Here is a 144,179-nt window from a genome sequence, read left to right as displayed (position 1 = left end):
AGATGGGCGTTAAGGCAGCCACTGATGAAAGGGAAATGTGCAGTTGGGGCTAAAGAGTTTCTATATAGTAGATTTTACTTTCATGATGATCAGTGTTCTATCTATAGTGACTAGATTTCTCCCTCAAGCATTTATAGTTTAATCTGATTCTGGTGTATTTAACAGAAGACATGCAAGAGAAGAGACTGAACCAAGTCTAAGGAAAAAGTGGGTTTTTTTTTTTTTTTTAACATGGCAGTCTTTCTAGAAATCCCAAATCTGTTTTTCTTCTTAATCTCAGATTGGGTTTTCCTTAAAAACATATAAACTATATCATTTAAATAGCATCACTAGTAAGCAGTGAGCCTAGGTGGCTCAGATGTGTATCCCCAAATAAATATTCAGAAATGGGGAACCTTTCATGGACCCAGATTTCAGTCAAGACGGTGTAATTTATGTGTAACCGTGAATTTAAGCCAAAAGAGAACGATGCTGGGGAAATGGTTACTTAAACTCCACTACATCCTCAAACTGTGTTTCTGAAGACTTCAAATCAGCATAGAAAGTCACTAAGTCATTGTGTTGCATGCACAAGGGAGAGCATACACAGGACTGAGTCTGACGTAGTGTTAACTGTCTAAAAAATACACATGAGCTAACCATTATAGTTCAGTGATCGCTGTGGTAAAACACTGACCAAAACCAACTTGGGGAGAAAAGTGTTTATTTGGCTTACCACCCCAATCATAGTCCATCATTGAAGGAAACCAAGGCAGGAACTCGGCTGGACAGAAGCTGAGGCCATGAAGAAACAGCACTTATTGGCTTGCTCTCCCCGGCTTGCTCAGCCTGCTTTCTTAAACCACCCAGGACCACTTGCTCAAAGGTGGCATCGTCCACAGTGGGCTGGGTCCTCTTACATCAATCATTAATCAAGAACAACCCCCCACCCCTCCCTCCTGTAGACTGCTTACAGGCCAACCAGATGGAGGCATTTTCTCAGCTGAGGTTGCCTTTCCCCAGATAACCACGCTTGTGTCTAGTTGACAAAGAACTAACCAGCAACCAAGCAGCAAAAACTGAGAGAAAACAATACATGAACAAGCTGGAATCTTAGAGCTGACAATTTATGTGACTTGAAGCCTTTCCCTCTAACCTGTCTGCATGTGACTAGTTACAATGAGGTAAAGATTATAAACTGTATACAATAACCCAACCTTTTTTTTTTTTTTTTTATAGACTGAGCTCACAGAGATCTGCCTGCCTCTGCCTCCTGAGTGCCAGTATTAAAGTTGTACACCACCTTGGCCCAGCAATAATCCCACTTTCAAAGGTGATTAGACAGTCACTGAAGGGCTTCTCTATGAATGTCCAGGAAGTAAGAAAGTCTGTTCTTCCCCTGAGTTTTAAAGTTCAAGGTCACGGAGAAGAGGAAAAACTGGGAACCGGAAGTGAGAGATGAGAAAACATTGGCCAGCCTTAGCAGCCTCGTAGAGCTCCTGCGTCTGGGCGGGGGTGGGGGTGGAGGTGGAGAACTGAGCTGCTGAGATGACTGAAATTTAATCTTCATTACACAAAGGAACAAGAACTCAATCAGCTATTTTGTTGATACGAAAGCGCCATTGGTTGTAAAACGCACCATTAATTTGTGTCCCGCTAAGGAAGAAGTTATGTCTCAAATGAATCTATGAAACAGTCCATTCTCGGCCGTTAAAAATCTTTATTTTATTTTTGCTGAAAATCTCCGTAGACTTTTTGGGACATAAATTTTCATTACCTCTCACTATGATGCGTTTATAAAAGGGAAACTAAATTGATTGAGACATTCACAACATCGATTCATATAGATTGTATTCTAAATTTGCTTTTCTCCACACTCGTTATGATGAGACGAAGTTTATAAACTCTGTACGATAATCCAACACCTTGTCCCCATCCAGGTGGGAAATAAAATGTTCCTCCCCCCTATTATTGGGTCCAGGTTCCCTTCCACAGTGTTACCATCCACCCTGAAAGGACTAATGTGAGTGCAGTTTTGATTGGGACTTTCATTTATCTCAGTAACAAAGCATCCTGTAGCCTCCTACACTCACACAAATCTACTTCTCTAAGCACATTGCAAGGAGACCATGGTTTAGAAGCGACTCCTGGAAAGAGCCACAACAACACCTATATTGCATGTATATCCTGATCTTTTCCTATGTTGCTAATGAGGTACAAACTTTTCTTAAATGCCTTTTTATTTATGTGTATGTCTCACATGTGTGCAGGTACCCTAGAGACCAGAAAAGGGCATCAGATCCTCTTGAACTTCACTCATACACAGGCAATACCAAATATATTAGTATTGCTAGTAGGACACAGTAATAATTACAAAATGTCCTCAATAAGTTCCTGCATCTAGAGATACTGACCCTTGTATTGGACTTAATTCAATGTGGCAATTTGAAGTGAAAAAAAAATTGCTTTTCCTACACACCTGAGCTCACATAATGAAAGTATGCCGGGTACACTGGTGGGGTTCTCCAAACCTCAATGGGGAGCAGTCTGTGCTGTTGAAAGGCATCCAGCTGAGAGTTGCAGTCTGCCACAGGATAAGATCTAGTGTGGTCTCACCTTGACTGCAGGAATTGGTTAAACACGAGCCCTTTGAGCTGTTGGCGCGAATAGGCTTCACACAGGAAGTATTCACAGAGTCCATCTTTCTGGGCCTTCAGAGAAGACATTTCAACCTGGCCCTCAGTCTTCTACAAAAAAATCAGAACCTACTCTTCAGGATGTAGCTAAGCATGGGATAAAACAAAACCGTAGAGGGAGAGGGTATAGACAATGAAGTTAACAGCTCAACCATAGAGTCCAATTGATAGGAGCTTGAGGCCCAGATTTACATTTGCATATTTTATGAGAAATCACTTGATCTGCTTGACAGAAACTAAGTAGGTAAAAATCATTTCTTCTCCTAGTTGTCTGAGAAGGTACTTCCTACATTCCTAGCATTTACATGGAACCACGGAATTGATTCCTGGTCATGGACTTCTAGCACTGAGATGAAGCCATAAAATTGATTTCTGGTCAGTGGGGGAGGAGCAGAGGCTTGGACTTTAAGCTTTTCAGTGACTCTCCGTATCCTCTCTCTTTTCTTTTGCCAGGTGACACAAGATTCAGGTGACCGACAGTAGTATTCTGAGACCCTAGACTGTGATGACGGGTCCTTGACTGAATCTCTGAATAGTCCCACACAGGAAGAAACCTTGACCATGTCCATTGGCAGCAATGAAAGCCTTGAGTGTTACAGCAGGTATCCCAGTGTTTGCGACATTCTGTATACCTCAGACTACCTCATGTAGGCCAAAGGCTGTATTGATTCTTTAAGGGAGTTGCCACAATGCATTCTGTAATAGAAAGTACTAAAAAATCAATGGCTATCTTATTCTTATGGTTGATAAAGAACCCAGAAACAGAGTTCACATAAGCAGGCAGCTTCTTGCAATACGTATTAGAACAATGGTTCTTAACCTTACTAATGCTGTGAGCCTTTCATACAGTTCCTCATGTTGTGGTGGCCCACAATCATAAAATTATTTCATTACTTCTTCGTAACTGTAATTTTGCTGTTGTGAATCATAATGTAAATATCTGATATGCAGGATAACTGATATGCAATCCCAAGGGAACCACAAACCCACTGGTTGAAAACAATTTATTAGAGGGAAGAAGTTTTATAAATAGCAACTGATTCACACTATTTGTAATGTAACATTTGAGAGATCACCTTTTCTGACTCTGAGAAAAGTCTACATACAATGATAAAGACCCTGACAGAAAGGAATGTCTGATTCTGAGCAGAACACAATGCTAGCAGTAGTGTTGGAGGGTAGCTATTATGAGCTGGGAGACACTGGAGCAGAACTCTCACCTGAGGCCACGTGGGGCCATGTTTTCCAAAAGTCCCTTGGGGAATAGATATTGCCAGTCACCATCAGAATTCTGTCCTGTGGATGCATATTGGTTAAATCCATGAAAGGGTTGCCTTAACAACCTGATTGAATCATCATCCGATTCCCCTATCATCACAAAGTCCTCAGTCCCTCAGGAGCTCTCCAGGGACTCATCCCATCTGTCCTTCAGAGTTGATTCAGATAGGAAAGCCGGTCCCCCTTTGCCCAAGGTTCATTTAAGAAGCTTTGTCTCTAGTTGAGCATGCAACTCCTTCTACTAACTTTTGAGATTTTCCTAAGTCAATCTGCCATCTGTTCATTCATCCGTCTGAGAGAAAGCAGCACCTACGCTGTAGAAATGAATATATAAATACAACCCCTGTCCAGACAGACCAGACACAGTTCAGCAAACACATCATTACAGTATAGAAACAGCGATCTTTGAACGTGGGAAAACAAATTGTGTTCTGACAGAGAACAAAAGGGATTAGATTTAGAGAGCCCACCTAGGGAAGCCTGCCTGAGGAGATAATGTTTACAAAGGTGCAGAATCGAGGGAGAAGAAGGGGGGAGAAGACACCCCAAGACGGTAAAGAGCTACTGTAATTGGATTCCAAGTGTGAGCAAAGGAAGGAGGCTCAGGGAGAGACTGAAAAGGTGCAGGGTCACAAGCAGAGTTGAGGGCTAAGCCAAAACACAGCTGGGCTCATTTCTAAATACAATGAAAAGCGCTAGGGGATCTAAGCAGATGCTGAGCTGCGGTCTGATTTACAATGTTTCACATCCTAAAGGCCCTATTCAAATGAAGGCATTACTAGGGGTGTTGCAATAAGACCCACTAGGTGGCTATTTTAATTCTCCATCACAAAGATAAGGGGAAGACAAGCTGTGTTAGCAAGATATTGTGGTGGTGTAGGTAAGGGTCTTGGGAGAGATTTGAGGGCAAACCCCTCACAGATCCCGTACTTTAAAAAAAAAAAAAAACTGGCCATCTGAGCCAGTTTTAAACATTGGGAGGGGGCGGGGAGTAAAACAGCTTAGTAAACAGGCAACAAACAATTCCATTATAGACACGTTGGAGGCAATATGTAAGGCTGGCGTCCCACCTGCTCTCCCCGAGCTGAGCGGCCACTCCCCCCTTGCATGACTCTCTGATTGTCAGTGTCCGTGCACCCAGATGTCTCCAGCAGTAGAAACAGTCTTCCTCTGTGACTCCTACTCTCTGACCTTTACCTCTTAAAAATCTCCCGATCTATTTCTACCCGGAATTTACCATCAAGCTATTGGTTGTTGATTGGAACTGCCACTCAACAGCGTTGAATTCAGAATGAAAAGCATGAGTTCACTCACTCCTGGATTTCACTCTGACTCTGCCCTTCGCCGGTTTTGAGGCAAATTGAACAAGCCCTTTAACATCTTTGGAGCCTCAATTTCTTTGCCTTAAAAGTCAGAGTCAGCCCACGGTGACAAATACAATTCGTCATGCACTCGGTACCGATTCTACTGTCAATGTTCTTTCTTTTTTGTTGTTGTTAAATATTTATTTACCTTCATATTCATTTGGTGTTTTGCCTGTGTGAGGGTACCAGATCCCCTGGACCTAGAGTTACAGACAGTTGAGCTGCCATGTAGATGCTAGAAATAGAACCCAGTTCCCCTGGGAAAGCAGCCATAGCTTTGAACCACTGAGCCATCTCATCTCGCCAGCCCCTTTATTGTTCTTTCTTACAGAACAAATCTTACAGATTTGTACAGAATAAAAATGGGCCCAGCTACCATGCTTAATCTCCAAGCTTCCTTCCCCAAGCTAGAGATTACCCAGCGACACTGTACTCATGGACATCAAAAAGAGGGGAGTGTGCTAAGGTTTCTGATAACTCTCTGCTTCTCTTATGCATATACCTTTTATGTCCTCTAATCTTCCCTTCTCCTCTCCCTTCTCTCTCCCTCCTCCTCTTCATTCTGTCTCCCTCCTCTCCTGCCTCTTCTCCCTCCTTCCCTCCCTCCTCTCTACCTCCTCTCCTTTCTCCTTTTCTTTCTTCTCATCTTTCTCTTCCTCCTCCTCCTTTTCTTCCCATTTTTCAATGCAAGATATTGTTCTACCAGCTGACATTGAACTTGAAATCCTCCAATCTCAGCTTCAAGGACACACACACACACACACACACACACACACACACACACACACACACCTTGCCCCACAAGCTTTGGCAATTTGTATCTATCTGTAACAGGTGTGCAATAAAGACCTCGCCCAGGTGCGGGTATGTGCACATGTGGGTACATGCGTGCACATGTGCTTATAAGTGTGTTTGTGTACCACAGTTTCTTTATCTAACCATCCACTGATGAACACTTAGGCTGTCCCTATACCTAGGCTACTGCAGACAGTGCTACAAGGACAGAGAATGGGCATGCTTCTTTCTGAGGTAGAAATGTCACTTCTCTTGGGTATGCATGCAGCAGAAGGATAGCCAGGCCATGTGGTAGTGAAATTTTTAATCTGGTCTCATTGTTTTTAATATTTGTCCTAGAAGCCTTTCAGGGTGGGCCTGTTTTTTGTTTGTTTTTTTTGTTTTGTTTTGTTTTTTGTTTTTTGTTTTTTTCATGACTGGAAAAAAAACCTAGATGGTGTTTGGGGATAATTTTGAGATCTCTCTTTTCCACACTGTTGAGATCAGACTATACACTGCTATAAGTTACTCCATATTGCATAAAACAGTGGTTTTCCAGACTCTGCCTTGACCCAAGGCTCCATTTAGCAAGTAGCTTTTGACTCCGTTTTGAGGGGGAAGGATAATGGTGCCTCTGGGTGAACCCACAAACAATACCATTCGCCTGGCAAATGACTTACTCTTGGGAGTAGAATGGGACTAACTCTGTACATTTACTGAGGGACTGTAGGACCACATGAACATATTAAAATCATTCCCAAGAAATCAGGCTCAAGAACTTATTGGATACACCAGATCAAGCAAAGGGTATAACTCCCTCACCTGGACTCCATAAAGTATGTATTTAACACTACAAGGAACAACATAGTATCTAATACCTGGTGCATGCATGTGTGTGTGCCTGGAGGATAGACAGGCAAAGAATTTCCAGTTCCTAGAGTCTCAGCTCAGCTTGATCCCCTACTGTGATGTGGCCTCCCCAACTGCCCTCTGCCGCCCTGCTCCTCACCCTTCTGGATCTGAACCCTTCTGCTCCGGACCCGGTCTGCCCTTTCATCTCTGTAGTTGGTTCCACCTTCTCTCTCAACACAGGCTGTCCCACAGCCCGGTGCCTGGGGCTGGTGTGTGCTCAGTACCTCCTTCATACCTTGCCCTTAGATCAGCCCATTTTCTAAAACCTCTCAAACCTCTGCATCCACTCTAACCTGCTTTCTTTCCCGAAACTGAATTTTTGCGCACCTATCTCTCGCTGTGCTGTGTGACAGGAGAGTTAATGCTAATAATTCAGATTGGAATACAAGAACGTGCCTTTGCCTCAGTCGGATTAGCAATGGTGGCAGGATTGAAGTCACTGGGATCATCATCATCCAGTAAACACTGACGCTGCGGAAAAGCACAGCGATGATATGTTCATCCGTGTAACTGACAGGGCCTGCTCACGCCACATAGGCTAACCTTTCTCAGAGGGGCAGGCATCAGATAGGGGTTTTTTTTGTGTGATGTTCACACCCTTTAAAGAGCTCTCTGCTGCCTTTTTTTTTTTTTCCTTTAGCTACCCTCCCCAGCCCAACCCCCAATCAGAGAAACACAAGAAGATCTGGAGGCTCTGCTAAAGGGAAAAGTCAAATAGCACTAATGTTCCAGAAACATCAAAAGCACCGTAACCAGCAAATCCCTATCTATGGAAATAAAACCTCCAGTGTCTAAATTTGAGGATGGGAGCCATGGATATGAGAAACGACAGACACTTTGCCATTGAGTCAAGCCTTTGACAAGCGCTCCTTGATGAACTCTAATTTGCACAGGGATTTGAAACTTTCCACGCTCTCATATTTCGTCAGCTGCTTTGGGTTACTTTTAGAGGAACACATTTTTTAATGAGAACTTTCTGACTGAGAATGCAATGCAGATGGAATTCTTTGAACAATTATTTCTTTTGTCGGTGTCTTTCCCCCCCCACACACACACACGGGACCCACTTGCAATTAAATAAAACAGTAATTAAAACGAAATTCACTCCAAAATCATTGTTCAGGCGATCACCTCTGGGATCCTTCCTTCTTTCTTTCCTCGACGGAGAGAATGCCTTATCAGCTATCCAATCTAAGCCTTTGAATTTCCTAGTGTGGAGGCACAAATTGGAAATATTCTGCAAACTTATGATTATAAAGTCTTCATAATACAGTGAAAATCAGAATATATAAGGCCATAGGATAGCTGAATTCTCTTTAATTTCATTTTTTTAAAAAAGTTTGTACACATTTAAAACACACTGAAGAATTTAGTGACAGAGTTTACCAGGCATAGGCTAACATGTCTCTCCTAGAGCAGACATGAATAATTCAGTCACATTTAGCAATAACGAATGTATCTTCCCATGTCTTCCTAAGCTGAAGAAGACTGTGCTTAAATCTGATCATCACTCCCCAGTTGACTCTTTGAGGTGTCTCAGAATGCTTCAAGGATGACCACTCACCCTCAGCTTCCAACAGGAAAAGCAAGCTGTTTCCAGGGCAGAGGCAGACTCTTTTCAAGCCCTTGTGAGCTATTCAACAAATTTCTCATTTCCTCTCCTTTTCTCCCTTTATTTAAACTATGGTATTTTCTTTTCTTATGATCTTGAACCAGGCCTCTTGATGTCTACCCCCTACTAACCAGCCAAATTGATGTCCCTTAAGGCAGTTAGTGAACCAATCCCAGCTCCCCTGACTCTCTTTGACCTACCAGAGGCATTTCAGAGGTTAATCCCTACCTCCATTCCTAGATTCCTGTTATGAATCGTAATGGAAATGTCTGATGTGCAGGGTGTCTGATATTCTATCCTTGTGAAAGAGTTGTTTGACCCCCAAAGAGATCATGATCAACGCATGAACAGCTACTCGGTGAACTGGGCTCTGAACATTACCTTCAGATCCAGATGAATCCTGCAAGAAAACCCTTATAAGTGACTTCTGGCACATCTGACCTTGACTATAATGTACACATGCATGTGGAGGTCAGAGGTCAATATTCTCAATTTCTTGACTACCTTAGTTTTTGCAAGAAAACTCTTATAAGTGACTTCTGGCACATCTGACTTTGACTATAATGTACACATGCATGTGGAGGTCAGAGGTTAATATTCTCAATTTCTTGACTACCTTAGTTTTTGAGACAGTCTCTCACTGAGCATAAAAGTCATCAATTTGGGTAGACTGACCGGCCAGTGAAATTTGAAATGCCCCTGTCTCTGCCTCTCCAATACTGGGATTAGAGAGCTACACAACCATGCCCAGTGTTTTCCTTGAGTTCTGAGGTTTCAAGCTCAAGTCCTCCTGCTAACACAACAAGCACATTGCCTTGCAACCTCATTCCCTATGTTTTCTCTCCTTTTCTACTTTGTTCTTTCATTTTCTGAGAAATTGAATAAAGGTTAAGAGTGAATCCTTCACCATGACTAATTTGAGAGTCAGGTGGACACGTGGGAGGCAATCCACCCAACATAATTGCTTGCTTCTTATAAGCATCTGATAAAACGGAAGGGAGCCATGTCTCCTGTCAGGAGAGTGAAGAGATCTGGACATTCCCTTCTAGCACCAAGAACTTCCTGTGCCAATTCCATCAAGCCCTCCTTGAGGAGAACGCCAAAGTAGAAAGAACTGCTTGACGAGAAAGATGGAGCCCTAAGTTTCCCTTATCTTTCTAAGGATGGATTTTCTGTGCCACCAGTATTTTATGAAAAAAATCTATCCCATTTGAGACAGGATCTCACTGTGGAGCCTTGGCTGGCCTGTAAACTTACTTCGTAGACTAGACAGGTCTCCATTTTGCTGCAATCTTCTAGCATGCTGAAAGTGTAGACATATACTACTTACACCTAGCCAACCAGGTCTTCTGTTGGCAGGAGCTCTTAATCTAATTCATATAAAGGGTGATGTGATTTCAGAGTGCTGAGAGAGATAAGAAGGCATGCAGATCCCTTGTGAGAGAGAAAGAGAGACAGAGACAGAAAGACACACACACACACATGCACACACTCAGAGAGAGAGAGAGAGAGAGAGAGAGAGAGAAACAGAGAGAGAGACAGACAGAGACAGAGACAGACAGAGACAGAGACAGAAACAGAGACAGAGACAGAGACAGAGACAGAGACAGAGACAGAGACAGAGACAGAGAGAACCAAGAACCAAGAGACCATCAGGAACAACAGGTTCATTGCATTCTTGGACTCCCCTGCTCTTCTCAATATAATTGCTCTCACCATCCCACCTTCTCCCAACTCTATCTGGCTCCCATCCCACTACTCTTCTTTCCTCATCATTCTTCCTCAAAGCTTGAACTTGTGTTTGGTCTCTTCAATCTCTAACTTTGCCTATGATCTTATCCCCTAACTAATTTAGTCTTGTGTTTTAATTAGACTTTTTTTAACATGGGATCATTTTGTCTGCACAGTAACACCAACAGAGGTCAGAATTGGGTATTGAGTCGCCTTGGAACTAGAGTTATGGGTGGTTGTGAGTCACCAGGTGAGTTCTGGGAAACAAACTAAAGTCCTCTGCAGTAACAGCAAAAGTTCTTAACCACTGAGACATTTTCCCAACCCCTGATTTAGTCTTTCAGCAACCCAATCCTTCCTTACTAGGAGAGAAATGAGATTCACCCTAAAAGAAAAGCACATTGTAGCTAAGTGTGGTGCTTCGTGCCTACAATGTCAGCAAGTGGGAGGCTGAGACAGGGGGATTATACCACAAGCAAAATATAAGAGACAACAAGGAAAAACATCTAGAGCAAGGTTACAAGCCTGAATGACTGGCTAGATAGCCTTGTATGTATGTATGTGAGATGCAGGAGACAAAAATGGGGTCAATGACCATAACAGGGAGAACTCATCGTGAACAGATTCTCCCTGGAAAAGGACCCTATGATTGGACAGCTATGAGTTGTCATCAATCTAGATGATGAAATGAATGTAAACTGCCCCCTGCTCCTCCACAAGGTCACAGCAGGGCTTTTCTCTGGTGAGCAAAGCACCAAGTAACAAGAGTATTCTGAATTTCTTCCTAATTTGGAAACCTTGCCTACATAGTTTATTTCAGGGGCTTATTTTTACCTGGGGGTTTTAAATACTGGGTTGAACACAAAGTAAGATCTTTCTAATCACAAACTCATAGAAAGATAGTTCAGCTTTGGTGAAGTGGGAGGAGAAATTAGTTCCCCACCACCACCAACACACACATGCATAATCCATTAGCCTTATGTTTAGTTAGAAAATTCCGTGATGAACTTCGTGGAAATGGTTGTGAGTACAGGAGTTAATTGGGCACATTCATCAAACAGTGTCCACAAGAAAAGCATTTGCCCATAGCTGTTGGGCATCCTGGGACTTAGTTCTAAGAATTTAGCATTAAGGATAAATGAAAGTAGGGAATAGTTCAGAATCAAATCCCTTTTAAAAGAACAAATAATCAAAATGTGTTAATAGTGTAAGAACCACATTTGGAGAAAATGGTCCCAACTCTGCCACTGTCTTCTTGGCATGTTGAAATGGTGAGAATCCTGGTATCTGGTCTGCTGTGTAGCAGGCAGTGCTGTTGGTGTAACGGGCAGTGCTGTTGGTACAACGGGCAGTGCTGTTGGTGCAATGGGCAGCATTGTTGGTGTAATGTGCAGCACTGTTGGTGAAATTGGCAATATTGATGTCATGGTTGCTACTTGTTGGTTTCATCACTTCCAGTGGTTACAGCATGTCCCTGGCACCTAGACCAGGACGTGGAGTCTTGGCAAATTCCTGGTCTTGAGGAAGAGTTAAATTTTGGAGAGTGATAAAGATGGATTTTTCTTTCCCTTCCCTTCCCTTCCCTTCCTTTCCTTTTTAGATACACAGTCTCTTTATGCAGTCAGTCAGGTGTTAAACCCTCCATCCTTTTGGCTTAGTCTTTGGAGTGCTGGGATCACAGCCATGCATCACCATGCCCAGCTATGAAGACATTTTGCTCTTTCTTTCTTAACTGGTCCTGAGAAGAGAGATCTAGAGGAAGGCAGGGATGTTATCTGGTTTATGGCTTCAGAGTTTTCAAGTCCATGATCACTTGGTTATTTTATTTCTGAAAGTTGTTGTAAGACAGAACTTCTCAGCTGGGAACATGTGGTGGGACAAAGCTAGTCACTTCCTCATGAAGAAAAAGCAAAGAAGAGAGGTCAAGAGAAGAGAAGAGAAGAAGAGACACCCAAGGACCCACTCCCTTCAAGTAGGTCCTACCCCCTAAGCAACCATCACCATCCAAAGCCCATCCAAAAATAAACTCATTAAAGCATCAACCCACTGATGAGATCAGACCCTTTATAATACAATCGTAACCTAACAGCAGTCAGTACTTTAGGGACATGGTGTTTGGGAGAATTCCATAGCCAATCCATAATGCGGAAGTAAAAAGAGCAAAAGCATAACCCAAACATGATAGGGATGTCTATGTAGACATCAATGCCATGTGTGTATACATGGAATAGGCTCCATTAGCATCATGAGGGTGCCCTCCATTGCTGTGAGCATTTAAGAGTCTGAACTCTCTAGCTAGTGAAATAACAAAAAATAGAGCTTCGAGAAAGGAAGACATTTTACTGTTTGCATGCAACATCACTGTCTACTTCAGAACTCAGAACCGTTAACGGAAAGAACTACTATAGACTTTAAAACGAGAAATTCGTAAGGCAGACTGAAAGATGACAGGAAGGAAATTTCCCGGAACACAACAGCAAACATACTGCAGTTGGCTCAACATCCCAAACTGAACACAGATGATTTACTACTCCTCACGCCCCTGCTTTTATTCATATTATAAAAATAAATGCTTTGGGCCAAGGAAAGAGGAGAAAGCCTCATCTGCGATTAGAAACCATGAATAATGGTTTGGAAAAAAGAAACAAATATGGAAGAAGGACAGTGTGAAGAACAGAAGAGAACAGGACAGAGACCCTAACCGAGACTGAATGAATATGAGATCAGGATAGGTCTAAACATCTAGGTTTGATTAATAAGAAATTTCATTGAAAAGCAGATAGATACAAATAGGGCACTTGAAAATTGAATCCAGAGACATTTTAGAAAATGATGTTATGCACAAGTAGAATTTAGTTTATACATTCTATGTAGAACATGCTTTGTCACCCTGTAATCGTGGATCAAAGTAAAATGAATACAGATTTTAATAGTGCATATGTAACCATTGGTAAATTCCAATACACATTTAAATTTCAAAGTGGAGGAAGTAAACCTTACGAAAAGGTTTTAAGTGTAGGTAGAAAAACTCTTTAGAAACTGCCACCTTGATTGCAGACTGGTACTACTATTCTGGAAATCAGTCTGGAGGTTCCTCAGAAAATTGGACATTGAACTACCTGAGGACCCAGCTATACCTCTCTTGGGCATATACCCAAAAGATGCTCCCACATATAACAAAGACACATGCTCCACTATGTTCATAGCAGCCTTATGTATAATAGCCAGAAGCTAGAAAGAACCCAGATGCCCTTCAACAGAGGAATGGATACAGAAAATGTGGTACATCTACACAATGGAATATTACTCAGCTATCAAAAACAACGAGTTTATGAAATTCGTAGGCAAATGAATGGAACTGTGTTGGGGACCGGGACCGGACTGCTGGACTAGGCAAAGCTAGAACCCTGCTCTGAGCAGATTCCTGAGAAGGGCTTGACCTTTTCAAGAAAGAACATGTCCCTGGAAGACTGTTGCCTCTTTGTCTAAGGAGGATATCTTGCAGTTTAATGATTCACCTTATGTCCTTGGGCACTTCCCAGTACTCCCCCGCCCTAAGCTTCAATTCCTGCTTCAGAGCTTTAAATGCTGTACATTCCTCTCAATAAACAGATCTTGACAAGGACACTGCTTGGTCTCGCTCCTCTTTCTCGCCCATTCTCCCGCAGGGATGGGTCCCCCTCGACCCCCACAAATAACTGGGTCCCTGCTAGTGGGGGCAGAACTGAAAAATATCATCCTGAGTGAGGTAACCCAATCACAGAAAAACACACATGGTATGCACTCATTGATAAGTGGCTATTAGCCCAAATGCTCAAATTACCCTAAATGCACAGAACACATGAGGATGACCAAAATGCGAATGCTTCATTCCTTCTTTAAAAGGGGAACAAAAATACCCTTGGGAGAGAATAGGGAGGCAAAGTTTAGAACAGAAACAGAAGGAACGCCCATTCAGAGCCTGCCCCACCTGTGGCCTATACATATACAGCCACCAAACTAGATAAGATGGATGAAGCAAAGAAGTGCAGGCTGACAGGAACCGGATGTAGATCTCTCCTGAGAGACACAGCCAGAATACAGCAAATACAGAGGCGAATGCCAGCAGCCAACCACTGAACTGAGAACAGGACCCCCGTTGAAGGATTCAGAGAAAAGACTAAAAGAACTTGAAGGGGCTCGAGACCCCATATGAACAACAATGCCAACCAACCAGAGTTTCCAGGGACTAAGCCACTACCCAAAGACTATACATGGACTGACCCTGGGCTCCAACCTCATAGGTAGTAATGAATATCCTAGTAAGAGCACCAGTGGAAGGGGAAGCCCTGCCACGACTGAATCCCCAGTAAACGTGATTGTTGGGGGGAGGGTGGTAATGGGGGGAGGATGGGGAGGGGAACACCCATATAGAAGGGGAGAGGGAGGGGGTAGGGGGATGTGGGCCTGGAGGCCGGGAAATGGAATAACAATTGAGATGTAAATAAGAAATACCCAATTAATAAAGATGGAGAGAAAAAAACTGCCACCTTAATTAAACAGAAAGATTATCTGAATGATCTTCAAAATAAAAATAGGAGACAGTCTGTTATCTTGGCAAATATTAAATATTTTCCTAGCAGTACTAATAAATTAAATAAGATTGAAAAATGTAGCGCTGGCTGGCCTGGATCAATCCACAAAGAGATCTACCTACTTCCACTTACTGAGTGCTAGGATCAAGTCATGTGACCCCCCCCCCCCATACTCCCTGCTAAATAAGATGGAGAACGCCTTTACTTCCAACACCAGAGGCAGTGGCCTGAGTATTTCTTGACTTCATTTTATAATCTAATATTACAGATAAGGTTGTAGTTAACAACATCATATACATAGCTTTTTCATTCACCGAATTAATTTTATGAAAAACAGTTCCAGACATGAGATAAATGTGCAAGGGATAAAAAAATTAGAAATGTCTTTATAGTTGTTGATGTCTGTTGTAGTGCTTTCTAAATAACTGTCCTCAGACTATGCCAGTTGGCCAATGATTGTAATAGTATCCTTGCCAGATTTAAAATGTCACCTCCAGGCTACTCTATTATATCCCTTCTGGTTTCTATTGAGTTTTATAGATTTTTCCCCCAGACTATTCATATTTTCATATTGCCTCTTGTGTGACTCATCTAAGGACAATTCCTTGGTAATAAACTAGCTACCAAAAAAAAAAAAAAAAAAACAAAACAAAACCCTTCCTAAGGTCCTTTTGATGTCATCCATGTTACCAACAGAGGTCATGCTGATGTCCATGTCCTGTGCTGCCATCTGAAGCCATGTTAATGTCTATGGCCCCGGCTGCCACCAGGGGCCATACTGATAACCATGCCCCATGTTGCCTCTAAGGCCATCTTGGTGTCCTGGCCTACACTGCAGCCAAGGACCATGATGGTGTCCATGGCTCCTGCTGCAGCAGAGGGCAGTGTTGATGTCCATGATCTGTACTGTCACTGGAAACCATGCTGAGGTTGTAGCACACGCCGATACCAGAGGCCATGTGGATGTCTGTGGTCTGTCTCAGTTTCTATGTGTAAGAAACCATGTGTAAGTCCATAACCCGTGCTCCCACTGACTGCAAAGGGCAAGGAAGCTACTGTTGCAGTGGCATCAATGACTGCAGATTCACAGTTGAGAGAGACATGGAAGGCTTCTGTGAAGACCCCTACCCTCTAAAGAAGTAACAGCCTAGAGAGAGGGGTTTGTTTTTTTAACATTTTTTAAAATTTATTTTATGTATGAGAGTACACTGTCACTATCTTCAGACACACCAGAAGAGGGCATCAGATCCCATTACAGAGGGTTGCGAGCCACCATGTGGTTGCTAGGAATTGAACTCAGGACCTCTGGAAGAGCAGTCAGTGTTCTTAATCACTGAGCCATCTCTCTAGCCCCAAAGAGAACTCTTAAGACCTGTGATAAGAATGGTCATGTGTAGCTTTCAACAATTGATAGTTTCTGGTGGGAATGAGGAGGAGGAACTCAGTTGTCTTCAAGGAGCTGGCCACTGGGTGTTTACCCATGCTCCAGTGAGATTATAAACAACACAAATCAGCCTTTTTCCTTTCTCTTTTTTTAAGGGAGGGGGGTTCATAATGGCAGGGGGCAGACCTAGGAGGACTGGGAAGTGAGTGTGATCAGGGTACATTACATGAGATCCAAAATAATCAATAAAGATAGTATCTTTAGAGAAGAAAAACCGTTCTTCCTACCCAGGCAGTAGTGTCATATACCTTTAATCCCAGCAACTGGGAGGCAGAGGTAGGGGGATCTTTGAGTTCAAGCTCAGCCTGGTCTACATAGTAAGTTCCAGGACAGCCAGGGCTGCACAGAGAAACTCTGTCTCAGCAAACAAAAACACAGAACGCACACAGAGGAAGTCCTTTCTTGACTGTGGATCTGAAATAGCATTCCATGTGTTTGAGAACATGAAACTAAGATCCTAGACATGAGGGGGTGTCCTTCATTTAAGGCAGGGAGAACTAACAGTAGGACTGACCTTTCAAGCCTGCTTCCAGTCCAAGCAGCATCTGGACAAATAAGGGGGGAAAAATGACTTCTTCATAAAGTGTCAGGCCTGGGCTCACACATACTCTATTATCTAGGGCCGAGGCCCCAGACCTGAGACTCAGTGCACAGAAAGCTGAGTTCCTATTTGATTACTTCTCCCTTGCAGAGACAGACCACATAACGAAAACCACTCCTGGAGCAGGTGATTATTTGGCTTGGAATCCAAGGGACATAGCCCACCATAGTGGGGAAGACATAGCCCATCATAGTGGGGGAAGGCATAGCCCACCATAGTGGGGAAGGCATAGCCCATCATAGTGGGGGAAGGCATAGCCCACCATAGTGAGGAAGGCATAGCCCACCATAGTGGGGAAGGCATAGCCCACCATAGTGGGGAAGACATAGCCCACCATAGTGGGGAAGACATAGCCCATCATAGTGGGGGAAGGCATAGCCCACCATAGTGGGGAAGGCATAGCCCACCATAGTGGGGAAGGCATAGCCCACCATAGTGGGGAAGGCATAGCCTATCATAGTGGGGAAGACATAGCCCACCATAGTGGGGAAGACATAGCCCATCATAGTGGGGAAGGCATAGCCCACCATAGTGGGGAAGGCATAGCCCACCATAGTGGGGAAGGCATAGCCCATCATAGTGGGGAAGACATAGCCCATCATAGTGGGGGAAGGCATAGCCCACCATAGTGGGGGAAGACATAGCCCATCATAGTGGGGGAAGACATAGCCCATCATAGTGGGGAAGACATAGCCCACCATAGTGGGGAAGGCATAGCCCACCATAGTAGGGAAGGCATAGCCCACCATAGTGGGGAAGGCATAGCCCACCATACTGGGGAAGGCATAGCCCACCATAGTGGGGAAGACATAGCCCACCATAGTGGGGAAGGCATAGCCCATCATAGTGGGGAAGGCATAGCCCATCATAGTGGGGAAGGCATAGCCCATCATAGTGGGGGAAGGCATAGCCCACCATAGTGGGGAAGGCATAGCCCACCATAGTGGGGAAGGCATAGCCCACCATAGTGGGGAAGACATAGCCCATCATAGTGGGGGAAGACATAGCCCATCATAGTGGGGAAGACATAGCCCATCATAGTGGGGAAGGCATAGCCCATCATAGTGGGGAAGACATAGCCCATCATAGTGGGGAAGGCATAGCCCATCATAGTGGGGAAGGCATGGCCCATCATAGTGGGGAAGACATAGCCCATCATAGTGGGGAAGACATAGCCCATCATAGTGGGGAAGACATAGCCCATCATAGTGGGGAAGGCATAGCCCACCATAGTGGGGAAGGCATAGCCCATCATAGTGGGGAAGGCATGGCAGCTGGTGGCTCCATTCAGAGCAGTGAAAATTGGAAGTAAAATGAATCAGAAAACTGTATTCAGGCAGGAAATAGGTTGGGTCATAACCCTCAAGGCCTGCCCTCTAATGGTCTACTTCCCTCATCTAGACCTTACTCTCAGTGGTTCTCAACCTGCAGGTCGCAACTATCAGAAATCCCAACTTTACAACACTAATTTTCCCAATAAGTGTCTCAGTTTCTAAGACCATTTTAAATACTTGCTTTCCAATGGTTGTGACCCACAGGTTGAGGACAAAGGAAGGGTCCACAAGGTCCCAAAGCAATGCCACTACTTGAAGACCAAGTGTTCATATTCCGCATTAAACTGTTACAGTCTTTCTTTTGTCCCCTCAACAATGAGCAATCTGACTTTACTTTTTCATCCTGAGTCTGTGAGTATGCAGAAATCCTGGTTTTCTAAAACAAGATAAACAGACAAAACCCTTTCCTCTATATGAAAGATTCTGTTTGAGGAGGATGCCACTTCTGGTACTTTTCTCAGGAGATAAGTTTCTAGGAAGGTCTCAGGCCTCTGAGGTCAGGTCTCCTGAAAGTAAGCGTTGTTTGTGGTACTGCTTCCGGTTAGTGAGAACAGAAGGCACGATGCTAAGTCTGTTCAGTAGTCTGAGGAGGCCCTCCAAGGCTCTCCTTCCTGTTAGTTTTAGCATGTTGAAAGAATGCTCCAGGCTGAGGCGACAGCTTAGTAAGTACTTGCTGAACATGCCTGAGAAACCTGAGTTGGGATTCCCTAAAAATGAAGCAAAATATTAGGCGCTGTACAGTGAGCTTCTGTTTCCAACTCTGGGGAGGCAGGGACAAAAGGACATATGGGGCTTACTGGTCACCTAGCCTAGTCAAAATGGAGAGTTCTAGGTTTAATGAGAAACTCTTGTCTCAAAAAATAAGGTGGAGAGTGATAGAAGACACACCCACACATGGTGGACATAGCCATAAACATGTGTACACACACACATGAACACATACATATGCATATACCATACATACAGAGAGAGACTAAAAGAGCTCTCTACCTTTATGTCTCTTCATTCTTGTCCACTGACCTCTTACTCATCCCCCTTCTTCTTCCAGATGTAGACAGACAGTCATTTGCACATCAACATAACATGCTCACATCTCTCCTAGATTAAGGTAAACATCCTATTTGTCCTTTCTTTGCCTCTTGACAGTTGGGTTTCTAAACAGTGTCTATGCTATGATTAGAACATCTGTACTCACTTATCCCATACAGTTCATATTTGGAATCAAACAGTCATTTGATGGTCTTAAAGGGTTGGACCTTCACAAAGGATTAAGTCATGTGTGCTCCCTCCTTACAAATGGGTTTAATAACCTTACAAATCAGGCTGAAAGAAATAGCTTTGCTTTTTCTACAAATTGAGGACATAAAAGACGGTGCATCTATGAGGTATGGGTCCTCAGACATGGAATGAGCTTGGACTTCACAGCCCCGTACTCATGCTTTCTGATTTTTTACAAACTTCGGAGTCTTGGACATTTGTTACATCAGCATGACAGACACACATACTGTACTTCACCATCCATTCACTACTCAGCCTATGGTAAGCAGCCTCCCACACAGTTCCTCTAGGAGTATTATCTCACAGACTATCAAATCAACTTAACTCCTTCACTGACAAACCAGCTGGACATTTTACAAACCCTATTTGTCCTGACCCTTTGAACCATTGGTTGACTTTCACTCCTTGAAACCCTCTCTTTCTCAGTGCCTGTGGTTCTGTCACATGAGCATGTGTATGTGCCATGCAAATGGGACTCTAATTTTACCATGTGTCCCAAGTTCCTAAAACAGTGATTTGCCCACGATAGACTTAATCAATATTTGATGAATTGATTATTTATTCTTCCCTTTCCGGGCTCAGCTGCTTATCTGCACACTGTCAGTCTCTCCTACCTCAACATCCAGCCAGTGTACAGCCTCAGCTTTGAAAGACCAAACAACCAAATACCAGCTTCATTCTTACTTCTAGACATCCTGAACTTGTACTTAAACAGTAATCGTGTGCCTTAGTTAAGGTTGCTATTGCTCTGAGGGGGGAAAAATCTTTATAATAAATAACTTGGGGAGGAAAAGGTTTATTTCACTTTTATCTCCAAATCAAATTCAGGGCATGAATTCAAGGAAGGACAGGAACCTGGAGGCAGGAACTGATGCTGGGCCATGGAGGAGGGCTACTCACTGGCTAGCTCCTCACAGCTTCCTCAGTGTGCTTTCTTATAACACCCAGAACCATCATTGTCCACAGTGAACTAGCCCTTCCCACACCAACCGTCAATCAAGAAAATGCTCCACAGCCTTGTCCACAGGCTGGTCTAGAAAATTCATTTTCTCAGTTGAGGTTCCCTTTTCTAAAATGACTCTAGCTTGTGTCAAGTTGGCATAAACCTTGATAGCACATCTACTATGCCACAGACATATAGGGGGGAAAAGCATGCTATTTTGATGTGTCATGAATTTCAAAATACTCGTTTCTTCTGTATGATGAAAATGTTGAGTGCCATATACATACATACATATATTTCATAAGTTCATACCAGGTCCAAACTACACACACACACACACACACACACACACAGAGAGAGAGAGAGAGAGAGAGAGAGAGAGAGAGAGAGAGAGAGAGAGAGAGACTCTATCCATTAAAATATATATAGCACTATGAGAACAAAATTATATATCTGAGGATATAGCTCAGTTCCTAAAGTGCTGACCTAGCATGCACTAACCCTTGTGTTCAATCTCCTGCATCACATAAAAAGCCAGGCTTGGTGGCCCACACCTGTGATCATGTTGTGGGGGTTTCCGTGAGAATGGCACCCATAGGCTTATTTGTTTGAATGCTTCCTTTCCAGTTGGTGGACTGTTTAGGAAGAACTAAGGGTTATAGCCTTGTCAGAGGAGGTGTGGCCTTTGTTGGAAGAGATGTGGCCTTGTTGGAAGAGGTGTGTTAAGTGGGGATGGGCTTGGAGATTTCAAAAGCTCACACCAGGTCATCTCTCTGGCTCTCTGCCTGTTGCCTACAGATCACAATGTACATTCTTACCTACTGCTCCAGTGCCATGCCCGCTTGCTTGCTGCCATGCTCCCTACCGTGATGGTCATGAACTCAGCCTATGAAACTGTAGGCAAGCCTACAGTTAAATACCTTTTAAAAAGGTAAGCTGCCTTAATCATGGTGTTTCTTCCTAGAAATAAGAAAAGTGACTAAGGCACCCGTCGTTCTGAAGGTGGAGATATCAGTATCTGAAGATCCAAATCACTCCAGCCTGGTGACTTTGGGGCCAGCCTGGGCTACACGAGATCCTGCCTCAAAACAAAAAGAATAAAATTATAAAAATAGAAATGCTGTTTCATGTACAAAAACTACTAAAATATTTTAAATATTCGAGTAATAAAATACGTTTCAGAATTGGGGAAGTTGTCCAGTAAGTAGAGTACTTGCTGCATAAACAGGAGGTGAGTTCAGACCTATAATATCCATGAAGAATCCAGACCCTGAAATAGTCACCAATCTCACAACCAGAGAGAGGGGACTAGATCCTAGGGACTCCCTGGTGAGCTAATCTAGCCAAAGTACTAAGCTCCTGGTTTACTGAGAAACTCTGCCTCAAAAGACAGAAAAGCCACTGAGGACATTGCAGTGTCAAACTCTCTCTACTCTGTGCACCCACACAAGAGGGTGTTCGTGCACACGTGCATGCACCTCACAAAAAGAGAGAAGATATAGTTCGTAAATATTAACTTATTTATATAGTTTACAGATGCAAACTCTGTTAGGTATTTTTAGCAAGAACGATTGCACCCTAGGCCAGAGCTAGTGGCACACACCTAAAATTGCAGCATTCAGACATCTGCGACAGAGGGCTCATGAATTCAAGGCTAGCTTCAGAAACATAGAGAGACCCGTTTTGGGAAGAAAGAAAAGAATACTTGTAACTAAATTTAACCAAAAGATTCATGTGAAAATAGAAAAAAATAGAAGTCAAAATAATGATGATAAGATATAAATTTCAGCCTCTGTGGGGTTTCTCGGAATACTGACATTCATATAAAAATAAAGTCACTTTTAACAAGTTTTCCACTAATTAATTGCATTAGACCACAAATCTTTCAAAAAAAAAAAAAAAAGCAGTCCTTTTGGGGATCCTTTCATGTCTTGTGAGGATAAATTAAACAAACAATGTCAACTTTACCACCTCAAAGTTTCACAAGTAGGAAGCCCTCCAACAGTGGAAACAGAAGAAAATACACACCAGACATAAAGAAGCAAACAGAAATCAGGAAGGTATTCCAAAACAGTTTACTCCCGTGGGCATTTGAATGAAAATGCCCCTGGCCCAGGTACTTGAACACTTGGGTTAGCATTCTGGTTAAGCTCCACCCCACAGTTACCTGGAAACAACCAGGTATGCCTGACACTATAAAAGGGGCTGTTTGCCCCCTCCTCTCTCTCTTGCTCCTGCTTCTTTTTGCTCTCTCTTAACTCTTTGTCCCTTTTCTCCCCATTCCCCTCCCCCTTCTCTCCATGTGCTCATGGCCAACCTTTACTCTACTCCTCTACTCCTCTCCTCTTCTCTTCTCTCTCTCTCTCTCTCTCTCTCTCTCTCTCTCTCTCTCTCTCTCTCTCTCTCTCTGCCCTACTACCCTCTTAGCTCCCCCTCCCCAGGCCCTGAATAAATTCTATTCTATACTATACCATCATGTGGCTGGTCCCTCAGGAAAGAGATGCCTCAACATGGGCCCATGAAGGCACCCCCTTTCCCCAGACCTCCATAGAACACACCCCCCATCCTCTCTTTATCTTTTTATAAATACATCTCTTGCTCCTCACTTGGTGGAACTGTTTGGGGTGTGGAACTTTGTTGATGGATTACATCAGTATGACCATTGGAGTATTTGGGAATTTGCATATTTATAGCTTCACAACATTTCCTGGTCAATCTCTGCTCCTTCCCTGAATTGTAAGATGTGGGCTCTCAGTTTCTTGTTCCAACTGCTATGTCTGCTACTTGCTGCTGTGCTCCCCTGCCCCCACTACGATGGACTCACTCCTCTGGAACCATAGCCCAAATAAACTATTTCTTCCGTGTGTTGCCGTGGTTGTGGAATTTTATCACAGAAACAGAAAAGTAACTACTATACAAGTCTATATCGAGAGTGGGGTATTTATGTGAAGAACCTGACAAATTGGAGGAGTGTAAGGCTTTGGGGACTTTGGAACTATAGCAGTTGAATGCTATAAGCAGAACGTAACAGACATTAGTAGCAGCAGCCTGGAAGGTATTAATGAAGAGAGCAATGTAGAGTGAGGACATCCAGCTCAAGAGGTTTCAGAGGACGCTAGTATTAGCAACAGGGCTAGAGGTCATTCATGTGACATTTTCTCCAAGAATCTGGCTGCCTCCCACCCTGGTCCTAAGAAAGTCCCTGGACAGATTTCTTTGGCTCAGGACATTTCAAGAATCTGTGGTGTGGTTGTTACTGATAACTCTTAACAGAGTTATACACTGAGAAAGCACTAGAGGGGCAGATAAGAATTCTGTACAGTTTGAAGAGAAACAGAACACTGGAAGGCTTAATGTTGCAACCAATGCCTGTGCTGAGAGAAGGGCTGCAATTGTTAAGGACATCAGTGTCAGTAGGAAAAGCCTTCTTTGCACTGGAATGATGGGAAGGATGGCCTTGGGGCCAGACCCCACCCAGCTAACCTTCCTACTCATGAAAGGCAACCTAAGGAGTTATATCTCTAGAAGCAGTTGAAGAAAATAGCTGCTGCTGGGGGCTGGATAAATTGCCCCAGGGTTAAGAGGGTTAACTGTTCTTCCAGAGAGTAGGTAGGGATATTAATTCCCAGCACCTACATGACAGCTCTTCTGGCCCCAATGGGCACCAGGCACATCTGTGGTGCATAGACAAACATACAGATGAAGTCCCCATACACCTACCATAAATGAAACAAAATAAGCATTTTTAAGGCTGCTGCTAATGGGGTTCAACAGTGCCAGGATCCACCCTACACTGGCAATGGAATTTGGCAGTGTCGCCTACATAGTGCTGACTTTAGAAGTATGGACAGATACAAGAGTGAATGAGTTATGGTTCTTCTTCCACAGTCGGAGAGAACCATGGAGGCCAGGCAGCGTGTGGCAAGGAAGTCCCTATATAAAGGCCCTGAGAGGCATTACATAAAGCGGTGAAAGTGAAGCCTGGATTGCACTGGAGACCTGAAAATGTCGGAGATGCCAAAGCCATGAGATGTCTACCAAGAAGAGCTGTATACAGGGAGCAGAACCAGCCCAGGATCAAGATTTGCTTTGTACGTAGCAAAGCTGGAGGGGAGAAGTTATCTACATCCCTTGAGAGTCCTAGAGAGTTCTAGGACAGTCAGGACTACATAGTGAGATCCTGACAAAGAAGAAGGAGAAGTTGGAGGAGAAAGAACAGGAAGAGGAAGAAGAGAAGGAAAAGGAGAAGGAAGAAGAGATTGATCGTCTTGAGTCTCAGAGACCTTTAAACCAGTGTTGACGAGGAAAAACTATGGAGAATTTTAAGGTTGAACTAGAAGCAATTTGCACTATGATGTCGCCATGAGCCTATGGGGTATCATGGAGTGAAATGTAGTGGTTTGACAGAACATGTCTCCCACAGGCTCAAGAAATTGAACGGTTGGTCATTGATTGGTGGTACTCTTTGAAGGTGCTCTTTGAAGGAATCTTTGGGAGGTGGGTCTTTGCTGGAAGAAATACGCTACTGGAGCGGGCTTTGAGGGCTTATAGTTTTGGCCGACTTCCTGATCGCTTCCTGCTCCCTACCTGCATTTTAAGATATGAGCTCAGTTTCCTGCTCTTGTTGCCATGCTCTTGTCTGCCATGATGCACTCTGATCCCTCCTGAACCACAAGCCCCAAGAAACTCTCTCTTCGATGTCTTGCCCTGGCCATAATGTTTTATCACAGCAACAGAAATGTAACTAATACTCCATTGACCTCAACCGAAACCAAAAGATAACTCAATATTGCTGAATTATGCTCATCTATCCTTGGTCACAGGGACAAGTACGGACAGATATGAGGAAGGGATAATTTACAAGGTTTTTTAAATTTTTACACAATGAAATAGTAATAATAATTACACTTACAAAAGTAGGAATCCAGAGCTGTGGTGGTAGCTTGATTGTGAAGGTAAACTGAGCAGAGTCTGGATCCCAGAACCTACTTGTCATGTGGGCATTCCAGGTTCAGAGAGCAGACACAGAAGTTACCCAGAGTGCACTAGCTAAGAAGACTGGTCAAAGCAGTGAGCTCTGGGCTGGACTAAGAAACTCCTCCTCAATAAACAAGATAAAAGAAAGATCAAAGGTGATCACTGATACCAACAAGACCTCCACATACACAAACACATGTGTGCCCCCCCACATGTATATGCCTGTATTCATGTGAATATGCACACACACACACATACAGGCACATCACCTACATACAAAAAGGAGGAAATAAATAAGAATTTAAACTTTATGTTTATATGTTTAGAAATTTGTTTTGTGATAACTTACTGGTTTGAAGCCAAATACTGGTTTTAACACTAAGGCAGTTAGAAAAACTATGTATGAACCTCCCTCTGTTTGACAACTCCATGCATATTGATTTCTCAAAGAGAAACACAGCAAGGAAACAAAGGTGTTAACACTGCAATCATCAGAAAGCTGACTGTAAGACAAGACAATCTAGTTTCTTCAGCAAATCAATGTGATCCTTAAAGGGATGTGGTGGGGAGGGGTGGAGGTTGTGGGTGTGTGAGAAACATGATGTACAGATAGAGACAATCTGAAGAGAAAGAAATTTCCCTCTTCCTCTCGAGACCATCACTACCCCTGGCTTGGTCAAGCAGCAGCCTGGGGAATTACCCTTCCTCCCTCACTGTGATTTGGCGTTTAGATTCCCAGTACCCAATTCCCCCACTTCTACTTCCTTTGGATTAATAGGCTCCCTTTCTACCGGGTACTTTGCAGGGCAGTCAAGGTTCTCCCTCCTTCCTTCTCTATCTACTTTTTCATCAGACTGTCAATCTGCATTTTTGTGCTGCAGGACAGATGGGCAGACGATCACAGTAACACTTGTCAATTCTAGCTAGCTCTGGTTGGAAGCATGAGGCTGCTCCTAATTAATTCCCAAACACTTCCCTGCCTCACCCTTACATTACATCCATCCATTGGTGCCTGACCCTCCACAGCTGAGCATAAGGTTCTACAAACTCAACCCCTCAGGTCTCAAATACCCCATGCAAAGTGATTTTCTGCCTGGTTCCCCACTCACCCTTTCCCTTACGTAAACCTACTCTACTTGAAGTAGGTCAAATGTCTTCTTCCTGATGTTCTCCAGAGCACAGAATAGTTTACAAACTTGGCTCTACAGAGTGTACTGTAGACAGTTGCTTGGGCACAGTTTGTACACTATTGATCCTGCACCTATCTCCCTGCTGCCAGCTCTCTCACACTTTCCCTCCTCTACTCAAAGTGCATAGAATTTCCTTTTTCAGGTTCCCCTTCCCCTAGCCCTGAGTAAATCTGGCCAGTGAAAAATGTAAAAGTTCCAGATCTTGGAGAGCCAGAATCATGTTCTCTCCCTCAGCTTCCTGTGGTGTTCCAGACATCACAGAATCGTCATATCTGCTCCTTGGCACTTCCTCCATCCAGGACTAACTGCACCAGTCAGGTCTCATGGTGGCTCTCCTCCTTCTCATTACAGAATCCTGATACCTTTTGTCTGTGGCCCTGCCTTAGGGCAGCAGCAAATTTCTTCCCTTACTAATCTCCAAATTGCTTGCCTCACCATATTTAAACGGCTGTTTGACCACATGGCCATTTAGTAAATTAATAGTGAGTTCCACACGAGGGACTATGACCTTTCCAACCACCAGTTTCTGACTAGGTTTACAGTACCCGTTATAGTTTGCTCACTCTTGTACAGTGGACAGAGAGCAATTTGCTACTCCATCACATTCATGCCCCTGTTGCTCGAGTGGGCATGTCCTGTCAAGACAATCATCAGTCTAGCTCACTTCGTTCACAGCTGGGTAAGACTGCTAATGACTGTGGTATTTTAATGAGAATGTCCCCCCAGAGGCTCGTATATTTGAAAGCTTGGTTCCCAGTGAGTGGAACTGTTTGGGATGGATTAGATGTGGCCTTGTTGGAGGAGGTGTGTCAAATACATGGTGTGCCCCAGATTAAAGGTGTGACTTCCCTCCTCAAGACCTGGACTAAAGGCATGTGTCTTCCCACCTCAAGACTTGAGTCACAGGTGTGCCCTCTATGTCTGGACTGCAGTTCATCCCAGGTATAGTCAAGTTAACAACCAAGAAGAGTCATCACAATTAGTTCTCTACAGCACTCTCTCCGGGCTCAGGAAACATTAAAGAAGAAGGTAGGGAAAGAAGATGGGGAATATGTAGCCAAAAAGTACCTCCTGGACATGACATTTTCATTACACTCATGAACTCTCTACAGTTGTGGATACCCACCCAAGACCTCCACAACACTGAGGCTGTCAACATTTCATCTTGGAGGGTGGAAGGGCTCAAGAGGCCCCACCTCTTCCCAAGGGACTATTGACAGGTGATGGTGGCTGGAGAAAGGGATGTCGCTTTCTTTAGTGATTCGAGAGAAAGAGGAAAGGATGGAGTAGAAATGGCTAAAATTCATTGTATACATGTGTGAAAATATCAAATAATAAAAGCCTTTATCAGTGCTTGTCTTAGTCAATGTTTTATTGCTGTGAAGAGCCACCATGATCACAACTCTTATAAAGGAAAGCATTTAATTGGGGCTGGCTTATGGTTCACAGGTTTATTCCGTCATCATGGTGGGGAGCATGGTGGCACTGTAGGCAGATGTGGTGCTGGAGAGTAGCTGAGAGTTTTATATCTCTATCCTTGAGTCACAGGAAGAGGGAGACACTGGGCTTGGCTTTCAGCTTCTGAAACTTCAAAGCCCACCTCCAATGACACACTTCCTCCAACAAGGCCACATCTACCCCAACAAGGCCACATCTACTCCAATAAGGCCTCACCTCCTAATGCTACTCTCTAAGCATTCAAATATATGAGCCTATGGGAGCCAATCTCATTCAAACCACCACGTGCTTAATAAATATTTGTATACAAGAACGAATAGACTCCATTAAGGTCAGTTGTACGTAAACAAATACACCTATAATCTCCACATTTTGAAGAGTTGTGTGACTGAAAGATTCTAATCGGACGTGCCAAAAGAGATATCCAAACAAAACTAAGACCCTGTGTACAGGCTAAAAATTCTTCTAAACTAACCCTGACTCCTGGCCTTCTTTACTGAGACCAACCAATATCCCATTAAAAAGGTTCAGCCACAAAACAGGCATTCTTTCCTTGTGATTCATATTACCCAGAAGCCTTTGGTTTCCCAGAATTTGTGTTAACGTTCAAAGATGATGTTTGCCAACAATCCCTGGGGCACCGCTTTACATTTCCCTGGGACAAAGGGGATTATTCTACCCACAGTTCCCTTTTCGTTTGCCCTTTGCATATATTAGCTCTCTGTCTTTTGACATTAAATGGCGGCATGCTTGCTACAGTGTGAGAATTACTCCATTATCTTTAAAAACTAAATTTTCCTATAAAACTTTTTAGACTTATTCTTATTATTTTATGTGTATGAGTGTTTTGTCTGCACGTGTCCATGCACCAAATGCATGCTTGATAACCGGAGGAGGTGGTGAGCCTCTATATGAGGGCTGTGAATTAAACCTGAGTCTTTCGCAAGTGTCCTTAACCACTGAGCAAACTCTCTGTCCCAAAACCACAGTCGCAATTAAGATTTTGACATCGTCACAAACATCATCTTTTCCAACCTCTAAGAACTACTTTACCACTTGTTTAGAGACATACAGGTCTGGTGCACCCAGGGATAAACAAATACATAAGAATTTGATTTTGACCAACTTCCAGCAATTATGTACTAAATTGTATCGGCTTTCATCCTCATCACAAACAATAACCTTTGAACTCTGTTGAAAGGAAAAGTGATATTGTGTCCTTATTGATCTACTATTCTCTGCTGAAAACTCAGCATTGCTCTTCTCTGGTTTTTTTTTTTTTTTTTATTGTTTGAATAGCTTATCTGTTACTCCCACAAATAGGTAAGTAGGTCAAGATTCTAAGTTTCCTACAAAAATCAGTCCAAATGCCAACATCTCCTTTCTGAACTGTCTGTTATACACTCTTTCTGTCCTTGGTGTGGTCCCTTCTCTGATATTCTGCATGACATTGTAGTTATTACTGCATGTGTTTTAACTTTGTTACCGTATCTTGAATTCCTTTTTTAAAAAAAATTACGCATCCTCTTTTTGTGTCATCCTTAATGGACCTATCACTGCTTTAAAAGGTTTAGTAAGTGGCTCAGGGGTTAAGAGCACTGGCTGTTCTTCCAAAGGACCAGGGTTCAATTTCTAACACCCACATAGCAGCTCACATCTGTAACTTCAGCTCCAGGGGATCTGATGCCTTCACACAAACATACATACAGGCAGAACACTTGTACCTTGAATAAGAACAAAATTGAAAAAGAACTTGAGTAAATATTTAAGAGAATTGGGGCAAAGCTTTTATTGCATTTGTGCTGCATCTGACATATAACACAACCACCCTTATTCTCTGGCTCAGGAATACATGTTCTTTGCCTAGAAAACTTCTTACTTATCACAGATATATAAGTCTTATGAGAGTAGAGACCATGTCTCCATTATTTTCTTCTATGTCCCCTATGCTTGGTAGTCCTTAGTTGTTTCTTCTTCTTCTTCTTCTTCTTCTTCTTCTTCTTCTTCTTCTTCTTCTTCTTCTTCTTCTTCTTCTTCTTCTTCTTCTTCTTCTTCTTCTTCTTCTTCTTCTTCTTCTTCTTCCTCTTCTTCCTCTTCTTCCTCTTCTTCCTCTTCTTCCTCTTCCTCTTCTTCTTCTTCTTCTTCTTCTTCTTCTTCTTCTTCTTCTTCTTCTTCTTCTTCTTCTTCTTCTCCTCCTCCTCCTCCTCCTCCTCCTCCTCCTCCTCCTCCTTCTTCTTCTTCTTCTTCTTCTCCTCCTCCTTCTCCTTCTCCCCCTCTCCCCTCTCCTCCCCTCTCCTCTCCTCTCCTCTCCCCTCTCCCCTCTCCCTTCTCCTCCCTCTCTCCCCTCTCCTCCCTCTCTCTCTCAAACCTTCAAGATCCCAGCCAATGTCTTTCCAGTGGCCCTCCTAACATTCTTAAGAGTCTGTCTAGTTCTACATGTATATGTATTCATATGCACACACGTACTTAGGTGTACATACTTTCTTTTTAAAGAACACATAATTCCCATTTTATAGGTAAGAAAACTCAGGGTCAGAAACCTTTAGATGATCAAGTTACAAGCACTTTGAACAGCAGACTTTGTAACATACCATAGCCATCTACTTAAAACACCACAGTGCTTCGTCATTTCCAGAGGCTCAAAACTCTCTTCAGTTTCCAGAAGCAGAAGCTGGTAGCATACCCCGGAGGCCAGCACTGGTTCTGTCTTCTTCTGTAGACTCTTTCGTGCTCCATCCTTCACCTTCTGCACTGTTCTGCTTGGAAGAGGTAAGAGATGCTGATGGTAAGAGCTTTCTTTCTGACCTTGGGCAGTCAAACTTCATTTTCCCATAAATGAACTAAGAATGTAGGTTTATATCTTTTAATACATACATCCCAAAATACATACATGTTCCAAGCCAAGTGAAGTAATGTACATGTTTAATCTTAGCACTCAGGAGGCAGAGGCAGATGGATCTCTGTGAGTTCGAGGCTAGCCTACACTACATAGTGAGTTGCAGTCAGAGCTACACAGTGAGACTGTGTCTGGGAAAAACAAAATCCAAAGTACACACATGTTTCTACTATCTGTGTCTCTCTTGCGTTATCCACCTCCTTTCTTTTTATTTGTTTATTTATTTATTTACTGTGCATTGCCTACAATGTATTTCTCTGTGAGGGTGTTGGGTCACCTGGAATTGGAGTTACAGACAGTCATGGGTTGCTGTGTGGGTGCTGGGAATTGAACCTCGGTCCTCAAGGAGAGTCCTCTTAACTGCTGCCCATCTCTCTAGCCTGCCACCTCCTTTCTATCAACTATATAGTTAGCCTAGATTAGTTAGCTTACTCTGCCTTTTTCAAATGCTACAAGCAAAATACCTTTATTGTAGGGATATCAGAAAACACAATAAGAGGAAAAATATTGATAAATAGAAATACCAGCATAGGGAGAATCTTAATAACTATTAATGTTGAACTTACAATTTTTATCTAATAAATAATTTGTATAGATTATTTGAACATTTTAATAAAATTATATTTATATGTGAGTTCCTTTAAAAAATGTAGGGGTTGGGGATTTAGCTCAGTGGTAGAGCGCTTGCCTAGGAAGTGCAAGGCCCTGGGTTCGGTCCCCAACTCCGAAAAAAAAGAACCAAAAAAAAAAATGTAGTGCTCTTGAAAAAGATTAGGTATTTTCAAAGAATAAAGTCTATTCTTTGTATTCAAATAAAGCCTGTTCATTCTATTCTTCTGTCTAGCTATGAATCCTCCCTTATCCTCGGGGGCTCTATTCTTAGGCTTCCAACTGATTTGCCAAACCCCATGTACATATACACTGAGAGATTAAGAGGAATCATTAATAATAAAATATAACTGTTACACAACAGTTACAGTGTAACAACATACACTTCCAGCACTGTGAGCATCTCTAGTGATGTGCTCCGGGGCTTTCCTGGGTGAATTAAGTGCAAGTGTCGCTGTGCTGCGCTGATAAGTGTGACAGTTATAAACGACCAATGAGCAGGGACTCTACGGATGCATTGGTCAAGGGCACTGCACACAGGCAAGATGGAGTAAGATAGCATGAGGTATCACAGCGCTCAGGATGGCGCGGAGTTTAAAACTCAGCAATCGCTTACTTCTGAAAGTCTGCACACGGTACGTCCAGACTATACTTGGTCATTTAAAACCTCCGTAAATCTATGGCAAAATTCTAGGACAGTGGAACAGTGGAAGGAAAAATATATGCAGGTAAGGTGTGAAAAAATTGCTCAAAACGCTCAAAATGGATCTGCCATCTATGATCCAGATACACCACTCTTGGATACCTACAGGTACCCAAGGGACTCCATATCCTACTATAGAAATGCCTGTTCATCCGTGTTCATTACTGCTCTATTCATAACAGCTATGAAACGGAAACAGCCTTGATGTCCATCCATCACCTGACAGACGATGAAAATGTGTCCATTTACACGATGGAATATTATTCAGATGTTAAAAAAATGAACTTTTGGGGTTGGGGATTTAGTTCAGTGGTAGAGCGCTTGCCTAGCAACCGCAAGGCCCTGGGTTCGGTCCCCAGCTCCGAAAAAAAAGAAAAAAACATGAACTTTGAGGTAAACGGATGGAGACAATTATCCCAGAGAGGTATCCTGGACCCGAGAAGACAGGTCATACGATCTCTCTCATTCGTGGATATAAGGGTTGAGTATTCAGATAGGCATTTCGTTTGGAATACTCCTGGAGGCCATGGAATTACTAAGGGGCCATGGGGAATAGAATGTAGTGGTATAAAAGGGTTAAAAGAAGTAACAGAAGAGGAAGGATAATTGGGGAGGGGGAGGGACAGGCAGAGTAGAGGAGGGAGCACAGGAGGAAGGACTGACACTAAAGAGATCACATGAGAACCTACTATTGGAGAAGTTTCCCACCCTTGCTTTTAACTTCCACAGTGTCTTAAATTACCTGGTTCCTGGGGGGGGGGTTCCACACTTTTACTGCCTCGGTCTGGTCCCCTTGCACCAAAACTATCAGAAATTCCATGAATTTTGCAGAATGTCGCTGGCCCTGTTCCTCGGTTTCAAAACAAGTAAGTTTGGGTTATTTTGTTTTTGTCTTTTGGTCATTTTAATTCTGAGAAAAGCCTCAGAAGCTCATATGCACACTAGCTAGCATCCTTCCAGGAAGCCAGTGGCAACTGACTTAATTCTCCTAACTGGCCTTCCCTCACGTCCCAATATTCTTATAAAAATTGTGACTATAAAGTATATTAAAAAAATAAACACTTTTAAATTAAAAACAGCTTATGTTCTGGTACATGCCTGATAGCATCCGCTGGTCCTATTTTGACTCATTTATATGCTGTTACTAAGAATGTTTCAAATTCTAACGCAAACAAAATGTGGTGTACCTACAAAAATTAAATGTTCGTGAGTCCTGAAGGACAATGTATGAAATTTTAAAACATCGTGCTAAGTGGAAGAGGACAGACACAAAAAGCCATATGTTGCCTGGTTCTATTTATATGAAATATTCAAAATATAAATCTACAGAGAGATGAAGTCAGTTATTGGTTTCCAGGGTGGTGAAGGGAAGCAGGGGTGACAAGCCATGTACACAAAGAATGTAAATGTTTTGATTTAGAAAGGAGTGTTGATTGCACTATGCCTAACTACACATTAAACATGTGAAATACATGACCATATATTACAACTCAATTTAAAAAACCTAGTGACAACTCCTTGGGCCTTAAGACCTGCTGACAAATGTCAAGTCACAGTTACACAGAAACTGTCACATTGACAGTTATACAGACGATATCATGTCCTAAAGTTATCTAATCTATAGTTCCTTGTTCCTATAATGAAACTGATATATTAGAGAATGGTCAGAGAAAATGGAGTTCTGAAATGTACATAATATTATCATTTGTCAAAAGGAAAAAATTTGCATGATCATAAAATACCTCTAGGCAATACATAAAAATTGGTAATAGTTGTCTCGAAGGTGTTACAAGATGATGGGCTTTTCGGCTATGTGTTCTGATTTTAAATGATGAACAAAGGGCTTCTATACCAATTTGATATATTAATATTGTATAATTACAGCGTAATTCAGACTTATATTAAATACTATGGCTTCTTATAATCCTTTACCATTAAAATCTCCTTAAGGCTTTTAACATTCCTTCTTCCTAACAATGTAACACTTCTGCATTCTGATTCAGTTACATATTACTGCTTCCTTATTCTGTCATTCTGAACCCTTCTGCATTTTTATGAGAGTGCGTTTGTGTGTGTGCACACATACATATGTGTGTATGTATGTGTGTATGTGTGTATGTATGTATGTATGTATGTATGTATGGCACATGTGTGTGGGAGGTAGGTGTCTGCAGAGGTCAGAATGGGGGCACTGGATTCCCTGCAGTTCCAGGTAATTGGGAGCTGCCCACCGGAGGTGCTGGGACCCTGTCCTCTCAGAGAACAGTAAGGGCTGTCATCCTCTAAGTCATCCTTTCATCCTGCTCTCTGGATTTCTATATAAAAAGTCAATTGTAGACAGTCTATTATTATGGTTTTTCTTTTTCTCAACCAGATACTTGCTGCTTTTTAATTGGATCTTTAAAAACAATTATTCTTAGTCTTTTATTGAGATGATCAAATTTTAAATGACCTCATTAGTATTGCTCCATGCTTTATATTCCCTTTTTATTTCCCTGACTTTCTTTTTGGATCACTGTGGTATTTTGTTTATTTTCGCTAGTAACTTAATTGCTATGACTTCTTGTTCTCAATGTAGTGTTATTTTTAAGACTTGCAATATACATTAAAAAAAATCATAGTTATCTACAAGTTTTATATCACCTCAAATAAACACTGTAAGCACATTATAATCGTATACCTTACATCTTCTGCCCATTCTTTGTACCACTGCACTAATTATAAATGTCATAAATTTTATAGTACATCATCACCAAATACGCACTAATCAATATTTAATTTTATATGTAAAATTTGCTGACCGTACTGCTGAGATGTTTGATCAAATCAAAGCACAGATGTTTATTAAGGCATTTATTATTAAAATATTTGTGTGCTGCACATACCCGTGCACACAGAGATGCCAGAAAGGAGTGTCTTTTTCCTGCATAACAACACTACATCTTGTTCCTTTGAGGCAGAGTCGCTCCCTGAACCAGGAGTTCGTGGTTTTCCTTTCATTTTTCTTTTTTTTTTCCTAGGCTGGCAGTCAATGAGCCCCTGATCCTCCTGTCTCTGTCCCCATGAATGCTGGTGTTACAGGTATACCCATAACTTGTAACTACTGCGTCATCTCTCCACAATGAAGCGCTTTCTAAATGAGATTAACACTTATATCAGAGTGCCCTAAGCAAACTGCTTGCCCTAGTGAGGGTGTGCCTCAGACAGTTAAGACCTTAGTAGGACAAAAGAGAAAAATCTTGTCTGAAAGGAACTCTGTCAGCTTCTGATTATGATGGTCATTTTATGTGGCAATGTCACTGGGTCATGAATGTCCAAATATTTGGTTAGACCTTGTTCTGAGAGTGTTTGTGAGCAGGTTTCTGGGTGATATTAATGTCTGAATGGTGGTCTGACTGCTCTAATATGAGCGGAGCTCACAACCTGTTTAAGGCCTAAGGAGAATAAAAAAGAATTTTGCTTAGTGTGGTAACTTAAAACTCTGAGTCCTAGCACTCCGAAGGCTGAGGCAGGAGAATTTTATGAGGCCAACCTGGGATACATAGTGAAAGTCTGTCTTACAAAAACAAAACAAGGGTTGGGGATTTAGCTCAGTGGTAGAGCACTTGCCAAGCAAACGCAAGGCCCTGGGTTCGGTCCCCAGCTCCAAAAAAAACAAAACAAAACAAACACAAAAGTAATATGTGTATGTGCACACATCACATCCCCCAAAGAGGAAGAGTTTTGTGCTTGTTTTTGGATAGCTGTTTGCTTGGCTTTGTTTTTGTTGTTTTTATTTGTGGCTTTGGTTGATTGGGGGTTTTTTTTTGTGTTTTTTTTTGTTTTGTTTTGTTTTGTTTTGTTTTGTTTTGTTTTAGACAGGATCCCTCTACATAGATCTGTCACCATGTAGACTAGGCTGTTCTTGAACTCAGGGAGATCTACCTGACTCTGCTTCCCAAAGTGCTGGTATTAAAGGTAAATGTCACCATACCTGGCCTAGGTTTTGTTTTTAGTAATGGAGAAGTCATACTGCCTGTTCAAAGATGGAATGATGGTCTGTCTTTAAAATGGGACTGACGCTATCAGCTTTCCTAACAGGTTTTGCCAGTCTACCTTGCAATCCTACAAACGTCCAGAATACTTTGGAGGTGGGGGAAGATATATCCATATCTGTGTCTATATCTATTTATGACTATATCTATATCTAATCTATATATCTATCATATGGGACCTATTTATCTGAAAAACCTTAATACAGTTATGTTTCAAGGAGGCTGAAAATTTCTTTTCTTTGCCTGTATTCTTTATTTTTCCCATTAAATTATTTTCTACTGGATATTGTCTTTATTTACATTTCAAATGTTATCCCCTTTCCTGGTTACACCTCCAGAAATCCACTGTCACAACCACCACCACCCCTGCTTCTGTGAGGTGCTCTCCCACCCACCCATTCTCTCCCTCTTCCCTTCCCTGGCATTCCCCCACACTGCGGAATCCAGCCTTCACAGGAACAAGGGTTTCTCCTCCCTTTGCTGCCCAACTAGGCCATCCTCTGTTACATACACGGCGTGGAGTCACTCTATGTGTACTCTTTGGTTGGTGGTTTAGTCCCTGGGAGCTCGGAGGGGTCTGGTTGGTTGATATTGTTCTTCCTATGGGGCTGCAAACCCATTCAGCTCCTCAGTCCCTTCTCTAACTCCTCCATTGAGGTGCCTGTGCTCAATCCAATGGTTGGCTGCAAGCATCCAGCTCTGCATTTGTCAGGCTCTTGGAGAGCCTCTCAGGAGGCAGCTATATCAGGCTGCTGTTAGCATGCACTTCTTGGCATGTACAATAGTGTCTGGGTTTGGTAACTGTATATGGGATGGATCCCCAGGTGTAGCAATCAGTCTCAGGATGGCCTTTCCTTCAGTCCCTGCTCCACACTTTGTCTCCACATTTCCTCCTGTGAGTATTTTATTCTCCCTTATAAGAAGGACTAAAGCATCCACACTTTGGTCTTCCTTCTTCTTGAGCTTCATGTGTCTGTGGATTGTATTTTGGGTATTCTGAGATTTGGGGCTAATACCTGCTGATCAGTGAGTGCGTACCATGTGGGTTCTTTTGTAACTGGTTTACCTCACCAAGGATGATATTTTCTAGTTCCATCCATTTGCCTATGCATTTCAGGAAGTCATTGTTTTTAATAGCTAAGTAGTACTTCTTTGTGTAAATGCACCACAATTTCTGTATCTATTCCTCTGTTGAAGGGCATCTGGGTTCTTTCCAGCTTCTGGTTATTATAAATAAAGCTGCTATGAATATAGTGGAGCATCTGTCTTTGCTGTATGTTAGAGCATCTTTTGGGTACATGCCCAGGAATGGTATAACTGTGCCCTCAGGTAATACTATGCCCAATTTTCTGAGGAATGGCCAAACTGATTTCCAAAGTGATTGTACCAGCTTGCAATCCCACCAACAATGGAGGAGTGTTCCTCTTTCTCCACATCCTCACCAGCATCTGCTGTCACCTTAATTTTTGATCTTAGCCATTCTGACTGGTGTGAGGTGGGATCTCAAGGTTGTTTTGATTTGCATTTCCCTGATGACTAAGAATGTTAAGTATTTCTTAGGTGCTTCTCAGCCATTCCATATTCCTCAGTTGAGAATTGTTTAGCTCTGTTCCCCCACACACACACACACCTTTTAATAGGGTTTTTTGATTCTCTGGAGTCTAATTTCTTGAGTTCTTTGTATATATTGGAGGTTAGCCATCTAACAGATGTAGGATTGGTAAAGACATTTTCTCAATCTGTTGGTTGTCATTTCATCCTAATGACAGTGTCCTTTGCCTTACAGAAGCTTTGCAATTTCATGAGGTCCCATTTGTCTATTGTTGATCTTAGAGCATAAGCCATTGGTGTTCTGTTCAGGAAAATTTCCCCAGTGCCCATATGTTCAAGGATCTTCCCCACTTTCTCTTCTATTAGTTTGAGTGTATCTAGTTTTATTTGGAGGTCCTTGATACACTTGGACTTGAACTTTGTACAAGGTGATAAGAATGGATCAATTTTCATTCTTCTGCATGCTGACCTCCAGTTGAACCAGCACCATTTGTTAAAAATGCTACCTTTTTCCACTGGATGGATTTGACTTCTTGTCAAAGATCAAGTGACCACAGGTGTGTGGTTTCATTTCTAGGTCTTCAATTCTATTCCATTGATCTACCTGCCTGTCTCTGTACCAATACCATACAGATTTTATCACTATTGCTCTGTAATACAGCTGGAAGTTAGGAATGGTGATTCTCCCAAAAGTTCTTTATTGTTAAGAATAGTTTTTGCTATCCTGAGTGTTTTGTTATTCTGAATGAATTGCAAATTGCTCTTTCTAATTCTGTGAAGAATTGACTTGGGGATTGCATTGAATCTGTAGATAGCTTTCAGCAAGATGGCCATTTTTACAATATTAATCCTGCCCATACATGAGCATGGGAGATATTTCCATCTTCTGAGATCTTCTACAATTTCTTTCTTCAGAGACTTGAAGTTCTTATCAGACAGATCTTTCACTTGCTTGTTTACAGTCAAACCAAGGTATTTTATATTACTTGTAAGTATTGTGAAGGGTGTCGTTTCCCTGATTTCATTCTCAGCCTATTTATCCTTTGAGTAAAAGAAGGCTACTTATTTGTTTGAGTTAATTTTATATCCAGCCACATTGCTGAAGTTGTTTATCAGCTGTAGGAGTTCTCTGGTGGAATTTCTGGAGTCATTTAGTATACAATCATATCATCTGCAAATAGTGATATTTTGACTTCTTCTTTTCCAATCTGTATCCCTTTGATCTCCTTTTGTTGTCTGATTGCTCTGGCTAGAACTTCAAGAACTATATTGAATAAGTAGGGAGAGAGTGGGCAGCCTTGTCTAGTCCCTGATTTTAGTGGGATTGCTTCAAGTTTCTCTCCATTTAGTTTGATGTTGGCCTCTGGTTTGCTGTATATCGCTTTAACTATGTTTAGGTATGGGCCTTGAATTCCTGACCTTTCCAAGAATTTTGTCAAATGCTTTCACAGCATCTAATGAAATGATCATGTGAGGTTTTTTTTCTTTCAGTTTGTTTATATAGTGGATTATATTGATGGATTTCCTTATACTGAACCGTCCTTCCATCCCTGGGATGCAGTCTACTTGATCATAGTGAATGATCATTTTGATGTGTTCTTGGATTCAGTTTGCAAGAATTTTATTGAGTATTTTTGCATTGATATTCATGAGGAAATTGGTCTGAAGTTCTCTCTCTTTCTTGGGTCTTTGTGTGGTTTATATATAAGTGTAATTGTGGCTTCATAGAATGAATTGGGTAGTGTTCCTTCTGTTTCTATTTTGTGGAATAGTTTGAAAAGTATTGGTATTAGATCTTCTTTGAAGGTCTGATAGAATTCTGCACTAAAACCATCTGGTCCTAGGCTTTTTTTTTTGTTGGGAGACTTTTAATGACTGCTTCTATTTCTTTAGGAGTTATGGGACTGTTTGGATGGTTTATCTGATTCTGATTTAACTTTGGTACCTGTTATCTGTCTAAAAATTGTCCATTTCCTCCAGATTCTCCAGTTTTGTTGTGTATAGGCTTTTGTGGTAAGATCTGATAATTTTTTTTAATTTCCTCGGTTTCTGTTGTTAGGTCACCCTTTTCATGTCTTATTTTCTTAATTTGGATACTCTCTCTGTGCCCTTTGATTAGTCTGGCTAAGGGTTTATCTATCTTGTTGATTTTCTCTAAGAACCAACTCCTGGTTTTGATTCTTTGTATAGTTCTTTTTAGTTCTACTTGGTTGATTTCAGCTCTGAGTTTGATTATTTCCTACCATCTACTCCTCCTGGGTGTATTTGCTTCTTTTTGTTCTAGAGCTTTCAGGTGTGCTGTCAAGCTGCTAGTGTATGCTCTCTCCTGTTTCTTTCTGCAGGCACTCAGCGCTATGAGTTTTCCTCTTAGCACAGCTTTCATTGTGTCCCATAAGTTTGGGCATGTTGTGCCTTCATTTTCATTAAATTCTAAAAAGTCTTTAATTTCTTTATTTCTTTCTTGACCAAGTTATCACTGAGTAGAGCTTTGTTCAAGTTCCAGGTGTATGTGGGCTTTCTGTTTTGTTGTTGTTGTTGTTGTTGTTGTTGTTATTGAAGACCAGCCTTAGTCCATATTCTTTATTTGTAAGCTTTATTTTTATTTATGTATGTGTGGATGTATGGTACATGTTTTGGCACTTACAGAGGCCAGAAGAGGCTGTCGGATGAGCTACCTGACATCTATTGGAAACCAAACTCAGGTCCTGGAGGTGCAGCAAAAATACTTTTAATCTCTGAGCCATTTCTTTTGTGTTCTCCTATTTCTAGTAATTTTTATTCATTTGTAGAGAAAAGAACAAGACCATCTTCTATTGTAACAAAGCACTGGAGAGCCCATGTACTGGTGCTCGATGCTAAGCTAGAAAGGTTTTTTGTCATACCATCACTGCTCTCCATAGGCATAGTGTTGGGTCACTGACCAATGTTTCATAGGCCTAATAGTGGAGAAGATATAAAAATTGTCTTTAGGAATGAGAAAATTAGTGTATTAGAAATATCTACTCCTCATATTTTGAACTAATGTCTAGAAAGATTAGAAAGTCCAGCCGCATGTTTTACCTCTCAGTGTTCAGCTGCAAGGATATAGCAATGGGCATGTGCACACATGAGTAAATGTTGTGAACAGAAAAAAAAAAACAATGAGTAATTGAGCTGTGAGAAAGTAGAGGCAAAAACAGATGGTTATGGTTTTAGTTTTAAAGAAGTAACCGTCATGTCTAAATGCAATGCAACAGAAAGGCTCTTTTTTTTCTTATAATAAAAAGATTTAAAACTAGCAATATTGGGTAGACTACCCCCCAGGAAATGATCCAGAAGAGAATTAAGTGTTGTAAACAAGGAAAGAAAGAGATTATCCACAAAACATGATTTGATTTGGAAAGAGAAGCTAAGAGATGAAACACAAGACAAGAAGGAAAACACAGTTCCTGCCCTGGTCCATCCAGACGTATAGCATATAAGTCCTCCTCATATAGCACAGTACTAGTTTTCTCACAAGGAAGTCTTCTCATGTCTTAGGATGCCTGGGTGTGTTTGGATTTCTCTGCTCTCAGAGAAGATGCTTAGATTCTTGTTCTTGTCTCTTAGACATGTTCTTTGTCTTCCAAGGTTTTGTATATGGCAGGGATTGAAGTGGGGAGTCTGAATCAAAAGAGAGTTGCTTATACTCAGTGTGTTACATAAAAACTATTTCTAACTGTCTTATATAAAGACTGCAGCAATGCCCATCTGTCATGTAGCATGCTGTATGTGTTATCACACAGGAAAGTACAATTCGAGGTGACTTTAAGATGGCCTGTACAGCTGGCTGGCACTCACTGAGTTAGTAATTCTCCAGAGTTTTTCAAATCTGCCTGCTAACAAACGTAATAAACCTTTAACCCCCAGGAATTTATGTAAGATATACATAAGTCCAGATTCCATATGTCTAGAGAGAAGGCATTCTTTTTTCATTTCTGTGCCTCCTGAACTCTTACCTATTGCCCTTGACTGAGCAGACACTGTTGCCCATGTTTCTGAGAGTCCATTTTCAAATTCCTCAGCAGTCTGAGAAAGCATTTGCCTGGACCTTTTAGATAAATACATTTGTGTTTGTGTTTGTTTCTCCCAATCAAATCTCCAATACCATTCATCTTCAAAGCATGGCCACAACTTCTGAACAACACTGAGGCCCTTTTCAGAAAACAACTGACATTTGTTGCCAGTAATAGAATTTGAACTTATGGTAATACTTCAGAATCATGGATCTGCCATTATGAACTTGAGAGTGTCTCAATATGTAAAGTTTTTTCTAGTAAGCTCGATAGTGGTATTAACAGGTGTGAGATACATGTATATATTCATGTAATTCTGTATATGCATACATGTATACATGCATGCATAATGTATAAAAATGTGTAGCCATTGGGGAGATGTACAAAACTTAGTGTGATAGTTTACCTTGGTTGTCAACTGACTAGGGTCAGGAATCAACAAAAGACAAGCTCTGGGAAGGTCTCCAGGCATTTCCAGAAAGAATGAACTGAATGGAAAAGAGGCTCCTTGAGTGGGCAGCACTTTCAAGATATAGAGATCAGAGGTTAAGACAGTGCTGCCTAACCACATGGCTCCTACCTGCATGGCTCCTACCTACATGGCTCCTACCTGCATGGCTCCTGGCTCTTTCTGTTGCTGCTGCTGCTACTACTGCTGCTGATTCATCTTCTGCTTCCACTGGACTCCAGCTTCTTTAGCACTCCATATGGTCTGAAGACCAGCGACTCTCCAGGAATCTTCTAGGCTTATCAGCACCAGATTGGGACTGCTGGAGGTACCCAGCTTCCTAGACTGAGCTGGGCTCTCGGCCTCTCTAGCCTGAACCCATCCTATAGTCTCTAAACCAGTCTACTGAATCCCCCCCTTTTTTTTTTCTTTTTTCTTTTTTTCGGAGCTGGGGACCGAACCCAGGGCCTTGCGCTTGCTACTGAATCCCCTTTTATAATATATCTATACATTCTGCTGGTTCTGCTCCTCTAGAGAATAATGCCAAAATATGTATGGCTCACCAAGCCATTTTTTCCCCCAAATAATTAATGGATGAAGTAACAAAATTGAATGTGAGTGCAGATCTATTTATAGAACAATATAAGGGAATAATATGAAAAGTTCATCTTGGTTTTCTGATTCCACATTGCAACTTTTAGGAAACTTCAGCTGGGCATGGCAGTGCATACCAGTTATCAAAGCTCTTGAAAACCAAGACAGGAAGAAGAAGGATTGTGGCTTTAGGTCAGCCTAGGCAACATAGTAAGTCCTAGACCAGTCTAAAACCTGGATATTTATTTCATGTACTCTCTCTCTCTCTCTCTCTCTCTCTCTCTCTCTCTCTCTCTCTCTCTCTCTCTCTCTCTCTCATACACATGCACACACATACACGTTTTAGTTTCCAATGTGTCTGGTGTCAAAAACAAAGCCGATTTAAGGCTTTTAAACATTACAACAGCACAAAGGGGCGCTGAGAATTTGGTTTCAGAGCCTCTGATAACAACACAATTCTACCCGTTCCAGTTTGAAGCCCTGTTTGAAGAAAACAAACCTATTTTGTTAAGGAATTAACACATACCCAGTTAACTGAGGCCTGGCCATCAAGTGGACCTCTTGTGTTATTTGGCATTCCACCACTGTGACAAAATACTTCAGAAAATAATCAATTTAAAAGGAGTTAAACTATATTTTCATTTACATGCATCATGGTGAAAACACATGACAGAGGAAAAATGTTCACAATGGCCAAGAAGCAAGAGACAGACAGGAGAAGGGGTCTCCAGGAGTACACCCCAAATGCTGTAATGTTCTCCCATTAGACTTCACATACTAAAGGTTCTAACACATTCCAACAGCACCACAGAATGCAGACCGTGGCTTCAGTGCATGGGCCTTTGTGTATATTCAAAATTGAAACCATAACTCTTGGGTTTAGATCCTGGCTCTGTCGGCACCAGGTCTGCCACACTCAACAGATCATTGAACCTTTCTATTCCTCTGATTCACATCTATAATATAGATAGAATGTACTTCCTATTTTATAAGAACTAAATGTAACAGTTGAACATTTAAAGCAAAGATTAGCACAGGCATTAAAAGAATTCCACCTTGTAAAACATACAGTTTTGGGGGCTAGAAAGATGGTTTAGAGGGTTAAGAGTAGCTAGAGACTGCTCTGAGAGGGCAAGGGTTCTATTCCCAGCACCCACATGACAACTCACAACTGTCCGGGCTCCGTGTGATACACAGACATACATGCAGGCAAAACACCTATATACATTTAAAAAATTAAAAAGCAAAAAAATAAATAAATTGAAAGTTATGTGGTTCTGATATACCAATGAGAGTTACTCTAAGGCCTTGAAACTCTCTATTCCTTAACTAGCAAACCGTTTCTCAAAACACAAATATTGCTCAATTTTGCCCAAACTTGCCTTAATGTTTTCTCAGTCAACCAGCACAACACTGCCATTTTTTCTCCTATAATATTTTCTGTTGAAAAGCATACATTATATCTACGTGACAGGTTGGTTTCTGGATGACATCTATACTTAAAAAACAGTCACATTTGGAAAGGCCTGACTGCCATAGCTGCATCCAAGAGTCAGCAATTGTCAGCAAGCAAAAGTATCACTGGGTACCAATTCTGGAGATGAATTTTGACCATGATCTAGTGGTGACTTGCTAGGTTAAATTGCTTCCACTGTAGGTACACAACTTAATGGATCCAACTAAGAAACTGCGGGTGCAGCATTTGAACATGCTTGATTGTTTGAAGACTATTCTTCACAGGAACTCTTTTTCCATCACCATGCCAGGGCTTATGAGGATGCTAATTCCTTACTCAAAGCAATTGACGAGCAGCAGGAGCTTCCTCACACCTGTCTTTGGCAACCACATAAAAGTACTAAGATTAGTATTTTATTAATTACTCTGTAGCTGATTACAACCAGATACATTTTGCTTTTCAAAGCCACAGCCCCCTTTAACATCATCAAGCAAGTCCTGCACATATGTAGCAGATGTGCAACTTGATCTTCACGTGGGTCCCAAACAACTGGAGTGGGGGTGGGTGGGATGGGGGATAAGGGGAGGCTATCCCAAAAGCTGCTGCCTGTACACGGGAGATGTTCTTCTAGCTGAACTGCTTTATCTTGTCTCAGCGAGAGAGGAAGAACCTAGCCTCTCAGAGACTAGAAGTTCCAGGGAAGGAGAGATACCTGGGGCGGGTCCCCAACCACTCAGAGGAGAAGAGGACTGGGATGGTGGAAGGATTGTGGGAAGGGCTAACTGGGAGGGGGCATAAATGAGCAGGACATAAAATGAATAAGTAAAAATAAAATTAAAAGTTACAAATAAGATTCTCAAGCTATTCTTAAAATGGCTATTTACCAAGTCCTCTTCAAGTCTGTTGGCTGGGCTCTTCATCGCCCCTCTTGAGCGTCCATGGTCTTTTCTCATTTCAGATACCATAATCTTTAGTAATAACATAATTTTGTTTGTTGAGACTATGTTTCCGTTTAGTTGTATATTTCTAATCACACTACAATATGATTATTATGCAATCATTACAATAGCTGTTTTTGTCTGCCATTTGATTTAGTCTAATCATTCCCATCTGGGAAACCCTGCAGTTGGCACCACTCGATTGTCTTGTTCCTTGTAGATCTCATTTTCCCTGTTCTTCCTAGTTAGGAAACATTGGACGGCATACTGTGTACACCAAAGGTCCTGTTATAATTTTCAGAAAAGAATTGGATGGATGGATGGATGGATGGATGGATGGATGGATGGATGGATGGATGGGATGGATGGGATGGAGGGATGATGGATGGATGGATGGATGGATGGATGGATGGATGGATGGATGGATGGATGGATGGATGGATGGGATGGAGGGATAAAAATCAACTGGTAAACAGATTCTGAGTTCTGTGTCACCTCTGAGTGGTAGTTCCATCACCTGCATGTTTGACACTTTGGGTGTGCTCCCTGGGCTCTGTCTCTACACACATTCCTCTTGGGGATAAGTCTCTGGTACAGAGAAGTACCAAAATTGGAAGTAAAGATTTTCTTCCTAGTGAGCTTGGATTTTGCCCAGTGTCGCACCTTTAGCCCCGCCATGCTCTCTGGCTCTTGTATCGGGTTTTTTCTGCTCCTCTAGCCAGATAACAGGATTCCCATTTTCACTAATCACAACACCTCTGCTCTACCAGGCGATATGTGGGGCCCAACTCCTGTGAAAAGCTAAGAGAAAGGAGCAAGACCTACACCTATTTAACCTTACTGTTACTTTTCATGTTTAGTGTAGAGATTTTTTTTAATGGCTGATAAAAGGCTTTTACTAAGGGCGAGGAAACGCACATGGTAAGGCACACAAAGAACCTCTGGAAGACAGAGGGGCACTGGGGAAACTGAACTTCAGTTTCTCCTGGAGGGCTAGGAGTTTTAAGGGCTTTTGAAGAATCTTCCTCCACTAATTTAGGCTTGGTCAGATTAAACAAAGAGGCTAATGTGCCCATAATTTTGTGGTAAACCTGTCCTGGTGGGGCCTCAGTCTTGAACTTGTCAGAACAGCCTACCAGCAAGGAGCCCTACTGTCAGGAGAAAAAGCCCACCATGCCCTTAAGCCTTTGTCTCAGGTCAGGAGTATGGGAAAGAAGCCTGAAGTTTGCCATCTTTCTTATCTGTTTTTGGCCCCTTTCTCTATGAGGGCAGTACCAATGGGAAAATTACTTGGACTTGTCTGGAGAAGTTCCCAGGCATTCACACCTTAGGCAGTTGGAAGAAACAAGCCAACTGCAGTTACACCTAGATCCATCAAACAAAATGTAAGTCAGTCTTGATGTAGAAAAGATGGTTTTCTGTGACCTCATCTTTCTACAGGGTTTTGGTACATGGTCCAGTCAGCTATATGATTACAGTTCGCCGTACTAAATAAGACAACGCTACTCAAGTTAAGGAATCTTCTTCATTAACTTGGTCTCTTAATCCCCATGAGGCTGTGATAGAAGAAACTCAAAAACCAACTTCTAAATTTAAACTAATGAAAGGCTTCTCAAACTTGAGCCAGACTAATTGTTTTCTCCACCGTATACATCTTGCAGTGAACAGCAGTGACAAAGAAAATATCAATCCTCTCGCTGATGACAAAACCTAGCAAGGTTCTTTGGACGCTTGTGACCTTTCTCTAAAAAGAGCAAAATTACCGACTTTTTTATTTTCTTTTGAGACAGGATCTCTCTGCAGAGTTCTGACAATCCTGCCAGAAATCACTATGTAGACCAGGCTGGCCTTGAACTCAGAGACCTTCCTGTTTGTGCTGGGGTTGAAGACATGAGCTTCCACACTCAGCTTCTCTAACAATTTTCTGAACTACTCTTTCAATAGGAATTAAAATAGTACTAACAGTCTTAGTTATGTGTTACAGACTCTATGTCACTCACATAGATAACTCCAAGGATGCATTCACCAATGGCTGCCATATTCAGGATCATCAGTTAAGTTTATCAAAGCCCTTTATTGACCCTCTTCAGAGGCACTCAGACTACTGCTGCCCCTCTCTTGTTATCCCTTTCAGGTTGGAATAAGTTAGAAAGATGTGCTCCCAACACACCAACAGTACTTAGAATGGCCCCTTGCTATCTGAATGGAATGACTCAGTGGCTTTATTATGCTTTGATCAGACCATGAGTTCCTCTGAGTATTTCTCCAAAATTCACCTTCCACCATTTATCCTGCGATCTGCTCTGCCTTCCTTTCATGGTGTCCTGGATGGCTCTCTTTGTTCCCACATCAAACAGTTGCACTTGCAGCTCCCTCTGTATAGTCTGCAAGCTTCTCTGGCTTCTACACTAGAGTAATTCTAACTGGAGATACATAACAGATTGCTGAATGGCTGGTTAACTGAGGACCATTCACTTTAGACAATCTGGGTACTCCAGTTCAAACAAAAATAAAGGGCATTTATTTAATGGATTTCACATCACATTAGCAAGTCAGAGTTCAACTGTCTCCTGATAAATGCCATTATATGCCCATACGTTACCAATGTACCCTGTCGAATGTCACAGCTTAAATGATTAAATGTCCTTTTAAAGATTTATTTTTATGTGGATGAGTATTTTGCCTGCACCATATGTGAGCACTATGAGCATGCAATCCCATGGAGGCCAAAAGAGGGCGTTGGATTCCCTGGAACTTGAGGTTCCTGAGCTGCCATTCGGGTGTTGGGAACCACATCTGATCCCTCTGTAGGAGTAGCCAATGCTCTTAACCACTGAGCCACCTCCCCAGTACCTAAGTTTATCTTTGATGTCCATTTTTGCAAGTTCTAACACTGGTTTGTTTGGTTTTATTGTGATTATTATTATTACTATTATTATTTCTAACAAATTAATATCAAGTGACTCCATGATACAAATTACTTCAGAGCTTTGCTTTTCGTGTTTTGTATTTGATTCTAAGGGTGTCAAACTATGGCAGAAACTACAGACTATTCTGGGTTCAAATCCAATTCCTTACTACCTGGCTGTGAACTTGGGTACTTAACATTTTTAAGGTTTCAGGAATGAGATCACCTTCCCGTAAAGGACACTTTTCACACAAAGCAGACTCAAAGCCACCAGGCTACGACTTCCCGGCCTCTCTGGCTGCCCTCTTTGTAGTCTGGGCTCTCCTCACTTCTTTCCTGCTTCACATTTCTTCTTACTTCAGCTTCAATAGTTCCATTTTTTTTCCCCCTTCCTGTGCTGCTGTTTGCCTTCCAGGTAAAGAACTTGACTTACCACAGAATTCCTATAAATTCTAAATGAGTTCTGAGGTTGTTTAACTTTTTGGAGATTAATTCAAGTTGCTTGAGACTTTCAAGTGCCTCTTAGCCAAGATTTTATGCCTGAGAAAGCCATGTTCATTCTGATGTTGTTTTAATCTTACTGGATTTTTGAAGCAGTCTTTTAAGTCTTCCCTATGGACAGCTGTCATAGGGAACTGTTACCTCATACCTTTTTACCAGAGTAAAGCATTCACTCTGTGTGTGTGTGTGTGTGTGTGTGTGTGTGTGTGTGTTGTGTGTTGCAGCACATTTGTAACCCCAGTATTCATACCTGAGAAACTGAGGCCAAAGCATCATATATTGCAGACCACCCAGGACTATATCCTGAGTATAATGCCAGCCTAAGTAGCCTGTCTCAAAACAAACAAAAACTCCCAAACCAAAACAAAGCAACAAAAAACCCCAAGAACATTTATAATCCTAAAACACAATCTTCCCGTCAGGCAATTATTGCTAGCATAAAGGAGTCTGAATGCTCTCATGACTTACAATAGCTGTGCCTTCTCAACTGCTTGTGAAAGAGCGACTTGTATGGGCAGATGAGAAGGCTCAGGAGGTGAAGGTTCTTGCCTTGCCTGACAACCTACATAGTGGAAGGAGAGGACAGGTGCCTGAGAAGTTCTCCTCTAACCTACAGAGTGCCATGGCAAACATTTGCATATGCATAAACATACAAACGTACTAAATTAAGTAACAAAAAAACAGCTTGTGGCTCCACTGTTAAAGGTAACCACATAAAAGGGTTTCCTACCAATAATATTCTAGAGAAAACATGAGATAAAATTAAAATTTTTAGTTGTTTTCATATTTTCTTGAGATTATAATTATATAATTTCTCCCTTTGCCTTCCTCCCTGTAAACCTTTCCACATACCTCTCCTTGCTCAGATTCATAGTTTCTGTTCACTATTGTTGCATGTATATATTTATTTATGTATACATACACACACACACACACACACACACACACACACACACATATTCCCAAATACAGGCTGCTCAATCTGTATAACAATGTTACTTGTGTTTTCAGGGTAGACCACTTGGTACTGGATAGAGTGCTTTTCCTAGTGAAGATTTTCTCCCACTCTCAGCACTTTCCAGTTCCCCGTCGTTCTTTGACATACACATTATTGAATTGTAGACACATTACTCTTCGAAGTCCAATAGTACAAGTTCAGGAGTTATATATGAGTTTTAAGTTAAGGCAAGACCAAAGGGGTTCTATGATATTTTTTCTACATTTACATGTTTGTTCTCACATCTGGAAAACTCACTCCGCACTTTTATATCCTTTCTGAACAAAGATGCCTATTTTTTAAACCTATGTTAAAAAGTCAACATCTAAGGACTGGGGAGGTGGCTCACTAGGTGAAGTGCTTGCTTTGCAAGTATGAGGACTGGAGTTAGGATCCCAACACTAACTACGTGCTGGACAGATGAACCACCAAGCCCAGGTTTAGGAAGAGAACCTGACCCAATAGCCATCAAGGAAGGCCAACAGCATTAAACTCTGCCTCCACCCACATGAACATTCATGTGTTGTATACGCTCCCACATGTGAACATGTAGACACAGAAATAAATAGAAGACTTCAACACCCAAGTCTACGGCCCTGATCTGAGGGAAAGGACCCTGCCAGGAGCAAACTGTTAACAATGTAATGAATATAAACGTTTCAAATGTCCACTCTATCAGAGTATTAAACACTTTTGGCTCCAATGTTTGAGATGAAGCAGGAGAGGTGGGGACTTTATCTTTGTGTGGAAATACTGCTTCTGACATTTAGATAATGCTATTTTTCCAGATGTTTGGTTGTAAGTTAAGAACTAGTATATATAGCACCGGGCCATAAATCATACCCATATCCTGACTAACTCAAAATTTATAACTCATTTTCCATCAACAAATCATAAATGGCATGACTCTTCAACATTACACAAATGTTTAAGGTCACAAGAGGACTTTTGACTTCTGAAAAATGACTTAGTGTTTTTGAAACACTAAAAAGTTAACTCTGAGAATAAAGAGGAACCAACTGTTTTAAGTTTTACCAAACCAGTTTAGACAATAGAATGGTCATGGCTACTTAGAATGGGATTATTATACATTCTCCTTAGATATACTAAACATTTTCAAACTCAGAGTTTGAGTAAAGTTCCGTGGAGGTCTTTGAGTGCAAATTGCACCAGTCTCCTGAGATCCCACACACCTGTTGCAGCCATTTCCAAATACCCCATTCAACATGGCGGTCACTCCACTTTAGCTGACGCATTTACCTTTGCTCTATTTCTCTTGCTAGAACGCAAACTTCGCAGGCAGGAAACTGCTATTCACCCAAGTGCATGCCGAGCAACCATAGTGCCTGACAAACTGCAGTGACTACTCATCAGAAACATTTGGACATATTGCATCCTGTTAATTGGACAAACTAGTCTAAATATGTTGGGTTTTATTAATTCCCTTTGCTGCTCAAGAAAGCTAAGTTTTTCAAAGCATATTGGTTAGAGTACCATGCCAAAATATTAACGTTTCCCGCTTGTGTTGGAAGGGGGTAGAGGAAGAACCTCAGGAGTTCCACTGCAGGTGTTAGCTCAAGAATTCGGCTGGCAAAGCCATGACACACGGTGGGACACTGCAATAGGGAAATGAAAAAAAAAAAAAAAAAGACAGAAGGATACAGAGATTTCTCATTGCCTTTTCTTGGAAGTTTCTCTGCACTTTCTTGGCTATTTCTCTTGAATGTTCTAGAAAACAGAATCTAAACTCTGAGGATGGACATGCAAGGGAGCCAGCCCATCTCCCTTTGGAGATCTGTACTGTACCGTGATGTCGCATACTTCCCAGAACACCCCACAGCTTTTGAGCAGTTCATTCTAATAGAGCATAAACTTTTCACCAGTAAGAATAGAATACGCCTTTCACTAAATAATATAGTCCAAATACCTGTTACAAGGATTGATATCCGTTGGATGAATAAAAAGCTAAGAAACAAATCATCAAAAATAATGAACCTTTTTAATTGTTTAAAGAAAAAATATTCTCCACAGGAAGGTATTTCTAGTCTTATGTCCATTGGTAGCCAAACGGAACTTCATAAAAACACTTCCACAACTCCAACTTTGGTTTAATGTACAACTTTGATATATCTCATTAATGCACACACATCAAGAGGCTAACAAATTCATTAATATTCAAGATCATCCAAAATTAACATTTTATTACAATAAACTATAAAATCCCAGTGGGAAAATTTTACGTGAACCAAATTTCATCTCTAGTCTAGCACTTTCAAAACTAATTCTCCCATACACACCCCACAAATAGACACACACACACACATACACACACAATGTGCACACTTGCAAACTCAATAGAAAATGAGGACCATTTAATGGAGACAGAAAATAGATACTAAAATGCTATTTTTAAGTAGGAGTATCATTTAGAAAACTGCACAGAACAGGCAGAAAAATCTCAAAAATATACATGACAGCCAGTAAGTAAACACATTTAAACATCAAGAATTTTACTGTAAGCTGGACCACTACAACAAGCCTTGCTCTATTCTGCATCGTCTAACCATTGTGACAGATGAGATTCCACATGAGAGGACATAATTTTTAATCTTAAAAAAACAAAAATATGAATCCTTGTTAAACATTTCATTTAAAAATATGCAGCTTTATTTTAAATTTAAAATTCAGTATGCTCAAATATGGCAGGTAATGTCTCCCACATACGTAAAAGTTTCTTAAGGTAACACATTTCTTTTCATAAATTATAAAATGTTTTTAGCTAAATGTTTCATGAAAATTCTCAAATGACTGTCAGAGTTTGTTCTGTTGTAAGCCCACCAGAATACTAAACATTCAGAGCTAAAAGGTAACAATTCGTGAAACCGTAAGATCCTTGTGTGATACAAGTCACAGAAGCACACATATAAAGACAGCTGAGTGATAAATCAGTAGTAGTTCTTGCTTTTGCTTTGGGGGCAGTAGGTACGAATTTGCTGAGCAACAGTTTGCAAAATACAAGAGGAATCGAAGGATGACCAAGTTCACTAGTCACAGTTCTTCATGCACCATGCTTCAAGGAGAAATATCCACGCTGAGCTTGCTCTGCTAAACCACGGTAACTTGTATTTACCGATTCACCCATCATCCTCACACCAACAGTAAACATTCAAATAGGCCCAAAGAACTGGCAAGGTCTCTCTATAATGCACATATCCCATACCTGCTACACCAAAAAGTGACCCAGTCAGTGTTCATTTCCTAAAAACTAAGCTAAAAGGCTTGTGACATACACAGTACAGACTTTTAGTTTTAAAGGGAAAATGTACATGAGTAAACAGAAAAATGACTGCTTAGTCACTAAGATATATTAATAATGAGGGGTTTACCTCCAAGGACATGAGAATTGTGATGTTATATTCAGAAAGTGTCCGCAGAGCAACTAAATTAATAGCCAGAGGACTGTTAGTAATGACACGATCCTGCCATCTTCACATTATTTAATGCTACCCAGTTACATCCTGATACCTGATACCTATAGCATACCCATGAAAACGTATTCTAACAGTATAAGGAACTATACTAGTAGACTTCCTGTTGCAATGTAATTCCATAGGAAAATCAGCCTCTTAAGACTCCTACTTAAAAAGTGTTCCATTACTCTGTGTACAGATTTTAGGGACTGCTCTCTGCACCAGATTAGACTGGGTACTATTGTTTCTACTCAGCAGCATTTCTATCTGCCCTAGCAACAGCGTTAAATAAAATCCACACACAATCCACCTAAGACTATGCTTTAGATGTACCACAAATTACCTAGCAAAGTAGAGAGGAACTCAAAGTTTCAAGTTAGAAGTAAATCAACTGGGCTTACAGGTCTGATTCTCTGGGAGCCCTTCAGAAGCCTGCATGTTAAACACTGGTGATTTTTAAATTCTCAATGGAAATGGTGATGGCATTCACTGAACCAAGTCGGCTTAAATTACAGCACAATGGGGGCATGATCTAAGAGCAAAATGCCAGGAAAAGTCCCTTTTGAAAATATCAAAGTATCATATAAATCAAAATACCTTCATTTTCAAGTTTTCACCCATCAAACTAAGAATTCTAAAGAAAATGTGTGAATATATACAATCTTCATTTTTCTTTACACAACTGCATGCTACTCAGTTTACTTCTTTTAAAAGCGGGTCACAGAGAAACTATCAACCTCATGTCATATTAAGGTTCACATTGACATTAATGGCCGGCTTACTTCTAAAACATCACAAGTTATCTCACTGTTTCACTGAAAGGACATGCCTTACTCCTTAGCCTTTGAGTACTAGAAAGGAGATTATATTTGAGTCCACTACTCTGAACAAGTCCGGATGAAACCTCCCATGTGCTGATGGCCAACTGCAGAGTTAAGACAGGAAAGCCACAGAACAGACCTGAGACGTCAAGCCCATTCTCAGGGTGGAGGGTAGGGAGTATCTTCAGCTATCTGGCTTTATAAGAGAAATAAGCACCATTTTCCAAGAACCGTGAACTTTTTACTGTGCCTGGAAAACTTATTAAGTGACGGCTAAGGCTTAAAGTGCTCTTCTTAACCATGAGCAGGCAGGTGTGTGTCTCCCAAGATAACATAAAGATGCTTTGCTTGGAAGGATAGCGAGGAGGAAAAAAAACAGAAACATGTACAGGAGCTTTGTAATCATACTTGTCTGCCCATTACTGAACAGTTGAATGGATTTAAGCAATCTGAATTATAAATACTCTCATTTAATAAAACACCCACACAATGACAAGAATGAGACTTTAATCAGTTTTAAGTGGAGTTTATAACACTAAGAGATAAGGGTTGTTAACAAACACAGTAACAAATGGACATCTGATTGGTTTGAGGCATTATCCTGTACACGTCGTATTTGTGTATCCTCAGTGCATAGCATTTACACAGAGCCACTGCCGCACAGCACGAGAGTATCTGAAGAGGCTGGGTCAGGGTAAGGCTGTTGTACAGACTGGATTGTTTTAGTATATATATTCTATATGAAAACAGATCGAACTTTTGAACTGGCAGGTAGGAGTCAACTCTGCCAAATACTAGAGTCCAAGCGCCCGGTTTAGTGCACAGACCCACCCCTTCCGCCTGCATGCAGGACACATTAACAGTATTTAAAGGCAAACGAGGCACTTGTGGCAACCACAGCCGTCGTTATCCACATATTGCACAAATTTTCTAAAACTAAACATGGAACTTGTAACCTACTTTTATTTTTAAAGCTGAAACATTTGATGCTGCCGGTAAACTCCACTTAAGTTTAGAACCTGTGCCACAGCAAAGAATGGTGACGCTATTTAATTCAACTACCCTTTGACAATTATGGCAAAAAATGTCCAAGAGGAATTACAGAGGACTTGGGATGTACGGGGCCCGACTGTAAGACTTCTTAAAGGTGATGCCTTCAAGTCATTTCAGACACGTAAGCTGCTGCACATCCAAAAGTCTAAGAAAGCATTCCAGAAACACGGGAGAGATTACCTACAGAACGCAGTTCAGGCTAATCGTGAATACTGTCATAAATAAAGTTTTAATTAGGACTCAAAAACCTTTCAGTCATAGCAATTCTTGTCAAATTCTATGGGGATGGTAACTGAAATAAAGGAGAGTATGTATAATATATATATATTTATATATATAATATATATATAATGCCATTTTTCCATTTCCAATGACTACACCATAAAATGTAAGCAAGGCTTCTCAAAAACACTGAAACATTCAAAATCAAAACCCTCATTCAGACCTTCACATTCCAAAGGAAGAATATTAACAGTGCAACAGCCCATGTAATGTCATTGCTCATGGCCTGGCCCTCTGTGTTACACACTGGAACAATACAAGGTATAGTTTAGCATGCTGTGCCCAGAACTAACAAAACAGTGCTCATCGCTATCTCCAAACATCAACAGCTGCTCTCACTGCAGCCAGCCACTTCAGCTTTGAGAAAAGACATGGGGGATACATATTTCAATGGTGAGATCTCAGGGAAAGTTGTCTCTGACTTTATCACTTCATCAACAGTCAATATTCATGTACCAATGTTCAAATATAAATGTGTAAATCCTAAGAGCTTTGTTACAATTTTAAAAACTTTATTGGTTGAGTGAAACTGATGAGGTATGGAAAATACATCAACATTATTTTCTAAGGATATTTTAGATGACATTCTGCCTAATCTACTTACCATCAAACTATAAATGCTTCTCTAGTGGGTCCTATGCAATCTGTACTTGTAAATTAACTAGGTCAGACCACAGCTAGTGAACAATTTCAGCACCAATAAGTTATTGAAAATGGGACTTCACACCATTAAGAAATATAATGGCTGGATATTCAAATGTCAAGGTCAAGATATAATTTGAAAGACACCAAATTCCCAGGGGGGGCCGGGGATCCTTTTCAATAGTATCTTCACATTACCATTACAATAGTAGTTGTACTCTTGCTTTAAATTGTATGCAGTCTGGGCATATCAAACATATAATGATATTTAAGAAGTGGAATTGAAGCCCTAATCCCAACTCTACCACTCTAACGAAGTGACAACACTGCACATGGAAAGAGATCTATCCTTTCAACAGTAAGTCAATAAAGCATCTGTAGGACAATTTCTACTGGAAAACTTAAATGCCTTATTATTCGTGCAGTGCTGAAAATTTACTGCAACTCTAATTTCTTTTTAACACAAACAATGACTTTTTAATATACACATTATATGTATTCTGTATTCAAGTAAAATTCCCTAACAGTTAATGACATTTAAAAAAATGTGCAAAACTGCAAAACTCATTGTAATAGAATGTGTAAGGTCAAAAGGGCGGGACATCTGACAGCCACTGGACTGAGGACGCATCATCAATCTCTAGGAAAAAAAAAAACCTGCTTACTGTTGAATCTCAAGTTGAAATTTCCTGTGAAGAATTAAAAATTATTTAATGAGAAAAAGAAACTGGCAGCCAGCACACGAAGCATCCACAGTAGGTATATGATTGAAAATTAATAAAAATAAATGTAAGTTGTTGACTGATGTAGGGACTAATAGCATCTGACTCTTAGCACTGGCCTTGATTACATAGGAGATGGAGCAGTCATTACAACTGAGAAAGCTTACTGAGTAAATCATTGTCAAATCTTCTGTTTCCAGCCCGTTCTTCGTTGAAAGCCTCGACATTTGTATGGTTAAGTGACTGTTGCTGTGTCTCTTATCTATGACCACTTTATTTTTATATCCCTTCATTTGTGGATTCTTAAGATGCTGTAGATGGTTCATTCCTGTACCCCAATACAAATGTACTCACTCTAGCTGCCTTTTCTAGCACCAATATGCTCTTTAAAACGCACAGACAGACAGCAGGACAGTGGCCATCTCCCGGATGTGCAGATTAGTAAGTGGAACATGCTAAAGAAAGGAGCACTAAAGAGCCGGAGATGTGTGGTCCAGAGCCAGCTAGAACGCTCCTTTCTGAGCACTCCCTTTATTCCCAACCCAAGTACATGCATTAGAATGTAGCAAAACCCTGCAGAAACCTCTCTTAGCCAACTGCAAACTTATCTGTTGCCACAAATGCAAAGGGGTAGGACGTGAACCTGGGAATCAGAGCTTTTCAGCCACTTCAGCTGGTGACAGAAAATAAAGGAAAAACTCCTACGTATACACATCGGTCTGTCTCCACGTTTTATAAAACTGGAATAAAATGGGAAAGTGCCATCTTTTATTTATCCTAATTGAATTTTAAATGTCCTTTTGACACAAAAAGGTATATACATGACACAGCTACACAACCTTTTTTAACTGGACAACAAGTGTCAAAACCCTGTGGATGTATAGGGTGAAACAAGATTGGTCAGGAGAAGAGAATTGTTCCTATAACTGCAATCTGACACAATGTCCTATTGCCATTAAAAAAAAAAAAAAAAAAAGGTCCATTTCAGTTTATTCAAGTTTTTTTTCTTGGTATTTTATCCCTCTTGATAAGAAAAAAAAATCAGACTTTTGTAATTTGTGAATGCTGATCTTCATCAAAAGGTTCATTCTCTGGATCAGAGTCAGTGGTGTCAGAATATCTATAATGATCAGGTTCATTGTCACTAACGTCTGGAGTCACAGAAGTTGAACTGCTAGCCTCTGGATTTGATGGTTCCTCTACTGTTTTTGTAAAGTATAATTTCACCTAGAGAAAGACAGTTTAAGAGGAAAGTGAACAATTAGAATGGCATCCTGCTTTGCAGATTTACTTAAAGTACTATAACAAAATGAATTCTGAAGGGCACTGCTTTTCAATTGACCTTAAAACTGCCTACTGTGCACTCAAAAGACACACTGATGAGTTGAGAGCTATTTTTAAACCACATCAGCTATAAGCACTGTATAATTCTATAAAAGTGCAAACTGAAGGCAATGGACTCACTAAACACAAAATTCAATTTACAAGTGCTTACGTTTCAAAAGCATTTCTCTTACAATCTCTGAAACAACTCCATGTTTACACTAGTGACACACACAATACTGATTAATAATCATGTATACAAGATCAACTAGCTCTAAAATCTTCCTCTAGAGAGAATGGAGGAAGCTAACAGACCACTTAGTGGTCCGCAGATGGACCAGTGGCCTTTCCATGCTGCAGTCACTGTTAGAGTCACTCCTTAAGTACTTCCATTTTAAAAGAAAAAACAAAAACCCAGAAGTCCAGGCAACATGCTAAAGGACAATCTCTGGTGAACAGTTGACAGGAGATCTACACTTTCTTTTCCATTATTCAGGTCATTTTCAGTTGTTCTCATAACTGACCCTTGCTTTAAGAATCCCCGTCCAAGTGAGTTACTCATTCAGCACTGCTCCTGCCATTGCGTGAGCCCGCCTTCTATGTGCACTACCCATCAGGCTCACATTGTCTCTCCCTGCCACTTCGAGCCCGCTGCCTCTCCCTAGTTCTCGGTCCAGGCTCGACTCAGGAAGTGAGGTGGACGGTTAAAGCCAACTCCGACCACATCTTCTCTGTGCTCGGCACCCCACACCTTCACACCAAGACTGGGTCCCTGTGACTCAGTAGAAATGACTTCTGAATGCCACAGAGAGGTACCAAGTTCACGCATGCCTCAATTCTCTTATCTACTCTTCCTCTGTTGTCCAAATAGCTGCTCTGCAAGCTGTGCACAGCTCACAGGTGTAAGTGTGCTCACTTCACTCTGTGCTCGCCCTCTCTACACACCCACCACCCACCTGACCAGACCGCCTTTGCCGGCTGCCAGCTTCACAGCACTTACCTTGATCTATCTGTTTGTTCAGTGACAATGAAAACAGTCTTTATCTACAGTAACTTTTCTACACTGTACTGTTTTATTGATTGTTTTGTAGTACTTGGTGTTGAACTCAGCATCACTCATGTTAGGCAAGCACTGACGTACATTGCCGGAGAAACATTAAAACAGTAATGTTTACTAGAGAGAAATACATTTTTTTTTTTTTTTGGTTCTTTTCTTTCTGGAGCTGGGGACCGAACCCAGGGCCTTGCGCTTCCTAGGTAAGCGCTCTACCACTGACCTAAATCCCCAGCCCCGAGAGAAATACATTTTAAAAGCAAATAGTTGCCAGATGAGGCTGAGGCAGAGACATGGCAGTTCAAGCCCAGCCTGTGCCCATTATACCAAGACCCTACCTAAAAAAATCAGAAAGCGGATGGCTGATAGGAATATCAATTTGTGGAAAAGGAAAAAATGAAAAATGAGGATTCTAAAGGCAACTTAAAAACATACTCGAGATCCAAAGGCATTGAAATATTAATTAGGTCTAAGTTCACTTAACATGTGAATGTCATTCTCTATTTTTATTAGCATTGTTATTATGTTATAATAATATAATCTATAGTTGAGTTTGTTACATGTGAATAAAAGAAATACAACAGAATGAAAAAAGAATTTAGGGCTGGGGATTTAGCTCAGTGGTAGAGCGCTTACCTAGGAAGCCCAAGGCCCTGGGTTCGGTCCCCAGCTCCGAAAAAAAAAAAACCAAAAAAAAAAAAAAAAAAAAAAAAGAAAGAAAGAAAAAAGAATTTAAAAGGGGAAGACTCAAGGTGGTGAGGGAGAGAAGAAATAGCGAGAGAATAAGTGGACTCATGAGCAGAAAGGAAAGGCTGCATAACCTCTCGGGAGTACACACTAAACAACACTACAACAACCCTAGGTCTTCACCTTCAGTCAGAAGAAAACACACCCTCCCACCCCAGAATGCTTTTAACTGACCTTAAAATTTGGAGAGAAGTATCGGTTGGCCTTGTCTTTGTTTGCTTTGTCAAGATCATTTTTTGTCAGGGTGAGCACAAGATACTCCTTGTCATTATCCGCACGCTCTATACTACAAATGCTATCGATTTCCTGATCACAAAGACTTCCATTTTCCACTTTTTCTGAGGTTTCCTCTGGTCCTGGTATGAAGAACGTATTTACCCAAAAGTGAAACATTTTGTCCTACAAAGAAAAGAAAGAAATGAAAGATGTATTTCACTTATTTAAAAATGTACCACAAATAGTCAACATATAAACCATATTCTAAAATGAAGGCAAACACCTTGTGGAATATTCTTATTCACTAAGTTATGTTATGAATAAAAAATAATCATGTAAACTCTGTTATCTTACTTTTATCTCTTTTATCTTTTCTTTTATTAGATATTTTCTTTATTTACATTTCAAATGTTATCCCCTTTCCTGGTTTCCCCTCAAGAAACCCCCTTTCCCATTCCCTCTCCCCCTGCTCCTAAGAGGGTGCTCTCCCACCCACCCACTCCTTCCTACCTCCCTGCTCTGGCATTCCCCTACACTGGGGCATCGAGCCTTCACAAGACCAAGGGCCTCCACTCCCACTGATGCCCAACAAGGCCATCCTCTGCTACATATGCAGCTGGAGACATGGGTCTGTCTATCTTTGGTTGGCGGTTTAGTCCCTGGGATCTCTGTGCGGGTCTGGATGGTTGATATTTTGTTCTTCCTATGGGGTTGCAACCCCTTCAGCTCCTTCATATCTCTAACTGCTCCATTGGGGAACCCTGCTTAGTCCAATGGTTGGCTGCAAGCATCCAGCTCTGTATTTGTCAGGCTCTGCCAGAGCCTCTCAGGAGACAGCTATATCAGGCCCCTGTCAGCATACACTTCTTGGCACCTGCAATAGTGACTGGATTTGGTGACTGTATATGGGATGGATCCCAAATCCTAAGAAAACTATTTCCTATTCTAATACGGAATTTTAAAAATGTTCTGAGTTTATATGTATATAGATATAAACAAAGATCAGGTGTCATTACAACCAAAGCCCTAGAAACTAACAACCGAAGCCCTAGAAACTTTAGACTAAGTTCCCTATGACAACTTCAGTTTTGCCCAGATATGCCCAGTGCCCGTGGAAGCCAGAGAGGGGTTCAGATCCCCCAAGACTGGTGTTACAGATAACTGTAAGGCAACATATAGGTGCTGAGAATCAAACCTGGGTCCTCTAGAAACCCCTATCCCATCCCCTCTCCCCCTGCTAGGAACCAGGGCTCCTAACTGCTCAGACGTGTATTCAGCCTTTTTAAAACCTTATTGATCTCAATTATTTTAATGTTGTTCAGTTGGCAATTGTATTTTACTTAGAGGAAAACAAGATAATATTATTTAAACTTACAAAATGTGGCTCACTGATGTGCACTGATTTTCTAAAACTGTTTTTATTTAAATCAGAACAGGCATGTAATTAGTAAGGAAAAGCTATAATAAATGGAAATTTATGGAATGTAATCTAAGATATATAAATATATTATAAGTATCCAATCTTCAGAGATCAGGAGTAAGAAACAGCACATCTCTAAAACTACAAGGAGACACTGAGGTAATTATCTATTTTTACAAACAATATAAAGCCAAGAGAGGTGCTTCATGCCTATGATCACAGCACTTGGGAAGTTAAGGTGAAAAGACTGCTTTACCCGGGCCACTTAGTGAGTTCTAGACCAGCTTGGGCTACAAAGTAAGAGTCTGTCTCCAAACAAACACTGACAAAAGATGACAAGGACGGAAAAGGCGTATCCACTGCTCGCGTGCGCGCACATACACAACTGTATGTGAGCCAGGGTCTGATAAGAAGTCGGAGATATCGGGCAGTGACAGCATACGCCTTCAATTCCAGAACTCAGGATATAGAGGCAGGTAATCTCTGAGCTGGAGACCAGCCTTGTCTACAAAGCAAGTCCAAGACAGCTAGCACTACACAGAGAACCCAGTCTCAAACAAACAAACAAACTAGGAGAGAGAAAAAAACCAAATACTTAATTTTTGAAATAGTTGCTCTTCCTCTGTTACCAGCTAAGCCTTCTACACCTTAAGGCTCATTTTCATGTTCACACTCAACTAAGGATACTAACCAAGGACAAATGTTCACACCAAGGGCGCTACAGCCGAGCTTTTGCCTTTTCTCAAGTCTGTCTCAGGCCTCAGCAATCCTAAACATGGATGTTTAACCTATCAGCCTCCCCCGCTTTGTTTTAATTATTTCTTCTTCATAGCTATTTCTTTCAACTAAGTAATACTGTCTAAACTTACTCAGTAAATATGGGGAAACAAAATATAAAATAGTCTATAGTCTCAAGAAACATAAACCTAATCGGGTGAAACATGGCTTGTGTCGCATAAGATCACAGAACAAAGCAGAAAGCTGACCCCGAGGTTGGGGTAGGCGGCTCTGCTTACAGTCTCGGCTCGGCCACAATAGCAGAGTGTGCATGGTTAGCAAAGCAGGAATCAGCGCAGCGGATGGCAGAGAAAGGCTCTCCTTACAAACTAATCTCCTAACCAAAGGCACTAAGCAAAAGGGCTGTGGTTACTCATGAAGGAATGGCTATTTCTACACAGAGGAACTGAAGTACAGACCTTTTTGAGCATCTTGTTCTGTTTGTGGAAGAACTCTACTTTGATGTCACCACACACAGGCAATGGCTGAGGGAACTCAAAGTACATGAGCTTGTCCTCCCGCCGCGTGGGTCCTGAGTTGGAGGAGTAGATCTTCACCTTTAGCTGGCAGACCACAAACTGGGGATCTACATGGGTACATACAGACGGTCACTCCACAAGAAATGTCTTCAACACACAAATTATCACAAACTGTTTTAATGATAAAGTATCAGAAATATACACAAAATTCTTCACACTGACTGCTTATCTAAAACAAATCAGTAGAAATAAAATAAGTAAAATAAAATCCAAGTAAGGACCTCTTCAACTTGAACCCTTAATAAAGTTCTATTACACATATGAAAATCAATTGCTACTTCATAAACAGTAATTCCAAGACTACACTCTAGCAACATATTAATATCAAAGCTTTACATTAACATAACGCAAAAGACTCATCACAACTTACTTTAGGCATAAAATAATTTAAACAATTTCCTGGGACTTTTGTGAACTGCATAAAGATGAAAAATATTAATAAGCTCTATAAGCCTAAGCCTTTATACTATAGAAATATAAAATACTGACCATCACTCTTTTCACCTCCAGTCTACAAGTTTCTGTGTGTTTGGTTGGTTTGGTTTTGGTTTTTTAAGACAGGGTTTTTCTGCTTAGCCCTGGCTGTCCTGGAACTAGTCAGGCTGGCCTCCAACTCATGGAGATCTCCCTGCCTCTGCCTCACAAGTGCCGGCACTTTTAAAAGCACGTGCCACTGCCACCTAGCCCCACATAGTTTTTAACATTATTTTTTTAATTCCTTGAGAATTTCAGATTAAGCATTCAGTGAATTTTGATCCAATTCACTTCCTACTTCTCCCTCTAACTCTTCCTGGATACACCCCCCCCCTCAGTTTCCCCCTCAACTTCATGGCCTCTGTGGTTTTGCTTTTTGAGAAACCCGCTGAGCCTAATGTGTGCCGCCCATATGCACATGGGTGTAAGAGCCCACATTTACAAAGTCACAATCATGAGAAATATAACGAAATACCGGAGATGTCTACAGGAAATGCAGCAGGCACCAAGGGAAAACTACAACAGAAACTTTTTTCTCTCTTAAACACTGCTCTCATCAACAATTATTTGGTTGCAATCTAGGTCTGTTTTAAAATTACTGTTTAAGTATAGTTTCACAAACATCATCATGATTTTGATTAGCAAGTCAACCAAAAGATGGTTAAAGATGTGGCAATGAAAAGAAGTTTTATTTCTAAAATGTATTCAAAATCACTTATAGCTAGAGAAAAACAGGAGACCAGTAAGTAGGTTAAAAGGGTGTGGGGCCCTTGCCAGATAGATGTCTTCTATAAACATGGGCTGGGGGATCCCCACAGAAAAGACTTACTCCCCCAAATAAATATTTTTCTCAAAAACAAACGAACGAACAAACAAAAACCTAAAGGGTGTGTGTGTGTGTGTGTGTGTGTGTGTGTGTGTGTGTGTGTGTGTGTTATTTCTTTGAAGATAAAAAGTGGATTGTTATCAATGTGAACCAAGACTCAGACAATGTGCAAAGCAAGCCAATCTAAGTCATAAAAACATAATGGTTTATACATTTAGCATATAAAGGCCCTACTGCAGCATCTCATGTAAAATAAGGTCCTCTGTAAGAGAATAAGGGGTTCATGGATTTACAATTCTGACATGGATTTACAAGACACTTATCATGAAACCCATCCCAAAGAGGAGAAACATTCCATCAGGAACCTGTCAATACATTTCCCTTCTTTGACTACAATTTCCAAGTGGAATGAGACACTTTATTAGGCTTTATACATAAGTGGGATGTCATATGAGACAAATGAACAAAGTGTGTTTTCAAAACTCTGGTAAAAACTATCAGGATGAAAAGCCTGATAATCTTATTACTGAATTATTCTACTAGCTCAGAATTTAGTACTACTGATTTTAGGATTTAAAAAGAAAACTGACTGTATAATTTGGATTTCATCTAAACAACACCTAAGGTATACACATACATACATACATTGAATAATTATCATGAGCAACTGACAAGCGAATTACAAATCCACAGTTCTTAGAAGGCCCCTAAAAACAAGCTGAAATAATTAGCCTGGCCACTGCTTACTGGCTGAGTGTGAACTGTGGTGCTTTGGATTAGGACAGAAGTTGAGCCATTTACACGGGCCATACTAATAGCGGCCTGGAGGACAGTGGTGCTGAGAGTGATGTAGATTATGACAGGCTGGGGCACAGGCTTGGTAATGGAGTACTTGCCCTGTGCACAAGATTCTGGGCTCCACCCTCGGTGTGTCTTTGGGGTGGGGGTGGGAGTATTGAATGACTTTAACTTGGTATCTGTGGTGGTCTGTCAGAGAGTGGCCATCATAAGGCTCATAGATTTGAAAGCCTGGTCATCAGGGAATGGCACTACTTGAGAGAGGAGGTGTGGCTTTGCTGAAGTAGGTTTAACTTTTTAAAGGAAATATGTCTTTAAGAGGTGGACTTTGGGCTTCAAAAGATCAAGCCAGGCCCAACGTTTCTGTTTTTGCTTCCTGCAGATGTAGAGCTCTCAGCACAGTGTCTGCCTGTGCGCTGCCATGCTTTCTGCCAGGCTGATAATGGACTGATCCTCTGAAAGTCTAAGCAAGTCCCAATTAAGTGCTTCCTTTTATAAGTTGCCTGGTAATGGCATCCTTCCCTGACAATGTCCTCAGCTGTAGTGTACAGTCATGAATAAACAGCAGCCACTGAGAAAAATGGCCTCCTATATACCGTGAGTTCCTCACTGGGATGGAAGTCCTAACATCAAAATGCTAAGACTTCTGAGACATGGATCTGAAGTGTGACTTCTGCTATGGTAACTACGTTCTGAAGAAATGACAGGACCTGGCTCTGACAAACCAGGATGAGAGCGCATCCTGACAGAGAAGCCAACAGGTCATTTCTATTTCACAGCAGCTCTTTCTCTCTTGTCACTTAGGAAAAGATAGTCAAGAAGACCAACGCTGCCAGCCCCCGCCTCTGCAGAAGACACTATACACTGCATCCTTAGTTTTATCTGTTTTACGGATGCCTCCTCTTCCTCCTCAACCCAATTTACCCATCCTCTTCCTCAGTCTTCACCATTTCCTTAACACAGCACACTAAAGGCTAAATTGCTGCCTTGTTCCTGACGCTTCCCTCAAACAGACATGACCTGTCCTAGACCTGAGTCGACAGTCGCATCCAACAAGTATCGACCTCCTGAGAATCCAGAGCTGGAGACCGATGGTCCTCCTGTGCACTCCAGCTCTCTCTCCTCAAGCACTAGGCCACTGAGACAGAGCTGCAGCCCCACTGCAGATCTTCACGAGCACCTTGTTTTCATTAGATTTAAAACAACTTTAAAGCCAAAGTGATAATGTTTGTATCTCCAAAAGTCAAATGCACGTTTCACCTCCATTCTATGAATCATCCACCTGAGTAAGATCAAAACGAGAACAAAATCTTTGGATACGAACAACTAAAGAAATCTCAAACAAAGCATATTTCCTGCTCTAGCGCATCTGCCAGGTCACATAGCTAGCTGTACTCCCCCCTCCTACATCACAGCATTCTATAAAATACAGAGCTGTCCTTAAAACATGGCTCAAGTCCCTAGGATCATTGTGACACCAATATTCCAAGTCTATTACGTGCATTCGAGATCCTGTAACAGCCAATCAGATCTTCTACTTCGTGTCCTGTTCTTCACCGTGCTTGCCTCACCTTATCCCACTGTCTGTAATATTCCTTCACGCTTAACGACAACCACACTGCACACATTCTCCAATGAGGCTTTCTTCATGAAATTAAGTTTCTTTCTAAAACCTTTTTGTGAACATAGTAGTTATAATTTATGCATATAAATGAGTATATTTTAATGTAACTTCAATATACAGCATTAAATCCCAGCACATAAAGAGGTAACTAGAAAATTTAAAAGATTAAGAAGAATTTACTGGTCAATATTTTTTAAGTCTAGAGATGTAAACATAACGTTGTGTGACTAAAAGCCAAACAAAACAGTTCAGCCAGAGAGGCAGAGGAGAACTGACCAAAGGTTGGTACCTAGTAAGATTCCTGAGCAGAGCTTGCTGCATGACCTCCACTCAGCCAATGTCTGGCTCTTCTATCGATACCTAAACTATAGGAAGAACACGAGTTCTCATCCTTTTTCCTTCTCACTGAACCTAGTAACGTTCCTAGCCAATTGCTTCCATTAGTTCAGTGCCTTGTACTCATGTTTTAAAAATTCTACTAATATTAATACTAATTATTATACTAATATTAATCAGTATGAAAGTTCCTTATAACTTTCCAACAAGCTATATGATTTATATTCTGATTTAGAAGCCTTTAACAAAGTTATCTTACCCATGGGCAATCACACCTATCTGACAAAGATAGACAACTTCAAGAAATTGACTTTTGGGCTGGAGAGATGGCTCAGTGGTTAAGAGCACCCGACTGCTCTTCCAGAGGTCATGAGTTCAATTCCCAGCAACCACATGGTGGCTCACAACCATCTGTAAAGAGATCCGATGCCCTCTTCTGGTGTGTCTGAAGACAGCTACAGTGTACTTACATATAATAAATAAATAAATCTTTAAAAAAAAAAAAGAAATTGACTTTCTCTGTATATGATTTTAAAGAGAACAGGTTAATTTGCCTAAGTATTTCATGGAGGTGAAAGACTAAAATCACTGACAAATTACAAACATCTGTAAAGGGATTCTAGTAAATGACATCTCATGATACTAGGACATTATGTTGAAAATACAAATAAAATATCTTAAGTATAAGACTCGCAGGTGGCACTTAAAACGTTCAATGTCAAAAAACTGTCACAGAAGAAAGACAGTGAGCAGCCTGGCCTTCCAGGGCTGCATAAAATCCCTCCATACATTTCCCGTACGTCCATCCCCTTCGCTAAGTAGCTGCTTTGGGTACAGTTACTGGGCTTCTTACTCCTAGAGTTCTGTAGTAAGAACGCTAGCCAAGAACAGCAGCAAAGGAGAACAAGACTGAAGTGAGGAGAATGGCTGCTAAGGTAAGAGAAATTACAAGCAGACATCCTGTCATGACTACATGCTTCAGCTTGTGACAGGAGATGGCATGGCCAAGTCAGAGGCTGTTTACCCACTCTACAGTCTCTCTTTCTCTGACCCCTTGACAGTGAGCATTTGTCCCCCTCAGTGAAGGACCTGATCATGGCTGGAGGCGATTCTTACACTGGCCTGTTAGAGCATCCTTCAGTTATTTCGTCAGAAGAGAGACTGTGTCTAGTGTTTGCAACATGGAATATTTATCCCATCAATATAACTGACTTCAAGAACACCAAAATTTACTGGGTTAGCTCTCTCAACCCAATGAGCTGAACAACTGAACTAATTAATTCCAACTTCAGAAATATACTCCTATATAAGTTTTAACCTGGCAAATTTATTTCTAAATTTTTATGTACACATTTAGAAATGGTTTTAAATTTTTTTCAGCACATAGAAGAATGAGAATTTAGATCACTTACTGCAAGTTCCGCCACTGAACATTGGAATAGTTTCAAACATCATCTTGTGAAACAACAGTGCCACTGGTCTGTAATCCAGGTGATTCTTTAACAGGTAGCTATAATAATATACATAGCGCCTCTGACTGGGAATAGTTACTCCCTGATAGACCGGGGGTGGGGACAAAAAGAAAAAGAGACGTCAAATTCAAAAGAAAAACGTCATTAAAGTTGTTACACAACATTGCTATAACTGGGTTATTCCAAAGTTTCTGCTTAAGTGGCTAACATTCAAATCTAACTCAATATTAGAATAAATAAGAGTAATAACAAAAGGAAAATATCAGCTATCATAAAATGTAGTTATTAAACATCTCATTTATTCAAATAGTAAACGATGCTCTGACCTATGAACCCAATAAGCAAAGGTCACTGCATAACCAAACAGCCAGCCAATGGCCTCTGTGCTACAACTACCTACACCCAGGGTTCCTCACATGGATGGATTCATTAGGCATGTAATTCTTCACAGACATGCTCACCTACTTCCTCAGCAAAAGCATATCGGAATCAGCACACTAGAGAGAAATGTGCTGCCTCTGTGCAGAAAACCAGTAGAACATGAGATTCTGACCATAGAGTCCAAAAAATAGACTGTGCAACTAAATGATAGACACACTCAATAGAACTCATTAACAGAGGCACTAGGAGCACCCTTGGAGAAATTAGGGAAGCATAAAATGGCTTAGAAAATACTACAAATATCTAAAAGACATAATTCACATGACATTGAAAAGGGGAATCTAACCAGGAATGGTGTCCCACACCTGTAATCCTACCACTAGAGGGGCTGAAGCAGAGGACAGCTGTTCCAAACCAGCCCAGGGTTTATAGTTCCAGGCCAGCAAGAAATCAATCAATCTCTGCCTGCCTGCCTACACACACACACACACACACACACACACACACACACACACACACACACGAGGCTGAGATGGCTCAATCAGTAAGGGGCTAGCCTGTAAGCATGAACGATGGAAAACCCATGTATATGTTTTTCTTAGTTCTTTAAATATTTCGTTAGTGTTTTCGCCTACACATATGTACACCTGGTGCCCACAGAGACCAGAAGGCATGTCATGGAACAGGAGTTATGAATGCTTGTAAGCCATTATGTGGGCACTGGGAATTAAGCTGGCCAGGTCCTCTGCAAGAGTCACAGTGCTCCGAACCCCTGAGCTATCACGCCAGCCAACCTACCCCATGCACATATACACTGTGAAAAGGCACTGTGTAACCAGACAGGTGCTTACAACATCAGCATTCGGGAGGCGGAGAAAGGCAGGTTCTTGGTGTTCACAGGCTAGTGAGCCTGGACTTGGTGAAGTCCAGACCAATGAGAGACTTTGTTTGAACAAGAGGTACTGCACCAGAGGATGGACATCCAAGGAACATACGGTGGTTCCTACACCTATGTGAGGCCCAGTCTCAAGAAACAGGATTGTAGAAAATGGGTATTTTGTTGCATTAATATAAGAAAAAGGTATTTACAATGCTCTTTAATTTACTGAGGGCATCTAAATTTCTATTGTGCTAAGAACTCTAGATAGAAGCACCCTTCTGCTGGTGAAGCAGAATGGATAAAAGCTAAAAAGTATAAAAGAAATATGATGACTAGCAAATAAATACAGGGATGTAGACTCTGGCCCCATCTTCTTCCTCTCCATCTGCCTGTCTCTCTGCTCTACCTGTGCTCAAGCAGCAGTACACAACTTTAATCCCAGAACTCGGGGGCCGGGAGGAAGCTGGTGGATCTCTGTGCATTCCAAGCCAGGCAGGAATACAAAGAGAGACCTCATCACAAAAACAAAAACAAACCAACAAAAATGGGAAAAACACCTGAAATCGTGATTGGCAATTTAAGATTCTGGCTGAAGTGAAAACCAACTACTAAACAGTCAAGGCTTGTATTTACAATCTGACAAAATATAAACTTCAATTTGCTTCTCTTAAAAAATTAGTACAATAACATGAACCTGCTTAATAGAATCTGAATGAGGATCAAAGAGTAAATTCACTTACACAAAAGAATTTAAAATAAACAAAAGTAATATACAAATACTAAGTAACAGTTATAGAAACAATAGTTGTATAAATGTTGGAATAGATGAAATTTTATCTCTATATTTTTCATTTTGTTTTTTTGAGACAGGATTCCTCTGTGTGTAGTAGCTCTGGCTGTCCTGGAACTTGCTCTGTAGACCAGGCTGGCCCCAAACTCATAAACTCACAGAGATTCCCCTGCCTCTGTCTCCTGTCGGCTGGCATTAAAGGCATGCAATGCCACTGTATGGAATGTTTTCTTTTTTAAAAAGGTAGTAAAACCACACTAATTTAAAGAATTGTTACAAAATATTAATACTAAGGAGTACCCTCAATGTTTAAATTTAATGTAAAGTTCATATTAGAGCACCTTATTAATGCAACTGTAGCAAAGTTGTCACTGACAGTTATGGAGGCCACGTACAGCATAACTAAGCAAGCTAGGGGAATCAGTAGACAGGAAGTGGATGAGGACAACTGTTGTTGATGACATAAATTTCTGAATCATATTAATTTATTTCCAGACAAAAGATTAAAGAAAATTGAAGCTATATAAATAACGCACATGGTGGCACATGCCTGTGCCCAGTCCTTGGGAAGATGGGGCCCTCTGAGTTAACGCTAACCCCTGGGCCACACAATGAGACCTATCGTAAAACCTGTAAACAATTATTTAAAAGAAACCTAATGCAAGTCGATAAGAGCAGGTTGTCAAATTAATAGTTGATAATGTTCTAATGGTACATTTTCTCTTGCTCTCTAGTTTTTGGTACATACTTCACATTTATGTACAGCAACAAACAGTTATAGCCATTATAGGTTTTCTCATACAATGGGAAGGGCATCAATTATCACGAGCATTTATTTGCTCGTCCCTTTGAAAAGAGCTGGGTTGATAAGTAAGGAAACAATACTCAGATCAACAGCAGTTGTGGGAACAGAGCTTACAGAGCTCAAAAGCAGTGGTGATGCAGAGGGAAGCCTGCACCACACAAAGGCGGGGCTGCAGGCCGGACAGCGGCTAGGACTTAAGTGCCTGACTAAACACAAACATGCTACATCATTCATCTTTGAGTCAACTACAAAAACCCAGATTTAACCCTACATGCCACTCAAAACACTGGCTCTGTTTCTTTTAGTCAGTGTTTGATTTGCTAGTCCAAATAGTTCAGTTTCCTCAGTTCACTGATTAATATCTTTATTTTCTACTGGTGAATGCTCTTAATGTATCTTTCATCAAATGGCTCAAAAATTATTTAAGAAAATGGCTTTACACTTCCATAATGACTAGAATTAAACTCTAAGCTGCAGCTCTACTCAACACCATCAGGAACAGTTAACAGGGGCTCCACTTCTAAGGCTTGTGGGAGTTGTAGTTAGTGAGTTATTAACCTAAGTAAGTGGATACTGCGAAGCATTAAGGTGCTAATTTTATTGCTTTCTTCACTGTACACATATTTAACTTTGTGCCTCCTTGGAGTATATTCAAGATTTCTAACACTGTTTTCTATCTTTTTATTTTCCTTTTCTGGCTTTTGCTTAACAAATTTGAATCCTTTCAGCACAGAGGTTCATACATGCTCCGTGTCCGAGTGCCTCCTGTGTTAGTGTAAAATGACATCTTTGATCAGTTGTATCAGTTTTTATTACAATGCTATTATAATACTAAAAGCCTGTCACCTGCTTTGGAATTTTACATTTTCCTATATTTTTCATTAATTCTTTTTTAAGCCTTGGCTACGTAATGCTAATTACCTTTTTTCTTTTGGTTTTTCAAGATAGAGTTTCTCTGTATAGTTGTCCTGGAACTCATAGAGGTCCACCTGCCTCTGCTTCCCAAGTACTGGGGATTAAAGGTATGTCCCACCATGCCTGGCTGGCTCTTGGAAAACCAGAGTTACATGGAAGACACACATGTTTTAGATCTATAATACCACCCCCTAAGACTGGACTAGCCTAGCACCACTCAGTATGTAACGTGTTCATCTTCTATGAGTTCAGAGTCTAGATGATCTTCTACAAGGGAAATTCACAAGAACTAAAGAAATAAATAAATTTCTATTTGTGCAAACTTTCCTAGTGAACTGGAAAATATTTTCCATGTCTAAGCTCATAAATAATATGAATGTTTCAACCTAAAAAGTATTTGCTTGAAGAGAGAGATCTACATTCTGAATGACCATAATAAATCACTAGGCAGTAATTCAGTAATTCAATAAACAAAAGAATGTGGTTATTAATATTATAACAAGCAGTAGTTATTGTAGCTGCTTTCCAATATTCAAAACATATTTCTATTATTCCCATAACATTGCAAAGTATATATTACCACATATTTTATGTTTCAAGACAGGGTCTCGTTTGTACCCCAGCTGGCCTCAAAAGTGGTCATCCTGGTTGGAACTGGAAAATATCATCCTGAGTGAGCTAACCCAATCACAGAAAGACATACATGGTATGCACTCATTGATAAGTGGCTATTAGCCCAAATGCTTGAATTACCCTAGATCCCTAGAACAAGCGAAACTCAAGACGGATGATCAAAATGTGAATGCTTCACTCCTTCTTTAAATGAGGAAAAAGAATACCCTTGGCAGGGAAGGGAGAGGCAAAGATTAAAACAGAGACTGAAGGAACACCCATTCAGAGCCTGCCCCACATGTGGCCCATACATATACAGCCACCCAATTAGACAAGATGGATGAAGCAAAGAAGTGCAGACCGACAGGAGCCGGATGTAGATCGCTCCTGAGAGACACAGCCAGAATACAGCAAATACAGAGGCGAATGCCAGCAGCAAACCACTGAACTGAGAATAGGTCCCCTATTGAAGGAATCAGAGAAAGAACTGAAAGAGCTTGAAGGGGCTCGAGACCCCAAAAGTACAACAATGCCAAGCAACCAGAGCTTCCAGGGACTAAGCCACTACCTAAAGACTATACATGGACTGACCCTGGACTCTGACCCCATAGGTAGCAATGAATATCCTAGTGAGAGCACCAGTGGAAGGGGAAGCCCTGGGTCCTGCTAAGACTGAACCCCCAGTGAACTAGTCTATGGGGGGAGGGCGGCAATGGGGGGAGGGTTGGGAGGGGAACACCCATAAGGAAGGGGAGGGGGGAGGGGGATGTTTGCCCGGAAACCGGGAAAGGGAATAACACTCGAAATGTATATAAGAAATACTCAAGTTAATAAAAAAAAAAATTAAAAAAAAAAAAAAAACTTCTACAGAGACACTCGCTGCTATTTCTGCCCCATTCAGATTCAGCCATCCTGTTTCTTTTTTCCCTTGCTTAATAAAGGATTTCTTTGTGTTGGAAAAAAAAAAAAAAAAAGTGGTCATCCTACTGCTTCATCCTCCAGCCTACTTTTTTTTAAATTTTTTTATTGGATATTTTTTATTTACATTTTATTTATTTTATTTATATATATATATATATATATACATATATATATTTTTTGGGGGGGGGGGGAGCTGGGGACCGAACCCAGGGCCTTGCGCTTGCTAGGCAAGCGCTCTACCACCGAGCTAAATCCCCAACCCTCTGCTTCATCCTCCAAACAGCTTGAGGTGACCTCAATTTCCCCTGAGGGAGGGCTGGCCTCAAGCATACTGCAGTATCTGATGGAGGCTTGACTCCTGCTCCTCCTGATTCTCCCTACCAAGTACTGGGATGCCCCAAGCACACTGTGGTCAGCCTTGTTGCACCTGGTTATCTTACGCAAACCAGTATTGGACTTAAAGGAATCTGACTGGGGTGACCTGAAAACAGGGATGCTATATGATTTGAACAAAGCCATAACTTGTCTTAATTCAGTATTTCTCTCTATGAAGAACCTCTGAAGTTTGGAATATATAATGCTTCATTTCTATGAATTCTAACTTACACAGAATCTCTGAGACAAAGGTGACACAGATCGTTTCTAGCCAACACTCTTTCCTCACCTGGATTTTCTTCAGAAACTATAATGATAGCTTTGTGGTTTGGAGGTGTTGGGCCTATTCTTCAATTCAGACACATGACTTTGTATGAGGATTCCACTCACTAGCAAAAACATTTGGTTCAAGAGGTAGATGCAGGCTGGAGAGATGGCTCAGCGGTTAAGAGCACCAAATGCTCTTCCAGAGGTCCTGAGTTCAATTCCCAGCAACCCGTGGTGGCTCCCAACCATCTGTAATGAGATCTGACATCTTCTACTGGTGTGTATGAAGACAGTAACAGTGTACTCATATACATAAAATAAATAAATCTTAAAAAAAAAAAAAGTACACCCTTTAACCCAAGGAAATCAGAACCTGTTTTAGGAACGTCTAGTCAAATAGGTGTTCTTTTAACATTGCCACTAAAATAGTCAAGCACACAAGCCTTTTCCTTCTTGGGTTTCTCTGACATAAAATTGAAAAACACACACATTCAAAACAGCAATTTTTCTTTTTGGTGTTAGTTTCTGTTTTAGGAATCAAAGAAAAGGGAAAAATTAAGTAGAACTTAGTACAGCAGGGAGAATATAAGGTTCAAAATTAGGAAGCCAGGTTTTGAGTATGACAGAGAACGACTATTACTTAGGACAGTGTGATCTTCACAGATCTTTCAAAGCATAAAATTGCACAGCTTTATGACTCTATAGATTCTAGACAGCGGATAATAGCCCAAGACAGTATGCATCAGAAGAGAACATGATAAGTGATGTCAGAAGAAAATTACACTGAGATTTCTGTTTTGTTTAACAACAGTAACTAACCAGAACTTGTTTGGTTTAAAATAAGAACTAAGCAAGACAATTTCATGATATGAAGAGATTTTAAAAACACAGAAAAAAAACACCCTGATAAGCGGTTATAAAAGTTCACTCCTCGCAGAAAATAATGAAATCTCTTGAAATTAAACTTAGCACTATTAATTTAGAAAAGCTGACGAACTGAGGTAGTGAGCTAATCACACACACACACACACACACACACACACACACACACACACACACACAACCTTTTTAATAACCAACTTGAAAGCAAAGAAAAAGAAAACTGAAATCTTTCCCCTTAAAAGTTTAATAAAAGAAAATAAACATTATTTTACTTGTTATTACTGGAGGGTGGGGACAGCAGTGACTAAGTACCATTAGTGACAGTGCCTTTTACTCTCATGTGTGGGAAATCAATCTAAAACCTGCACTCATGCAGACTACATATTATAGCACTGAAACCTGAGTGCATTTGCAAACAGCAAAGAACAAGTGGGAATCAACCCCAGAGGGTAATTTACAGCGGGCGGGGGCAGGGCTAGGGCGGGGGTGGGGGAGGATCCAGTCCCTTGGGATTTATCCTCAATGACTTTGGATTTGGATAATTTGCAACATTTTCATAAAGCAAAATATCAACTATACAAGTAAATAATTCCCAGTGAAGTGGGTAACATGCTTGTTTTACTGAATAAAAGATAGGAGTCTTTGTTCCCTTGAGCAGTTACTTCACCCACGGAGTATTTTTCCTTTATCGGAAGTAACAACTGTTGGACTTCTCTGCAATATTCAAAACATAAAGTATTGTTCCGACATTAAGAACAGATGCTACACTTTATGATCAGCTTGCATATCCAATCTGCACCGTGTCAACACCTGGTTATACAGTATTTTGATAAGCTAAGCAAAGTCTACAATTTTTTCACAAGAACATGCCGAGTTCTCCTTTAACATAAACAAGATGAACATTCTGTACCTGAACAACAGTTTTCTTCAGCTTCTTATGGTCTCTCCATAGTTAAAATTACAAATATAAGCAAAATAATACAGACAATTCCAGTAATATTAATCCCCTCCAAACTACAAGGCAGATTTAAGTACTAATCTCAGAAGTCCCCACTTACAATCACAAAGTATAAATCCAGATACACCAAACACAAGAAGTAGCACAAGAGTAACCGGAGGGAGTCCTGGCACTTACAAGTGCGATTCTACCCAGTACACTGGCACACTCTGAGTAATCAGTTACACTAAGTCTAAGATGCTCCAGGAAGAATCTCTCAGTTGTATTAGAACAGCTTTACCAAGCTCAGCTAACTTTCTGGTGAGGAAAGCAAGCTAAAATGTATCCACCATTTACTAGCACTCTAACCATCAGGCATGGAGCAGTCCCTTTCAGGGTTTATTTTATTGTTTATTCTTTGTTACTGTTTCCTTATGACATTTCCACATAGAGGCATCCTTGCACTTCCTCTGAGTCACCTCCTTCCCTCCCTTAAATAGCTCCTCTTCTGCATTTCCATAGAGGAGCTGGTTACACTCTCCCCTTCACAGTCTTCCTTTCAGGACCCCCCCATCAAGGCCCTCTTTCTAGTTTGATGGTCTGTACACCTCCAATCTAGGTTCTTCTCATGAGAGAAAACAAGTTTTTCTGATCAGGTTTGTTTTACTTAAAATAATGATTTCCAGTTCATCCTCTTCCTATAAATGCCATGGTTTTATTTTTCTTTACATTTAAAAGCTTTGAAAAAATTAAATTGTAAAAATTTTAAGGAAATGCACAGCATGGTATTTACAAGACCAGCAATCTCTCCCTGGAGAGATTTTAAGCTTAACCTGAAGATTAAACACTCCAAGATTTTAACCTGGAGAGTTATTAAACACTGATTTGTAAAGAAAAGCATAAAACTGAGAAGCCTTTTAAAGTCATCAGCAATATTGACCTTTCAGGAAAACCTGTAAAGAGGTAATATCCTCGACAGTTTCAGAGTTCCTTTTGCAGAATTTGCAAACTTGGTAATACACAAAGAAATTTAACAACACGCAAGGGACTGGTCTGTACTCTAAATAAATGCTGTCATGAACTGACTGACTGACACTGTCATGAATTCTGATCACAACAGTTCACTTTTCTGGGCCTTGATATCATCTATAAAGAAGCATTTCTAGGGTAGGGATATCTTAAAGCTTTTATCTGTATCTGGTTTTCTAATGCTATTGCAACTTAAAATGCAAAAGCAACCATTTAGTAAAACACAGCTTGATCAACAGTATCTGTTCATAAATTCTTTGCTCTTAAATAATCTAAAGAATAAAGGTAGAAACATGTAAGGATTCTCTTTATGTCTGTGTGTAACTTATCCAAAACACTTGTCTAGGTATATTTACTCACTATGCATCAGCTAAGCACAGTAAACCCTCCTGACGTGGCTGTAAGATGCTAATTACTCCAGGAGTCTTACTCTAATGCAGTGGCTAAACATGAACCATCTCTGTCTCTCCGTGTGCACAGCTCAGCATCCTCCGCCTACCTCTGTCTATCACCTTCACATGAGAAACGGCAAGAGACAGAGTGTCTGCTGCCAAGAACAGGTCTATGGAGGACACAGGTACCACTTTTTACCAAGTGACACTAGAGGCTTCACATTTCACTCAAATACCTCCCTTGCTATCTTTTCACTCTGGCCCTACTTTGTAACATCCCCAAGTCTTCTTGTCATTTCCACAAACACCCTCTCTTCCCTTCTGGAGGGACACAGAACTGATGCCACCAGGTTATAATGACGACATTACACTGGCAGGCTAACAGAAAGAGAGCCCTCACTTTCTGAGAAGGGCCCCCAGCTGTGTCTAACCCGGTCTCCTGCATTTACCCAGGACTGGAAACAGAGAAACCTACAGTTAGGTTCACATGTACCTTGAGTCTTGCTCCTACCCTTGAATAGTGAGACAGACTGCCCCAAGCAGTTTTCAGATCCCCACATCTCAGCACTCTCAACACACAGCTCACAATGCTGAAGAAGTGAGGGGAGCAGGGCAGGAGAGGTGACAGCAGAGCTTCGAGAAGCCTAGACCATCCCACAACCACTTGTCTCAAGTGAAAATCCTTGTCTGAACTAGCAAACAAACTTACAAAGCAAAACAAAAAGGTCATGTAATTTAACAACGATGAATCAGTCAAACAAGGGCTTAGGATGTAGCTTAATGGTACAATGTGTTCCATGTGTTAAGGCCCTAGGCTCAATCCACACCATCACAACAGTGAATGGGAGAAAGAAAAATTAAAACAACAAAACCAAAAAACAAACAAAACCAAAAACAGAAAAAAGTATCTGAGGTTCCTAACAGGAAATGGCTGAGAGAGTTGCAGGACTTTAGTCGAATAATCTCATCCACTTCTCCAAAGCAAACATTGCTCTCGCAAAACATAAGGCAGGCCACACTTATTAGTAATTGAATTCTTAGTGTAACCAGTACAAAGTTTCCATCAAATATATGCATGGCAATAAAAACAAATGAATAAATAGTCAGCAAATAATTTAAGATCTTTTTGAATTTTTTTTAAAAACAGTGGCATTTTCTTGCCTCCGTCTCTCAAGCCTCTCCTGGATGGATGGATGGATGGATGGATGGATGGATGGATGGATGGATGGATAGACGGACAGACGGATGGATAAATAAGTAAATAAATAAATAAATAAGTAAATTTTAAGTCCCCATGAGAAAAGAGAAACTGTGCCCGGTACTGGAAACCTAGCCAACTACCTGGGGCTAGGGAAGCCATGGATCTTGGAAGAGAACCTACAACCACTAATTTACTAAACCAACACAATCCATAACTATACTCTAAATTTATCTCTCTACCAACAGATAAGTGTAGTGCTTACCCTCATCAAGGAAATTTCTCTTTGTAGCACGGAGAACGTTGCAGAAAACCACAACAGTTCAAAAGGCAGGGTTGTGGAGTTCCAACAGAAACATCCACAACACAACTCCTGCACCGATGGCTCGGGGATCATTATAGAAGGGTTGGAGAGACTGTAAGAGGCAGAGGATCCGAGTTTGCTGTGCAACTGTCTACTTGGAATGTCAGAAGCTACCCCATAAAGTCCATCAACATGACTACCAAACATGAGCTGAGTGAGGAGGACAAGAGATGTGCTAGGATGTGAGAAAGCTGACCAGGCCTCAACCCTAGATGAAAATCTGCTGGTGACCAATTGGTTATCTAACACCAAATGGTAAGCCCTAAAAACATACCATAGGTTGTATTACATACATACATATATAATATACTCATAATATAATTTACTATAGTCTCAAAAATTGTATTAAAATGTCTTACTGTAAAGAAGTTCAATAAAAATGGCTAAGAACACTCCCTGTCCCCAAGAACCCTCCATACTCTGTAGCTGCTTCTCCTACAGCTCCTCTGGTTTTTCCTGCACTAGTAAAGGTGGATGACCTCTCTGCCCTGGCCACTCACTGCCACACTGGTTAGCACAAATTACATTAGTCCTAAGAGACTATTTTCTATGGTTGTGAAAAGTACCCCTACTGATGAACACAAGTCTCAAATCATGGACTATGCAAGACCTGTCACAAAAAAACCTGCTGCTATGAAAAACCCAAATTCATGAGAGCCAAGACATTCACAATCAAGAGCTTCTCGAGAGGCTTTGTAAAAGACAGGAGCAACTATGAAGCTCTTCACTGCACACAGGTCCTCTGGCCAGACAATGCTGTTCTGTTGGTTAACGCTTCAACCTGAAAACTAAAAGGGACCATAGTCTTTTCCTGCCCCACAGTTAATGATCTTGAAGACAAAGAAACTAATACATGCCCATGTCTAGTCTTAAGAGATTTTATCTGACAAAGCCTACTTTAATTGGTCAAAAAACTGTGTATGTTCCACATTTCTTTCATACGTGATAAGAGTTTTCATAACTTATTTTCACCAGTACTAGGGTAAGAGCACTCTGGAGAGCAAGGAAGACGAGCCAAATAACAACAAGCTTTCTACCTGTTTTGAGCGTTGTTTAAAAGCCGTCCTCTCATAAATCTCACTACTGAACAGAACCAACCCATATAGATACCTGCTGTTCTCAAGTAAGGGGTACTCATTTCTTAAATGGGAAAAATGGGCAAATGGAAGCTACCAATGACAATTTATAGTTATATATAAACTACACACATGTTGAATAACAGAACATTTACACATTTCGTCAAGAGTCAGAGTTGAGGAATCTCTAGCTTAAATCTGATTTTCTAGCTCATGACTTTTTTACTGCATTAAAGATGTAATTTTTTGTGAACTCCCATCAATAAATAGCCCTTTGATATCCTTATTCAAACTCAAAGAAGTTACAAAGACAGGATTTAAAAACGGCAGTTGTAAAAGAAGTGCAGGACCCAGGACCACTGCAACCATAGACCTTAGCATGATGTGCATGGCCACCTCTAAAGAAGAGGAAAAGGAACAGAGTAGAAGAGGGGAAGACAGAAGGGGGTGGAGGCAAAAGGAAAGAGAGGAGGGGGTAGGGCACAAATACAAATTTAAGACTAGAATCAAATTCCAAAGCGTCTTACTCCCCAGAGCAGCCATGTCCAACCCTTGACACTGCAAACGGATGTTGTCACTTACAACTTCTATAAAAAGATTGCAAAACAACTCAATGATTAATAAGTTTATGATCTTGTATTGGGCCACATTTACTTCTATCCTAAGCTTTTCAATTTATCTGAATATAGGCACTGTCCTTGGAGAAAAAGAAACATGCAAAGATTCTTTGTATTAAATACTTTTCAATTTCCTATCTAACAAAATGGGTCCTCTGAAAAAGCACTACAAGAATTTGCTTTTGTTTTCAATTGTACTATTGACGTGTGCCAGGCAAAACACATCGCTCGCTTTCAAGTCTTTAGTTTTCTGAATAACCAATAGCTCTTTGATTGGTTATCAGTGAGTACCCCCATTAGAAAATGACTTTATTTAACATCAAATTAAAAACCATGCTTACTAGGTAATGGCATTCAAGTTGTCACCAAAATGCATTTTGTTTTCAAGTACACCTCTCAAATATCATGATAATTTTTATTAATATGTACTTTTATTTAATTAAACTCTATAAAGATCCAGTATAGTTAGCAGGTAAGTCTGCTGGTGTTGTCAAAATACAGCAACAGGAAGAGAAAAACTAAATGAACGGATACAAGCTTTCAAAGTGTTGGGCACATTTCTGTTTTCTGGAATGGTGGCACTATAGAGCCCTCCAGCCTCAACTCTATGGGGAGATCCTATCTCATCAAAACAAAAGGATGATTTGAAAAAATAGGTATTAGCTCAATAAATGGAGAGATGTACAAAAAAGTTCTATTAGACAAGAAAAATGAGACTTAGACACCTACAGCACACAGATTAGCAGAAAGAATCAACAGCACATAATCCTGTGTGCCTAGCTACCCCAGGTAGGTCTTGGATGTTCTCAGTACAGCTAAGGAAGAGGGCTGAGACTCCAGGGATGACTGATACACTAAGTAGATAGATACAACTATGTAACCACAATGTAACATTTCTCCAAGTGTCACACATGCACTGTAAGTAGAGTCAAACTTGGTCCACAGAGGAAAGGGGGTGAAAAATAAACAGCTTACCTTTTTATCTCTGGTCCTTACTTCCCCATAAAAATCCAGGGCCTCTTGTGCCTTTAAAAACTTGCCCCGATGCAATAAATATGCACAAATCATTACACCAGTCCGTCCTTTCCCAGCTTTACAGTGAATTGCTGCAACATGATTGTCGTCTTCACTTAGCCATTGGTCAAGATCTTCACAAAAGGGTTTGATAAGTTCTAGCTGTGGTGGGTTATGGTCTTCAAAAGGATACTGTGCAACTGTTGCAAAAAGATAATCCCAGTGTAAGTTAAATGTATTTAAAATATAGGTTAACTTTAAAAATATTACATGTAAACTTACTGGTGCTCAGGGAATTTTAATTTACTACTTACTAACTCTAGTTTGAAAGACAGTCTTTTACTAATGCTTAAATATATTCATGAGACAAGAATAAACAAGCATTGTGTGCCTCACTCCAAGAGTGAAGAATCTGTACATGAAGGAAACCCGTCATAGTCTATCGTACAGCTGAATCCAAATGGATGTCCCCCAGGCCTCTTGCCAAGTAGTAACTTCTAACAGGAGCAGTAACAGATCTTAGCATCATCACCAGACATGCTCTGAAGAGAGTATCGGTTACTAAGAGAGTCAACTATGGAAAAGACTGACTTTTCTACCTAACAAAATTGCCCGGTGACTTTTATTTTTAAAATGGTCTCTCTCACAAATATTCTAATTGTATATACATGGCTTGAGATTAATCACTCACAGAAAAACATTGATGTAAAGTTTACCAAATTAGGTTTCAGATCTTTTTCACATGAACTAAGAATCTAAGACATCTTTGTTCTCAACAGTCAGAGTTGAGTTTTTTAAGGCAAGGTGATATTGTCCAGAAGCAAGACTTCAGTTTTGTCCTCACTACTGGTTTTTAATCTTACCAGCATCTGTTTCTACTCTACCCTATTGAGATCCTTAAATCCTGACCTGAACCCTAGGGATGTAACTCAGTTTGCAAAGTGCTTGCTTAACAAGAGTCTAAGCCCTGGGCTCCTCCCTGCTTTGAGTAAACACAGCTGAGGATGTGGTGCAAGTCTGTAATCCTAACATTAGGGAGGTGAAAGCAGAAGGATCAGAGGATCAATCACAAGTTCAAAGTCACCCTTAGCTAAATATTGAGTTCAAGGTCACTCTGGGACACTGAAACCCTGTCAATAGATAAATAAATAAATAAATAAATAAATAAATAAATAAATAAATATTCCTGGCAATATTACTATTCTAATTATATGCCATATTATCTAATATGTAAAAAACTATGACATATCCTGAAGCAAGACATCATGAAATGGTATGAGAACAATTCACTCGAGCCTTTCCGTGACAGGAAAGCTCTGTGGTAAACAATGGCATACTCTAATCACAAAGGGGCTGCAGGCCAGCTTTCCTCATCATCTGCCTGACTGTGTTCCCAGCCTCATTTTCCCAGTGGCACATAAAAACATTTAATGTACACTTAAAGCTAAGTGAACTTCAGCCACGGCATGCTTCCTAATGCGTGGTAGCCTAGGTCTGTCTGTCTATCCCCACAAAAGAAATTCTCTCTGGAAACTGTTCTCATTTAGTCCTTAGTGCTGCACAGTTCTGAGCACAGTTCAACAGAACTGGCATTCTGGTGTGGCTGCTTTATACTTCCCTAACTTTATGTCATCTATGCAGTAGTTAAAATGCTTCTGCTCTCTTCCACATCAATAAAGCCCCTCCTATTCTAATTTAGGCTAGGGACCTCTGCTGGTTCTCAATCTATTCTGTGATTTAGTTTTCCTGACAATTGATAGGTACTAAAGAACAACTCTAAAATTAAATTCACTTTTAAAACTGCCAAAGGCCATTCTTCAGATTTTCATCTCAATAATCTTGATAATTATCACAGGCAGTAAAAGGCAGTCTCTCAGTATTTAGCGGCACAGTATACAATGGTCATGTTTATACATACCTCTGCAGTTAAATTTGGCGGTGTCATAATGTCTCTCAGCACATCTACAAGAAAATTTAAATGTGGCATAAAGTTACCTTTCACACTTGGAAGAAAGAGTATCAATATCACCAACATTTATCCACCCTCTCTACCATGCCAGGCACTGTGAGGTGTTTTTTTTTCAGTCACTGTTTCGGTTAACGTCAAGAACACTGAAGTAGGTACTGTTATCATTCTTATCTTATAATTAAGGAGACCGAAGCTTAATAGAAGGTTAAATGCATGCATGCAATCTGTGTGCTTATATTTGTTCACACAATGTGTGACAACATACAACCCTGCAAATTCAACTGCACTGACCCTGTAGATTCTTTGGAGGAAGACTGTACATGACTAGAATATATTTTTATTTCACAAATACCTATAAATAGCTACTCTCAATATTATCGTTACCTGGCAGATGATCACATACAATCTTAAACCATTATTTAAAAAGCACATGCTAAAAACAGAGAAAAAGAACAAAGAACAACTGAATGATACTAATTTACTTATTAGCACAATGCTTACTAAAAATTGTAAATCAGACCTTTACTCTTTTATACACAAATGTCACCATTTCCAATGATCTCTCAGAGTAAAAATTTTAATATCAGATCACAATAAAACAACGAAAACCCATTGACAATAAACTACTGACACCACAAGACAAACACTTAGCTTTTCAATAACACTAAGCATTGCTAAGTTATTGCTACTATGCAATAACGGGTTATGAAATAAATATCAAGAGGTATCCTACATATTAGTGGGTCAGAAACATCCTGGTGACTCCAATTACTAACGAAATCAGACATTTAAGCATCATTAAAACAAGCTGGGAGTGTTGCCACAGACTGTAATCCTAGCATTTCAGAAGAGTTACCGGGGAAGATTGGATCTTTAAGATTAGCTTTTGCTATTTATTGAGTCCTAGGCCAGCCTGGGATACATAACAAGACCCTGTCACAGAAGGAAGGAAGGAAGGAAGGAAGGAAGGAAGGAAGGAAGGAAGGAAGGAAGGAAGGAAGGAAGGAAGGAAAAAGAAAATTACTGAAAATAAAAGTTAGTATTTTAGGGGTTGGGGATTTAGCTCAGTGGTAGAGCACTTGCCTAGCAAGCGCAAGGCCCTGGGTTCGGTCCCCAGCTCCGAAAAAAAGAAAAAAGAAAAAAAAAAAGTTAGTATTTTAAAACAAAGTTCCATTACTCCTTAGCCCACATACCAAACCCCAAAGTTATAAATGTATAATCTCAACTCAACCAGAACCAATCTGAGGTTGCTTAACCAACACACCTGTTAAGTATTAACTGATCCACCACAGTAGGTACTTAGATAACACAAAGGATATGGGTTTGTTTTGTTTTGTTTTAAAACTAAAATTTTTAGGTGCCAAAATAAAACTGATCCAAGTCTTCCAAATAAATAGTTGTGGGCCTGCACTGTGCATCTGAAATCTGCACAAACTCCTGGACTAGATTTCAAAACCCCAGTTCACATGAAGATCATACAAAAACTACAGCCCATTGGACCAGACCTGAGGTAAATCGACTTTTGACTTGTGTATACACACACACACACACACACACACACACACACACACACACATCTTTTTATTTTATTGCTAAATAATCTTGTATGTGCTTCCCTAGCAATGAGACAGGAAGAACAAAACTGACACATCCACAAAAAAGGACGTTTATATTCTCTTTTCTCCCTCTTCTTAGTTTTCTCTGAGTCAGGATCTCATATACCCAAGACTGGCTTTGAGCCCCCTCCCTTCTTCCACCTCCAAGTGCTTGAACTCCAAACACAGGTTGGGCGTGGTCTTCTGAGCAGTACAGTGGTGAAGAGCCCATGGTGGAGCAGTCAGGAATCATGGATCCACTCAGGAAATGAGGGGAAGCTCATACCCTCAGAAACTGGTCATGACAGTTTACCAGAATACAAACATTGGTTTCCTACACGTCAGTTTTCTTAATTTGCCACATTTTCTGGTTGTCTTGTTTGGGGTCTAGGGTCAGGGAGAACAAACTGCCTAGCACAGGTGAGGTGAGGTGAAGTGGGGGTGGGGGGGAGGGAGAGGAGAGGAGAGGAGAGGGGGGGAGAGGAGAGGGGAGGGGAAGGGAGGGAAGGAGGGGAGGGGAGGAGGGGGGAGGGGAGGGGAGGGGAGGAGGGGAGAGGAGAGGGGAGGGGAGGGGAGGAGGGGAGAGGAGAGGAGGGGAGAGGGGAGGGGAGGGGAGGAGAGGAGAGGGGAGGAGGGGAGAGGAGAGGAGGGGAGGGGAGGAGAGGGGAGGGGAGGGGAGGAGGGGAGAGGAGGGGAGAGGAGAGGGGAGGGGAGGGGAGGAGGGGAGAGGAGAGGGGAGGGGAGGGAAGGGGAGGGGAGGGGAGAGGGGAGGGGAGGGGAGGGGAGGGGAGGGGAGGAGAGGACCCCAACCCAGAGAAAGATGGAGAGAACAGTGTCAAAAGTTTGGTTTAAAGAGCACTGCTGTCACGTATCAGCTGAGGTGGTGACATGTGAACATGCCATATTCCATGTTAGTATGTCCACATACTAAAAATGGACGGCAGCAAATGACCATGTGGATTTCAATTTTTCCTTACAATTAAAACTCAAACCACCTTTTCTTGTCCTTACCTTAAATTGGCTTAAATAAAAAGAGAAATAAGAAAGAAAGGAAAGAAGAAAGAAAGAAAGAAGGAAGAAAGAAAGAAAGGAAGGAAGGAAGGAAGGAAGGAAGGAGGGAAGGAAGGAAGGAGGGAAGGAGGGAAGGAGGGAAGGAAGAACAAGGAAGGAGGGAAGGAGGGAAGGAAGGAGGGAGGGAAGGAGGGAAGGAGGGAAGGAGGGAAGGAGAGGGAGGAGAGGAAGGAAGGAAGGAGGGAAGGAGAGGTTTCCTAAGGTGGCAACAGAAAGCAAGGAGAGGAGTGAGCTCAGAAAGACAAGTTCACAGACAACTGAAGCTCTCTTCTTCACTCTACAGTGGTTTACAGAGGAAATCTTAACAGATAAAAATAACTTGGCTAAATGTTTGCCAACTACGTCAAATATTCAGTAAAAAATTTTAAATCTTGTATTCTCTGAACATGGAGCAATAAAAAATGTAAAAAAAAACACTCATACAAAACTGATTAACTATGTTTCCCTTTCTCAAAATAACTGATTATTTTGCTATCAAAAGATAAGCAGTGATTATCAGAGAGCTTACATTGACAGTTCTTCATATACAACACGGCTACCGTAAAAGGTTTCACAAGCTACAAATTATGCAGACGTTCAGTGAAAAATACTTTAGGATCTTCAGAGGTCTACATTTTTCGAGAAAAAAAAATACATACTAAGTGTAATCCCTATCATAAAACAAAAAGAAAAACATCTGCTGTTGCCAGTCTTTGATGCCCTAAATCAGATACATAGTAGCCAAGGGGAGAGGGAGTACTCAGATTAAAACACCCAATTTTGCAGGTGTTTAAACTTTTGAAGTAAATAAAACAAAGAACTAACAAGCAAACACATAAAAGGGACTCCCGGTGCAAACAGTGGGTAGTCTGTTAGGATGCCCCTACCTGTCTTTGGCCACCTCATTTAACTTCCTAGGCCTAATTCCCTGTCTGTAAGATGAGAAGTCACTGCTAAACCACCCTTCAGGACTTTGCCAGTCTGAAAGCCTCGTTCCACATGACAAGGGAGTAAATTCATAAGCACTAACGGTTGCTCTCAACTAATAAAGAAATAGTTCATTAAACTGGGAATCAAAAGCTTAGAAACTCAAGTTCCTAGCCCACCCAGTGCCAGCTCTAACTACACTAACATACAACAAAGGAGATGGCATAAGCCAAATCCCTAAATTCTAGGAGCAGGAAGTCACTACACACAGGAATGAAAAGAATTTCCTCCCTGCGCTTTGGATATGTTAAACAGGCATAAAATTCCCACTTAGGCAGAAAGTGCCTTCTAATGTCTTTCTACTTCCCTACTGGGACCTCTCTAAATCCCCAATCCTGACAGTGTGAGTCCAAAATGATTCATTTAATCAATTCCAGCTTTCAACAATTCTTGTCCTTTTTCAGTCAGCTTCTGAATGCAGCTGTTCAAAACAGTTTTGTGGTTCTCCTATCCACCTTTTATTACCATAACCCCACCTAAGCCAGCACACACGACCACCCGTGCAAAATGACTTATCTGCCATTTCAAATACCATTATGCTATCAATCTCCTGACTTGCCATGGCCCATCCTCCCAGGTCTAATAGATAATCCCTATTGATTAGTAGAAAAGCCACAGAAATATTTCACAATCTTTAAATTGATGTTTGCAAAAATCCTAAAACTGAAAGAAATAAAACAGAAAGTCTTGTTAGTCTCATAGGTATATAACAGGCAAGGGAGAGAAGAAGGTATCAGAAGTTAATCACAGTCCCCACATCTGGTCCTTTATAAAAGCTTCCTGTGGGACCCCAGTTACTATATCCATTGTTCTTGCCTAACTTTCACATGAAGCTATAGGCTACGAGGACTGGAACTAGCCTTGTGAGCACTCTATCTGCCTATTTCACCATGGCTGCACCTTTCTGAATCTGAAGTCAACAAGAGAAATAATATTACTAACTACTGCACATGAATACTTTGAAGTCTCATCAAAACAGAAATATCACTAAAAACTGAAAGAAAAAAAAGCAACATCTAGCACTCTAACAAGACACAGAAAATCCTCCATCCTTCTAGGTAACAATTCAAATAACCACTGGAAACAGAACAGAGAACACTTTTGCTTATATTTAATGAAGTCTACAGAAAATGGCTAATTGTTATTCTACCATTGCATAAAATTCTGTTATATAATTCATAGACATAGAAAATAAAAGGACCTAATAGAAAAATGGTAATTTATGTCTTTTAAAATTAAAAAAATAATGCTCAGTATTTGGGGAAAATAAAAATGGTATTCAAAGACAAAAAGTGTTTAATGATTTGTTTTCCTTTCTCATTTTCACATTGCTACTCTAAAAGTCAAAAAAAAACAAACAAACAAAAAAAAAAAAAAAAACAAAGGTTTCAAAATAGGTCAGTAAGTTCTAATGGACAATCCCTAAAATTCTACACTAGATAACTAAATAATGCTGCAAAACTTACTTAGGTTATACACAGAAAATATTCAAATACTATTTCAGTAAATTGATCAACAAACAATATAGGAAACAAAAGTCCATCCACCCTGGAGTCTGTCTCCATAGAAGCCATCATTAACACTAACAGCAGCTCCGTTGTGGATTACACTTCAAATTATCACATGATTATGGGCTCAAGGATAGGCGGGGCGCCAAGTCTTTTAAAGCAGATCAAGTAACAGGAATCTGTGCCAAGGCTCCTGCGCCTCTCCACCAGAGATCCAGCAATCCTCTCTAGCAGACTTCTTCAACTGCTCTGAGGAATCCAGCTATTAAAATATATTCTTAATCTCCAACAAAGAAATAACTTTTACTTAGTTATTTTAGCACAGAGGCAAATAAAAAAGCATACTTACAGATTGTATATCTTGTAATGGTTTTTATGCTTTGAATCCAAAAACCTTGAAACAAATAAAAAACCACCATTAACAAAAATGAGCTAACATTTCAAATTACATTAATACTGCACAGACTAAAACAGATTTATTTACCCTAATCTCAAATAGTATTAATAACCCAAATTCATATTCCCTCCTTCATTAATAATTACATTACAGGTTAATATAATCAGAAGTAGAGCGGTCTTTATCAAAAGTGTAATATCTGTCTTCAGTCCAATCAATTACAATCATCTTGACAAAGCAATCTTAGCAGTTCCCAAGTGTGCCCAGCTCACACTGACTTCCATGAGAATCATAAGCAATCATGTAATCCCATACAAAGTTTACCAAGTATTTTTCATATGTTTACTTTCGCGAGTCCCTGACAACCATGGAAGAGATAGAATTTGCATTTTACAGGGAAGGGAAGTAAATGTCAAAGAGCCTATGAGACTCGCCCAGAGTGTAAAGCCAGTAAATGAAAAGAGTCAAACCAAGGACCACCCCTTCCAGTCAGCTGTGAAACCAAAGGGTAATTACAGGTACCAAAGCACTTATTACATGTCAGGTATTATTTTAAGTACTTTATGTATGCAAATTTGTTTAATCTTCAGGCCTGTAACAGAAGACTCAGCAAGACATAATGGTGAAGAATTATGAGAAGAAAGGAAAAAAAGACAGTTTCATGTAGCCCAGGCTGGTCCTGAATTCACTATGTGGTAGATAAACCTGAACTCCTGACCCTCCTTCCTCCATCCCTGGAGTGCTGGGATTACAGGTCTGTCTCACCAAAGTGTGTGTGTGTGTGTGTGTGTGTGTGTGTGTGTGTGTGTGTGTGTGTGTGTGTGTAAATTAAAACCAAGAACTTAGATCTCTCGGACATGTAGTATGTTTCAAGCTGTGTTTTTATGAGAGTTCTATGTGTGTCTCTGCATCTAGGTGCATCCTGTGCTTTTCACTTTTGTTTGCTTTTATTTTTATTTTACTCTGTTAGTTTTTAGATACCTGTTTTCTAATAAAACAGAAAGGGTTTGAATTTGTATGGGAGGAGAGGTGGGGGAAACTGGGAGGAGTTGGGAGAGGGAAAACCGTAATCAGAATATATTGCATGAAAAAAATCTATTTTCAATTAAAAAAAAAAAAGAAAACCAAGCAGTATGACATGATACATCTGTGTCATAGTCAGGTGCCCAAAGTGGGCACATCCTTGGAACACATAAAATTATAAGAAAAATACAGCAAAATATTAGGAACTTTATACCTTTTAACTTCTAAGGTTTTTCTTTTTAAAAATTATCTTGAAATGGTTGGTTAGTTCTCTTTTATAAATAATTTTTTAAAGGAAACTACAGCTCTGGAAATGTCAGGAAACAGGGAGAAAGTGTTCATGTAATTTTAGAGTTTACATCAGACAAGGAAGGAAATACTGGCACAGTGAGATACGATACTGATCTGTAAAACATTTCAAATGTTTCATTTCATCAACAGCCTATGAATCTACAACCCAATCTAAAAGAAGACTACAGAGAGGACTTAATTCTAAGTCCATGGGTAACTATAAACTACTCTAATTTTTTTAAACACAGAGGAAAAGGGTGTTAATTTTTAAAAGACAAAATATGAAGTCATACTTTAATGATTCAAAAAAAAAAAAAAGGAAAGAAAACCAAACCCACTAAGTGACACGGTGCATGCATGTTACCACCACACACTTGTAAAACCAACACCCAAGACACAGCTATGTGTAGAGAACTGAGTTTGCAGTCAGCAGGGGTTAGAGTCAGACATGTCTAAAACAGCAACAGCAATCATAGTAACAAAGTGACTTGGTAGGACTCTCTAGAATCCTCCTTTCCAATGCATAAATTATTCAAGAAAAAAAACTTAGCTTCAGAGAGTTCACAGAGCTCAGTTCTAAAACGTACATTGTCATCAAAATGGCAGGAGTACTCACAGATGAAGTCAGAGCAAAGTGAACACACACACACAAAAACAGTATCAACTAAAGGTCGGAGTGGGGCAACATAACAAAAAGAAACTAGAATCCATATGCTTGTGTGTTTTATAATGCTGGAAACAGGAAAAAGGCAGGACCCCTAAACCTTTTCACTTCTCTATTCTCTGTCCACGAAAAAAATGCCTATTCAGTAGTAGTACTAGATATATTAACAACTCCTCAGAAGTAAAATGTTTTCTACTTGATAACTTAAGCAAGGCTACTTCTTGATTATTTAAGAGCTAATATATTTTTAATTATATACAATAAAGCAGAGTTAGCAATCAGTAATTCTGAGCGAAATATAACCCATCGATTTCTATGGTCGATGCATAGCTGAACCTGATGGCATAGAAGGGAAAAGCATTATACAGCTGTTTCTACAAAATGCAGTTTCCTCACAGAATTCATTAAGGGCAAAAACAATCTAAAAGAAAAAAGTTGAGAAGAAAGTCAACACACACATAAACACCAAGTACGCACACCATGCCCAACTAGATGTATAAACAAAAGAAATTAACTGTCCAGAGCTTGGGAAGCTAGACGGTCCAAGGGTACCCAAACAAACAAAACAACAGCTTTTTATATGTAAACAGTTACAAATTTCTGAAAAGGGGATGAAGTATAAGAATTTCGTAAGAAAATTTTGCGATGCTTATACCAACACTGAGGAAATCAGAGGCAGGTTATTTCTTTCCTCTTTCCTTTGCTGTTAAGACACTCAACTCTACAGAGTGGGCAGCAAGGTACAACTGTAGATTCTTCAAAGACCTCACTGGAAGACCCAAGAACTCATAGACAGGAACCAGAATACAGGTAGGGCAGCAGGAGCACAGCAGGCATTTCGAGTGTCTCAATGTCCTAAGAGGATGATAATCCTACAGCCTCCATGTTTCCTAAGCTTCTGCTTCCCAAGACAGGAGCTTCCTGCAGAGCGTTATCCCTTGGAGTACTTCCTACAGTGTGTTAGTTAGGGTTAGTGAAATCACATGTGTGCCCTTTAACAGTTGGACACTATGATTTCTTAGCTAGCATGTGAGTAACGGAAGAGAGCAGCCCTTTATGGATATAGTGCATATTCAGGGAGGATAACTGTCTCAGAGAAGCTGGTTACTCAGACACACACTCAGCACCTCCACCACTGTCCTCTCAAGAACACAGTGAGTGACCACATTCGGCTTTTTAAAGTCTGACACTCAGACAAGTGAGGAAAGGCAAGAAAACAACACTTTCCAAATAGAAACGGGCAAACTTGCCTACACAGATTTATTTGATAGAAGATGAAATACTAGACAAAAGCAGAGAGGCAATGTTCGCTAAACCTGCAAGCTCTAAGATCTTTGCTATGCACAGCCCACTCACTATTCTCTTATCCCCTCCTATCCCTAATGAACCTCCTTTCCAACTTGATCTATTTGTGTGTATGTCTCACTGAGTTTAACTGAAGTTGTCTGTATAAGCATGAAAATTTTCTTAGGAAATAAATCTAGATAAAGTATTACCAAAAACCCACAACAAAAAACAAAACAAAAACCCCACAAAACAGAAAAAAAACAAAAGTAGTTACACAAGAGCAACAGGTGTTCCTCTATGACTTTGCAACTAGTTTTTTTGTTTTGTGTGTGTGTGTTCTTTTTCTTTTGGAGACAGGATCTCTCACTGAACATGGAGCTAGTTGTTCTGGTTAAGCTAACTGGCCAGCAAGCCCCCAATATACAGTCCTCTCCGCCTGCTTCCTGATCACCAAGGTCACAGGAACATGCCAAGCCAACTGGCTTTTGTATGGGTTCTAAGAATGAGAACGCAGAACAGCAAGAACCAAGCCATCTCCACGGCTGATTTTAGTTCTTACACAACAAAGCCCTCTCACACAGTCACCGACAGACCTCTACAGGGACCTGCAGTCAACCTGCAAAAGCCAAGATTAGTAATAAGTGCCATATGTTCCCATATTGAAAACCTGTGTTCTGGTCACTAACTGCTGCTTCTGAGCACACATATGTAGACAGAAAGGAAGCTGTCACCACCAACTGAAGGCATCAGAGGTTTTAAATCTACACCCTTCTATTCTGTACAGGACCTCCTCCTTTTTCCTTCCTTTTGAATCTTTCAAAGAGCCCAACATTTAAAGATAATCATAATGGAGATTAATTACACATACAAGAGAATTTAATTTAGGAAGTCATTCCCTATACCCCAAAAAAGCCCAAGATCTTTAATTTTTACTATTATTTTGTGTGTTTAGGTATTCTGCTTAAATGTATGTCTGTGTACCACTTGCTTGTAGTGCCCTCAGAGTTTAAAAGAGTCTATCAGGTCATCTCAAACTGAAGCAGGCAGTTGTGAGTCCCCATGTGATTGCAGAGGATTGAACCCTGGTCCTGTGGAAGAACCACCAGTGTTCCCAACCATTCAGCCACTGCTCTAGCCCCAAAGATCTATTAAGTTTGCATGAGATATTTGCATGGGTATAGTATAGAAGACACCCAACACAGAAAACCCACCAAAAAAGCTGGGCAAACTTTACAAGACAAAATCACACATGCACACACAAGTGTGCATACTCACACCCCAAAATAAGTGTGGATTACTCAAAAAGTGAATAAATCAAAAAGTCAACAAATTGTCTCTCAGAAAAAAACAGAAAGCAAAGATTTGTGTGGTCTTAATGATGCTCAGAAAGCTGAAGGTGTGGATAAGATAAAGAAAAATGAACAGAAGTATCAATAAAGTAAAACTGAAACAGAGTTGAGTGTGGTGGCACACACCTGTACAGCATTCAGAAGGCTGAAGCAGGAAAGTGCAGTTCCTGAGTTATTAAAAAGGGATGGGGGGAGAGGGAGTAACAAGATGGATAGCTCAGAAGGTAAAAAAGATTACCACCAAACCTGCAGATGACTTTGATCTCAGGAAACCCATTCAGTAAAAGGAAAGAATTATAAGTTGTCCTCTGACCTCCAAAAGTGTGGCATGGCATAGCACACCACGCCCAACACACAAAAACAAACAAATAATATAACATTTAAAAATTTTAAAAGGAGAATTCCAGGCCTAGAAAGTTGCCTTAACTCTGGGTGTTCGAGCTTAGGGCCCTCAAACACACACCAAGAACAAAGCACAACAGCACAAACTTGCAACCCCAACATCATGCCTATTGCCAAGGCTGCTGCTTTCCTCCGTAAGCAGATGGTAAGGTCCTGTTGCTGAAAACACCTCAGGGAGCCCAGAGAAACTGAGCAGGTGCCCAACTAGAAACTTCAGCACTACTGACAGGCATTCATGGTGCTAGAAGGTACTTTGCACACTACTGGAGACAAGTAGTCATCAATAGAACCCAGCTACAAATTCTGTGACCCACAACAGAGACCTGCATGTACACAGGCATATATATTGGTCCAATGTTGGAATAAATGTTATGGAAATAACCAACCACTTTTTAAAAATTAGATTTAAGGGCCATTCCTTAAAATAGAACCCATACCTGCCACTGCTCATGCGCCTAAGAACTTAGGACTAGACAAAGTCATGGGCCTAGGGGAAAACCTATTACTACTACTGTTCTATTAAAGAAACAGAAATATTGCTAACATACTGCTCTCCCCATAGATGACGCATCACTCAGCCCTCATCAGAGAACATTCTTCTTGCAGTAGATGGTTATTAACACAGAGACCCACAACTGAACAGTGTATTGAGGTTTGGTCTGTTGCTATGTATGGCAATGTTGAATTCTGTGCCAAAGATTTAGACCTCCCGAGTGATTTTTCACATTTGCCAGCCTTTGTTGTGCAAAACTTGCTCCTTAATTTAAAACTGCTGGGGTTTAGTCTGTTGTTATATATTGGCTTTTTTTGGGGGGAGGGGGGATATTTTATTTATTTACATTTCAAATGCTATTCCCTTTCCCCTCTTTCTCCTCTGGAAACCCCCTAACTCATCTCCCCCCTCCCCCTGCTTCTATGAGAGTGCTCCCCCACCCACGCACTCCCACCTCCCTGCCCTGGCATTCCCCCCTACCCTGGGGCATTGAGCCTTCTCAGGACCAAGGGTTTCTCCTCCCACTGATGTCCCATGCCAGATATTGGCCCTGGTTGCCTCTGGGGCAAGGAGATCCTCACACACATCAAGTGATGCTATGCAACCTTGCTCCCTGCCCCAAGTTATCCCTGATGGAGAACATAAGATGCCTGCCTGCAGCTTATAGCTAGGCAGAAGGGAGATAGATGAGGTTTGGGTTCCCAGGCTTGGGGTCTGAGGCAGAAGACCAGGAAAAAGAGACAGTGGAGAGGAGAGAAGACACCATGGGGTAAGTGATTCATTAAAACATTGGCAAGAGGGCTGGCCAACTGGAGTTAAGAGTGGCCCAGATGACACACGGCAAGTTATAACTTGGGATTACTAATAAGGAAGTAGATACTAATAGCTTAGAGGGTAGATACCTGCCCAGCCCCAGTACTCATGTATATATGTATATATGTATATATGGAGCTCCAGTGCTCATTAAGGCTTATTATAAATAATTATAAGAACTTGTGTCTTTTATCTGGAAAGTGAGTAATCGAACAGTAACCCTCACATAAGACTAAACATATGTGTCAACACAGCATACAAAGAGACAGACTGTGGAGCACTCAATTCTACATGGGATGTATATATGGAGCCCCTCTCCTCAAGGGCCAGGGATCTAGTCTGAGGAGGAGGAAGATGATGGTAAGAGCTAGAGGTGGTGAATGACTCTAAGCACCTTCCCACACAAGGGTGATACAGAAATAACTAACTCCCAAACTGTCTCAGCCTGTACAAAATCTGCTCAGGTCAACCAAGTAAAACCTCAGCACTGAATCTGAAGCAGACATAGAGCCCTGCCTCTAACCAAGAAATGATTTGCAGTTGATACCTACATAGAAACAGAAAATCAGTTTTCTCCAATACAGTGATATCAACTACATTCCAGTCAGCCCCCATGCCCAGGAGTAGTTGGCCAACATAGAATGGGTTCCATGGTTTTTTGTGCTTTTGTGTTTTGTTTTGTCACTTTTGTCTTACTGGTTTTTGTTGATTTTCTTTTTTCTTTTTGAGAAGGAAAGAGAAAAAGAACATGACATTTGGCAGAATGGGAAGTGGGAAAAGGTCTGGGAGAAGTTGGCAGAGGGGAAACATGATCAAAATATATGAAAAAGTCTTAATAAAAAACAGTAGTACAGGGGCTGGGGATTTAGCTCAGTGGTAGAGCGCTTGCCTAGGAAGCGCAAGGCCCTGGGTTCAGTCCCCAGCTCCGAAAAAAAGAACCCAAAAAAAAAAAAACAAAAAAAAAAACAGTAGTACATACTTGTAATCCTAGCCATGGCTGAAAAGTACAGTAAGTGGAATAAAATAAAAATGTATCAGAAGAAGTCAAAGGTAGATTTGAGCACAAATGTTATAGGAATAACTAATCACCTTTTGATTAGAGTTAAGGTCTGTCCCATAAGATAGAACCCATATATAACATTGTCAAAATAAGGCCAAGGGCCTGTGGTAGAAGGGTCATGGACCCTAGGGGAACCTACGGCTATTACTTAGCTAAGTAGACCCAGCAATAGAATGATTCCTGATGACTATTGCTAAACCAACAGATAGTGCACGACTCAACCCTCACCAGAGAAGCTTCCTGTGCATAGCAGTTAGGACGAAAGCCCACAACTTGTCAACTGCAAAGAGTAAGACTTTAAAATGTTCACTAAACGGTATGTATTCTGCATCAGACCCTTCCCTTCAAGACTCAGGGATCTATGCAGATGAGGGAACACAAAGATTGTAAGAGCCAGAGGTGGTAAGGTGACTTCAAGGAGACAGTGTTTTCCAGACACAACAGGGCAGATGCACATATGGACTCACAGCAACCCTAATAGCATGTGTAAGTCCTGTGAAAGCACAAGCCAACCAAAGAAAAGCGAATGACCCAAGTCCCGTCCCTAGCTGAAGAGCTATTGGCATTTACTACCATGGAAGGGAAAGTCAGCTTTCTTTACTGGTATAAACCACATTCCACACCCAACACTAATTGGACCTAATTGGAGAAAGGGGGGTAGTGGTTGGGGGACGATGGGACAGGACACAGACACAACATAAAGTTGTATGGGTAGGGATCTGGGAGCTGGGGTAAGAGGATAAATATGATCAAAATACAGAAAGCAACTTATTGAAGAAGAGTAAAGAGATTAACCACCCTGTGAGACACCACCAACTGGGCTAATTTAGGGATCTTGAGGGTTCCAGAAAAATAATTACGTTAAGAAGTATAATCAAAAACTCAAATTTGATAAACGATAAAATACAAAGAGCCTGTGGCTCATGAATCACAAGTCAAAAAAACTCAGAGACTTACTAATACAGATCACACAATCAAACCATCAAAAGACAAAGACAGGCTGGGGATATATCTCATTTGATAGGAGAGTTTGCCTAACACACACAGAGCGCTGGGAACCTGCCCCCAGCTCTCCATAAACCTTTTTATGGTGGTGCACTCCTGAAAGCACAGCACTAGCCAAGTGGAAGCAGGAGGATCAAAAGTTCAGTACATCCTTGCGTATATTAAAGCACTCCAGCCAGCCTGTACTATGTGAGACTCTCTGATTAGAAAGACCCACAGTCTCAAATACAGAGAGGAGCAACTTGTCACAAACAAAGGAGCCTTGGTATTGACTGATTTTTTTTTTCCCTCTCAAAAATCTGGAAGAAGAAAAGTCAGAATATAACAAGATTGAAAGTCCTAGAAGATAAAAAAAATCCACCAAAACTGTTCTTTAAAAATGAGAAATAAATTGAAATATTCTCAGAGAAACAAGAGTCATGAAAACATAAAAGAAATGCTACAGATGGCCCTTCAAATAAGAATGAGAACATCCACTGCACTAAAGTTTAACAAAGAATGACATCTCCTCAGATGATGCTTACACTACATACACTGCTTCCATATGCTTGCCTGAAACTTTGGACAGCGACAAACTGTATGTACATTTTCCCCTATACATGTGTATCAATGAAGTTTAATAAATTAAGCAAGGTAAAACATTAACAACAGTAATATTAAAACATAACAATTTAAACACTATTAATATAATGAAAGTTATATAAATATGGTACTTCTCTCAAAAGAGGAATGGTAAATGGTATATTTGAACTACCTAGATTAAAGGTAACTATAGCAACCTGAAGCTACAGTATGAAAGAGATCTCTGCGAAATGACAATTATGATAATAATCATGAAATCTAACAGTAGTCTAATTTTAGTTTGTAATTTCCCATTTTATTTTCCAAATGATTTTAGACATGGTATTTTTAAAAATCCAATTATTAGATTATGTATAATGGCATAAAAATACAACTTTGTGACTTTTTTTTAAAAAGCTAATATGAAGTAAGGATGGCGCTGTACAGGAGCCAAGGCTTGATGCTACTGAGGTAAACTGGTACAAATTAAAACCAAACCATTATGACTTTAGGATGCTAAATGTAAGCTAAATGTAATCTATAACAACCACAGGGAAAATAGCGCCAGGATAAAAACTCTGAGAAATTAAAACATTTCATTATAAAACATCAAATGAATACAAAACACATTCATTCAGGCCAATCAGAAGCAAAATGGAGGACGTTAAAACTCCCTGTGTCATCATTAAGTGTGAGTTAAGCCATCCAACCAAAAGACAGACGCTGGCAGGAAGCATACAAAAGACACAATCCAACAACATGCAGAAGAACACTTTTTAAATTTGCAGGCATACGCAGATTAAGAGGGCAAGAAAAAAAATCTATGTAATAATCAAGAGTGAAATTAGTATAAAAATACACTAGATATAAAGTATGAGATAAATAAACATTAATAACAGGATGAATGCAGCAAGAAAATCCTAGTAATGGTAAGCATTTAGACACCGTAAGACACCATCCAAACACACCAAGCGCTTGGTGCAGAGGCACACCTCTACACTCCCAGCACTTGGGTGCGGCACAAGGGTCAAGTGTTCAAAGCCAGCCCAGACTACATAAGACACTGTCCTAACAAAAACAAAAATAAACCCAATACATAAAGCAAGATTTAACAGAACGAAAATAAATAATTCTAAAGTAATAATTAAACACTTTAATATACATGACACTTCAACACAATAGTAGACAGACAAGAAAAAGTGGGGTTTGCCCAGTAAACCAAGTCAGCCTGAAACACTCACACATTTGCTCAGCAACAGAAAACATACCAGCTCTAGACAGACTGTATGTTCAGACACACATGAACTCCATTAGCTTAAAAAAAAAACTAGACATCAAGTCAGGAATAAATACAAATAAATAAACATCCAGTATTTTCCTTCCTACCACAGAATATTGGAAACCAGTAGAAGAAAAAGTAAAAGTTTTCGGTCATTTGTTCTTCAGGATCCCTGTTAGCTGGAGACCGAAGACTACGATGACCCCATGGTGTATTTCAGAAACACACTCGAGAGTACAAGTACTGTCTTTAAGCTTTTACAATCTTTATTCTATGTGAATTAGTATTTTGACTTCGTGTGTGTGTGTGTAGAGAGAGACAGAGACAGAGACAGAGAGAACATGCCAGACAGGGATCAGATCCATGGAACTGGAATTACGGACAGTTCTGAGCAGCTATGTGGGTCCTAGGAACCAAACCCAGGGCCTCTGCAAGAGGAGTCAGTCTGCCTAACCTCTTAATATAGTTCCTCACACTGCGGTGACTTCAATCACAAAGTTCAGAGTTATTTTTGTTGCCACTATTATGAATTGTAAATATCTGTGTTTTCCGATAGTCAGTCAACACATATCCACAAAGGGGTCACAACCCACAGGTTGAGAACTACTGCTGAGGTATCTCTCCAGCCCCTTATAGTATATTTTCAGTTTTACAATAATCTACTAAGTACCAAAACCATTCTGTATGTGTACTAATAAAGCATAAATACTGGGTATATATAGTCAGTTATAGTCTGTGGTGACTCGAGTAAGATTGGACCAGAGAGTGGCACTATTAGGAGGTATGGCCTTGTTGAAGGAAGTGTGTCTCTGTGGAGTTGAGCTTTGAGACCTTCTCTTAGCTGCCTGAGGACAGTCTGCTCCTGGCTTCCTTTGGATGAAGATGTAGAAACCTCAACTCCTTCTTTAGCACCATGCCTGCCTGGACACCACCGTGCTTCCTGCCATGATGATAATAGACCTCTGAAACCTCTAGAGCCTCACTTCCTCAGTTCGAATCATTCTCAGCAACAAAGATTTCCATATTCCTACTAGGACAGCCTATTAAGCCCCACTTAAAGTATTCCACTGCTTTCCAAATCCAAAGTTCCAAAATTCACATTCTTCCAAACAAAAGCATAGTCAAACCTATCACAGTAATACCCCAGACCCTGGTACCAACTTCTTAGTTAGGTCTCCATTGCTGTGAAAAGACACCTAGATTTTGTCCTTAATGTACAGGAAAACAAAGATACTATGGAAAGCAGCTTTGAGTATTGCACAGCGGTAAAGCACCTAATAATGACCTTGAGTTCAACCTCCAGAACTGCACCCCTCTCCCGATAAAAAAAGCTTTTTAAAAATTGAACTTTTGCTGGGCAGATCACCACATAATTATACACTGAACACTTGCCTCTGTTACATCTACATTTTCCTGAGTCACTAGGAGCAGAACACAAGATAAACTTCTTAAACACATGATGCACCAGTCTGTTCAGGATTGCTTAGATTTAAAAACACAGAACTTTCATACTATCCTAAGAGACAATGTAGAAACACAAATCAAGCCAAGTGGTCGTGATACACACCTTTAATCCCAGCACTCAGGAATCAGAGGCAGGCAGATCTCTGAATTTGAAGCCAGCCTGATCTACAGAGTGAGTTCCAGGACAGCCAGGGTTACAGAGAAACCCTATCTTGAAGAACAAAATAACAACAAAAAAAGCAAAGAGTAATAACGTATCAGAACAAAACATGGTTTTATAGCACCCCTGTTAGTTGCAAAAAAAAAAGAGGGAAAAAAAGGAAGCAGTTAAGAGGAAGAAGGGGCTGGAGAGATGGCTCAGCAGTTAAGAACACTGACTGCTCTTCCAGAGGTCCTGAGTTCAATTCCCAGCAACCACATGGTGGCTCACAACTATCTATAATGGGATCCGATGCCCTCTTCTGGTGTGTCTGAAGACAGCTACAGTGTATTCATATATAATAAATAAATAAATCTTAAAAAAAAAAAGAGGAAGAAGAAAAACAACTACTGTGGAAGCCCCCACAGTCCCTCCTGCCCTGCTGCCAGCTCACTCCTTAGCTTAAGCAAATCACCTGTAATTAGAAAGCCAGTCTGCCCCTCCATTCCACTGTTTATGAGAATCCCAGATCGCAAATGGAGAAGCTAAAGCTAAATATTTTTCTCAAATTTTGTAGATTAACTATGAAATTTTACTTCTCATGACATACTACTGTAGTTTTCCACGTGCATAGGAAAATATAAGCATGAAGATATTTGCAATTTAAGTTTACCTCATTCCACATAATGATACAGTATAATAACAAAGAATAAGTTTTATATAATATTTGTTTAGGGAAAATATAAGAAAAATATGGAATTAGGTAAAAGAAAAATATTTTAAAATATCTTTTGGACACCCTAGAATAGAAAGATTAACTGCAAAAAGTTTTTTACTAATAGAAAAGCAAAGCTGTTACAGTCTCAATCTGAAATTCCCCCCGGGCCCAGCGGTGGAGCCTTTTAGAGGTGAAATCTGGCTCATCAGTCACTAGGAGCAGAGAGATTTCTCTGGTCCCTGCTTCTTTCCACAAACATAAGGAGTTACTGCCAAACAGTCCCTCCCCAAACTCAGGACATCATAGATGAAGGAATGGAGTGCCTCTGCCCTCCCTCCTTAGCCGCCACTGCCAGAACTCCTCAAACCATGAGGCAAAGGAAACCTCTCTTACATTACCCGCTTCTTCCAGGGCATCCGGTGATATGAAGATGAAATACTGGTACTGAGATGTTATCAACTTTAAAGCCAAAGGAAGCACTATTGATTATAACTAAAATCACCAATAGAGTATGAACAACCTGAGGGAATCAGTTATTTAGACAGCAGACACAATTGTTCTCTGGTGCAGGCACTCCTAAAAGTCATTTTAACTAATCATTTGGTGATGCCTTTGATCCAAGCCCTCAAAGGCAGAGGCAGAATAGAGTTCAAAACAAGCCAGGTCTACATAAGGACTTCAGGCTTGCTGAGGTTACTTACTTAGTTCAGACCCTATCTCACAAAAAAGAGAAGGCAAAGAAACAAACATCACAAAAAACTATTTGTAGTCCTTTTAGTTTGTAGAAAACTAAACCAAGCTAAGTTTCCAACACAACATATTTTTGGCTAAGTTACTATAGTTTAAGGTCTAATGACCAGGGGTAAATGTCTAGAAACTGAATTGTAACCTGAAAGATAATCTAATCCCTCTTACTAATTCATACTTAACAGAGACCAATATAAAGTTAGCATGCCAGATGAGTCAAAATACATTACATGACCAGAAAAGGTCCCCTCTATTCAAAGTACTTGCGCCCTTTTCAATACAGCTGAAGTACTAATTTGATTTGGTTAAACTGGTCCTTAGCTGAATATAAAATTGATGTGAAATAGGGTATCTTACCAGGAATAACATGAAAGCCATAAACAATTCTGCACAAAAGTAGAGAATAATTATCTGGTAACCTGTATCTGGCCAAACTGCCACTTACCAACAAACTGACACTCTGCAACTTTCAATTCAAAAATGTCCTCTCTTACTTTTCTCTGTGGCCTATTCCATTTTCTCTGCATTATCAGACTATCTAGCTGCTGTTCTGTGGGCCTGCCATGCTGAGTACCCTTCCACTGTGTTCTACCCAATTATGAGTTGAAGGCTCTGACAGTATAACCTGAAGTTTAACGGAAACTACGAAGCAGTGCAGGGGTTTGGGGGTTTGTTCTGGTAGACTTTTATAGTTGGTGAAACTTAAACCTGAACAAAACATAAATAACACCATAATTACCTAAACGAGCACAACTTAATACAGTAAAAATTAACCACTTAGAAAGCTGACAACGGTCATCTAAAGATATAAAAAAAAGCATCCTACATTTGCATGACGCTCTGTAAATTATGAAGTGCTTTCCCACCTATTTAAATGTGCATAATCATAGAGTAGTTAAAAGTCCCAGGAAAAATATATCACTTTATGAATAAAAAGAAAATAATCCAGAATTTTAACTTTTAAATTCATTAAAGTCCTTCAGAACCAGCATAGCAAATATAGCAAGACTCAGTATTAATGAATTATTAAAACTCTATTATAGTTTGTAACAAAAATTTCCATTTACTCATACAAATGCATTTTTATTCTGAAATTAGAAAACATATTAAGGCTAATTTGCCAAGTAAGCAATTTCATATGTTCTTAGGTCATAATATATTTTTAAGTGGGCCTTGAGAAACACTTTTCTGAACTAAGTGACAATTACACTTGGAAATTTTGTAAAATTATGAGACTTCATTAAGTCTTTCAAATGTCCAACAAGTCCCTCTATGATTATTGTATTAAACACTACTACAGGTTTAAGTTCTACATAAAAACACATCGGTCACCCATGCCTCAGTGTGAATAACTAAACAAAGCTACTCAAGCAAGGCCTAACCCAAATGTAAAATAAAACCTTATACTGTAATAGCAGTCAGGGACTAACCTGGTAAGAGGCATCTTATGAAATACAAACAAAAAACAAAAAAACAAAAAAAAACCCATCATGACATAAACAAATATGATTACATATGAAGTCAGTTCGTATCCCGTGAACTGATCAGCTGAGAGCTATCAGATGCTTTAGGTTAAAACTTTTAGAGTATTACCAAAATAAAACAAAGTCTACATCATAATGCAAATACTGTTCTGTGTGTTAAGAATCTTTTCTAAATAAAACACATCGATATAATTTATTAATATATGAAATAGAAAATCAGAAGTGCTTACCTTACTACATCATCAATATTGTTCCTGTATACACCTTCAAGTCTTTCTGCAGGAAATCCCATAGCAATAATATTTGGATAAATATCTGTATTATTAAGTTAAGGAAATACCTAGAATATACAATGATACAAGTATGCATACATTTGGAAACATTAGCTATTATATAAAAGGTTGTCAATGTACTTGTCTGTTCCTTGAGCTATATAACCTGGACAAGTCACTCACCACCCTTAGACTAAGTTCCTACTCCACAGTGATTCAGCTGGAGGTGATAACCTCAAGTCCTTGACACCTGTGACGTCCATAATGCCTGACTGAGGTTGAAGCCTAGCTGCTTTCTTCTCATCGATGTAACTAATACTTAGCATGCCCATTAGTTTCAATTGTGTTACACATCAATTAATATAAAAACCCATCTCTATACTCAGGAAGTTTATCTCCAATTAACTAAAAATCTACACTTGCAGGAACTGTGCCCATCTCTCTAGTCCTTATTTGTTCTGGGGCTCAGTCAATTCTCTCTCATCTCATAATTACCTACAAGCCTTTTCACATCAACCATACCAAGCTGCCTCCCTTAGAAAGACCACTAAAGATCTCTGCCTGCGTACTCTGGGTGCACTTACTTTCCACATGTCACTCGGTAACCCATCTCCGAGCCGCTGAGAAGACACTACAGAGGCAGCTCTCATCTGAGATAGCCAAATACCTTTCCACCCCAACGCACAAGCCCTCAGGTAAAAAGGACCGGAAGGAACAATAGAGATGGACAGGAGAAGTGACACCATGCAAGAATGAATAAGATGGGGCTGGGGATTTAGCTCAGTGGTAGAGCGCTTACCTAGGAAGCGCAAGGCCCTGGGTTCGGTCCCCAGCTCCGAAAAAAAGAACCAAAAAAAAAAAAAAAAAAAAAAGAATGAATAAGACAAGTTAAAAAGTCTGTAGGACAGGACCGAGCACCTTCAGCAAGTCAAGTTACAGCTTTGAGGTTCCTAATGCCTTAAGTGCATGTGTCTAAACACATACAGACTTTAATAACATCTTAGTAACAAGTTTTCTCACTGTAAGAATACATAAATCCATCTCAGCCAAAGAAATAGAAAAGTTTCAAATAAAATGATTATCATTTAAATGTCACAAACATTATCTGTCTGGAGTTTTCAATAAAGATTGACTCGTATTGCAAAACATTCAATTTTTTGAGCACCAACTTAAGAAAAATGGGAAATACAAGCAAAAGATTGAGTCACCCCAGGGATAATTATCACTACTCTGAAATCCCCACCCAAAACATTATGAATCAATTTTGGCCAAAATATTAATTCAGAAATTAGAATAAATAGCTCAGTGACAGAGGGCTGTGCATGGCGTGTGCAGAGAATCCTTGGTTCTATCCAACACACACAAAGAATAAACATATACACAGGTACGCATACAGACACTTCAGGATTCAAATAATCCATCATGCTTTACTGAGCAATGCAACTAAGAACTGAATTTTATTACAAGAAAAAACATGATTACTATTTCCTGTGAAATGTGGCCATTCTATGTAGAACTAACTTCAAATTTAGCTTTGTGCTGTATTTATAAACCAAACAAATTGGTAAAAGATTGAGTTAATTTTCTTACCTCTCTTGTGTTGTTGCTGCTAACCCCAGTGCTACCTCTGAGCACTACCACCAGCTTAGCTACCTTCCTCCAGAAAGACAGGCACACAGACTGACTGTGGCACTCAAAAGAAGATGTTTTCAGAGGGAGCGATTAGGTCTATGGAAGTATGTATGAAGTATAAGGCATCACCAAGTGAGTCTCATGTTGGGTAGTGCTCACAAGAGTCTTACCAAACACTGGTGACAGAAGAAAACACATGGGTGTTTGGAGAGATGACCCAGCAGGTAAATATACTTGCCCTCTTACAGAAAGAGGATCAGGTTTGGTTCCCAGCACCCACATCGAAGCTTACAACCATCTGTAACTCCAGTTCCAGCAGTTCTTCTGGTCTCTGTGAGTACCAGACATGTATATGGGGAAGAGACATGTTTGCAGGCATAACACTTATACACACAGAAAATAAAATTTATATTAGAAAAGATATACTTAAGTAGACAGAATGGTCCAAGGCGAGTACTGCAGGAGAGCGACAGATGCAACTAACAAAGACACACAGAAAGGATAGGATTTACAAAAAACGGACACAGGTTTAGGGATGCCATGGGAAGTAGTTCAATTTAATCAGGCATATATACATAATGGAGTCAGAGTCAAGAACAAGGGAGCTCTCTCTGCAGACGAACATCCTGACCGTGGCCTGTCAAGTCAGCAGACATCAAGGCCTACCTGCATTTACCATCTATGGAATTCCTTCCCTTGCTACCTGCCAGTGCTTTTACCCAGTGGCACTGAAAGCTCACATGTCACACATTACAAAGAATAATGCTTAAGGAAGGAAGGGGAAGAGGAGGAGAGGGGAAAGGGAGAGAAGGGAGGAGGGAAGAGTAGGGGAAGGGGAGGAGAAGGGGTTGGAGAAAAAAGAAAGAAAAACAGGACTGAAGGGGCTTTAACACGACATGAGTAAACACCAGGTGGTGGTGGCTCCCACCTTTAATCACAGCACTCTAGAGACAGAGGCAGGCGGTATTCTGAGTTTGAGGCCATCCTGTTGTAGAGAGTGAAGTTCAGGACAGCCAAGTCTATACAGAGAAACCCTGTCTTGATAGCCAGGCAGGCAGACAGACAGACAGAATATAGACTATGTATATGTTTAATAGGTCCCAGACCCTATTCTAACCATGGAACGAATCTTTCCATTTCCTATAGAACACCAACTCTGCACCATACAGCTGGTGACTTGAGATAAATCTCTCAATCTCTGAGCTTCATTATGCTAGTTTCATTCTCGTGTAAAATAACAGAACTTTGTTCATTAACTTCCTTGCTAAATGATTTGAGTAAGAAATCTGAAAATATCTTTAGATGTATAAAACTGCAATGGGCTCTGTAGCTGTAACTAAGGTTACTATAATTAGAGTTCTTCACGTCAGGTGTGGGGGCACAAATCTACAATCCCAGCACCTGAGAGGAAGTTAAGTTCCAAGCCAACCTGGTCTACATAGCAAGTCCCAGGCAGGTCAGCCAGAGGAATAAAACCTTGTCTCAGTTAAAACACAACAGGAAACAAGCAAAAACCCTGCAAATAACTGTACTCATGGCACGTGTCAGATGCCAGCAATCCCAGCACTCAGGAAGTGGAAACCAGAGGGTGGCAAGTTGAAGGCCAATCTGAATATGCAAGCCCTGTGTGCAAACATTAACTGATAACTGAGTGCTGATAGTTTTTCTACTTAAAAACAATACTATACATTGGTGCACTAAAATACAACTATAAAACATGTATACTTTCATTCTGCTCCAACAATATAGTTGAGGAAAATAAGCCACACAAGAAAGGATAGTCTACAAAGACTCAGAAGTACAGAAGCAAACCACGGCAGTGAGCGTGACTGGTAAAACAGTCATTATCAACAGCTTTAAAAATATTAGGCCAGGCACAGTGGCTCACACGGGTAATCACCTGGGGACAGAAGCAGACAGATTTGAGTTTCAAGGCCAGCCTTGTCTACATAAAAGTTCTAGGCCAGGGGTTGGGGATTTAGCTCAGTGGTAGAGCACTTGCCTAGGAAGCGCAAGGCCCTGGGTTCGGTCCCCAGCTCTGGGGGAAAAAAAAAAAAAGAGTTCTAGGCCAGCCAGAGTTATACAGAATGTCCGTAAAGAAAATCACAAATAAATAAAAATAGATTAAAACTCCATTTGTGAAAAGACAACCATGTCAAACACTGACCATAACTATGCAGTAACAGCATACATATGTAAACAACAGTTAACTAACATAATTTCCTGTGACAAACTTTTCTTAAGAGAGGTGTTTTAGCCGGAACTAGTCTGCAACTTGCCAGGAGGAAAGCTAAAACTCCTCTTGTTCCTCCTGTCTCCCTAAGCATTTTTTAAACAGAATCAACCTGGCATGGTGGTACGTGACTATAATGCCAACTATTTGGGAGGGTGAGACTGGAAGATCGAAAGTTCTAGGCCTCCTAGGCTACATATCTGTTCAAGACTAGCCTGAGTCAGTGAAGGAAAGAAAACCTGACTCAAAACTAAAGTAAGGAAGGGACAGTTTCTTAGCTCCAGGGTGCAGCACTCTGCATTACACATGTAAGGCTCTGGGTATCCCCAGCACATTCTTTCCATTGAATCCTTAAGTTTTAGAATCTTTTAAAAAGTAGTTCCAATCTTATATACATACGGATATAAATAAACTCAATGAAAAAAACTTTAAATTTTTCAATGAATAAAGTATTCTGAATTTCAACTAGGTTTAACTTATCAAGTCCCTTATAAAGTCAGCAACTCCAAAATCCAAAGTAAAGCTTATTGGGCGTGCTTACTGACGGCCCACTTATTAGTCATCCCTACCAGTTCTCCACCGAGCTCTTCTTCCTACAGGTTAATTATGAAATAATGTACCTACATGTTCGAGCCTATGTATGTGATCCTCTAAATCGTTTAATTTCTAATGAGTTTATAAAACAATTAGCTTCTTCTTCCTGGGTCTCTGGAAAATATCAAAAGATTTGTTTCTTGTTTCAGAGCTCCTCTGCAATTTAAACTACATCCATGTACACATGTATATGTGCACACACATGTACACACATCCATGCACAATGCTGTCTCTGGTTTTCTTGCCACTAAAAAAAAAAAATCTAAGGTTGACCACTAATGACAAATCAAGCAAAATATGAATACAACTTCTCTAACAGCCTTCAAAAGTGCAGAAGCACAAAATGCATGAGGTACATTAACATCTGTATGAGAACTAAGCCAAACCAAAACTCCAAATTATCTACAGAAAAATCATAATGGTACATACAAAAGATTATAAAAGTTAAAGCAGTAACTGACCCAACATTAGCATAAAGTTCATAAGAGATATCTCTAAGGCTCTAATCTTTATATTTGATGTTAGATTCCTAAGTTACTCCTGCAATAGGCTGCTTAGAAACAAAACAAATCACTAAGTTTTAGCTACTTTATGCTCATGCAAAAGACATTACAACAGGAAAGACATGCCAATGTGCTGGAAGGATGGACCAGTAACTCAAGAACAAAGTCCCTGTCATACTTAGTGCCAATTCATTTGGTAGTAGCTGGACCTTGGGGGAAAAAAAAAGACCCAAAACATTCACCTGCAGTGGCTTTGCAAGTTCAACACTGAGAATGCAGAGATTCAGGGTCCAATAATATAAATGTGTCCCTGACAATGGGCCATTCTCCTCCAACTTAGCCAAAACTGCAAAGTTTTTAGTTGCTTTTAATAATCAAAATTTGCCCTTCAAAGTAAAACTCTTTGAGTCTATTTAAAACAGAAAAACTCCAAATGTGTGGACTGAATTATTCACTTTACATATGACTTTAATGTAATACACGAAATAAATCATTTCTTTACCCTATATTAACAGCCTAGAAATCATCTGGAAATGACCTCGTTTCTTTTGCAAGTGGTATAAATAAATATGCCACAATGGACTGTTTTGGACTAAAGAAAAGTATCATGAACCGGAAGTAATAATGTAGATTTGAAATCATGAAGACATATATACTGTCACTCACTACTGTAGTAAAGAGTCTTAATGATTTTATAATTGCCTTGTTTTAATATTATAAAAGGATTCCTATTCCCACTGAAAACATTTATATCATTATAATAAGCTTTATATCTGTAAATTATGAAATTGTTCCCCAAACTCTGAAATTATATTTTAAAATATGCTAGTCAAAATTCACTTTAGAACATGAAACTTTTCTATTAACATTTTAACTGTATTAATAGATGGAAAGTAAGAACAAGTTTTTGGAGGCTGAGATATAGCTCAGTGGTTAAGAGCACTGGCTGCTCTTCCAGAGGTCCTGAGTTCAATTCCCAGCAACCACATGGTGGCTCACAACCATCTGATCTGATGCCCTCTTCTGTCGTGCAGGCATATATACAGACAGAACACTCATCCATATAAAATACATAAATATATTTTTAAAAAATGAGTCCTTAGTGCACGTTTAAAAAAACTTTACTTTTTAAAGTAATTTATTGGAAGAGTACAATTTTTGTAAAAAAAAAAAAAAAATTACTGCCACTGAGGGAGAAAGCACTTTTGTAATTTGTAATCTTTATGTTCAAAGAACATAATTTAAAAACATAGAAAAAAGACTAAAATTTAAAAAAAACGAGAAGAAGAAGAAAGGCAACAGTTCCAACTGATAAATAAATGAAGTGCTGAAGCAAGGTTTGGCCAAGGTGTAATGTGACATCCTCCTGCAACCCAGGGGGCAGAGGCAGTGGGAGTCTTGTGAGGTTCAGGCCAACTAGGACCACAGAGTAAGGCCCTAACAGAAAGAGAGGGGGAGACAGAGAGAGCTTACTGTAAAAAAAGACAAAAACATCAGTTAAATGGAAGGAATAAAAAATGAAAATAATGGGACAGGAACTCCTTTATACCCACACTATCCTAATATGAAGTAAGCAGAATGGGAAATGACTTAAAAACTCTCAGTATTTGGGTAAAACCTGCACGTGATACGAAGATCGTTTATGGACACACTGGCCTCCTACGCAAAAAGGCCCAGAAGTTTCAAGGCCTGTAGTTTTGTCTTGATCAAGGAAAGTCAAAGTCATTCCAGTCAAAGTCCAGAAACTATACTAACAAACCCATCTTCCTCCCAGGCATTAACTAGACAAGCAGCTTATGTTCAAAAAAGCTACAGGCCCTAGGAACAAAGTTGGGTTTGAAAATACAAATTCAAATAGTTAAACCTAAAACAATATTTTTAGTTATAATAACCACTTGGCACACCCAAAAACCCTAAATATAATAAAAAGCTAAAATCCATCAGATTATATTAAGGCATTTTAAAGACATTATATACAGCATGGCTAACAGCAAGTTCATGCAAGAGGAAATGTTTATGTGAGGAAGCTCCTTTATACACATATGAAAATTAAGTTGTAAAAGGGCAAAAAGGCACAGGGATTGAAAAAAATGCTCGAAGGAAATGTTTAAAATTGCTAACTAAATCAGTCCCCTCACTGAGTTTTTATATTATCAATTCTCTTTATTTTATGTATGTGAGTATACTGTCACTGTCTTCAGACACACCAGAAGAGGGCATCAGATCTCATTATAGATGGTTGTGAGCCACCATGTGGTTGCTGGGAATTGAACTCAGGACCTCTGGAAGAGCAGTCAGTGCTCTTAACCATCTCTCCAGCCCCCAGTATTATCAGTTCTTACATAATGTGTTAGAAAACCTAGTTTAACAAGCCCAACGTTTTGTGTGATTTAGTGTGTCAAGTGGAAATGTGACACTCTGGTGCTGAAGCATGCAGACAATCCAGAGACAGGCTTGGCAGCTCTTAGTGGTTTAGTTCGAATGATAGCATACCTTAGGTTTCATGTTCACAAAGGCCGAAAACTTAATCTCAAGTCTTAAAAACTTATAATTAGATGATTCCAAAGTGGTGTCAAAACCACTTACTACCCACAAATTATCTTAGCTTTTTTCCTACATTTGAAGAACAGATGGCAGCCCTGGGTATCTGGATACCACACAACCACAACCTATGACCTTTGCAGTAGTAACAAGCAAACATCTTTCTAAGGACGTTCTCCTATTTTCAAACATAGGCAATCGCAACCACAATCTGGATATAATGTAGAAAAAAATACATCACAGTTTTTACTATGTTATTTCATGCAAACGTCCTACGGACTAGTCCACAGAAACTACTCCAGACCATACCCAGGCAGCAACGAGAAAATAGTAACAAAATATTTTTGCCACCACTAATTTTTATTAGAACTCAAGACAGCAACCTTACACCTAGATGAAAATTTCAAGTTTCACTTTATTTGGGAAAGAATTGTACCTAATAATAAGCAAGTAACAGGTTTTTGTGTCTTGGTTTGGTTTTTAAGTTTTCTAAGACAGGGGTCTCTTTTGGTTCACACTGAGTTTCAACTTACTCTGTGGCCAAGAGCAACTGAACTTCTGAATTCCTTGACAACACCTCCGGGGTGCAAGGCCACAGGTCAAAGAGCACACCCGGTAGTAGCTTTGTCTATAAAATAAAAAACTAAGTTTCTATCACTTTGTTTGAAATAGTTTGTGCAAAATATATTAATATAATTCATTGATAAAGAATTTATGGTTGGCTGATATGGTTAAAGATTCTCTTTTAGTATCTGACTTAAAAATAAAATCTGACAAACTGGGGCTGGGGATTTAGCTCAGTGGTAGAGCGCTTACCTAGGAGGCGCAAGGCCCTGGGTTCGGTCCCCAGCTCCGGAAAAAAAAAAAAGAACCAAAAAAAAAAAAAAAAATCTGACAAACTGTTAAATGTGGATTCTTCACCAAAGCTAGTACTAATTATCAGTGCATTGATCAATTAATAGTGCAACAAATTGGGGTTGGGGATTTAGCTCAGCGGTAGAGCACTTGCCTAGCAAGCGCAAGGCCCTGGGTTCGGTCCCCAGCTCCGAAAAAGAGAAAAAAAAAAAAAAATAGTGCAACAAATACAAGTCAACTAACAAATATAAACCACATTACTCAAACTGCAACTGTAGCATCATGGCAAGCCAATAATCCTGGATTCAAAAGGACAGCAACAAAGCTATCCCCACTTTAGTGTAAAATTTGTTCAAATTATTTCCATTCCATGTTAATTTCAACTCAGCAAAATACTCCAAAATAAATGAAATTAACTTATCAAAGGTATTTGGGGCCTGGAGTACTAAAACAAACCTCAAATATTTAAGATATATTATACATAACATTGCATATGTGTGCTATCTCACATAAGTAATATAAACATTTAATATAAACATTAAGTACTGAATGTGCGATAGATTTCCTAGGAGGAATTTCAGGGGTAGGCATTTCAAAGCTCCATCTAATACTTCAATTAATTTTTTGTTTCTATTAGATTGTGCTTTTTGTAAAATCTGAATCATAAAACTGTCCTATTTGTCACATTATGTCCACTAAATGAAAAAAAACAGTAAGAGAAAAAAGTGGAGAAATCTTAATTTTTAGGGAAGCATGTATTGTTGATAATTTCTATTATGAAGCACTATGTAAATTATTTAAAAAGAAAAAGACACCTCTTTGAGTTCACCGAGAATTAGAAAACAATGTGAAGTTTTGGAGAAATAAAAAAACAAATAAACAAACAACAACAAAAAGGTGATTTTTCTTAGAAATCTCTTTATAAAAAAAGGAAGGTTCTTTAGTAAGTAAATGAGTTTTTAATTCATAGACTTAATTACTGTTAATCTATTCAACTGAATTACAGCAATGAAAACTATTTGCTTTTCTTGGTGAATATGAAGCTATCATGACAAGTCATGTTGGTTTCAAAACATTTATCAGATCATTGCCCTCAACTTCAAGAACCAAAATTAAATCAGTACTTAAGTTTCCTAAGAAACTAAAAAATAAGGCCTTGACATTTTATTCTGTGTAAAGTGAACAGCAAATAAAATTGTAAAATTAAACAGGGAAAAAAAAAACATAGCAACTAATCTATTCCTAGAACACTTTTTTTTTTTTTTTGGTTCTTTTTTTCGGAGCTGGGGACCGAACCCAGGGCCTTGCGCTTCGTAGGCAAGCGCTCTACCACTGAGCTAAATCCCCAGCCCCTCCTAGAACACTTATAATTATGCTTGTAATCCCTAAAAATAAACTGTCCCCAAGAAATTCACTGTCCTTTTTACTGCAGGCCTGGGTATCTGTACATCTTCGGACTAATGAAAACGCACATGAAGCCTCATGGCAACTGGCAATTCCGGCTTTTCTTTTCGGTAAGTAAAACACTTCAGTTCAACCAGGCTAACAACCAATGTACGGCTCGGAAGAGCGGTGACGGTGCACCCGGAACTTCAGTAGAGACAGCCCCATTCTCCACGTCTGGAAAAATTTCACATTTTTTCTTATTCCTTGTCAGAAATTTAACCCTTTGCATGAGCACATTTAACTTCATCCCATCCAAAGAAACAAAGGTTTAGAGTAAAAAAAAAAACCAAAAAACAAAAATCTAAGACTAAAGAAGCTGTCAGACAACAGTGACATTAACCACACTAGCAAGCAGAGTAACTCCCCATTGAGACACAGTTGACCCTAGAACTCCAGGGGTAGTATGAGGTTGCCCAAGCTGTCCTCAAACATAAAACAATCCTCCTGCCTCCGCTTCAAGGAGCGAAACACCCGACTGCAAACCCACCATGCATCCCCCACCCCCATCCTCTTCAGAACAGTGATGCATACGGGCAGCGTTTCAGCAGTGGTTCAAACTCCCACAATCGGCTAAAAGACATGAGACCTCGTCAAATAATCTTGTCCTTATTAGGGATATCTTTAGTGGACAAAGGTCTTATAAGAAACAATAGTCAGGAAACCTAGTGGACCCAGCTCTACCACCCACCAGCAGTTGACCTTGGGTCCACAGTCTAAGGCAAAGGTACTATACCTACATATCAGACACTTCCTCTAGCATTAAACAGATCCCAGGGCCTGCAGATGTCTGAGAGCATAACAGCCTCAACCTACTAAGTACAAGCGAGCCTTCTGCTACCTCAGGTATGACCATGCTCACCAAAATGTTTCCAGACATGACCAAAAGTTCAGATCAACAAAAACAAGCACCTACAATCACAGCTTTACCTCACATTAGAAAGATGGAAACGGGGTTGGGGATTTAGCTCAGTGGTAGAGCGCTTGCCTAGCGAGCGCAAGGCCCTGGGTTCGGTCCCCAGCTCCGAAAAAAAAGAAAAAAAAAAAAAAAAAAGAAAGAAAGAAAGAAAGAAAAAGAAAGATGGAAACTAGGGCAGGAATCTAGGCTGTATCTGGGGCCTGCCTAATTCCAGGCCATGTTCTCTGCATTCTAGCAGGCTGCCTTTCTAAATCACTGGGCCTTGTCTACAATGTATTTTGCATGTTAGGCTATTTAGGTCTTATATGTCTATTGATATAATGCACCTGTAAATACTATTAGCTCAGTGAGTGTAGCATTGGAGCTCAGGGGATGCTCAGTGGATGAAGCACTTTACTATTCAAGCACAAAGATCTGAGGTCAGACCCAATGTCAAAACCATGTACAATGGTGCATATCCACATATGATGTGGACAAGGTAATCCTAGCACTAGAGTGCAGAGACAGAAGACAGGCTTGACAAACTGGTAAACTCCAGGTTCAATGGGACCCTGTCTCCAAAAGTAAGGCAGCAAACAAAAGAGGAAGACACCAATGTTGACTGCTAGCCTATAAACACACGTATCACACACGGAATATAACACCTAAGGTTTGTTTGATAGGGGATAATGTAATACAGAGTCCTAAAGACAACTTAATATCTCCCCTAAACTTCATTCTAAACGTAAAAGAAAAATTTTAATTCTATTTAGTTAAAACTAACAAATATTCAAAAAACAAATCTCATTAAAGAGAAAAAAATTTAATGGAAAAAAGCTGCATTTGTTTCAAAGCAAACATTTGCTTCTAATGTTAAACACATATATTGATTTTATGATTCACTTTTAGGACTACATCTCATTAAAAGATAACCTGTTTCAGAGCAGAATTCAAACCCTTATGTAAATCTTGAGTAACTGCATCCTACTCAAAGGTTCAAAAGCAAACATACAAATCAAGGCTGCCTGGAAGGAAGGAAGGAAGGGAGGGAGGGAGGGAGGGAGGGAGGGAGGGAGGGAGGGAACTAGTCTACTTTCAGCCTGAAAACCTACATGAATGCTATTACTTTTTAAAGAAACAAAAGTCAGTGGTCCTGCAGGGCTCTAATGATACAGCACCTATGCGTTTGTCTTAGAGTACAGATATACAGACAGAAGAGAAAGACAGAAACTGGTTCAGACAATGTGGTAGGTTCAGATATCAAGACATGCAACTCAATTTTATAATGGATTATACAAAAAACACAGCTAAATTACTCAGAAAAAGCTCAGTCAAAAAAAAAAAAAAAATCACAGCAGCATCCGCTCTGCATTTCACAATAAATAAGTAAGTAGAGACAACCCTGGAAATGAAGGCGCTCCATGCCTAAGAAGATGGACCATCTGAAAGACCCACACAGGAATAACTAGTCCATCATGTAGGTGGGCTTTAAGTTTACTCCTCTCTTCCTTCCCCTTGATAAGAAAAAAGCATGTAGGCTTCTAAGATAGCTCAGTGGACTAAAAGGCCCTCCCTGCTACCCTAACAACCTGACTGCCATTCCCCTGCTCCCAAAAGCTGTCCTTTGAACGCCACACTTGTGCCCTGTTCAGTTCCTCCCATTCCCAATCCCAAATAAATGAGTAATTTTTAAAAATACAGTACGGGAAGGAAAAAAAAAAAAAAAACCCTTTAGCTTTCTCTTCCCATTTCCAAGTTCTAGTTATACTGAAAATCCTGGCCTAGTGTGAAATGAGGGCAAGATTCAGGGTTTAATACTAACTTTAAGGGCTGGAGAGATGGCTCAGTGGTTAAGAGCAGTGACTGCTCTTCCAGAGGTCCTAAGTTCAATTCCCAGCAACCACATGGTGACTCACAACCATCTGTAATGAGATCTGATGCCTTCTTCTGGTGTGTCTGAAGACAGTGACAGTGTACTTAAATATAATAATAAATAAATCGTTAAAAAAAATACTAACTTTAAATTCTTATACTAGTTCACTGCAGATTGTATTGAATACACACACACATATATACACACACATATACATGTCTGCCATAATGAATGTGAACTGGCAGGACAGAAAGGAAATGCTAATATACCTTTACTGGTAAGAGTTTACATAACTGACTTAGTTATGCATTAGAAGTCCTATTTCTTAGTGGTGAGGAATATTCTCTGTGAAAAAGAACTATGATACTGACCAAGCAGGGCTCCGTGGTGAGACTCTGACTCATATCTGTATTATAAATCATATAAGCCTATACACTGTATCATACACACACACATATATTATAAATATGCCATGCTATTTATATTCATCTATATTGAATACTAAGAAAATTTAATCTTACAACAGATAGTTTTTAAATTTATTATGCGAAAACTAAGAACGTTTACCTGTTCCCTTAAAAGAAGAAAACAAACTTTTTGATGAGCCTGATTGATGTTGCTTTGAGCAACTCTATGAGTGAACAGCAAAATCAGACATTTCAGTTCCTAAAAGAATTCCCCTATTTTAAAATAAAAGGTAATAGCTTTAGTCAATTAAAATGGCGACAGGTCTCAAACTGAACAAATTCATAAACAAACCCTGCTCACCCCCATAAACAAAAATGCAAACATTGACATGACTGATCAGAAATTGTTAAGCGCAGTAGTTATGACTTAAGTGTTTACAATGAGGTAAGCACCAAAGTACAGGGATTACTCGTGAGATTTGGTTACTGTTTTATCAGACAGGGTCTCACTGAAGCCTTACTTAGTTGGCTTGGAACTCAGGTGGAGAACAATAGGTCGGCCTCAAACTCACTATGCAGTCAGTGCAGGCTCACCTAGGATTTAGCAATGGCCTCCTGCCTCGCTGGTGCTAGATAAACTTTTGTGGTGGGTACCATTATCCTTCCCTTATTTCAGGTAAAGTAAAACTAAGAGAAATTAAATAGCATAGTTATCTAGCTCTGTGCCAGAGCCAAGATTATAGCACAAACGCCCTGTCTGCCTAAAAATAAGATAAACAATTATAGCTTCAGAGTGTAGATAAGACCAACCATATTTTAATGTAAAGACACAATCATATTTTAAAATGGCCTCCAAAATAGTCTAGTCTGTTCTTTAAGGAGAAAACCCATTTTCCAGAATAGTAAGTTTGTTGACTTGATACTTACATATACATAGAAGATACCAGTATTTACCTTAGAGTCACTGTTCATATTATGCACTGGCTTCTGATTATAACTAATTACACAAACACGGCAGATTCACAAACTTTTCCACACTGAACACAAACAGGTTATTAGTGGGTGCAACTGCAGTTCCCATCTCTCCAAAGTTAACACTACCAACAAGCATAAAATCTAGTACTCTAAAGATGTCCACAAATGGCCTAATGCCAACTGGTGCGATAGAAGAGTGTGCCTGACTATTCTGAACAAACTTAAAACTTCCCGGGCAAAATCAGTTCATTCCTTAAACATGTTTACTCTGACAATAATGTTCAGGCTTTTTGTTCCAGTACAAATTATTATTCTGGAAGCTGAAACTGCTACAGAGCCCCTTCTGCAACCATAGCAGAGCACAAAATGAGAAGGTGGCACAACAAACCCAGGATCCTAATCTCATCTCTGCCAATACCTTCAGCACCAGAGAACCATCATTCCACATCGAGACACTTTTAAGCACCCAACCGAGAAAGCTACAGAACAATAGCAAGGCCCTTAAAAAAGGATCAGCAAATCCTTAGCAGCATAAAGCTATTTCATCTGTATTCAACATCACTGGTACCTCCCAACAGCAACTGCAATTTCAAGACTAAGATACAAAACAACTACAAAAAACTTAGTATTTACAGAAATTACTTCTGATATAACCACAGTGTCATACCTAAATCATGATCTTTGGAACAAATCCTGTAACTTTTCAAAAGAGCAGAACACAAAACCAACTCTCTAATGCTGGTTCTGAAAATCAAGTTTATCTACAAGGAGAAGAAAAGGGAGCAAAACCTGAGCCCCCAGCTCTGTGCAGTGAAGCTTCTGTTTTATGAGCCGTTAGTTTGTTACGGAAAAAAACAAAAATGCGATCAAGTAAACTTACGCTGTATTAATAACTGACAGTGTCTCATGGAACACAGAACACACTACTTCTAAGGCGGAACAGACCTACAGAAATGAAAAACGGACCTCTACACTCAGGATTCTACACTCATCTTCGCCAACTCTGAAGTTACATGTATATCAACATAAAGACACTACCTCTGGGGCTTACTAAAAACAGACATAAACGAAAATATTGAAAACTGAGTATTTACTAAAATGAATGTTCAAACTTCCTGTTTTTTCCTACACAATTTTCTAATCAAGTTATCAAAGTGACTATTTTAGAAGTGGTTTAAAAATTGTTTAAATGCTGTCAAGCTATAAACAAACTAACAGCAAAAAAAGACAAATCTCATGTTGTAACATTTGAAAATAAGAACTGAATTCATTTCCAGAAGGTAAGCTATTTCATAATACTTACTTATAAATTTTATGTAATTATAAGTTAGATATAATGTTCCATACTAAAATTATAATACACTATCTGCCTTTCTCCAGTTACTAGAATAAAAATTTTAAAGGCCACGAATTTCTAAATGTAAGTCTAAAATTAACCAAGTTATATATCATCATATTTAACTTGAATCATTTAATCTTTAATATTTTATAAGGAATCTCAGTCTACATCACTCTATTGCTGTGTAAACTTTAAAATTGACAGTAATAAAACTTCCTTTCCTTATACTGAATTATACGTAACTGAAAATTACTCCTTTTGACCCACTGATATTTGCAAATTATACTAGTCATGTTTTTCAGGAAAGAAACACAAATGTCTATGAAAAAGGCAAGATAAAGATTGTAGAGTCTTTTAAAAAGGAAACCATAATTACTTGCAACAATCACTTGCCTTTAACAAAACAGCTAATGTTAATAATAATCACTATTCTCGCTATGAGGTACTAATATTCCTGTGCTAAGTGTTTGAAAAGTATATCTACCAAACAAAAAAGGCTGTACCAGAAGTCTGAACCTTCCATGTCCTTTAGACATTAACTCTTGCTTTCTCACATTCCATACTGTTAAGAATAATATCCAACCAAACAAATTCTTACAGTAATTCAATTTTGCCTTCAGCAAATAAAAGTAGCCAAGTTATTACTTTCATAATGGAATTTAACTTGGCCAACCTCATTGCCAACACTGACCAGCACGAATCTTCAATGATCATTTTAATCCCTGCCCCCAAACACAGAAAACCCTAATGAGGAAGCAAGCCCTCTGGCTTATCAAAACTAATATGAGCACCCCTCTCGGAAGAGCACTGACTTTTCCCCTACTGACTCGTTTTCACATCAACATTGGGCTCAATCAAACCACAGCTCTAGAAATTAAGTGTTATTAGTCATTTGATGCAATATTTGATACTGCTTTCTATGCATACCATAACTAAAAGTACAGGTCTGGATTTCTAAGCCACATAAATTGCACATGCAGAAGCCCATGCACTATGAAATCAAATAAGGAACTGCAATCACGTCACTCTCATACTAAAAAAAAATTTACAAAATAATCTTGAAGTCCTATGGGAAGGGCAAAGCAAAGCAGAAGTGTACTTTGGAAGCTTCGAGAAGTCTATCAGGCATTCTAGATCTTTCTTTGAATGTGGGTTTTTTTTTTAATTAAATAGGTACCTGACTATTCCTTCTAGATGAAGATTACTATCATTAATTTGTACCAACAGTAAACTGCCTTGAAGCAAGTGACAACTTGGAATTTTCTCCAATTATCTTTTAGAAGGGTCAAGTTCACCCTGAGTGAAGCTTTCTCAATTAATGCAAACTCAAAAATTAAAGATTCCTCTCAAACTGTATTTTTAGCTTGAAAGAAAATTAGCCTCTGTGAAGCCAGCTCTTCAGTGAGCTTCATCTTCATTTCAGAACAAAAACTCCATCAAAATTAGCTATGCTTTTTACACCATTAACGCAATCCATCAAACCTCTTCCAAGTGAAAATTTTTCTTCAATAAATAAAGTGTCCCATAATGCTATTAGCCGGACATGTATAGACAAGTTGCTGCTGTCCTTCTATCTTATGAAAATATCTACTAATAGTAACTAAGAAATACCTTTTGCAAAGAATATCTTATTACTGATTACGCAATTACATAATTTTAACTAAATACTTACTGTTCACTTCAATGCTTGTCACATAACAAAATTTTGGGTTGTAACAAAAGGCCCAATCATTTAAAGGCTGTTTCTTCAGACCTGCAACTTGTGTTTTCACACACCTGACACACTGGCCTCCCAAAACCTCTCAATTTCTGTCAATACTTCCCACTCTGCAAAAGAGGAGGCCTCTCTTTCCTACCCCTGCCATACCTGAAACTGCAACGGTAAATGCTTTAAACCACGAACTTTTGAAGTACAAAGACCTAACTTTTAGACGATCACGACTCTACGCCGTTAAAATTCTTGGGTTTCTCTTATTCAACAAGCTGACTCAGTAAATTACTGTATGCAGAGAGCTAGCATACCTACAGTCTGGAGATGGTGATCCATTCTTGCCAGTATGTCTGGCTATTAGCTGGCTAAATTATATTTGATGTTCTACACAAAACAGGGTAAAACCCACAGATAAGTCAACGGGTCAGAGCACCTGAAACCAAAAAAAAAAAAAAAAAAAGCAGCAAATTCATGCTACTCCTTAAATCTCACGTGAGAGCTGAGTTTAACCTCTGCAGTCATTTGCCATACAGACACAGCATCCCTAAACTCCCACAGACACCATCATCTGGGATCAAAAACTACTCCATCTCCATTCTATCATGTATGGCAAGGCCAAGTGAATGAACATACTACTGAAATGCAAATTTCATATCCTATCCCACGCCCCATCAGGAAAGTCTAATTTAAAAAAGTTCTATTAAAAGCTCCAATAATACTATTGATTTCAAACTACAAAACTTCTAAATGCAGCTCCAAAGTTGTAATTACCTCAGTTTAAACACACAAACCTACTTCTACCCTCAAATGTGCACGGTCTAGGCTGAAGATGACTATGCTTATAAAGTTATGCAAATCAGTCCACAAGTCACATTTTAGAAAAATCTTCCAATGCAACCCAGGAAACTAAAAAAAAAAAAAAATCACTGCAAGATTCTGAGGCAATATGCCTACGTGCTGCACGGACTTTCATTTTAATCTGATCTATACCCTAGATCTAGGGCCTAAGTCACGATCTAATCGAAATATGCACGACACCACAGCGTCTATTTTTTTTAGTTCATTTAGAAGGCTCGATTGACGAGCCGACTAATCCAGTGTACAGTACTCTGCATTAACGGACAATAGATTTTAAGAACAAACCACAGAGCTCGACAAGAAACCAATCCGTGCCTTGACACTTGCAAGCAGGCATGAGTTCCGTCTAGCCGAACACTCCCTAGGTTGAATACACTGGAAGAGACAGAAAATACACGATCTAGAAACGCGACCAGTATTAAACGTTATAGTCACCCCAACTACAGAAAATTTTCGCATCCGTCTACTCCCACGTTATCAGAGTGACAGAAAAGCAAAGAGGAACAGCCGCAGAAATGGATACAGGTCAAGTCTAAGTCGAATCCATCCTCTTGATATCTCCTTTTGTTTCTGCTAACGATCTCTTTGATGATGGCTGTCATGTCTGGGAGCCTGTGGCTGAAGAAAAAGGAGGAGAGAGATGGCAGAAGCTGCTGGTGGCGAGGCTTCTTCTGCAGGATGGAAATGGCTCTGGACTTGGCGGTCGCTGATGCCCCTCGCTCTGCTGCCGCTTGGCCCTGGACCGCAGCCGGGTAATGGCTGCTGCGGCGGCTGCTGGATGGTTGCAGCGACTGGGCCTGCTTCTCCTCAGCAGCCAGAGGCCTGGCAGCCGAAGCAGCGGAATGGGGAGAAGACGGATAATCCTCGCAGCGGCTGCCTCCTCCGGCGGCCTCCGGAGCCCGGGCCAGGGGGGGTGCGGCGGCGGCGGACGGGAGGCTTAACACCGGCCCGGGTCCCTGGACGTGCCGCCGCCGCCGCCGCCGTGTTGGAGGCAGGAGAAGGGGAGAGAGCAACTCTCCGGCGTTCCCAGCCCTGGCAATGGTGACAGGCGACTCCGACCCCCTCCCCGGAGCCGCGGCCGCCGCCGCCGCTTCTCCCCCCCGCTCCAGGAGCGGGAGGTGCAGCCGCCGAGCCTGCGCCGGCTCCCGCCCGAGCCCACGGCTTCCACCGTCTCTTTCCGAAGCTGCTCAGAGGCTGCCCGGTTAGAACAGACGACGAGGAGGCGAGGCCCGCCGCCGCTGCCGCCGCCGCCGCCCGGCCGGCTCCCCGAGGGCGCTGCCCCCGCGGCTGCTCACAGGCGCTGAGAGGGGCTCTGGGCCGCGGCCGCCGCCGTCTCTCATCTCCCTCGCCTGCGCCGGGCCTGGCCTCACAGCGGCTCAACTCTCAAACTTCCATCATGGCTGCAGCTTCCGAGAGGAGAGAGCTGAGCGCAGCCGCGTCCCGACGCCCAAGCGCATATCCTGCCGCAGTGCACAAAGAGTCCCGCCACATCACCGTGCGCCGGCCAGCCCGCCCCCTCCGCCACCCAGCCGGGAGAGCCGGGCGCCTCCGAAGCCGGAGGGAGGCGAGAGGCGGGCGCCGAGCCGGGGGAGGGGCGGGGCGGGGAGGGGCGGGGCGTCGGTGGGACAGGGGCGGGGAGCGCCGCGGAGCATGCCCAGTGTGGCCGCGGCTCGCTCCTGGAGCTACGCCGGCTTCGGCCTCAGCGCAGAGACCCGGCAAAGGGTAGGGCAGGTTGTGGCCGAGCGAGGGTGCGCGGAGCAGGATCGCTGACCGCTCACAGGTGGATCGGACTAGCTGACCGCGTTGGTCAGCACCCTAGGAACCTCAGGGCCAGGTTCACCCTTCCTGCGTAGGTCCCTGTGTTTCTTTCGAGCGGCTTGCACGCCCTGCCCTGCGCTGTGGTCAGATTGCAGTGCTTCCTAGGATTTGTCGGCGGCAAGTCTTTACCTAGACAGCGCACCTCACCCCCACGGTGTCCTCAAGGTGTCAGTCTTTGCACAAAGAACAACCCCCTATTGTGTCTCCCGCGTGGGTCACCTCATCGGGCTCCGGTTCCCTGCCCCGCCTCTTGCTTCCCAGGCAGCTGGGTTCATTTGCCCGAAAGATGAACGCTCCCAGCCAAGCATGATGATTGTGCATACGGGGCGTGTACATTGACATCTGCCCCTGAGTTTCCAGGGCCCAAAGGACACCCCTGGGTAGACAAAGTGGATCTCCGTGAATAGAGTGCACCTCACACACACCCCTCCACCTCCCGGCGAAGAGCCCCGCAGCTCCCCGCAGCGGTAGGTCCACCGGATCACAGTCAGGCTCCATCTTCTAGGAGATAAGCCGCCCCTCCCCCTTCGTGGCCGCTAAGAAAACCCGGCAGAATTGGATCGCGGTGGCCAAGTTCTGACCCTGTCGGACGGTGCACGTTCGAGGACCCGGTTACTGAGCCCGGGTGTGGAGTATGGGACGGTCGGAAGCTGCAGCCAGCGAGTGGGCGGGGCGAGCAGGCCTGGGAGGGCTCAAAGGCTAGGTGGAAGGATACATGAGCCGCGGTCGGAACTACTTTCAGGAGGAGGTCACGTGTGGTCCTAGTTGGGGAACTTTCCAAATTCCCATTCCCCTATCTGTGTGCTCCTGAGGCAGGAGCTTGGTCCCCTCTTCTCTATTAGATGATCTTCCGGGACCCCATGCCCCGTGTAGGCAGCTGAACCCCTCTCTTCGGAGTCAGAGCGGAGAATAGCACCCACGAGCGGTCCGCAGGAGCGCTGTCGGGGCCAAGCGCCTGGGGAGCTGGTTACACAAGCAGCCACATCCAAGCACGTGCCCCCGCCACCCCTCTCTGCTGGCCGCCGCCGGTTTGTGAACGCTGACGCTGAGAGTCCCCAAGCTGTTCCTCCCTTTCGCTTGTAACCCATAGAGCTAGCCAGAAGGCCGGGACACGAGACTTCTGCTCTGGATCTGCCCACACCGCGCGTTCCCAACCGTGGGAGAAAAGGCAGGGCCCTAGGGGGTTTGACGCATCTCCGCTTAATGAGGTGAACCCTTTCTAGATCTGTACTCGTGGGGCAAAAGGGTATCTCCTGTTGCTGCTGGCTGCTTGGGCTTACCGATGTTGCAACAAACTTCCAGTCACTGCCCCTGAACTGGTGAGCGCGCCCCACCTACCGTAGACTCAGCCAAGTGACTTATCTGAGCACCTAGTCAATGGCTGTCAGCCCAGAACGAACCTGTCAAGTAAAAGCTTACTGCCGGGATTGGCTGACCTGTCGCGGTTGAGAGAGCTGGTTCAGAAATGCTGATAACTAGCGCACAGCCCCTCCTCCCCCACCAGCCAGCCACAAAGCAAGCGATCACCTTGAGCTTGGAGAAAAAATGACATCAACTCCGATGTAGGTAGGGATTTCTTCCTTATTGTTCTTTTCCCAGGAGACTTAGTTCTCGGGGTGGCAATTTGAGTTCTAAAGTATTTCTGACCTGAGACCCAAGCTGAAGCCCTGGGTCATTTTAGAAATTTGGAGAATAATAATCAGTTATCATGAGTATTGCAATAATTGCGAGTAGGTGTCTAGGAAAGGCCAGCTGAGGGTTTATGAAGTATAAGAGAAAGAAAATTTCGTTATGTCCACGGCATAGTTGCAGGCAGCCCCTGAAGCCTAGAAACCTCAAGAGGCCAGGCTCAGAGAGCTGTGGGCCATTACCTAACTGCAGGACTGCTAATTAAACCAGGGATATTTACAGTTCTATTAGAGCTCTCTGAAGCTACGCAAACCTTGCATTTAGATGCATCCTTTAAAGAGCTCTCTGCAGGATTAGCTGCCCCAACTAAGAAAGCCTGGATGTTTATTGCAGGCTGTTTGAGGGCAAGGTTCTGTTCAGTTGAGGGAGGGATTGCAGGGATGACCAATGAGAGCCATCTCAAAGCAATAGATGAGAGGGCTCTATTTGGTTTCTAAAGATGTAAATAAATTTTACTCACACAGCCTAATCTAAGATGGAGATCTGTTTTACACAGAATCCCCAATGCCAAAGTGTTAGCTGAGATACGTAGTAAAAACCTAAATTGTGCTCAGTAGAGTGTCTACTACTGCTTGGTGGGGGAAATAAGGATGAATTTCCATCAAGAGAAGTAGGTTGAAGAGGGGAAATGGCCCGCATATGTTCCTGTCCCCAGAGTCCCTGTCACTAAGCTTCTTTTGCCTCTTCCCTGGAGGCATCTTGTGTGACTTTCCTCTGAGTGTCTAAGAAGCTTGGAAATCATCCTCTAAAGAAAAAGACATTCATCCCTACCCTTCCTGATGCCTGGCTGGAGGAAAAAGAATCCCTTTCTGTTTCCAGAGCATCACTGTAGAGCACAGGGATGCACATTGTAGCACTGAAGTCCTGGAACATGACCCCAGCCCATAAGCACCACCAAGTGAGGGAAGAAAACCGAAACCCAGCTAGCTGCTTCTCTGTGCTTCCGGCTCAGCTACTCTCCAATGGTGAATGAGCAGACACACAGAGTGGGCAGGTGTGTGGCCCCTCTGACATCAGCTGACACCATCAGGTCTTGTTGGGAGTTTCTAAAAAAAAAAATACCGACTTCCTTTGTTTTGTTTTGTTTTTTAAGATTTATCTATTTATTATATATAAGTACACTGTAGCTGTCTTCAGAGACACCAGAAGAGGGCATCAGATCTCATTACAAATAGTTGTGAGCCACATTGTGATTGCTGGGATTTGAACTCAGGACCCTGAGAAGAGCAGCCTGTGCTCTTAACTGCTAAGCCATCTCTCCAGCCCCTCCACTTCCTTTCACAGCATTAAGTATGTTTCAGTGCAACCTTTTTAAAAAAATGTTGGTGTTTTTCACTTCTTTATTCCACTCAAAGGATGTGAATAGGACAGGACAGAGAACAACAGAAAATATTTAAATACACACACACACACACACACACACAGAGAGAGAGAGAGAGAGAGAGAGAGAGAGAGAGAGAGAGAGAGAGAGAGAGAGATATTGCAATACACTGGTTTCCAAGTTCTTCATTTCCTCACCTGTCTGGATTCAAAACACCCTAGGGAGAAACAGAAGCTTATAACAAAGGGAGAATTATGCAAAGCTCCAGGGAGACTGACTATATAGAACAATTAGGGAGTATGATAAACCAGCTTTAATTATAGTTTCTAACAGCTGATTCCAGAACTGTATTGTTACTACACCCAAAAGATGTCCGAAGAAAATTCTCTCTTGGTTTCTTTGATAAGTGGGACACCAAGAACGGGATGTGGATAGTATAAATAGTTGATGTGCTGTCACAGGCTCTGTGCAAAAGCATCTTGCATGTGAGCACTCTGCTGCTGTAGCGCCTTTCTCCTTTCCCGCATCTCTGACCCTTCAACAAGAGAGCTCAGTCTAGCGCTTTAATTCTTAAGCAAGCATCTCTATTTTTATCTAGAAAATGCTTGTCTAGATAATAGGATATAATGGATTAGATAACATACTTGGCTTTGAAATTAAACTGCCCTGTTCTTTGCAGTTCTGAAGGCTTTCCTCTTTCTTATTCTGGGTTGTTTTTTTTTTTTGTTCTCTTAGTTTTTATTTTTAATTTACATGTATTTGTTGATTGGGCAAGCACATGACAGCATGTGGGCACAGGTCACAGCACATTTGTGCATATCAAAGGACAACTTACCAGAGTCTGTCCTCTCCCTTCACCCCGTAACTTCTGGAGATCCAACACAGCTTGTCAGGTCTGATGGCACACACCTTTACCCACTGGGCCATCCAACCACCCCTCGATTGTTCTTTTAAACAGTTTGCTCCTGCATTTTTTCAGAAAACACCTCTGTGAGTCATACGAGTACTGTATTCCAAGAGAAAATGTCAAATGCCTATATATAAGCTTCCCAGGCCCTGAAACTCTCCCAACACTTTTGCAAATGGCACTCTGTCACCTTTCCTGTCTCAAGAGCCATTCTGTATGAAATCATTAGGCTCAGACAAACAGAGACTGAACTGGGTGTCCTGGAGCAGACCAGACCTCTACTGTGTGTGTCCATGCGGTACTCAGAAATTGTCAGTCAGTAAGTGACACGAAACAATTTTTTTTAAAGATTTATTTATTTATTTTATATAAGCACACAGTCATTGTCATCAGACACACCAGAAGAGGGCATCAGATCCCATTACAGATGGTTGTGAGCCACCATGTGGTTGCTGGGAACACCATGTGGTTCACCTTGTGAACTCAGGACCTCTAGAAGAGCAGTGAGTGCTCTTAACTGCTGAGCCATGTCTCCAGGCCACGAAACAATTTTATTTCTGTTCACTCTGACTGTTGGATCGTCTACTTTGGTCTTAACTCCAACTCTAGCCCTAAGGAATATAGTTTGCTGTTTTAACACTTCTAGTAAAAGAAACTAAATGTTTCAGAGTAGCCCATGTGTGTCTGGGTTTAGGAGTGCCATTGAAAGGAAATCAAGAGCAACAGTACTTCTAGATAATCCACTGCTTTGGAGGAAGGAGTACCCTTTTGGAAAAGAAAACAGACCAAATCTGCTTAAATGAAGCTAATGATGACAGGAGCCCTTACTGCCATTCTTATAATGAATCAATCAACAAACACTTGGGGCCGTTATGCACTCCTTCTATTCTAAGCCTTATGCATAGAGCAATGACTGGCCAGCAGGGTCCACATTCATTATGAAGAGTCAGCTTTGAGAACTTGAATCCTTGAGCTGTTGCAACCTCCTCACAGCACACAAAGTCAAGTTAACCGTACTGGTGCTTGATAGGTAATTCAATTATCTATCGCTTCACAACAATAAGATCCAGTGACTTGAAGCCACCATCATTGTTTTCCCACAATTCTCAGGGAAAGGTATGACTGGGCAATTCCTTTCCCCACAGATGTGATCAAGGGACAGACATGGTCTATTCAGCTGTGAGTTTGTCTGGCTTTGGAATGCCCAAGGTAGTTTCACCTACATGTCCAAGAACTCAGCTGGAGGAGCCAAAATGACTGAGGACCTCCCTGTCTTCATGTGGATGCTCCAAAGCTGAGCCCATAACTTGGCTATCACAAAGAGCATAGGTGTGGTGACTCCTTATGCAGCTGTCTGGGCATCTATTTCAAGGGTATATGACATCGTTCGCCCCTGGTGCCAGTTATTACACTAAGACTATTGAAAACTAAAGAGACATTCTTGGGCCCCCGATATTTTTTTTTTGTTGTTGTTCTTTTTTTTCGGAGCTGGGGACCGAACCCAGGGCCTTGCGCTTCCTAGGTAAGCGCTCTACCACTGAGCTAAATCCCCAGCCCGGGCCCCAATATTTTCTTGAAAAACTTATATTTGGTTTTTTGAGAAGTTCTTATATATCCCAGGCTGGCCTTGAACTCACAGTAGCTGGCTGTGATCCTGAACTACAGAGTTTCCTGCCTCCACATCCAGAGAGGGTACAAGCATTTAAAGGATGGAGAAACGGGTATTGGTGACCATGTTCCACAACGACCAGAATTCTCTTCCTAAAAGAACAACTTTCCAAAGACCTTTTCTCAGTTCAAGTCTTCCAGGAATTACTGTCATCGAAGAACCGTCAATTATCAGTTGACTATTTGACTAGCCAGTGAATATTTTCAATTGTTTTTTCTTTTGTTCCTCGATCTGATCATTTATTTCTTAACATGTTGCTTAATTTCACCCCAGGGTTAACATATTTCTCAAATTATTCATTAAAATTCAATAAAATAAAATTAAAACATAGATAAATATTTCATCCAAATACACAGAAAATATCTAAGCAAACAAACGAAAGTCTGATTTTTTTTTTTTTTTTCCGGAGCTGGGGACCAAACCCAGGGCCTTGCGCTTCCTAGGCAAGCGCTCTACCACTAAGCTAAATCCCCAACCCCGAAAGTCTGATTTTTATTTTTTGAGACTGGGTTTCTCTGTGTAGTCCTGGCTGTCCTGGAACTCACTCTGTAGATCAGGCTGGCCTTAAACTCAGAGATCGTCAGAGATCTGCCTGCCTCTGCTGGGATTGAAGGCATGAGCCACCACTGCCCAGCAGTCATAGAAGGCTCCTTACATTGACCACATTTTGTTTTAATAAATACATTTTTTTATTTTGCTTTTGTCAGGGTTCTCTAGAGTCATAGAACTTATGGAATATCTCTCTATATTGAGGAAATGTATTACGATGACTTACAGTCTGTAGTCCAGCTGACCCAACAATGGTCAGCTGTGAATGGGAAGTCCAAGAATCCAGTAGTGCTCAGTCCCACAAGGCTAATTGTTTGAGCTGCTCTTCTGTTGAAGTAGGTTCCAACAGATGTGCTGGCTAGTAAGTGCAAGCAGGTGAAGAAGAGCGAATCTTCCTTCTTCCAATGAATGTCCTTATGTAGGCCTCCAGCAGAAAGAATGACCTGGGTAGGGTGTGTACCACCACGCCTTGATCTGGGACTTGCTTTGTCCCAGGCTGACCTTGAACTCAGAGATATCCTTACCTCAGTCTCCTGCAATTAAAGGCATGTACTACCTTGCCTGGGCCTAAGCTTTCAGTGGCCACTATACCTCAAGATCTCCATGTCAAGATCCAGGTCGGAAACTTGTGTCTTCCAGCCTCAAGATCTGGATCATAGGTGTGCCCTCCAATTGAGAATTGTAGCTCATTCCAGATATAGTCAAGTTGACAACCAGGAATATCTGCCACAAAAACAAAGACATATATATATATATATATATATATATATACATATATATATATATATATATGCACACACATATATATACATATATACATATATATCCCAATAGAATTAAACCTAAAAATAAATATAAATGTTTATTATCAAAAGAATATCAAATAACCAGGGAGGAAGATCAACTTTAATTTCATTTTTAAATAAGTGAGGTCACTAAGAAGTCTCTAGCATTTGAGCCTGAAGGTCTGTGCAGTGACTGCCATACCTGGGAAAGATGCCGGGCGTGCTACAGGATGCTCTGTCTTATTCCAAGTACCATCTTTTCTCCATCAACTGCTTCAACTAGGGTTTTCACTCTTTGTGTAACTTAACAATGTTCTGCTCAAAACATTTTCTTTCTTCTTTTTTTTTAATAGGTTTCTCACCTGGGTGAGCTGGTGAGTTTTTTTGTTTTTTGTTTTTTAAGATTTATCTATCTATTATATATAAGTACACTGTAGCTGTCTTCAGACACACCAGAAGAGGGCATCAGATCTCATTACGGATGGTTGTGAGCCACCATGTAGGTGCTGGGAATTGAACTCAGGACCTCTGGAAGAGCAGTCAGTGCTCTTAACCACTGAGCCATCTCTCCAGCCCAAACGTTTTTCTTTTCCTCTAGAAATAATTGTATTTCTACAGCACCACAGCCTCCTTCCATCCTACCTAGTGGCAGACTGCTCTGTGATATAACCATGAAGGTGGAGAAGAGATCTCAGGGACCCCCCTCATCTACCAACTGCATTGTACAAGCAAACACACTAGGACCAGTGGTTCGATGTGCTCCTATTACACAAGACTCAGTGACAAATCCTTGCGAACACGGGAAGTTTCCAAATACCAGTTTAGTAAAAACAAAACAAAACGAGCAAACAAAAGGGGGAGAGGAGGCAAAAGCCCAACTTTTATACAAACCTGAGAGAGTTACCACGGGGAAATTTGACTAGAGATGGCTTTTCATGGCATTCCAGCCCTAGAGTTGGACACAGTATGGGGGATGAGGTGGGAGATGTGTATCTGCCATGCTAAGCCTGAACTTAGTTTCGAGGATGAGGCCCTGGAAGAATCAAACCTGAACATGTGAATTGCCTCGGTCCCTATAATCGTTGGAAAAGTGTTGTTGGTTTTTTTTTTCCCCCATCGTATGAGTGAAGGCTGCAGAGAAAAGAAAAGAAAGGTGCATGCAAAGGAAGGTTTTAGGAAGAAAATGCCAAACTTCACTAGAGAACAAAGGAACGCTGCCATCTGCTGAGGAGTCTGAGTCCAGGAGCTGCCACCATCAGTGTTCCAAAGCTTTGAACAGTCTCAGGAAGCCCAGTTTGATAGCTTTCGGCAAGCCTGGTTGTGCTGGGCTAAGATGGTGACAGCCTGTTTCCCTACCCCCTTTTTGCCATGAATGTTTATGACTTACCTTTTAGTCCCACCCCATACCCCATATCTCACGATACTAAGGCATTTATTCGAGTATTACAGGCATGTGGGTAAATTAGCTTTCCAGTGACTCGCCATCCCTTCTCCCCAGAAACACATCACTTTTTTCCCCCACTTTTATTCTTTACAGTTCTTCTATTGTGTACAAATATCAGTACATATTGGCACCTTTCATCGCCCGCTCAGCAGGGCAGAGGTGGATCTTTGAGTTCCAGGCCAGCTAGGTCTACTTGGTGAGTTCTAGGACAGAGCCAGGACTTCATAGTGAGGCCTTGACTCAGAAACGAACAACAAGGGCTAGAGAGATGGCTCAGTGGTTAAGAGCACTGACTGCTCTTACAGAGGTCCTGAGCTCAAGTCCCCGAGACCACCACATGGTGGCTCACAATGATCTGATGCCCTCTTCTGGAGTGTCTGAGGACAGCTACAGTGTACTTATATATAATAAATAAATCTTTAATAAAAAGATTAATGTATTCTTGTGGTCTTATTGATTGTAAGACACAAGATTGTCTGCATTTAAAGTCCTGTGTATTTTACAATATTAAGGATTAACTGGTCCACTTAGCTATTAACTGATCAACTTTTCCTATCATTTTAATTTGGCAGATTAAAATTTTTAAATCTGTTTATTATCCTTCTGTAACAGGGTCTTGCTATGTAGCCCAGACTGGCTTTAGTTTCATAGTCCTCTTTCCTTTATACTGGGATTACAGGTATAGTCAGCACATCCAGCTAAAAGGCATTATACTAATTTTGAAAAAAATTGACATACATTTATTTTATGTTACTTTAGAAATGTACTGTTCTTTTCAACTATATCCAGAAATTTGCGAACCAAAAAACCATTTTTTGCTCCCAAACCAATCTCCTTTGCCAGCATCTTTAGCTTGGGTCTATATTATAAATTAGGCCAAGAAATTTTGACCCTAGTTCTCCAAGAGTGCAGAGTAGAGCAGACATCTGTGTGCTTTGCAGTCTACAAAGGACAGAGAAAGACTTTAAAGCATTGTCACAAACCAAAATATAGAAATGAATTAAGTGCCTCACAGATCTCTGAAGGGCTGTCCCTCACCAGTCAACAGTTACCTAAATAAAGTAGTGACAGGGTTGCTCAAAATGAAAGATATGGGGTTAGAGAGGTGGCGCAGCAATGAGGAGTATTCGCTGCCCTTCTGGAGAACCTGTGTTAGGTTCCTAGCTCAGAGTGGAACATCACGGCAGCTCACATTTGTAACTCCAGGCCAGGGCATCACATGCCCTCTTCTGGCTTCCATGGGCACCGTACACATACACACATTCAAGGAAAACATACATAAAGTAAAAACAAAGTTCCACACAACTTAAACATACAGATTTCCAAAGCAACTGTTCCCAGATCTTGAGAAGCATGACAATGTTCTCAAAAAATGAGTTTCTACGCAACTCCGGAGACAGCAGTCCAGCAGTTCTGAGTAGGGGCATCCTCAGTGAGAATCCATGCTCTTATCGCCAAGGCTGTCAATTCTATCTCTTTAATGGTCATGGGTACTTGCTCCTACATTTCATCTTCGTACAACCCAGTCTAGTGGTTTTCCTAGCTCCGTGTCTCCATCTCCTCCTTCACAATAGAGAAGAAAAGTAAGAAGAAAAAAGTAAAAAAGAAAATGCATCTGAATGCTGAAACGATGTCCGGTGAGCTTCTATACACTGGGGTTCTGCATCTGTGGATTTGCCAAAAGCATGAATCAAATATACCCAGGAAAAGTGACTTCTAGTCTGAATATGTATGGACAGTTCCTAAATGCTATTCTCCAGATGGAGTATAACAACTATTTATGTAGCATTTACATTGAATTAGATGTTACAGGTAATGTATGGATGATTTATATGGAGGTCTAAATATAGGTTATATGTAAATTCTGTGTATTATATATAAGCGTCTTGAACACTCTTGACTCTGAAATGAAGAGGGCAGTCCCAGAAACAAACCCCCAAGGACTCTGGGAGAAGGCTGAACTCTGAAATGTAAAACCTGCAGGGAACTAAGGAGATAATTGGTAGTGAGAAGCTGAATGGCTTTTTGTTGTTGTTGTTGTTGTTGTTGTTTTTGTTTTTGTTTTTTAACTAACAAACTCTTGTGAAAGCAACACACACACACACACACACACACACACACACACACACACACACACACAATTAATTGAAAAGAGCCTATCCAAACTGTCCATTGGTCAGTCATTGGAACTAAAACCATCAAGTGATGTACAGAAAGTAACTTGGAAAGTTTGAATCATAGCAAAGCAAATCCCGTTCACCATCTCCATGTAGTTTGGGATGCTACTACCCAATGTTTATATAATAAAGCACTAAGGATAGGAGATCTGGTGCCAGCCTCGACTCCTTATAGAAATACACGGGCTGGAGAGATGGCTCAGCAGTTAAGAGCACCGACTGCTCTTCCCGAGGTCCTGAGTTCAATTCCCAGCAACCACATGGTGGCTCACAACCATCTGTAATGGGGTTGCGTGTGTCTGAAGACAGCTACAGTGTACTTATATACATTAAGTAAGTAAATAAATCTTTAAAAAAAAGAAGAAGTAAAAATAAATTCTTTAATAAAAAAAAAAGAAATACACAAGGTTCACTTATAACAAATAATCTATATTTAAAGCCTTACTGATCACCAACACTGTCAAGTTAGGTATGGCGACCCTCGCCTATAATGTCAGCATCCTGGAGACAGAGACCCACAAGTTTGAAGTCAGCATGATCTGCAAGGTGAATTCCAATCAGTCAGGATTACATAGTCTATGTAATCCTATGTAACCTATCTCAAAAAGGTAATATAATAATAGTGATAATAACCAACATTTAAAAGTTGAGACCTAGGCGTTAAAATAATAATAAAATAACTCAGAATTTTTAACACATAGGAACATTGTGATTAAGGACATTTAACAGTTCGTTTTAGTTGGGGATTTTTAAGGAAGGGTCTCCTTTGGAGGATAATGGGGAATATCAAATCGCTGTGGTATTCACATCCTTTTGGGTACATTTAACAATTCCACTTTTTCTGGCCATGGTAGCCCACACCTGTAACCCCAGCAGGGGAATCAAGAGTTCACGGTCAATGCTCGAATTACCCTAAATGCACAGAACACATGAAACTCAAGAAGGATGACCAGAATGTGAATGCTTCACTCCTTCTTTAAAAGGGGAACTAGAATACCCTTGGGAGAGGATAGGGAGGCAAAGTTTAGAAGAGAGACTGAAGGAACACCCATTCAGAGCCTGCCCCACATGTGGCCCATACATATACAGCCACCAAATTAGTTAAGATGGATGAAGCAAAGAAGTGCAGGCTGAGGCAGCAGCTCTCTGCTCCCAAACCCCGTGGGAGAGAGACCTCACCGCCTGATCAGGTGGGCACTCCTGAGGCTGCAGAGCGGAGGAGACCACCAACACTGCCCACCCCTGCCCACATCCCTGGCCCAAGAGACAACTGTATAAGGCCTCTGGGCTCCCGTGGGGGAGGGCCCAGGAGCGGCAGGATCCCTGCGCCTGAGACACCGCCGGAACCTGAAGGAAACAGACCGGATAAACAGTTCTCTGCACCCAAATCCCGTGGGAGGGAGAGCTAAACCTTCAGAGAGGCAGACACGCCTGGGAAACCAGAAGAGACTGCACTCTGTGCACATCCAGACGCCAGAGGAAAACACCAAACGTCATCTGGAACCCTGGTGCACGGAGGCTCCCGGAAAGAGCGGCGCAGATCTTCCCGGTTGCTGCCGCCGCGGAGAGGACTTAGGCAGTACCCCACGAGCAAACTTGAGCCTTGGAACCACAGGTAGGACCAACTTTTCCCCTGCAAGAAACCTGCCTGGTGAACTCAAGACACAGGCCCACAGGAACAGCTGAAGACCTGTAGAGAGGAAAAACTACACGCCCGAAAGCAGAACACTCTGTCCCCATAACTGGCTGAAAGAAAACAGGAAAACAGGTCTACAGCACTCCTGACACACAGGCTTATAGGACAGTCTAGCCACGGTCAGAAATAGCAGAACAAAGTAACACTAGAGATAATCTGATGGCGAGAGGCAAGCGCAGGAACCCAAGCAACAGAAACCAAGACTACATGGCATCATCGGAGCCCAATTCTCCCACCAAAGCAAACACGGAATGTCCAAACACACCAGAAAAGCAAGATCTAGTTTCAAAATCATATTTGATCATGATGCTGGAGGACTTCAAGAAAGACATAAAGAACTCCCTTAGAGAACAAGTAGAAGCCTACAGAGAGGAATCGCAAAAATCCCTGAAAGAATTCCAGGAAAACACAATCAAACAGTTGAAGGAATTAAAAATGGAAATAGAAGCAATCAAGAAAGAACACATGGAAACAACCCTGGACATAGAAAATCAAAAGAAAAGACAAGGAGCTGTAGATACAAGCTTCACCAACAGAATACAAGAGATGGAAGAGAGAATCTCGGGAGCAGAAGATTCCATAGAAATCATTGACTCAACTGTCAAAGATAATGTAAAGCGGAAAAAACTACTGGTCCAAAACATACAGGAAATCCAGGACTCAATGAGAAGATCAAACCTAAGGATAATAGGTATAGAAGAGAGTGAAGACTCCCAGTTCAAAGGACCAGTAAATATCTTCAACAAAATCATAGAAGAAAACTTCCCTAACCTAAAAAAAGAGATACCCATAGGCATACAAGAAGCCTACAGAACTCCAAATAGATTGGACCAGAAAAGAAACACCTCCCGTCACATAATTGTCAAAACACCAAACACACAAAATAAAGAAAGAATATTAAAAGCAGTAAGGGAAAAAGGTCAAGTAACATATAAAGGCAGACCTATCAGAATCACACCAGACTTTTCGCCAGAAACTATGAAGGCCAGAAGATCCTGGACAGATGTCATACAGACCCTGGGAGAACACAAATTCCAGCCCAGGTTACTGTATCCTGCAAAACTCTCAATTAACATAGATGGAGAAACCAAGATATTCCATGACAAAACCAAATTTACACAATATCTTTCTACAAATCCAGCACTACAAAGGATAATAAAGGGTAAAGCCCAACATAAGGAGGCAAGCTATACCCTAGAAGAAACAAGAAACTAATCGTCTTGGCAACAAAACAAAGAGAATGAAAGCACACAAACATAACCTCACATCCAAATATGAATATAACAGGAAGCAATAATCACTATTACTTAATATCTCTCAACATCAATGGCCTCAACTCCCCAATAAAAAGACATAGATTAACAAACTGGATATGCAATGAGGACCCTGCATTCTGCTGCCTACAGGAAACACACCTCAGAGACAAAGACAGACACTACCTCAGAGTGAAGGGCTGGAAAACAACTTTCCAAGCAAATGGTCAGAAGAAGCAAGCTGGAGTAGCCATTCTAATATCAAATAAAATCAATTTTCAATTAAAAGTCATCAAAAAAGATAAGGAAGGACACTTCATATTCATCAAAGGAAAAATCCACCAAGATGAACTCTCAATCCTCATCTTCGATTGGTTTATATACAAGTGTGCAATTTCTAGGCTTGAAAGTAAAATGATGCTATCTGGTGCTGGATAGAGGAGCCTTATTTTTTATTATGGCAGCTTGCTATTTTTGTAACATGGTGATTTGGTTGAACACAATAAAGTACAGTAGTAATTGATCTCCCCCTCTTCCTGGATGAGTGAGGAGATGATTAAATGTTGATGTCAGCATCCATGAGCATATTCAGATGAGCTTCTGCTTCTGTTGAAAAGGATGCTGTGTTTGATTGTGGTCCGAAGCTTTGAAGCACTACTTGGCATCTCCTTCCTTGGAGGTCTCGCTGTTTAAACATAACAGATTTGATAGCTTGTTGGTAAGGTGAGGTCCAGCTTGTCTCCACTAGGTCATCTTCATGTGAATCCGGTGGTTATATGGTTTTGTTCTAGGGATATTTCATTTTTTTAATAACGGTTTTAGCTGACATTCATGGAGAGAATGAATCCTTAGAAGTGTGCCACTAGTGAAAGGAAATCCTGTCTAGAGTATGTTTCTTTACAAAGCTGTGTCACACCATCCTTTGGGCCCTCTGCTGGAAAAGTAGAATCAAGTCTCAAATAATGCCTTTTAAATTGTATCCTCTAGTATTATAGATGTAGGACAGTACTGTATCATACCTCTGTGGATGTAAAATAGCTTGTACCTGCTTTATGATACATAGTAGTGACCGTGCTTTATCAGAGCTGTTTTTAATGATGTTGCTCAGAATGTTTTCTTTCCAGATGATGATTGAGAAGCTAATTTAAAAAAAAATGGTACCAGGTACCACAAGAGTAACAGAACTGTGCTGTTTTCTCAGGTTTTGTTTTTTTACTTTTTTTTTTTTAATGGAGTGTGCTGGATGTCTCTACAGTTTTGTTCAGATGACTGCAGAACCTGGAAAAGCTGTTGCTGCTGTTGATGCATAACACACTGCTATTATTGGTCTTTTTATATAAATATAAATATATATATACAGATATATAATTTGAATTTTTTGAAACTTTACCTGTGCTGTCAACTTTCGAAAAAAGTATCCCCGTTTACTGTGTTGAGTTGGCACTGTACAGAAATTAACAGCCATATTGGTCTAGAAATGTTGAACTTAAGTTTTTTCCATTTGTACAGGGGTAACACACTGTATTAAATATGTAAGGTCTTATATACGTGGGTTTGATAAAACTAATAAAGTATTCTCTAAATTAAAAAAAAAAAAAAAAAAAGAAGTGCAGGCTGATAGGAACCGGATGTAGATCTCTCCTGAGAGACACAGCCAGAATACAGCAAAAACATAGGCGAATGCCAGCAGCCAACCACAGAACTGAGAATGGGACCCCCGTTGAAGGAATCTTAGAAAGGACTGAAAGAGCTGAAGGGGCTTGAGACCCCATATGAACAACAATGCCAACCAACCAAAGACTATACATGGACTGACCCTGGACTCTGACATCATAGGTAGCAATGAATAGCCTAGTAAGAGCACCCTTAGTCCTGCCAATGGGGGGAGGGCAATAATGGGAGGGAGGGAGGGAGGGAGGGAGGGAGGGAGGGAGGGGAATGGGGAGGGAACACCCATATAGAAGGCAAGGGGGAGAGGTTAGGGGGTTGTTGACCTGGAAACCGGGAAAGGGAATAACAATTGAAACGTAAATAAGAAATACCCAAGTTAATAAAGATGGAGGGGGAAAAAAAGAGTTCAAGGTCATCCTCAGCTACATCTCAACTTCAAGGCTAACCTGGGCAACAAAGAGACATTGTCTTTTTTTTTTTTTTTTTTTTTTTTTTTTTTTTTTTGGTTCTTTTTTTTCGGAGCTGGGGACCGAACCCAGGGCCTTGCGCTTCCTAGGTAAGCGCTCTAAAAGAGACATTGTCTTAAGGAAAAGAAAGTAATTGCTAACTGTTAACATTGGGCTAGAGTTTGCTCAGTGGTTAAGTGACCTGACTTAGGTTATCTCAAGGCATACCAGGTGGTTCATGGCTGCCTACAACTCCAGGTCCAGCCAAAACAACACCTCTGGCCCCCACAGGCACCTGAATTCAGGTACACACACCCACACAGAGATACATATTCTAAAAACAAACAAACACATACCTTAACATGTTAATGAATAAATTACTTTTTTTAGTGTTTTTTTTTTACTTTTATTTACATGTAGATTTTTTGTTTTGTTTTTGTCTTTTAATGTATGAGTGCTTTGTCTGCATGGGTGCCTATATGCCAGAAGAGGATATCAGATCCCATTACTGGTGGTTGTAAGCTACCATGTGGTTGCTGGGAATTGAACTGGGGACCTTTGGAAATACAGCTAGTAATCTTAACTGCAAAGCCATCTCTCAAAACCTGTGTTTTGTTTTGAGACAAGGTTTCTTGGCGTAAGGCTTGACTGTCTGGAACTCACTCTGTAGACCAGGCTGGCCTTGAACTCACAGAGATCCGCTGGCCTCTGCCTCCAAAGTGCTGATTTAAAGGTGTTCTCCACCACTGCCAGGCTACTTTCTAATTTAAGTCTAACTTAATTTTTATTGAATTCTGACTCTAAAATGTGTTAGAAATGTGTTTTGTGGGTAAGATACAAAAAATTTAGACACACTCTCTAGCAAAACTTTCATAGGTGCAAAAATTCACACTGCATGAGGGTGTTTACATATGTTATTTGAAGTAGTGAAAAAGTAGAGGGGCTGGAGAGATGGCTCAGTGGTTAAGAGCACTGGCAGCTCTTCCAGAGGATACAAGCAAGTCCAATCTCCTAAACCCACATCAGACAGTTCACAACTGCTGTAACTCCAGCTCCAGGGGATCTGACACCTCTGGCCTCTTCAAGCACCTGCATACATGTGTAGACAAACACATAACTAAGAATAACAAAAAAAAAGTTTTTAAAAATAAGAAGATAAAATATGCATTAGTATGTTTAACAGAATATGACTCATGCCTACAATCCTAGCACTTGGTAAGTGAATGCTGGAGAATCAGAAGTTCAGAGTCATCCTTGGCTACATAGTGAGTTCTAGGTTAGCCTGGGATACATGAAATTCTATCTAAAAAGAGAAAGGGGAGGGGAGGGGGAAGAAAAACTTGGCTAGATAGCTAGCTCAGTGGTTAAGAATATATGCTACTCTTCCAGGGTTTCCAACACCTACATGGTAGCTCTCAACTATCTTTAACTCCAACGCTTGGGATCCAGCACCTTCTGTCTTCCTTAGACATTGGGCTTACATATGGTGCATATGCATACATGCAGGCAAAATACCTAAAGACATAAAAATATATCTTTTCTTTTTAATATATATATATATATATATATATATATATATATATATATATATATATATATATATGGTTGGAGAGATGTCTCAAAAGGGACTTGTCACCAAGCTTGACAGCCTCAGTTCAATCCCTGGAATCCACATGTTGAAAGGAAAGAAAAACAACCTCTACCAGTTGTCCTGACTGTCACGTGTGGTCTGTGGCAGACACATACATTATCTATACATCGGAATGCGATGATGTTCTCACGTGAAGGCAAATTATAAACCAGGATAAAAGAGAGTCAGTCACATTCATTCATCACCATGGAAATATCTCAAGTTTTAGTAACTTCTGGCTAAATCTGACTCACAGAACAAAATTGGGCTCATTCTCCTCACATTTCCCATCCTTCTCACAACTCGAGAAAGGACAGGAAGACTATGGGCTCTGTGAAGTCGCTGAAACCTTGGTCCTGAAGCTATGTCTGCTGAGCGGATGTGTAGCACAATCATACCGTAGTCACGGTTGTGATGTCAGCACAGCTGTTGGGCACACTTTTGTTATTACACCTGCTGGGAGATGAGGGATGGCCCAGGAATCAGCTAGGAAGTTGAGGACTTTCTGGTCATCTATTTGGAATCTTGAGTGCGTGGAGAGGACGAAATAGGTTTTTTCTTTTCTGATTGCTGGGATAAACAACATGACCAAAGCAGCTAGGGAGATTTATTAAGTTTATACATCTCCATCATAGTCCATCACTGAGGCAAGTCAAGGCAGAACGTGACACAGAGGTCATGGAGGAGTGCTGCTTACTGACTTGCTCCCGCATGGCTTGCCCAGCTTCCTTTCTAACACGATCCAGGGCCAGCTGCCATGGGGTGGCCCCTTCCCAATGGGACTAACACAATCCAGGACCAGCTGCCCAGGGGTGGCCCCTTCCCGGTGAGTTAGCCCTTCCCACATCAATCTTTCATCAAAACATGACCTACAGACTTGCCTACAGAACAATGGAAGCATTTTCTTAGTTGAGGTCCTCTCTTCTCAAACAGGCCTGGCTTGAGTCAAGTTGACCAAAGTCTAACCTAGGAAGGATGAGTAGAGGAAATACCAGCCATCTGCCCAACATTCGATAGGAAAGTAAGCAAACACCACCCGTATCAAGGAATTGACTCTATGGCCATCCGAATCTCTTCAGGGGTTCCCTTCTGTCAGAATATAAAAACACAATGCTCATTAACAGAAATACCTTCTTCACCTAGTGACATCAACTTTACCCTCCTCTTTCTATTTAGGTAAATGTACTCAGACATTTGAATATTTTGAAAATTAATTTCTAAACCAGAAAAAAAAGGTAGCACACTCCTTTAATCCCAGCACTCGGGAGGCAGAGGCAGGTAGTCGGATCTCTGAGATGGAGGCCAACAGGACAAGTTCTAGGACAGCCAGGGATATACAGAGAAACTATCTCAAAATAAATAAATAAATAAATAAATAAAGAAAGAAAGAAAGAAAGAAAGAAAGAAAGAAGGAAGGAAGGAAGGAAGGAAAGAAAGAAAGAAAGAAAGAAAGAAAGAAAGAAAGACAGAAGAAAAACAAGAAAGTTAATTTCTATTTTCTCACTGACACCATTAAAAATTAGGAAAGAAAAGAAAATAGGGCTTGAATAAAAGCAATAGCAATAGGTCCCATGAAGTACACCTGCAGTGTAAGCTTACTGAGTAGCCTGATATAGAAGTATAGCTTCCATCCAGGAGTTCAAAGCTAGAGTGGGCAGTAAAGCAAAATGCTATCACAAGAAAAAGAAGAGGCCTGTGAGATGGCTCAGTGAGCAAAAAGGCCCTTCTAGGACCTCTGAAAACCTGAGTTCAAGTCCTGGATACATATGGTAAAAGGAGCTGGGGATTTAGCTCAGTGGTAGAGCGCTTACCTAGGAAGCACAAGGCCCTGGGTTCGGTCCCCAGCTCCGGAAAAAAAAAAAAGAACCAAAAAAAAAAAAAAAAAAAAGCATAAACATATGGTAAAAGGAGAGAACCAACTCCTGCAAGCTTTCATCTGATCTTTATATGCATACTGTCTGTCACACACACACAGACACACACACACACACACACACACACATTATATGTTAAGAAGGACAAGAGAGGAGGGGCTGGAGAGATGGCTCAGCGGTTAAGAGCACCGGATGCTCTTCCAGAGGTCCTGAGTTCAATTCCCGGCAACCACACGGTGGCTCACAACCATCTGTAATGGGATTCAGTGCCCTCTCCTGGTGTCTGAAGACAGCTACAGTGTACTCATATACATGAAATAAATAAATCTTAAAAACAAAAAGGACGAGAGAGAAAACATCTACTAACATGTATTGTGACTGCCTTTTGCTGATAACATTCAGAAATGTGTGAGGTCATGAAAGAACACATCTTCTTAAGAGCCCTTGTGGGTGTGAGCATTACATGCAAGTAACAACGAACGGATTACAATGATTGGTTGTCTAGCGTGTAAGCAATAACGAACTGATTATAAGAATGATTGCCCACCACTATTCGGTGACTTGCGGGTATGAGCGACTTAAACAGCGCTCATGTATTCCTTACAACCTGGCCCTGTATTGCTTCGCTATCGCCCCTGCTAAACTCATCCGTCTGCTCTAACAGCTGAGACTTTGTTGTCATCTCTAAAATTTTCTGCCTGAAGGAATTTTTCTCATGTTTTCGGTCTCCTATAAGTACTCTCCCAGCAGACTCATCCTGCTAATCCACCAGGCATGCCCAGACAGATGCAAGCCTCAGTAGTGAACACAGACGTCTTTTTGGCGAGGACACTTTGACCAGGAGGGAAGAAAGGAGAGGACTCGTCATCTGAATTAGTGTACTTAATAATCAGGGTATTTATCTGAAAGAACGAAGAGGCAGAGCGCACGCCGTGGCCGTGGACATTGAAATGGATCGACATCTGT

The 144,179-nt window shown here is 40.8% G+C and overlaps 2 protein-coding genes and 1 long non-coding RNA gene across 3 annotated transcripts; 1 reads left to right on the top strand and 2 right to left on the bottom strand.

The window, feature by feature from the left end:
* Nucleotides 1-57,528: 57,528 nt before the first annotated feature.
* Nucleotides 57,529-123,746, bottom strand: Pten (phosphatase and tensin homolog). Its single transcript, NM_031606.2, is given in 9 exon segments — nt 57,529-58,031; nt 60,103-60,327; nt 62,761-62,927; nt 68,351-68,492; nt 81,827-82,065; nt 83,784-83,827; nt 89,324-89,368; nt 104,381-104,465; nt 122,808-123,746. Coding segments are annotated over 9 exon segments (1,212 nt in total). The 5' UTR covers nt 122,887-123,746; the 3' UTR covers nt 57,529-57,845.
* Nucleotides 117,522-122,457, bottom strand: LOC148007895 (uncharacterized). Its single transcript, XR_015648153.1, has 2 exons — nt 121,738-122,457; nt 117,522-117,674 (listed from the first exon to the last, which is right to left on the bottom strand). It is a non-coding gene; the product is annotated as an uncharacterized LOC148007895 (long non-coding RNA).
* Nucleotides 123,747-123,934: 188 nt separating the features above from the next.
* On the top strand, nt 123,935-125,205 carry Klln (killin, p53 regulated DNA replication inhibitor). The gene is given in 3 exon segments (XM_087604278.1): nt 123,935-124,032; nt 124,644-124,896; nt 124,899-125,205. Coding segments are annotated over 3 exon segments (591 nt in total). The 3' UTR covers nt 125,139-125,205.
* The last annotated feature ends 18,974 nt before the right edge of the window (nt 125,206-144,179 follow it).

The sequence above is a fragment of the Rattus norvegicus genome, chromosome 1 (genome assembly GCF_021556685.1).
Source record: "Rattus norvegicus strain SHRSP/BbbUtx chromosome 1, alternate assembly SHRSP_T2T, whole genome shotgun sequence".
In the NCBI taxonomy this organism is placed as follows: Eukaryota; Metazoa; Chordata; class Mammalia; order Rodentia; family Muridae; genus Rattus; species Rattus norvegicus.
This window is presented reverse-complemented; position numbering and strand designations above follow the sequence as displayed.